This window comes from Bos mutus, chromosome 1 (assembly GCF_027580195.1).
Source record: "Bos mutus isolate GX-2022 chromosome 1, NWIPB_WYAK_1.1, whole genome shotgun sequence".
In the NCBI taxonomy this organism is placed as follows: domain Eukaryota; kingdom Metazoa; phylum Chordata; class Mammalia; order Artiodactyla; family Bovidae; genus Bos; species Bos mutus.
The window spans coordinates 116,537,331-116,681,509 of record NC_091617.1 but is presented as its reverse complement, the minus strand read 5'-3'; the positions used below and the strand labels follow the sequence as shown (position 1 = coordinate 116,681,509).

At 38.4% G+C, this 144,179-nt stretch overlaps 1 protein-coding gene and 1 long non-coding RNA gene across 8 annotated transcripts; one reads left to right on the top strand and one right to left on the bottom strand.

Moving 5' to 3' along the window:
* Positions 1-46,198: 46,198 nt before the first annotated feature.
* LOC138988608 (uncharacterized) lies at positions 46,199-83,147 on the bottom strand. 3 transcript variants are annotated; one of them, XR_011464883.1, is made up of 5 exons: positions 83,018-83,147; positions 61,841-61,978; positions 56,056-56,130; positions 53,639-53,993; positions 46,199-50,364 (listed from the first exon to the last, which is right to left on the bottom strand). It is a non-coding gene; the product is annotated as an uncharacterized lncRNA (long non-coding RNA). The 3 variants fall into 3 exon arrangements; XR_011464880.1 differs by having other exon boundaries at positions 46,199-53,993; XR_011464882.1 differs by lacking the exon at positions 83,018-83,147 and adding an exon at positions 67,318-67,853 and having other exon boundaries at positions 46,199-53,993.
* On the top strand, positions 80,843-126,837 carry TSC22D2 (TSC22 domain family member 2). 5 transcript variants are annotated; one of them, XR_011464876.1, is made up of 5 exons: positions 80,843-83,835; positions 94,236-94,307; positions 106,554-106,712; positions 124,137-124,188; positions 125,130-125,215. XR_011464876.1 is itself a non-coding variant. In XM_070374761.1 (4 exons), the coding sequence occupies exons 1-4, from the start codon at positions 81,893-81,895 to the stop codon at positions 125,388-125,390; spliced, it is 2,328 nt and encodes a 775-aa protein (XP_070230862.1). In that variant the 5' UTR covers positions 80,847-81,892; the 3' UTR covers positions 125,391-126,837. The 5 variants fall into 5 exon arrangements, 3 of the variants coding, with proteins under 3 accessions (XP_070230871.1, XP_070230862.1, XP_070230866.1); XR_011464878.1 differs by lacking the exon at positions 94,236-94,307 and having other exon boundaries at positions 80,844-83,835; XM_070374761.1 differs by lacking the exon at positions 106,554-106,712 and having other exon boundaries at positions 80,847-83,835; positions 125,130-126,837.
* The last annotated feature ends 17,342 nt before the right edge of the window (positions 126,838-144,179 follow it).

Below are 144,179 nucleotides of genomic sequence, written 5' to 3'. Positions count from 1 at the left end.
CCTGGTGGGCTGCTGTCTATGGGGTCACACAGGGTCGGACATGACTGAGCAGCAGCAGCAGTTCCTTTAAATCAAAAAATGAACTTCAAAAAGTGTTTAGAAATAATGTGTTAGCTTTATATATATGTGTTTATATACATAAATATATGTATTCATTAATGCATGCAATGTACAGGGAACTAAAGGATTTAAAACTTCCCAAGATACTCAGTAAGAATATTTCATATGGCAGATATTACCAGGGTGATGTGAGAATAAGAGAATCAGTGACTCTCAGGTTTGAAATGGCCCAAGTATTGGTCATCTATTGCTGCATAACAAACTATCCCAAACTTAGCAGCTTAATCCAAGAAACACTTATTATTTCGCACAGTTTCTATGGGTTAGGCATCTGGGTGTGACTCAGCTGAGGGTTCTAGCTCAGGGTCTGTCATGAGGTTGCAGACAAGCTGTCAGCAGGGCCTGCAGTCATCTAAGGCTTAGGCAGGGCCAGAGGATCGACTTCCAAGATGGCTCGTTCATATGGCTATAGGCAGAAGGCCTCAGCACCTTGCCATATGATTCACAGGGCTGTCTGAGTGTCCTCACAAGCCAATAGCTTGTGTCCCTCAGAGGGAATGACCAGAGAGAGAGAGAAAGAGATCAAGAGGCAGAAGCCAGAATATCTTTATGATCTTGCCCAGGGAAGGACATACCATCACTTCTGCCAGATTCTTTGGTCACATAGGCCAATCCGGTTATAGCATGGGAGGGGAATACAGGGGGGCATAAATAACCTGGAGACAGAGAACACTAGGGGCCCTTTGTGCCCTCCGCATGGCGTCTTTGAGAGACTAGAAATGTCCAACTCAATGAGAAATATCAAAACTGTTAGAGTAATTTAAGCCTATCAGGGAAATAAGTGTCTTTCAGTCGCTCAATCGTGTCTGACTCTGAGACTCGGTGGACTGCAGCACACCAGGTTTCCCTGTCCTTCACCATCTCCTGGAGCTTGCTCAAACTCATGTCCATTGAATCGGTGATGCCATCCAACCATCTCCTCCTCTGTCATCCCCTTCTCCTCCTGTCTTCTACCTTTCGTAGCATCAGGGTCTTTCCGGGTCTGATCAGAAATGACTCTTTCAGGACTCCCCTGGTGGTCCAATGGTTAGGAGTCCGTCTGCCAATGCTGGGGACATGGGTTTGATCCCTGGTCCAGAAAGATTCTACATGAAGGGGCAACTAAGCCTACATGCCACAACTGTTGAAGCCTGCATGCTCTGCAACAAGAGAAGCCACCACCGTGAGAAGCCTGTGTACCACAGCTAGAGAGTACCCCCACCCCAACAGCTAGAGAAAGCCCACGCTCAGCAATGAGGACCCAGTGCAGCCAAGAATAAACTGAAAAAAAGAGAAATGGCTCTTCTAAAAACTTACCATATTACTGGTAATAAGAGTAATGTGATTTTTAAACTTTTCATTGGCTTTCACTTCCTGGAAAGTTACAGAAGTTTTTCCCCCTCTCTTCAGAGAAGACTGGGTAGGACAAAATTGAGATTTTTTAAAATTTCTTTTGGTTGTATGGCTGTTAGTGAATTTTCTCAGAGGCAAAACCAACCGAACAAAAATCCTATTGTGTGTTTTTTTTTAAGACTGTCTAGATGACTGTGTGCATGAGTGCTCAGTCCCTTCAGTCATGTCTGACTGTTTACAACCCTTTGGACTGTAACTCCTCTGTCCATGGAATTCTCCAAGCAAGAATACTGGAGTGGGTTGCCATTTCCTTCTCCAGGGGATCTTTCCAACCCAGGGATCGAACCTGTGTCTCCTGCATTGCAGGGAGATTCTTTACCACTGAGCCCCCGGAGAAGCCCCGTCTAGATGCCTAACTGATAAAAAATAATCCATCTACCTCAGCAGATCAAATCTCTAATACTATACATGGATTCCAACATGGAAGCTCATGAAATCAACACAGAAACCATATTGCTAAAAAACAACATTCAGAATGAAAGGTCTATGACTTGGGGTTTTCTTTTCTAATGAATTAATTCATTTAGGTGAAAAAGTCTTATAAATAGCTAAAATTAAACCCCCTTGTCTACATTTAATGAACCACTTTTATTTAAAAGAGTAAAATGCTGTGAAATGGAAAATGCCTTGAAATTAGAGAGTTACAGAAACATGGGGCAGCACATCCCTCCTTCAGAACTGCTCCTCCTAATGGGAATGGGTACCTTTGGTCAGTATTTGAAATTATGTCCAGACTTCTTAAGAGGAAGAATTCTCCTGTATTCATCTTCAAATCCCAAATGCCCAGTAAAACGCCAGGCATAGAGAAGTCATGAAGTACTCGCTGAATGAATGAGGAAGAGAAAGCAATAAATGTTTGGGGGAAATGATACAACTACAAAGCCAGTTCTCACCCTAATTCCCATTCCCCACTTTGCCCGCTGTGTTCCCAACATCCCCTGACTTTAAAAAGAGTCCCCAGGAAGACAACTGGCCTTGGCATCAGTAAATCACCAGGTTCCCTGATGACTCCTGATTCGGCATTCCACCAAGTCCAATGAATTCCCTGTTCAAATTGATATTTTAAATCCTCATCCACAGTACTAAAGGAAAATGAATCTTCCCAACTTCTTGTTTTGGCATCTATTTTCAACATATCCCATAATGTTCTCTGCATTTACTCTCTTCTGCTAGTATGAGAATGGAACATGGGTTCTTGAGTCGATGGATTCTGTTTCTTGCTTTTGTGTCCAGCTGGAAAGCTACTTAGTTCATCTTCTTTTAGTAACAAATTTTCTCCCAGGACTAAACTTCCCAGCAAGTTCAAAGGCACTCTCAGCTCCCCCAGATCTGCCAGTTAACTTACTGCAGCCACATAGTACTGCCTTTGATAATACAGCCCTGCTCAGAGTCAGGCTTGTCTCTATCTCAGGATAAAATAAGGTTTTATCATGCTGTCAAAGCCCTGGGTTTTGGCATTGTTTCCAAAAGGGTGTTAAAACATTCCCAAAGGATGAACCCTCTTGAACTAAGGAATCACTGAGGGGAAAGGAATGCAAGCAGGTCTGATGGGCTCTGCAGCTCCCCCCTGATTTATTGCACGTTGCTTTATAGGGACAAAATGTTCATTCTGCTGAGTTCAGTAAAGATGAGACACTCTCTGTGAATTGCGGGTTTCACCACGTGCAACTGGGTCATGTTTATCAAAACTCAGGTGTGCTCATCACTGAGTTAGTAGTCTCATTATTCATTTGCCTTCAGAATGTTTATCCCAGCACGTACTGTACCACTCCAGTGTTTTTTTCTTTTTAAAGCTGAGATTTTTATCAGCATTACATTTTCTGATGAGCTCTTTAGAGTTTAAAGTACATATTTTTTAAAAGTCAGAGCTCTACATCTGCAAGTACAAGCTGGTCCAGGATAAATCAGACCCACTCAAAATACAAGGATTATGGTTAATCTTTCTGTTATTGTTGTTGTTTCCCAAATTGCAGAAAGAAAAAAAGAGCAGAAGAAAAATACAAATTATTCTAGGCTGTTCTTTTGGTATGTTTCTTTTTAGTCTTTTTTTAATAAATAACATTTTGAATTTATTAACCTGTTATAAGTGTGCCCCCATTTTGCTACAGACTTGACTTTATTTATAACCATAGGTTTTATACAGGTGGCTTTTGACAAGGACAGGTTTTAGTGAACAAAATTACGCTAGGAATTACCAAAAAAAAGTAAAGAAAGAAATCCAGGTCATCAACCATTTTTCATTATATTATTTTTCATCACATTATTTTTCATCATTATAGTTCATCATCAAATTATTTTTCAAATGTATTTCAGAGTATTGCAGTTTCAAGCAACATTTGTTAGTACATTGTGTATATTTGAAGGGAAATTCTGAACTTGTTTTAAAGTTTATTTATTCAGCCAAATTTCAATGACTCTTTACCTTTTTTCTTAAAAACTAAAGAATCCAGTGACAGCGAGGAGGGTGAACTCCCAGAATTCTGAGTTCTATGGGAAACTAGTTTGTTGGAATGTATTCCCCAAGGTATACAAACGTTTGGCCAGTCCCAATTTTTGTTTATTAAGATATAGTTGACTTACAATAGTATATGTTTCGGATGTACAACATAGTGAATCACAATTTTTAAAGGTTGACTCCATTTACAGTTATTATAAAATATTTGCTATATTCCCTGTACTGCACAATACATCCTTGTAGCTTATTTATTTTATACATAGTAGTTTGTATCTCTTAACCCCCTACCCCTATCTTACCCCTCCTTGCTTCCCTCTCCCCACGTTGGTAACCACTAGTTTGTTCTCTATATCTGTGAGTCTGTTTGTTTTCTGTTATATTCACTAATTTGTTTTATTTGTTAGATTCCACATATAAGGGGTATCATATAGTATTTGTCTTTTTCTGTATGACTTACTTCATTGAGCATAATACTCTCCATGATGTTGCAAATATCAAAATTTCATTCTTTTTTACAGCTGAGTAGCAGTCCATTGTCTTTGTGTGTGTACATGTGTGAGCGTATGTGTGTGTTCCACATCTTCCTTATCCATTTATCTGTTGATGGACACTTAGCTTGGCTCCATATCTTGGCTATTATAAATAATACTGTTATGATCATTGGGGTCAGTTCAGTTCAGTTCAGTCGCTCAGTCGTGTCCGACTGCTTGTGACCCCATGAATCGCAGCACGCCAGGTCTCCCTGTCCATCACCAACTCCTGGAGTTCACTCAGACTCACGTCCATCGAGTCAGTGATGCCATCCAGCTATCTCATCCTCTGTCGTCCCCTTCTCCTCCTGCTCCCAATCCCTCCCAATAACAGAGTCCCTTTCCAATGAGTCAACTCTTCGCATGAGGTGGCCAAAGTACTGTAGCTTCAGCTTTAGCATCATTCCTTCCAAAGAAATCCCAGGGCTGATCTCCTTCAGAACGGACTGGTTGGATCTCCTTGCGGTCCAAGGGACTCTCAAGAGTCTTCTCCAACACCACAGTTCAAAAGTATCAATTCTTCGGCGCTCAGCTTTCTTCACAGTCCAACTCTCACATCCATACGTGACCACAGGAAAAACCATAGCCTTGACTAGATGGACCTTTGTTGGCAAAGTAATGTCTCTGCTTTTCAATATGCTATCTAGGTTGGTCATAACTTTTCTTCCAAGGAGTAAGCGTCTTTTAATTTCATGGCTGCAGTCACCATCTGCAGTGATTTTGGAGCCCCCAAAAATAAAGTCTGACACTGTTTCCACTGTTTCCCCATCTATTTCCCATGAAGTGATGGGACCAGATGTCATGAACATTGGGGTGCATATATCTTACTGGGGTGCATATATCTTTTCAAATTGATTTTTTTTCCTTCAAATTTATGCCCAGGAGTGGAATTGCTAGATCATATAGTTCTATTTTTAGTTTTTGTGGAACCTCCCTAATGTTTTCCACAGTGGCTGCACCACTTTAAATTCCCACCAACAGTGTAACAAGGGTTTCCTTTTTCCCACACCCTCAGAAAAAGAAGATCTTATTAGAATCTAATGAATGACACAATGCAGATAGCCTGTCCCAAGTCCCTTGTGCCCTCAAAATTCAAACGCAACATTCCACTTGCTCCACTTTAAAGTTTAAAGAAGAAAAATAAGGTGATATATTGGAAGATTTGGGAGAGTGAGCAAAGATGAAAGGAGCAGTGTTTTACGTTTGTATTTCTTTTATATTTGATATCCTTCCATATTAAAGAGGGAAAGAAAACACACAAGAATACGAGGGGCAGTGTTTTTAATAAAACTTTGGCTGCTTTTCTGTAGGAATCAATGCAAGTAATTTTATCTCTTTGCGGGTCATTTCAAAGCAAGGGGGAAGAAATAAGTTGACAGGATCCCATAAGGTACTTGGAAAATGCACTCTTGTTGTGCCTTATTTAAGTCAGCTAGGAGAGAAAAGGAGGTGGCAACCCACTGCAGTGTTCTTGCCTGGAGAATCCCAGGGACGGGGAGCCTGGTGGGGCTGCTGTCTATGGGGTCAGACACAGAGTCGGACACGACTGAAGTGACTTAGCAGCAGCAGCAGAAGCAGCAGGAGAGAGAAAAATAAATAAATAAACTGAGTAAAAAGGCAAGATTCCACTCAGATCTAGTTCTGCTTCCTATTACTTTTAGGAAAGAGGGAAGGAAGGAAGTGAAGAAGAAAGGGAGGAAGGGAGGAGGGAGATGGGGGGGAAAAAAAAAGAAACCCTCTCAGACCCCATACCCTGTATTACAGCATTCACAGTGGACTTCTAAAAGGGTAATAATATATCTCAGTATTTTTTTCAACTAACATTTGACTAATTGTACAAATTTGAGTTTCAGGTTTCTTTAGTGAAGAAAATTATAATTATAGTTTTCTGACATGATTTGAAAACTTAAGTCAGCATGGAGACCCTGCTGTCAAGCTGGGCTGCCATTTGAGCTCACAAGGAAGGAAATCCTTGGAAAAGTATTTTATAGTCCTGCCCTCAGCAATTCAGCTGTGCTTCATTTCAAGATGCATTTCTGCCTCATGTGTCATAATAACCAGCTAAACTTCTTGCCCCTTGGAGGGGCACTTTTGGAAGATCAGTAGGAGAATGTACTTGGGCCACATTCTCTCCCAGGACAGCTACAAGGCAAGCTGCCATAGAAAAGGAAACAGGACACATTTGACTGGTTCTGGGTTTCCTCCTGAAAGCAGGATGTAGACAGAGCTTTCTGAAAGGGTCACAGAAGTTTGCAAAATCCTCTCTCCCCCTGGCTGATTGAGTGAAACAGAGCTCATTGCTCTGATTGGAAATCATGTGAAACTTATTTATGCCATTTTTTATTTTCTCTCTTTAACTTCCTATCAGACATTGAGCAGAGGTTGCATCTGAATCTGGAGCTAGTTACAATCATGCTGGAAGTAACATTCAATAGAGGGTGAGAAGCCAGGTGAACCGAAGTAAACACGGGTTCTTTGTGAACCAAATCACCACTGTACGCCCCTCTTTAAAGCCTATGAACTCCTGAGTAGTTCCCATAAATCCCAGCTGTGCTGAGAGGATTTGTGCCAAGCCTTCCACCAGTAGCTTGCATCCGCATGCATCGAATTCGGCTGTCTCTTAAATCTGCAAAACGTTATCTGCCCCACCGTGCACAAACTACTGTCCCGGACTGTATTCAATCCAGATGGGCGGCTTTACGACTTCCTGACTTCCCTTCAATTGCAAGTATGAATATTTTGAAACCAGGCAACTAGGAGACCAGTATCCCAGCTAAATGGGAGGTGTATACTGTTCAGAGAAAGCTTTTTAAGTGGCCTCCTAAGAAATGAAATAATGCCCCCTTTTCCTCCTGGATGTCTGGAATTTTCAACCCCTCAGAATGTCCACCAGATCACATTTACAAAATACATACTTTGGTAATGCTATGGGTCACACATACTTCTCAGTGAACCAGCTTGATCCCCATGCCTTTTGCTCTCACTCACAAAGGCAAATCAGAATGCAGATGAAGTTAATTGTCACAGGAATAAGCTCCAACCTATTTTTAAAACAATTTACAAACACTGGCACTTCACTATTAGTAACAATAATTTACTTGTGACAGTTGATCAGGCTCAGAGATATTTAAACCCTGATCCACTCAGCCCACCACCACTCCCAGAAGTACCTCCAAATGAGCACATATCAATCAAATATAAGATAGCAGCTGGTTTCTGTGTCTACTTCTGCCCCAGGGATAGGGGCCAAGTCTTAACCATCACTTTGAACCAGTGATAGTCCAGTGCCCAGGCTGTAGCAAAGATTCAATAACAATTATGAAAACCAAAGGAAAGATACATTTATGCCTGGAATATCTCTAGAAAGATCCACAAAAGAAAAAACCTGATAATGGTGACTGTCTCTAAGCAAAGGAACTGGGAGACTGGGGATGAGAAACTTGCTTGTCACTGTTTATTATTTTATACTAATGGAAATTTTTACCCTGTATGTTGTATTTAATAGAGTAGATTCGGATAGATGTTTATTAAAGAAATAAACAATAGATGAATGAACAAGCTACAGTCCAGGGTTGACGCCTGAATATTTTTAGCCGCAGCAACTTAATGGCAATGGCTTTTCCTAGCCCTGAGTTTCAGATCCTTCCAGTGACTCATGGTAAGCTGTGTGCCAGGTCAAGAGAATGCTGACACCCTGACTGACTCAGTGTCCAGACATTCTTGGCCGAGGAGGAGACAAAGAACTGTCACAAAGACTAGATTTCATTGGTCCCATTTTGATCCATTCAGCAGAAATGGAAATACTGTTTCTCTCAATATTAGATGTCCTTTGTCTGCAATGAACCGCTATAGTTAGTTCTTTAAAATAAAGCTCTAATCAAAGCTCAAGGAAACCTGGAACGCTTTAGGGAAGAAGCCCATTTGTTTCATGAGTTTGTGGCTCCTTTTAGCCCCCACAGAGGCATTTTTTTAAAACTTTTTATTTTATATTGGAGTTTAGCTGATTAACGGGGCTTCCCTGGCGGCTCAATGGTAAAGAAACTGCCTGCAGTGCAGAAGACCTGGGTTCAATCCCTGGATCATTAAGATTTCCTGGAAAAGTGCATGGCAACCCACTCCAGTATTCTTGCCTGGAGAATCCCCTGGACAGAGAAGTCTGGAGGCTACAGTTCCTGGGGTCGCAGAGTTGGACACAACTGAAGCGACTTCACATGCATACATAGCTGATTAACAATGTTTTGATAGTTTCAGGTGAACAACAAAGGGATTTAGCCATACGTAGACATGTGTCCATTTTCCCTCTAAACTCCCATCCCATCCAGGCTGCCACATAACATTGAGGTGAGTTCCCTGTGCTATACAGGAGGTCCTTGTTGGCTACCCATTTTAAATATAGCTATCCCACAGAGGCACTTTAATACAGTCAATCCAAAAGCACTGGCTTTGAGATCAAGTAGAACTTTCCTAACTGCCCGGGGCTCCAGAATCCTCAGTTTTATGTAAACTGGGAGACAATGATATCTATCTGACCAACTTTTGTTAGGCCTAAATTAGCTAATGTGTTTAAAATCTAGGGACAGAGTGCTCCAAAAGTAGTCCCTATTATTTTTATCCTCACATAGTTCCATGGTCCCTTTTCCCCTTAAACTGGCTGGGATCAACGCCAGTCTTTGCTTTGAGACAAGCTCTGAGGCTCACCTCTGACATCCAACGATATTGCAAGTTGAAGAACAGGTCACTCCCTCCTCTAATGAACATACTGGGACTTGCCAGGTAGCACTAGTGGTAAAGAACCCACCTGCCAATGCAGGAGACATAAGAGATATGGGTTCCATCCCTGGGTCCAGAAGATCCCTAGAGGAAGGCCTGGCAACCAACTCCATTATTCTTGCCTGGAGAATCCTGTGGACAGAGGGGCCTGGCGGGCTACAGACATAGGGTTACAATGAGTTGGACACAACTGAAGCAACTTAACAGCACACACATAATGAATATACAGGAGTTTCCCTGGTGGCTCAGATGGTAAAGAATCTGCCTGCAATTCAGGAGACCTGGGTTCCATCCTTGGGTAGGGAAGATCCAGGAGATAGCGAAGGACAGCGAAGCCTGGCACGCTGCAGTCCATGAGGTCACAAAGAGTCAGACACAATTTAGTGACTGAACAACAATAACAACAATAATGAATATATGGGAAGCCTGGTGGCTCAGCGCTAAAGAATATGACTGCAATCCAGGAGATGCAGGTTTGATCCCCGGGTCAGGAAGGGCCCCTGGAGGAGAAAATGGCAACCCACTCCAGTATTCTTGCTGGGAAAGTCCCATGGACAGAAGAGCTTAGCAGGCTGCAGTCCACTGGGTCTCAAGGAATCAGACATAACTGAACAACTGACCACACACACACATAATGAATATATGTTGTGCATGGTGTTTTGACCTGTCACTGTTTTTTTCTTTGGCTGCACACTACAGCATGTGGAATCTTAGTTCCCCCACCAGGAGTGGAACCCACACCCCCCACACACCCTCACAGTGGAAGGTGGAGTCACAGCCACCACCAGGAAAGTCCCTGACATGTCACTTCTTTTGCCTAGAGTTGTAGAGTAGCAATACATCTGCTAGTTCTCATAACTCCCCATGTTATCTGTCTACCTATCATAATCCCCAATCAATCACCTTCCAGAGCGCCTCATTTTATTCAGCCGTGCCAAGATTATATAGTTTGGAAGGTGGAGCCGGGGGTGGGGGGGGATTGAAAAAAAAAAACAAAACAGAACTATATAGTTTGATGGCTGCCCCAGTACTGTTGGAAATTTGTCAGCTCTGCTGTTTGAAGGGTGTTAGAAAGATGTCAGCACTGGATCAGACTTTCTAGCAGTCTGTCATGCCAAGAGCATTTTTAATGAGGGTTTTGTTTTGGGGGGGTGGTTTTGGAGTTGGGGGATAAGAGAACTGAGACTAGACTTTTCGAAACCACAATCCCAAATTCCTGAATGTTTGGCAAGTTTGCCAGGAGGTATAAGCTCTGCTCGAGCCTGTCTGGCCGCTGCTGTCATCTAGGCCATCTGATGACTGGCTGGGGCCGCCAGGGGCCCTGCCTTTCCCAGCATGTAAGTGTGCAGCACTCCCCACACTCCCTTCCCTGACAATGCCAAGAATCAGAAACAAGGGCCCAGACTGTTAGCCGGCCCCGCATGAGTGGCAGCTTAGAGGGCCTTTATTGTGCCTGGTGCACCGAGAGCAGATTGTTATTCTGCAGGCATGGATTAGAGCCTGGGCAAAAGGCGCCACGCTCGCTGGTACCCAGGGCTGGGCCCTGTCCTGGGCCCTGTTCAGCTGCTTCTGGAGAGGGGAGGGGGCTGCCGTCCTACAGAAGTTCAGTGGGCCATGTTCCAAGAATTATCTCTAGAGAGCCCATTGGAAGGGGGAAACATTTGTTTTCTGAATTCAAAACACCCTCCAATTCCATTAGTCTGTTGTTTTCCCTCACCTTCCCTACCTCCCCTGCGGCAAAATAGCATCAACCCTACTTTAGTATAGTTATAGGCTCACTACTCCATTTATCATCACTTGAAACTTTATATTTTGCATGAAGCTTTATTAGATAAAGATTTCAGTTGGAAGCAGTTGTTCCCATTGTCTGTTGGATCGTCAGACTCCCTGGAAGGTTAGCCCCTATAGATTTTAGCCCGGCTGCTGGAAGAATAAACATACTCTGTTTTCATGGTCCTTTTCCAGACTAGAGGATTCTGAGGCATCAGTCCATGAAATGACTCCCTCTTTCCTCCAGGTATTGAAATCCCTAGAGGAAGTTTGAAAGCTCTCTGTTGCTTTCTCATTGGCCTGAATGCCTAACAACTAGATTTGTGGAAAACTTTGAAGTCAGCTATGAAGGTCTACTGCAAAGTTAAATGATCACTGTTTTTAAAAATCTTCCTGATTTCTCTGCCAGCAGAGATGTGCTAGAATCAGCATCACACTTTTGGTGATAGGTGCTGAAAGGCTTTGCAGCAATCAAAAAATGAAGGAAAACATCTGGGCAAAGTGAATGGCAGGACATGGTGACCAAGGAGATTGGCAGAAACCATTTTGGGGAAAAAAAATTGTAAAGGATTCCACATACACATATCACATCCTCTACTTCACCTGCCCCCCACCCTCTACCCTCATCCCCCCAAAATGGAATTCATCTCATTCACTGAAGGAACGGAAATATCAAGTGCAGAAGGATTGTTCAGGATGAAGTCTGCAGAATTTTCCACTTCTCTTCTCCCACTCACCCCCTTCTATCCTGAGCCTGGAATATCAAAGACACCAAAGGTCTTAACTCTCTTTTCCCACTGACTCAGCCTCACCATCGTGGGTGGGGACAGCAGGGAAGTGTGCATGAATTTTTCTAAGCCCTTTTGCTGGTTCAAGCAAAAGGCAAAGGAAGTGAAGGAATCTGTCTGATGCACAAAGCACAGACTATGATTCTCCTCTAAGACATGTGCTCGCAAGTAGGCTGTCATTATTTGAGGCAACTGTGAGTGTAATTAAAAACCCTTCAGCACTCCAGTCATGTTTCCTGTTAGAAGGGCAAGATGACACACTGAGAACTGATCGAACTTAACTCTTTAGGCAATGCAAGCAGTGGGTCATGGAATGTGCACACACCCTCGTACACATGCGTGTGTCAGCCAAGATGAACGCGCTTCACCCATTCTTGAAAACTATTACATTTTATTCAAATAATTTTTACAAGGAACAGAATTAGAGGGATGCAGAAACCTTTCATTCATGCACTCATGATAAATATTTTTGACATAGATAAAAGAGGGTGCATATTATTGAATAAATGAAACAAAGGTTTCTAGAACTCTTCGACTTTAGTCCTGAACTCATATACTTCAGTGGTACATTATTTTAGAATGACATTGAAAATCAGTCTCAGTTAAAGAGAATGTAATGACAAGGTGGTAGGAAATGTAATCTCTAGGTAGGAGATTTTATTATTGTTCCCCTACTCAGCACAAGAAAAATTAACATGAATTAATAAAATAATAAAAATTAATATGAAGACTGGCGGGGGAGGGAAACTGTTCACTTCATGAAGCTTTTGCCTGGGAAGTCTGATGCCTGTTTTGGATAGTCTTCCCTCCAAAATAAGTTTGATAAAGGTACACGCTTCTGAGGAAAGCCACTTTCTGGAGTTCCGATGCCTGAGCTTATAAAAGAAGAACATATCAGACGGAAGAGAATAGAAGAATGTGAGTAGGGGCACCAAGAGTCCAAAGCCCCTCTCCTCTTCTGCCAGTCTGGAATTCAACTCAAGACCAGCATGCCCATGCCCAAAGTGTCTTCTCTTCAACATATCAAAGTAAGATCTAGGAAATCTAGTTTTAAAAACAAATGAACTAATCACAGGTGAGATTTATTTATCCACCTCCAAAGTAAGGGGTAACAACAGTTCATTCCTTCAGAGTATGAAAAAGTGTATACAATTTTAAAAGGCCTCTTAGTTACCTCTTTTGTACTTCATCTAATTATTAGTGCCAAAACTTGTTAAATCTGGTAGCAAAGACTACTGCTGCTGTGTAATGTTCACTGAGCATTCAGTATTTTGCTAGCTGGAAATAGGATTTTTTAATTGAAATACAGATGATTTATAATGTTGTGTTAGTTTCTGATGTACAGCAAAGTGATTCAGATACACAGGTAATATATCCTTTTTTGCCATTATAGTTTATGAAAATATATTGAATATAGTTCCCTGTGCTATATTGTAGGTCCTTGTTATTTATTTTATATATAGTGGTGTGTATCTGCCAATTCCAAACTCCTAATTTATCCCTCTTTCACCCCCTTTCTCCTTTGGTAACAATACATTTGTTTTCTATGTGTGTGAGTCTGTTTGTATCTTGTAAATAAGTTCATTTGCGTCACATTTTTAGATTCCACATCTAAGTGACAGCATGTGGCATTTGTCTCTCCTTCTGACTCACTTCACTTAGTATGGTGATCTCTAGATCCATCCATGTTGCTGCAAATGGCATTAGGAAACAGCATTTTCAAAGCATGGCATCTACCTTGAGGAAGTTCACCTAATCAGGAAGAAAAAACTTTTGTTTGCTGTCTAGATGTGTGATTAATCACAATGACTCACTCTTCTATTTTGAGCTCTGCCAGTTCACCCTAGGCAGCCCTGGGAAAATCACTTAAATCTCTCCATGCATCAGTCTTCTCATCTGTAAAATAGAACTAAGAATACCAGTCTTCTACAGCCATTCAATGAGAAGTAATTAATATATGAGATCTTCAGATGAAAGACTCTCTGGATGTGCAGAGGGCTATACACAAACAATAAAACTGCACCTATACACAGCTGGGCTTGGTTCAAGTGAGAAGAGACAAATTCCTGTAAGTTCTACATTCCGTCAAGACCAGGATATATATCTACCTCTTGATGGTATAGGGCTTAGACTCTGTCCAGCAGAAATATAATGTGACCCACATATGTAATTTTAGATTTTCTAGTTGCCAAATTAAAAACATAAAATGGAATAATTGTAATAAAAATAATTGTAATAATTTATTTGATTTCCCTTAATATATCCAAAATATCATTTCAACCTGTAATCCAGGTGAGCAAGTGCTAATGAGCTCTTTGACATAGTTCTCCTTTTTTTTTAACTAAGTCACTGAAATCTGGTGTGTGTTTTGCATTCACAGCATCTCTCGATTCAGATTAGCGTAGTTTCAAGTGCTCATCAGTCACATGTGGCCAGTGGCTCCCATACTGGAGAGTTCAAGTCTAAGAGCTCCTGAAGCCCCAGGTTGTAAGTAATGTCCACTGATCCATGCAACTTTGGTTTCTCTTAGGTTATAGGTCAACACAAATATACTCCACTCTCTTCCTCTGTACTGTTGGGCTTCAGAGAGGTTGATGCTAGAACTTCTAGTAGCACTCAGGAGATTAGCAAGATGGTAGTGGAAGATGCTACAGAAAAAAGTAAATCCTTCCCACTTCTCCCATCCTCATATAAACGTGTCTTGAGACATTTGGGGGCAAGTTTCTTGTGTTTTCTATCATGATCGCCAAAATCATGGCATCCCACAGAGAGCACACAGAGTCACAGCATCATCTCTTCACCCCTAGTCTCAAAAGAACATTCAGAAATGATTCCCAGGATCATTGGGAATCATTTCGAAAATTGAAATGATTCCCAGTAAAGTTGATGAGAAGTTGAAGTGCAAAAAACAAAATCTGTTTTATTTTTGTTGTTGTTATTTCACATATTTGGAGGGAAATGACTATTGGATCTTTGGTTTCTTTGGTTCATATATATAAGAATAATCAACTAACCAAAGGAAGATACAAACTAATCGACCAAAAAGACAGAGAGAATTGCATCAAATTATTAGGGACCTAAAACCATTACTGATTTTAAACTTGAAATACGTTTGTTTTAGATAAGTTCTAACTCAAAGGATTTTTCAGTCAATTTGAAACAACCAATCCACAATGTAATACTACATAATGGCTTGAATAATACAAAATGCTCAAGAAAAAAGTATGTCTAATGTGGACATGTTAACCATTTCACTCTTTTCACTGATCTTTGGAAAACACTATCTTTTCTTTCTTATCTCCAAATATCATACTGAAACCTTTAGTTTCACCTAAACTCCAGTCTTGAATTTGCCCCAGGATTCTCCTTAGTACCTTGACCACTAGCTCATTCTCTGTGACCCTCTTCATGCAAATTGCTGCCTCATCTTGAGTCTTTCCAAGCTGACCTCAAGTCATTAGATGTTTATTGAACATCTACCAGGAGTAAAACCTTGTGCAGGGCACTGCAGGGACCATAAATATGGCAGAGGACTTACTCAAGCTGCATATCTAAAAGAAGTAGTAGAAAACATACATTATTTCACCCATAGGAGAAATACAAAGAATCCTTTACACAAGAGTATTGTAATCAGCTCAGGCTGCATAACAAAATAGACTGGGTGGCTTAAACATTAAAAGTTTACTTTCTCACAATTCTGGAAGCTCTAAGTCCCAGATCAAGGTCTAGCAGGGTTGGTTTCTGGTGAGAGCTCTCTTCTTGTCTTGTAGACAGCTGTCTTGGCTCCCATGGCCTTTCCTGAGTACATGTGGAGACAGACAGCAAGCTACCGGGTATCTTTTCTTATAAGGGCACCAATTCCTCAGACCAGCACCCCACCTTCATGACCTCATCTAATCCTAATTACCTCTCAAAGGCCCCATCTGTAATACCATCACACTAAGGGGTTAGGACTTCTAGATATGAATGTTGAGGAGACATAAACATTCACTCCATAACAAGGGGTCTCAGAACAAAGACACTACCCAGTGGGTTGATCAGAAAAAGATTTTATAACGGAAGTTGCACCTGACATAGCTATCAAGGTGCCCTCCCTTCTGGGCACTAAAAAGTCATGCATCAGGGGTCAAGGGAATGAAATATCTTTTGTACATCAGTGCAGCTATTTCTGATTCATGGGTCTGTTACCCTGGATTCAGCTCATGTGGCCTTTACCCCTCCCTCTTGAGCTCCAGCCCTGGGTGTCCTTCTATCGTCTAGACATTTCTACCTTCTTGACCCATAAGTATCTAAAACTCAGCATCACCAAACCAGTATTCATTACCTTCTACAAAGGTCCGTCTAGCCAAGGCTATGGTTTTTCCTGTGGTCATGTATGGATGTGAGAGTTGGACTGTGAAGAAGGCTGAGCACCGAAGAATTGATGCTTTTGAACTGTGGTGTTGGAGAAGACTCTTGAGAGTCCCTTGGACTGCAAGGAGATCCAACCAGTCCATTCTGAAGGAGATCAGCCCTGGGATTTCTTTGGGAGGAATGATGCTAAAGCTGAAACTCCAGTACTTTGGCCACCTCATGCGAAGAGTTGACTCATTGGAAAGGACTCTGATGCTGGGAGGGATTGGGGGCAGGAGGAGAAGGGGATGACAGAGGATGAGATGGCTGGATGGCATCACCGACTCGATGGACATGAATTTGAGTGAACTCTGGGAGTTGGTGATGGACAGGGAGGCCTGGTGTGCTGCAATTCATGGAGTCGCAAAGAGTCAGACACAACTGAGCGACTGAACTGAACTGAACTAAACCACCCAACTTGTCCCTGCTCCTACCTTCCCCTATATTTTGGTTTCAACACCCTCCATTACATCATTCAGCTGTCAACCTCCCCCTTTCTTAACTAAAGTGTCATATCCACTGTCCCCCTTCTTATCTCTATCCCCTCCTCACAAATTCCACTGCCTATACTTTGGTTCAGACCATCATCATCTTTCTTATAAACTACTGAAGGACTGTCATTGTAATATTTTAATAATAATAGCTGCCATGAAGCAGGAGCTGTGCTTGCTCTTCTTTGCCAGGCATCACCATATGGTGAGCGGGCAGCCAAGGCAGGTGGCTTTGTATGTGCTATTCATGGCTGTGATTGTAAAGTCTGGAGCTCTATCCAATACACAATAAAAACTCAATAAATATTTATTGAGGCCAAAAAAATAATAGCTGCCATGTATTGAGAGCTTTCTAGATGGCAGCTTCTGCCCTGAATACTTTATAGGTGTTGTTTCCTTTAAACTTCACAGCTATCACAATTTGCATTTTACAGATGAGGAAACCAGGTCAACAGAGAGGCCAAAAGAGCTTGCCCAAACACACAGCTGCTAAGATAGAAAGCAGGTGTTGGATCTCAGCAGTCTGAATCCAGAATTCTCTCTCTTATCATGACCCTAATGTATTAACATTCTACCTTCTCAGCAGTGAACCCCCTCCTTCCAGACTCTGCATGTGTGCTAATTTGCTTCAGTAACGTCCAACTCTTTGCAATCCTATGCACCGTAGCCTGCCAGGCTCCTCTGTCCATGGGATTCTGCAGGCAAGAATACTGGAATATGTTGCCACGCCCTTCTCCAGAGGATTTTCCCAACCCAGGGATCGAACTTGTGTCTCTTATGTCTCCAGCATTAGCAGGTGGGTTCTTTACCACTTCCCACCTGGGAAGCCCCCACCATCTGTTCTTCCTCTGTTGCCATAATGATCTGTCTAAAATACAAATCTAATGTTCTCATTCCTGGCTTCAAACCATTCAACAGCTTCTGTTTCCTATATGATAAAACTCCATGGAAACCCGAGGCCACAAAGCCCTCCAGACAGCGGCTCTTTCTTCCTCTCCAGCTCTGTCCACTCTTGCTTCCTCACGTCACTTCTAAATACTTACCATTCTCAGAAGATGTCTTTCCACCGCTTGCCTCCAAAACGTCCCATGTGCTGCTCCCTCTTCACAGAATATCTTTTTTCATCAATTCTCCAAGTTTCTTCCCCTTCAAGCTCCTATGCATTCTGAATAGAGCTTCCCCCTCGAGGAAGCGAGGCAGTTAGTTAGAAATCATTTGCCAAAAGGGAATTCCTGAATGATTACTGTGTCAAGTGACCAATTAACCAAATTTAACAAAAAATTTAAACTATTTAGAACGTTTACAACAATTTTATCTTGAATGGAATGGATTCTACACTTTTGAAGATTTCTGTGGAGTTATAGTTAGCCGGGTTAATCAACTGATCCAAGGACCCTGGCCTGCAGATTTTTTTTTTTTCTTGTGTTGACTGATGCATGTTATTATGTTTGAGATCCCAGGAGACTGAGTGATTAGGGTATGGCTATGTGTCTTTATCTCTTGTCCCTGTATCTAGTGGAGTGTGGAATATGCTAACACTTTAATAAATGCCATATTAAGCTGAATCTTATGTCATCAATAAGTGAGCACTTATAGGTACTACTATCATTAATCCATCAGAAAAGGTAATTGCTAAACAAAACAAATATACATCCTAGAAACTTTGAAGTCCTAGAATATGTATATTCAGGACTTTTCTTAACACGTTTGGGACCCACCTTGAGTACAAAAGGAAGGCCACATACCTACCATATGCAGAATATTTTGATGTTATAAAAGCAAACACAAATATTAAATTAAATGTATTCTCTTTACCTAGAAAAAGGTAGCTTAAAAATTGTTTGGAACTCAGGATTGAATTCAGATTTGAATTCAGATCCTTCCCATACCATTGATTGCCAATGGTAGTGTGGGGATATCCAACCCCAAATTCTGGCCCTTGGTACCTAGCCCCTGACCTGTGATCCATACCTCTTTCTGCTCTCAGCTCAGTTTCACATTGTGAAGTCTCACACACACACACACAAACACACACACACACTCACATGGACATCCAGCCACCTAAAACAACTGGCCCTGTGTCTACCTTATGATACCACAGTGGTGCAGCCCACTCCCCTCAGGAGATGAGGCCCTGGAGTGAGCTGACGTCATTGGGGCAAGGAATTTCCAGTCCCATGGAGCTAGAATCCCCTTAGCTCACCATTATTAAATATTATGTTGGAAATGGAAACGTATCTATGGTATATTAAATTTCAAAAGTGGGGTTTGAAGCTTTTAAGACGTCTGCTTGATAATCTATTTTTATAAAAATTATATATGTATATAAAGGCATAGTACATAAAAAAAATCTAAAGAAGTATACATCAAATTTATTATGGTTATTATTATCTCCAGATGCTGGGATCAAGTATGATATTTTTTTATTATTGCTTACTTGGATTTTATGTTTTCATTATGAATATGCATGACATATGTCATTTTTTTAAATAATAAAAGTTAAAATCAAAAACATTAAAAAATAATTTACTTAACTCTGGGATCATTCCTACACTATTTAAGTGAAACATGGTATTTTTCAAAACCTCAGAAATTTAGTACTTCCTATCCAGTAGTAGTAGAGGATTTATAAAACATACTGGAGAACCCACTGGCTGGTGAGCAAAATGCATGAGGCTATTGAGGGTCTCCTATTTACAGACATGTGCTCATGAGGCTATGAATGTATACATTTATACTAAGTCATAGAAAAATACTCAGAGTGTACAGTGCATACGTGTCCATCCTGGTACCCAGAATTCTTCGAACACAGAAGTACTCTGTTCTCCATAGAGCCTGTCACTAACTCACTGTCTGAATGTGGGAAAACTGCTGTGGGCCCCAAACAGTGGAGTCAAGCTATAAAACTAGTTGTTAGCAAGATGCTTGCAGAGTCTCATGGAATGATCATCCACCTGATTAATATTACTGCACTAACATGGAAGGGAAGGATATTATTTGTTAATAATCCAAATAATTTTAAGGAATGTTGTGTGTGTGTGTGTGTGTTTGTGCTGGCACCCATGCACACACGCATGCACCATATCCCATATACATATGCAAACTGTAAATGGAGCATGGATGCTTATATGTCTGGCATTTCAATAACCTTAGATATTGTTGGGTATTTTTTTCCATTGAAAGTAACCTTTTGCCTAGAGATGGAATCAGAATAATCATATACATTTTCAACAGTTTCAGTGAATACAAGTTGACCCAAATATTCCCTCAAAGTGTTCAAGCTATGAATTAATTCTAAACTAAGCTTCTCTGAACTTATTTTTAAGAGTTAGTTTTAATTAGCATTTCCTGCCATTTGTAATGAAAGAGTGTCATATATAAACAAGAATGTGACAACATTTCTATTTTCAGGGGATTCTATCTAGACCAAAAATATTCACTTCAGGATAAACACCTGACGGGGAAAAAGTCCATTTCCAAAAGAACTGTTCTATTCCTTTCATATTCTAAAAAATTGATCTGTACAAAAATAAGAAAGTACTATACGTTCAGAAGTTTTATGATTGTATTTCTCACAGTACTAAAGTGGCAATGTAATTGCCTTCTTGAGCTATACTGATAGAAAGGAGAAAAAAAAAATTATATGGTGAAAGAAAATGAAAAACATTGAACATATTGCCATAACAGGCCACATTCACAGTCAAAATCTTGTATCTATTCATTGTATTTACTTGTCTAGGCAGCTCTCTGCTGATTGGAAGGATGCATCCCTTTGGGCTTTATGGAATGTGTGTGTGCGTGCGTGTGTACAATATTAAGCTTGGTACTTGGGTTTACAAGATAGCCTCAGAAGCCTATACCTAACCTACAGCAGAATAGGCTAATCTTGGAAATGCACCATGATTTATAATATTATTACCACGAGGAAATGAATTCTAAAATATAGCTCAGGAAATCATTTAACCATCCTCCTTCTCCACTTGCTTGCACTTTTAGACTCAAGAAGAAAGAAGCACAGTGGCTGAGAATTGCTTCTGGCATCTCAGGGTTAGAGGTAGTTTGTGTCTCTGTTTGCTATTTGTTTATTAACTGTGTTTTGTTCTAATTATAAAAGAAATGTAGTCCATTATAAAAATTAACAAGGCAGAATATAGAACTTAAGAAACAAACATCCTATTTCTCAGCTATACCCACACTACCAGTTTGGTGTAGTCCTGTGCTTCTCATATAGTTGTTTATGGTTGTGGTATCATACATAGTATTCTGCCAATAGGCCTGTGAAAAGATATTCAACATCATTAGCCATTAAAAACTGAAAATCAAAATTACAGTGAAATACCACTTCACGCTTATGAGTATAGCTATTACCAAAAAGACATAATAACAAGTAACATACTAGTATGGATGCAGAGAAGTTGGAACCCTTATACGCTGTTAGATGGAAGGCACATCCACTGTGGAAGATAGTCCGACAATTTCTCAAAGTGTTGAAGTAGAGTTCTCATATGACATAGACGTCTGTCTTACTGATGATCCCATTTATATGAAACGTCCAGAATAGGCAAATTCAGATGGAAAGAAAGTAGAGATTGGCTGGGACAAGGAGGAATGAGGAGTGGAAGCTAATATGTACTGAATTTCCTTTGGGAGTGATGAAAAGGATCTAAAATCAGATATTAGAAGTTTATGACTCTGTGAATATACTAAAAACTACTGAACTATGTAGTTTAAAGAGCACACAATTTTTAATGAATTTTATGCTGTGTGAATTATATATCAATAACGTATTATTAAACCATATGTATTAGCTGTGTGACCTTATTTAATCTCTGAGTCTTAATTTCTTATCCCTGTAGGGTTATATGATGGTTTATATATATATAATTTACATATAAATTTAATAAATATTTATTTGTAATCATTCTTATATATGTAATCTGATGTTTATGCATATATATGGGTTTCTCCGATGGCTCAGTGGATAAAGAATCTGCCTGCAATGCAGGACACAGGAGACGCAGGTTTGATCCCTGGATCAGGAAGATTACCCAGAGTAGGAAATGGCAACCCACTCAAGTATTCTTGCCTGGGAAATCCCATGAACAGAGGAGCCTGGTGGGCTACAGTCTATGGGGTCGCAAAGAGTCAGATATAAGCAACTAAGAACTCACTTACTCAAACATATATAATCACTATTTTAAGTTTTTATATATATATATATACATATATATAAATGTATATATATACGTTTTATATATGCTTATACATAGAAAAGCAGAGACATTACTTTGTCAACAAAGGTCCATCTAGTCAAGGCTATGGTTTTTCCAGTGGTCATGTATGGATGTGAGAGTTGGACTATAAAGAAAGCTGAGCATAGAAGAATTGGTGCTTTTGAACTGTGGTGTTGAAGAAGACTCTTGAGAGTCCCTTGGACTGCAAGAAGATCCAACCAGTCCATCCTAAAGGAGATCAGTCCTGGGTGTTCATTGGAAGGACTGATGTTGAAGCTGAAACTCCAATACTTTGGCTACCTGATGCAAAGAGCTGACTCATTGGAAAAGACCTTGATGCTGGGAAAGATTGAGGGCAGGAGGAGAAGGGGACAGAGGATGAGATGGTTGGATGGCATCACCAATTCAATGGACATGGATTTGGGTGGACTCCGGGAGTTGGTGATGGACAGGGAGGCCTGGCGTGCTGTGGTTCATGGGGTCGCAAAGAGTCAGACATGACTGAGCGACTGAACTGAACTATATATATACAGACATATAAATGTATATACATAGCTATACATCACTTTTTTTTTTTTTTTTTTTTTTACTGAGTGCCGAAGAACTGATGCCTTCGAACTGCGGCGCTGGAGAAGGCTCCCGAGAGTCCCCTGGCAGCAAGGAGACCAAAACAGTCAATCCCAAAGGAAATCAACCCTGAACACACACTAGAAGGACTGATGCTGAAGCTGAAGCTCCCATACCCCGGCCACCTGATGAGAAGAGATGCCTCATTGGAAAAGACCCTGATTGTACTGGGAAAGATTGAGGGCAGGAGGAGAAGGGGGCGACAGAGGACGAGATAGCTGGATGGCATCACCGACTCAATTGACAGGAGTCTGAGCAATCTCCAGGAGCCAGTGAAGGACAGGGAAGCCCGGCACATTGCAGTCCATGGGGTCGCAAAGAATCAGACATGACCAAGCAATTGAAAAAAAACACCACTACATTTGAAGACATGAAATTTTTGACTTGGTCTATTTTAACCACAACATTGCAATTTCACAACTTTGAAAGAAAAACTTTTAATTTAGTAGAAATTCTTTTTTTTTTTTTTTATAGTTTATCTCTGTCTTTATTTTTTTTTTATTTATTTTTTTTTTACCATGAGGTACTTTAGTTATTTTCAGTATTCATCCCACTTGCATAATATCTAAGACAGAACTATGTCATACCATATTCTTTTTTTTTTTTTTTCTGAAAAATTTCACAATATAATGTTGATAGTTTACCATGAAGAAATTAAGAAAAGAGAATAGTTTCTAATGTTTATCCATCATTATATCATCACTTAACACCTTGCTGGGCACAGAGCAGCCCCTCTGATAAAGACAGTTATTACATTAAATTCTTCATGTTACAGCAAATCTCCTTTGTAACATCAATTTTATGTATTTTCTCAATGTAAAATAGTTATCAAGTCTCCATATAATTTCTTCATCTTGTATTTGAAAATCCTAATTATTAAGCTACTCCTCAGTTCACCTCTCTTCTCAATGAGTAGATGGACATTTGTAACACTTACCTGACTGGTGATTTTACATTTATCTGCTTGATTTCATTAAAGTGTGTCTTGTACTAAACCATTCCAAGAAGGCAGGGCCCATGCCTGTTTTTGTTCAATCCTGAATCATCAGTGCTAGCCCAGGGCCAGACACATGTTAGAGCTTAAGAAATAGTTGTTGAATGAATGAATGGCTGGCTGGATGGATAGATATTATATCTGCTCAGTGAGTGGCCTTCCTGGAAATGGGTGGTTCTCAGCAAGAGTTGGGGTGTGGAGAGAAGGCAGGTTGTCATACAGGATACAGATTGTCATATCTGAATCACCTGGGGTGATTTTTTTGAAGTTACTGGCAGCTTCTTCCCAAGACATGCCATATCAGAGCTTACTGTGTGCTACTTCAGGGGCAGGAAGGCCCACTCCACCCAAGATATACCTCATACAGCCAGTCACTGGTGACAGAAATTTCTTTCATAGTATACAAAACCTTTCATTCATAATCAGAGATAAAGGTTAAGGTACAAACACCTTTGGCCTCTGTGCTATGATAGAAACACCACTGATTAGACATAAACACATCTGGTCTTAGGTTTGACTTGACTTTGGATATGAATATATGACAAGAAGGGCTTCTCAGGTGACTCAGTGATAAAGAATTCACCTGCCAATGCAGGAGACGCAGGCTCAATCCCTGGGTTGAAAAGATCCCCTGAAGAAGGAAATGGCAACCCACTCCAGAATCCCATGGAGAGAGGAGCCTGGTGGACTTCAGTACACAGGGTCACAGAAGAGTCGGACACAAACAACAATATAATGCACAAGTTTAAGACCTGCTTTGGCATCACCCAGTGATGCTTCTACACATAAGCTGCAAGAATAGTTTCTTGTCTACTTTATTCTTATTTTCCAACATGTGTTCATTTCTTTTAACGGAGCCCTAGTTGCTAGTTCATATTCACCTTTGATGCAGCCTCATTCCTAAGATCCTCTGCTGTACTCAAAGTCTGTTTTTACCTTTTTTAACTGTAAAATATAGCACCTATTTTGCATGGAACACAAATGTTTGGTTAAATGGATTATTATAAAGTCAACATCTGTATAACTAACATAAGTTTACATTATACATTACTTACATATATGCATTATGCATATGTAAAGGGTTATATTAGTTTCATTAAATGTGAATTAAACCGCAATAAGAATGATTTTTAAAGGAAAAGTAAAAAGACATAATACACTATAAACACCTCAGAAAATCCCCACCCATGATTCTTTTCTAATCACAACTCTTACATTCTTCACTAAAGAAAATTCTGATTCCTAAGGTATTTACTTTTTTTGCTTTTCTTAATGGATTTACCACTTAAATATGCATCTCTTAAAAATAGTTTAATTTTATCTACTTTTCAACTCTCCATAAATAGACTCATAAAATCTGTGCTCCTTTTCATTATAGGGGACTGGAACGCAAAAGTAGAAAGTCAAGAATCACCTGGAGTAACAGGCAAATTTGGCCTTGGAGTACAGAATGAAGCAGGGCAAAGGCTAATAGAGTCTTGCCAAGAGAACGCACTGGTCATAGCAAACACCCTCTTCCAACAACACAAGAGAAGACTCTACACATGGACATCACCAGATGGGCAACACCAAAACCAGATTGATTATATTCTTTGCAGCCAAAGACGGAGAAGCTCTATACAGTCAGCAAAAACAAGACTGGGAGCTGATTGTGGCTCAGATCATGAACTCTTTATTTAACTCTTCTTAAATTGAAGAAAGTAGGGAAAACCACTAGACCATTCAGGTATGACCTAAATCAAATCCCTTATGATTATACAGTGGAAGTGAGAAATAGATTTAAGGGACTAGATCTGATAGATAGGGTGCCTGATGAACTATGGACTGAGGTTTGTGACATTGTACAGGAGACAGGGATCAAGACTATCCCCATGGAAAAGAAATGCAAAAAAGCAAAATGGCTGTCTGGGGAGGACTTACAAATAGCTGTGAAAAGAAGAGAAGTGAAAAGCAAAGGAGAAAAGGAAAGATATAAGCATCTGAATGCAGAGTTCCAAAGAATAGCAAGAAGAGATAAGAAAGCCTTCTTCAGTGATCAATGCAAAGAAATAGAGGAAAACAACAGAATGGGAAAGACTAGAGATCTCTTCAAGAAAATTAGAGATACCAAGGGAACATTTCATGCAAAGATGGGCTCAGTAAAGGACAGAAATGGTATGGACCTAAAAGAAGCAGAAGATATTAAAAAGAAGTGGCAAGAATACACAGAAGAACTGTACAAAAAAGATCTTCATGACCAAGATAATCACGATGGTGTGATCACTCACCCAGAGCCAGACATCCTGGAATGTGAAGTCAAGTGGGCCTTAGAAAGCATCATCACGAACAAAGCTAGTGGAGGTGATGGAATTACAGTGGAGCTATTTCAAATCCGAAAGATGATGCTGTGAAAGTGCTGCACTCAATACGCTAGCAAATTTGGAAAACACAGCAGTGGCCACAGGACTGGAAAAGGTCAGTTTTCATTCCAATCCCAAAGAAAGGCAATGCCAAAGAATGCTCAAACTACTGCACAATTACACTCATCTCACATGCTAGTAAAGTAATGCTCAAAATTCTCCAAGCCAGGCTTCAGCAATATGTGAACCATGAACTTCCTGATGTTCAAGCTGGTTTTAGCAAAGGCAGAGGAACCAGAGATCAAATTGCCAACATCCGCTGGATCATGGAAAAAACAAGAGAGTTCCAGAAAAACATCTATTTCTGCTTTATTGACTATGCCAAAGCCTTTGTGTGGATCACAATAAACTGTGGAAAATTCTGAAAGAAATGGGAATACCAGACCACCTGACCTGCCTCTTGAGAAATTTGTATGCAGGTCAGGAAGCAACAGTTAGAACTGGACATGGAACAACAGACTGGTTCCAAATAGGAAAAGGAGTACGTCAAGGCGTACGTATGTCAAGGCGTACGTATTGTCACCCTGCTTATTTAACTTCTGTGCAGAGTACATCATGAGAAATGCTGGGCTGGAAGAAGCACAAGCTGGAATCAAGATTGCCGGGAGAAATATCAATAACCTCAGACATGCAGATGACACCACCCTTATGGCAGAAAGTGAAGAGGAACTCAAAAGCCTCTTGATGAAAGTGAAAGAGGAGAGTGAAAAAGTTGGCTTAAAGCTCAACATTCAGAAAATGAAGATCATGGCATCTGGTCCCAGCACTTCATGGGAAATAGATGGGGAAACAGTGTCAGACTTTATTTTTCTGGGCTCCAAAATCACTGCAGATGGTGATTGCAGCCATGAAATTAAAAGACGCTTACTCCTTGGAAGGAAAGTTATGACCAACCTAGATAGCATATTGAAAAGCAGAGACATTACTTTGCCAACAAAGTTCTGTGTAGTCAGGGCTATGGTTTTTCCAGTGGTCACGTATGGATGTGAGAGTTGGACTGTGAAGAAAGCTAAGCGCCGAAGAATTGATGCTTTTGAACTGTGGTGTTGGAGAAGACTCTTGAGAGTCCCTTGGACTGCAAGGAGATCCAACCAGTCCATCCTAAAGGAGATCAGTCCTGGGTGTTCTTTGGGAGGAATGATGCCAAAGCTGAAACTCCAATACTTTGGCCACCTCATGCAAAGAGTTGACTCACTGGAAAAGACTCCGATGCTGGGAGGGATTGGGGGCAGGAGGAGAAGGGGACGACAGGGGATGAGATGGCTGGATGGCATCATGGACTCGATGGACGTGAGTCTGATTGAACTCAGGGAGATGGTGATGAACAGGGAGGTCTGGCGTGCTGTGATTCATGGGGTCGCAAAGAGTCGGACACGACTGAGCGACTGAACTGAACTGAACTGAACTGAATCTGTGCTCCTTTGTGCTGGATCTCTTCCACTAGACACTGTTTTTTGGATTCAGTCACATTTTTGTCTGTAGATATAGTTTTTGATTTTTATTTATATCTAGTATTCTAGTGAATGAATGATGCATAATTTGTTTATATATTCTACTGTGAATGGATACTTGGGTTGTTTCCAGTTCCAGGCTATTATGAGTAATCCTGCTATTAACATTCATGTACATGTCTTTCAGTATCCATGTGCACCTGTATCTGTTACATATATGTCTAGGAGTAGGATTATGATAACTTATCTGGTGGTATGTATATCTTCACCTTTATTAGATAATATAAAACTACCTTCTGAAATGACTATCAATGTACTTTCTGACCAACAGTGTTTAATTCCCAATACCTGGCATTGTCAGACTTTAAAATTTTAGCTGATCTGGAGAGTGGTAGGCTTTCATTCCTATCCCATTTTGAGGGTATACTTTCTTTCCTAGTATTTACTCTTAACATTTTCTAATGATTTTTTTCCTATCTACAAGCATGAATTCATCATTTACTTCTGTATAGCAACTTATACCCACAATTAGTGGCTTAAAACAAATACACTATCTCACACACACATTTGTGTAGCTCAGGAATGCAGGAGGGCCTTAGGATCTGACTTAGGGTCTCTTCTGTGGTTGTAGTCAAGAGGCCTACCAAGGCTGCAGTCATCTAAAGGCTTATCTGGGACCGGAGGATTCACTTCTAGGGTGCTCACTCATACTCCTTCCAAGTTAGTGAGGGCCATTGCAGAGGGCCTTGGTTCCTCTCCACATGGAGCCTCAATAGGGCAGCTTGAGTGCTTCATGACATGGCAGCTCACCTTCCCCAAAGCAAGTGATTCAAGAGAGTGAGAGCAGAGAGAAAATCACAGTGCATTTTACAAATTAGCCTTGGAAATCACCTCTGCCATTCTGTATTCATTGGAATAGAGGTGCTAAGAATAGCCTACATACAAGAAGAGGGGAAGCAGGCTCCATTTCTTAAAGGATGAAATATCAAAAAACTTGTGGACATGTTTTAAAACTACCACACAACACAATCTAAAATCTCTTGACTGTCACCTTTTGGCAAGCACTGGTTCAGTTGGTAAAGGATCTGTCTGTAACGCAGGAGACATGGGTTCAATCCCTGGGTCAGGAAGATCCCCTGGAGAAGGACATAGCAATCCACTCCAGTATTCTTGCCTGGGAAATCCCATGGACAGAGGAACCTGGCAGGCTACAGTCCATGGGGTCACAAGAGTCTGACACGACTTATCGACTAAACCACCGCCAAAGTTATTTGTTATTTTAGGCATCAAAAAAATGTTAAAATAACTGAAAGTATGATTAAGAAAACAAATAAGAGGGAGTTCCCTGGTGGTCTAGTGGTTTAGGATCTGGAACTTTCCCTGCCATGGCCCAGGTACAATCTCTGGTCAGGGAACTGAAATCCTGCAAGCTTTGTGGCATGGCAAAAAAACAACAACAAAAAAGAAATGTGTATAGTCTCAAAGTATCTTCTCATGAAACAACTTAATAATTACAAAGGGAATCATAATAACTTACAGTAGAAAGACTTAGCACTAACACGACCTTGACCAAGTTATCAGCACTAACATCATCAATAATGAGTCTCAATATCATGAGACTTCCAATATGAAGCACTTTCAGTGTTATTCTTGCCAAAAATGCATAACTTAGATTTAATAATGAGAGAACATCAGATAAGGTAAACCCAAGTTGGCAAACATTCTACGAAATAACTGGATAGTATTCTTCAGTAGTACCAAGGTCGTTAAAGACAAAGAAGGGCTGAAAAATTGTCCCAGATGAAAGGAAACTAAGGAAACATAACAACTAAAACCAAGGTGTGATTTTGAAACAGAAAAAAAAAAAATACACTAACCAGACAACTGGTGAAATTTGAACAAAGTTGGTAGACTAGTGTAAAGTGTTAGGTCAATGTTAATATCCTAATTTTGATATTTGCACTGTGGCTAAATAAAATGGTAACAGTTGCAAAAGCTGGATGAAGAGTATGTAAGAATTCCCTGTATTCATTTTTCAAACTTTTGGTAAATCTGAAATACTTCAAGATGAAAATAAAAATTTTTAATTATTATGAGAAAATATGTATCTAATTAAAGGATCAGTGAAAAACAATATGAATGACATAGTCGGTCAGAAGCTCACTAATCTTTAACAGGAGTAGCTACTGAAAAAGAACTAGTCATTTTCTTTATGGCCTCCATTTCTCCCTGCTTCTAGTTTTACTATGCCCGTTTGATGAAATCCTCAACAGCCACCTGTCTAAAACATGTATCTGATCATGTCAATTTCCTGCTTAAACTTTGTCAATAGCTTTCCATATCTTAGAATAAATCCATCTTTCCTAGCGAGGACTCCTCACACGAATGCTTGGCCAAAACTGTATGGAACTGAACACACTCCCTATGACATGACACAGGTCTCCCCACTCCAGGTCTTTGCATATGCCATTCCCTTTTCTTTGCTAGAAAAGTCCTGATTTTTCTGGTATATTAATCTCCAAATATCTGTTCGGAAAGCTTTTTGGACTCTTTTTCTCTTCAAATAGAGTTAATTGTTAATCTCCTCTTCCCTATGGCATTTGGTAAGGATCTCCCTTGCAGCACTGTTGTGTTCTAAGTAGATGCTTACGTATCTATTGTTATTGGCATTGCTGTGTTGTTTTTCTGAGAACTATGAGCTTCTAGAGGGCAAAAATTTAAGCCATCTTCATTCCCAGCAGAAACAAACAAATGGTAGGCTTATTAGTTATTTACTGCCATATAAAAAATTACTCTAAAAATTAGCATCTTAAAGTGACAGTTTCATACAGTTTCCAAAGGTCAGGAGTCCAAAAGCAGCTTAGATGAGTGGGTTCTGCCTTAGGGTCTCACAGGGCTCAAATCTAGGTGTCAGGCAGGGCTGCAGTCATCCAAAGACTTGACTGAGGCTGCTGAATCTTCCTCTCAGTTCAGTTCAGTTCAGTCGCTCAGTCGTGTCCGACTCTTTGCGACCCCATGAATCACAGCACGCCAGGCCTCCCTGTCCATCACCAACTCCCAGAGTTCACTCAAATTCACGTCCGTCGAGTCAGTGATGCCATCCAGCCATCTCATCCTCTGTCGTCCCCTTCTCCTCCTGCCCCCAATCCCTACCAGCATCAGAGTCTTTTCCAATGAGTCAACTCTTCGCATGAGGTGGCCAAAGTACTGTAGCGTCAGCTTTAGCATCATTCCTTCCAAAGAAATCCCAGGGCTGTTCTCCTTCAGAATGGACTGGTTGGATCTCCTTGCAGTCCAAGGGACTCTCAAGAGTCTTCTCCAGCACCACAGTTCAAAAGCATCAATTCTTCGGCGCTCAGCCTTCTTCACAGTCCAACTCTCACATCCATACATGACCACAGGAAAAACCATAGCCTTGACTACGTGAACCTTTGTTGGCAAAGTAATGTCTCTGCTTTTCAATATGCTATCTAGGTTGGTCATAACTTTCCTTCCAAGGAGTAAGCGTCTTTTAATTTCATGGCTGCAGTCACCATCTGCAGTGATTTTGGAGCCCCCCAAAAATAAAGTCTGACACTGTTTCCACTGTTTCCCCATCTATTTCCCATGAAGTGCTGGGACCAGATGCCATGATCTTCGTTTTCTGAATGTTGAGCTTTAAGCCAATTTTTTCACTCTCCTCTTTCACTTTCATCAAGAGGCTTTTGAGTTCCTCTTCACTTTCTGCCATAAGGGTGGTGTCATCTGCATATCTGAGGTTATTGATATTTCTCCCGGCAATCTTGATTCCAGCTTGTGCTTGTTCCAGTCCAGCATTTCTCATGATATACTCTGCATAGAAGTTAAATGAGCAGGATGACAATATACAGCTTTGACGTATTCCTTTTCCTATTTGGAACCAGTCTATTGTTCCATGTTGGGTTCTAACTGTTGCTTCCTGACCTGCATACAAATTTCTCAAGAGGCAGGTCAGGTGGTCTGGTGTTCCCATCTCTTTCAGAATTTTCCACAGTTTATTGTGATCCACACAGTCAAAGATAGATGACAGAAATAGATGTTTTTCTGGAACTCTCTTGCTTTTTCGATGATCCAGCAGATGCTGGCAATTTGGTCTCTGGTTCCTCTGCCTTTGCTAAAACCAGCTTGAACATCTGGAAGTTCATGGTTCACATATTGCTGAAGCCTGGCTTGGAGAATTTTGAACATTACTTTACTAGCATGTGAGATGAGTGTAATTGTGCAGTAGTTTGAGCATTCTTTGGCATTGCCTTTCTTTGGGATTGGAATGAAAACTGACCTTTTCCAGTCCTGTGGCCACTGCTGAGTTTTCCAAACTTGCTGGCATATTGAGTGCAGCACTTTCACAGCATCATCTTTCAGGATTTGAAAGAGCTCAACTGGAATTCCATCACCTCCACTAGCTTTGTTCGTAGTGATGCTTTCTAAGGCCCACTTGACTTCACATTCCAGGATGTCTGGCTCTAGGGGAGTGATCACATCATCGTGATTATCTGGGTCGTGAAGATCTTTTTTGTACAGTTCTTCTGTGTCTTCTTGCCACCTCTTCTTAATATCTTCTGCTTCTGTTAGGTCCATACCATTTCTGTCCTTTATCGAGCCCGTCTTTGCATTAAATGTTCCTGGTATCTCTAATTTTCTTGAAGAGATCTCTAGTCTTTCCCATTCTGTTGTTTTCTTCTATTTCTTTGCATTGATCGCTTAGAATCTTCCTCTAAGATGGCTTATTCACAAAACTGTGGATAGAAGATCTCAATTCTTCTTCGGTTGTTGGCAGAGGGCCTCAGTTCCTCACATGGTCCTCTCCATAGAGTACTAACTATCCTCATAACGTGGCAACTGGCTTGCTTCAGAGAGAGTAGTCCAAGAGAGAAAGGAAGGCATATGTCACAACTTTTTTATAATCTATCTCAGAAGTGACATACCATTACTGTTGCTGTATTCTATTTGTCACAGAGAACAACCTTGGTAAATGTAGAAGAATCTATACAGGGCATGCATACCAAGATGCAGGGATCACTGGATTCCTTCTTAGAGGCTGACAGCCACAGTAGTACTTATTCAATGTCTAAAGGGATGAATCAATGAATGAATGAAGTGACCTCCTCTGGACTATATCCCAAAGTAATCGAAGAACCTAAATGAACTCATTTATCTTAAGGCAGTCTTAGCTATAATAAAGTCATCTCCAGATACTGACTAGGAACCACAAACAGCACTTGAAAGAGGTCCCCATGTGTAATTCACCCACTCTTTGAATAGAAGGACCTTGTCATATTTCAGGAAAATTAACTCAGACCAAAGAAGATGGGGTGATTGACCTGAGGTCACTGAGAAGGTCAGGAAGAGACTCCTTGTCTACTGAGAATAACCGGCATGAGTTTTAGAGGCTCACACATCTGAGTGTTGTCCAGTTGTTTAGAATACTGTGTTCTTTCTTCATTCAAAGGTGATTCATGGGTCCAAGAAATGGCCAACTCATAGCACATCGATATGTTAAAATTTTTCCTTTTTTAATTTTGTTATGAGACATACTTTCCCACTAAATCCTAATCTTTGATATAAAACCTACCATCTCTACAGATTTTTATAGAAGATTCTCACATTACTTAGAAGCTGTGTACCCTGAAGGAGGTCTCATGACCTTTTACCTTCATCTTATCCTTTTGTGTCACACCAGTTCCCTGTAGGGACTGTCCTTTCTTCAACTTCTCATATAAACTGATTGTAATTCTACCAGTTCTTCCAGTTTCAGCCAAAACTCTGCTCCTTCAAGAGGTTTCCCTGATTATTCTCATCTAGAGACTTCACTTCCTTATTGGATCAACCCTATCTGATAGTTTGTTTCACTATTTGTTTTATAAGTACTTAGATACATGCAGGACATGTCAGACATGCTGTTGTTCAATACACACACTTGATTTCCTTTAATAGAATACCATTTTTAAAAAGCTCTTTACCCTTAAAAACTCTGAGGTAAATATTTTTGCAGTATGCAAACTTTTTCAAACTTCTGTTGTTTTTTAGGTTGTTTGGTTTTTCTTTTTGTTGTGATTTCAGACTTTTTTCAAGTTATTATACTCTTGAATGCAGGACAGGTTACACGTGTGCAGTGTTGATACACTTCTCCTTTAACAAAATTGAACTCACTAATCACATTCATTTCTAAAGCCCTTTGAAAATGTGTGTCATGCTTATGAGTGGCCACATTCCAGAGAACTGAATATGTGCTGTGAAAGGAAAGGAGGCTGGGAGTGGGGAGGAAACCCTTACAAGGCAAGAGAACTGAGCATGTGCAAAGCTCTGTACAAAGAGAAGGGCAGAGAAGTGCAGTTTTGGAAACACTGAGGCTAATGGAAAGAGAAAGGGAATTTAAGGGAGAGAAGGGAGTTTGGCCACATTCAGGAGATCCCTTAGAACCCCCAAATGGAGAGAGTGCATTCAAGGAAGGGTACCTCTGACTGCCAGGCCCCTTCTGGCATCTCTTTATCAGTTCCCACCCATTGGGGATGCTCAGGCCCAGCTCTGGCTCCTCACCCTCAGTGACTCCTGAGATTCCAGCCTTTTCCCTGACATGTGATCTGTCACCCTGCATCAGACTTGCAGGTTTGAGTTTTGAGAGGTAGTGTGGGTTCTACCTTAGGGTCTCATGAAATTCAATGGACTTGGAAAACTCCTAGCTCTGCTATTTAGAAGCTGACAAGTTATGCAATCTCTTGTAGCCTCAATTTCCTCATCTATAAATTGGGGATAATAATACCTACAATACAGGTATTATTGTGGATCACAGGTCTTGCAGGATTATTGTGAAAATCACACATTAGCAGATAAACAGCAACAGTGAAAAGCAATGTAGCTTGGTGGTTAAAAGTTTGAAATTTGGATCTAGACTGTCTGGGTTTGAATTCTTGTTTCATTACCTACTCTCAGTGTGATTTATTTTCTCTATGCCTCAGTTAACAAATCTATCAAATGGGAATAATTTCTATCTGTGAGATAGAAACTATCTCACAGAGTTGATGAAAGGATATGGATAGTTATAATACAGTGCCTGTCACATCAAAAACATTCAGTTGATGGAAATAGTAGGAGCAGTTGTTTTGTTGTTGTTGTTATTATTATAAAAAATGCAGTGGAGGGCAACAGTTAAGACTGTGTCCTCTAGTGTTGAATGACCTGGGTTCAGATTATCATTCTGCTCTTTACCAGCCACACAATCCCATAGCCTTCATTCCCTCATCTGTAATTTGGGAATAATAGCATCTACTTCATAAGATGAAATAAATTCCTATATGCAAAATACATAGTGTTTATGCACCATAAAGAATAAATGAAGCCATCATTAGCATAAATTCCAGTAAGCCATAGATCCAGTTTTTATGCATGTCTGTGGGTAATATTAAAGCTGGATATTGTGTGCAATTTAATAGACAAAGTTTATGTGTTCTGTGGTGATTAACCTGAACTACTAGCTCCCTTGGAAATAAGCCAGGCTTTTCACTATCAAAGGTTTTCAACTGGATCCCAGCTGACCATCTTTTCAGCATCTATGTGTATAGCAGATGGTGAGCTGCATTTCTTTCAACTATTCCTCCCAAAGAGAAGACTGTAAAGTTCTCAGAAAAATTAAATGCCCTCATGACAAAAGCGTGCCAGGGTCTCAGTCCTCTCACTCCACTCTTTAGTGACTGGCACTGTGGAGTCTCACAGAAACGGACTACATCTCATAATTAGCCTTGTTGGAGAGTCTCCTCGTATGCTGCAGACTGTGCTTTTCAAAGAGACACCGAAAGCCTGCCACTTCAACTCACACTTTTTCTTTGCTCTCTGGCTGTACTGCAGTCACAGTACAAGTTGTTTGTTCAGATACCGGAAAGGCTGACAGTCCAGGAAACTTTTTTTTTTAATTCCTTCAGCCAATAATCTTGTAGCCTGGTGATGTCACTCAACAATTATGCAATATGACTTAACTGTTGGATAGGTGACAGGAATTCCACTGACACCAAGATCACAATGAAACTGCTTAGCTACTAAATTAGTCACATTGTATATTACCGATAAGTCACTTTTAAACTATGATTAACTGCCCTTTCAAACAGCACCATTGTCTAATGAGGGGAAGTCAGGGGCCCATCACTCATAGTTTCAATGATTACATCCATTTATTTCAGCGTCTGAACAATGCAAATGAGGTGGTTATTAAACTCCACAAATTCAGAGGCTACTTAAAAAAGGAACATGTAAAAAGGAAACACTTTCTATCCTCTATTTTTAGGGGAAAATTTGTGCAATATTTCCTCAACTGTATTCTAAAGTTAGTCATTTCAATCTCTTGATTTCCCCAATCCAAATAGGATGAGAATAGGATCCTGTTCTTCGATGAAGACAGGAATTATTTACTGTTCTCTGTTCTAACACAAGTTGGCTTCTTTCCTACAATTCAGCTACACTATGAAAGCAGACTTTTTTACTGACCACAAGCCACAAGGTAGGCATCAGTTATTCTACAATATCAGTTGTTAAAATAATTTTAACAACTTTAAATTGTTAAATTTAATTCAATTTTCTCATTCAAAAAGTAGTAGATGCGTGTTAGAAAAAGTTTAGGAAATACTGAAAAATATAAAAAAAAAGGAGACCCCACAATCTCACCCTCCCCCTAAAAAAAGCATAACTAAAACTCTAAATTTCTTCCAGTCTCAATAAAGAATGAATACAACAACCTAATGAACTCCTTGCCTGGCAGTGCGGTAGATGCTGAATGTAGAATGATACGTAAGATTCAATCCTTCTCCTTTAAGGGGCACACAACTTAATGTAATGAGGTATCTGAACACAAAAGAGGCATTGAGTGCAAGCTGGAGAGAACAGAATGTGGAGTGGAGGAGATGGAAGGGACTATCAGAACAGATTAGAAAAATTCTAGAGCAGAGCTACTCAAAATGTCGTCCACAAGGTAACACCAGATCTCACAAGCTACTTACAGAAAATAAGAGAAATCATGTGAAACTTTTAGAGCAATTTGACAGAGTGATTGTCTGTTTTTTGATCCAATAATAGTTTTTTAAATTGGACCTGTATTCTGTAGGTATTTTTTATTTCTCTTTTGTTGTATTTATTTTTGTTACATTTTTTAAAAATCAGTCCCTAAAATAGATAAGAAATTAAAAATGTATATCTCCTCTGGCACTATAAATAGTTTGAAAACCACTGTTCCCAGGGACACAATAGCTTAGCTAAGTATAGGGTAACCAACTGTCCTGGTTTGCACTAAACTTGGCAAAGCCCCAGGCATACCAGGTTGAGTTCACCACTTTATACCGGTTTAATTCCAAAAGTTAGCTCATGAGAGAATAGATGAAGGGGAAGCAATCATCAGAGAAACAAAAGAAGAAAATTTCTCTAGGGTGAGAGAAATTTTAGTCTTCGGGTCCAGAGGGTTCACTAATAGCCAGGTAAGATTATTGAAAATAGAATCACACTTAGCTACATCCTGTCACACTTTCTAAATTCCAAGGATCACAAGAAAAATCCTACAAGATTACATACACACAGCAAATTGAAATGAACAAAATAAATTAGTAAGGTGGCAAAACACAATATTTATATTACATTCCTTTAACAAAAAGATAGTTGCTTTAACTCCCTGGTCTAAAGAGAGAAAAGAAAGAATTGTCCTTTAAATACAAATATAACCCAAGGGTCACAAAATGGAAATAAAGAACAATACCACAAAAGAGGAAAATGCAAACATGTTGACGTTATTAATATAATTTATTTGATTTGGCTCAAATTTGACTCTAAACTTCCTGGTTGGTGATGAGAAGGTCAGGAATTACAATCATTCAGATTGTTGTTATGATGACGAAGGAAGAAGCATATGAGTTTCTCAGTAAGTTTCTCAGTTTCTCAGCTGAAGCCTAAAACAAATTCTCTCAAATAGTTTAATATTGGAAGTATGAAGTAGGGTGGTAGACTGTATTCGACACTCAAGGACATTACTACAGCGAAAATAGGAGTGAATTTCACATACATGCTTCTTATAGGAATTCTCATTAAAGTCAATGAAAGACTTCAAGATATATAAATAGGGAATTTCCCTGGTGGTCCACTGGTTAAGACTCCACACTCTTGATGCAGGGGCACGTGTTCAATCCGTGGTTGGAGAACTAAGATCCCACAAGCTGCACACTGCAGCAAAAAAAAAAAAAAAGAGATACATAAATACATTATAGCCTAAAGATATTATTTGATCCAAAGATAGAACTTTGAGTACTCTAGAGGAGAAGATGAATAGTATATTACTTACTGTTCTCTGAATATTATTTTTCTCAGCCAGACTAATGTAATAACATAATTTGAGGTTTCATAATGCCTGAAAAGAACTTAACTCTTGTGCTCTTCATTGCTGATTGAAGGTGTATAAAAATTGTAGTTTCAAAGGAAACATAGTTCGTTTTGTATACCCAATCCTTTCAGCACTGGTATTAGCATTGGACATCAAATTTGTGTGAGATTAGGCTATTGTGCTTCACATAATGAATGTTATTTCAGTGGATATAAATAGCATTAACACTCATTCATTTTACTCCTCCTCTGTCAGTCTTAATAAATTGAATATTGTAACACTTTCAGTAATGCAAATAGACTTGTTGATCAAAATATTGTTATAATAATAATAATTTTTCTATTAATTAAAATAGAAATTTTAATTAAATTTCCAGTCCTAATAATTTTAAGGTAAAGAAACTTCTTTCACATGCCATCTGTTGAGAGCAAAAATCAGTTTGCAAATCAACTATGTAATTATGATCACTTTTAATAAAATGTACATTTGTACAAATATAATATTTATAAATGCAGCTGCCCCTTGAACAACACAGGTTTGAATTGTGTGGGCCCACTTATATGCAGATTTTTTTCAATAGTAAATACTACGGTATTACACAATCCCAGGTTGTTTGAATCCATAGATGCAGAAGCTTCCATTGGGAGGGTGGACTGTCAAGTTACACATGGATTTTCAACTGCTCTGAGGGACGGGCCCCTAACCCCCAAGTTGTTAAAGGGTTAGCTGTACATAAGCACACAGAAAATCATTAGAGAGATAAAAATATTAACTCTGTCAATCTCTGGGTGGCAGGATTTGGGTATTTTTTTTTTTTTTTTTTTTTTGCCCACGCCACTTAGCATGTGGGATCCTAGTTCTCCAACCATGGATGGAAACTGAGCTCCCTGCACTGGAAGCTCAGAATCTTAACCCCTGCACTGCCAGGAAAGTTCCTGGGTGACTTTTGTTTTCTTCTTTTTACTTTCCATAGGTGTGAATAACTTGTATTATCTTTGCAAGTAGAACAACAACAACAGCAAAACATTGTTGCTGTACTTAAGGCCAGGTAGAGGAGAAGCAAGTGATGTCTCTACTCACCCTTAAAGCACATCAGCCAGGTGACCTTCCTGTACCACCGTCTACATCTTGCATCATTAAAGTTGCCCTTTAAGGACTTACATGATGATTTTAAGGGCTGGCTAGTTTAAGAAGGGCTTCTCCAGTGGCTCAGTGGTAAAGAATCTGTCTGCAATGCAGGAGACACAGGTTCGATCCCTGGGTGGGAAAGATACCTGGAGGAAGTAATGGTAACCCACTCCAGTATTCTTGCCTGGAAAAACCTATGGTCAGAGAAGCCTGGTGGGCTACAGTCCATGGGGTCACAAAGAGTCAGATGGGACTGAAGTGACTGAGTGCACACACAGTTTAAGAAAGAGTGCAATTTGTATTGGAAACAATCTCCAACTTTACATCATAAGCAGCTATGTGACTTGGGGAAAATTTTCACACTTTTGATCTCTGGTTCCTCACCTTCAAAAGGGAGACTGGACTGTTGTGAGCACAAAATAAAATCACTGGGATGTAGTAAAGTGCCCGGAACAAAATAGGTGCTCAATAAATACTATATGCTAATTTGCTTGCCTCTGTCCTCAGAGAATTTATCCTGTTTCTACAGACACTATTTCTCTTCTCTGCAGTAATTTCACATGAACTTGGTTTCAGTTCAATAAAAGTGTTGGAAGAGTGAGGAAGTCTCTCTTTTCTCATGTTCACTAGTTGCTCAGATGCTGTCTGACTCTTTTACAACCCCGTGGATTGTAGTCCACCAGGCTCCTCTGCCCATTGGGTTTTCCAGGCCAGAATACTGGAGTGGGTTGCCATTTCCTACGCCAGCTCACTAGTTAGGGGTAGAGAAAATGAGAAAAAGGACGACTTACTGAGGATCTCCTGAGAATCAGGCACTATGTTGTCTGTGTTCCTTTGCTTAAGGAAGCCTTCACATTTTCCTAAATACTTGAACATCTGTGAAGTCTCAAGTTTCTCCCTTATTATTAATGCATTTGCCTCTTGAGAACTACTTATGTTATATCATCATTTACCCTAAAACAGCCTCTGTATTTCTATTTTAATCTTTCAGACTTCTAGTTGTGACACAGAACTTTGGTTGGTCACATTGTTATGACAGGTCATATTTTCAGAACACTTCATAGCATTTAAGATTCTAGAATTGTAAGTGATAATTTTCTATCACTTCACCTTGTGTCAAAATATCTCCAATTTTTATTTTTTACATTCATCAGTTTGTAAGCATCTCCTCTACTACATGTACAGCATACCTTACTTCAATGAGCCCTATTCTATAAGGCAGGGGTCCCCTACCTCTGGGTCATGGACTAGTACTGGTCAGTGGCATTTTAGGAGCCAGGCCACCCGGCAGGTGAGTGGCAGGTGAATGAGCAAAGCTTCATCTAATACTTACCACATCTCCCCACTGCTTTCATTCCCCTCCATGGAAAAACTGTCTTCTGCAAAACTGGTCCCTGGTGCTAAAAAGGTTGGGGACCACTGCTACATGGAGAAAACAAGACCAAAAGATAACGGAATGCATGTGCAGTTGCTTCAGTCATGTCCGACTCTTTGTGACCCTATGGATTATAGTCCGCCATGCTCCTCTGTCCATGGGATTCTCCAGGCAAGAATCCTGGAGTGAATTGCCATTTCCTCCTCCAGGGGATCTTCCCCACCCAGGGGAAGAGTATCTCTAATCATCAGGCCCCAGTACTGAAAGTTTGATTAGCTTTATTCTTTTAAAAAGAACTGAATCTCATCACATTTTTGATGTAGAAGATTCCACAACAAGAATATTTCTGGGTCTATGACAACTTATTCTCTTCAACAAGAGAAGTTTTCTTCAATATTTCAGACAGAGACAGTTAAGCAATTGTAGAGAGGCCTGCAAGACTCGGGAATGGAGCCTCCTTCCTAATGATCTATTGCAGTTGTATTACCCAGGGATTGCACAATAAAGACTTCTATTTTCCTACTTTTTTTCTTTATCACATGCCAATTAAGCCTTCCCCCATCCCTTCACTCCCTTAAAGCCTCACCCTTTCTCATCTTTTACACTTCTGTTTTCCCTGATGTGAAAACTCTAAAAAGGCAAATTGCTAATTGCATTCCTTCAAAAACCCCAAATATGTGTAAGGAGCCAGGCAAACATGACCTGCATCTTTTCTCCTGAAAGCTTTCCCAGCCATTGATCTACTAAAAACTCAAGTTTTCTCCAAACACATTTCCTAGGAAATGTCCCCAGATGGCATGTGATCTTTTCATTTTAGACAAGCTGCCTTGATCAGGTGTCACCCAACTGACCGGCTTTTCTCTACCTTTATTCTCAACACAATGTTGTCTCAACAGAGGATCCACTAAGTCCTGGTTTTTCTCCACTGAATTCCATTCTTACTTCTCTCTCTCCACCACACCAGCCACATGCACTAGTTGCTAACATATCTTTGGTTATTCCCTCACCATTCTCACAGGGCCTCTGAGCAACCTTGACATTTTGTAACCATTTCCCCATTGTTTTCCTCCAATCTTTTGTCTGTATGGAGACTGCCTTCAGAAGGTTTTCATCTCAATTCTTTTTTTAGTTTCCAATTGGTTGGGAGCCAGCCCTCTGCTCTCTATCCTGTGCTCACCTTGCAAGCTACCTAGCCAGGTCATCTGTATTCATATTTTTTCCTTTTCACTTATTTTTTGCCCATGCTGGGTCTTCACTGCAGCACAAGGGCTTCTCTACTTGTGGTGCTTGGCCTTCTCTTGTTGCAAAGCATGGACTCTAGAGCACGCAGGCTCAGTAGTTGAGGTTTGAGGGCTCTCTGGTTGTGGCACTCAGGCTTATATGCTCCACAGCATGTGAGATCTTAGTTCCCCAACCAGGGATCAAGCCCACGTCCCTACACTGGAAGGTGGATTCTTAAGCACTGGACCACCAGGGAGGTCCTCATATTTCTTTCACTATTCAAAGGAGTAAATGCAACTCAAAGTGTTAAGCTGAGTAAAAGGGAAGAAATTAGTGAGAGCTTCTTGTAGATCACAGATCACAGAATGGAAAGGACTACAGATGTCGTCCAGTCCAATTCTGCCATTTCACAAATGACAGACCTGGGACCTCAGAGTCTAAAGTCACATATCATTCAAATGAATCACTACCAGAGCTGCCAGGAAGAGGATTTCCAAGTGGCTAAAACTGTTGACTTTGGAATCATATGGATCTGGGTTCAAATCCCAAGCCATGTGGCCTTGTACAAGTAATTTAAACACTCTAATACACAGTATCCTTACTATTAACATGGGGATGATAATACCTATTTTACTGGATTGTTGAGCTGGATGTACGGTAACTATTCATTTTTAACTATAATCCTGCTCTGTTGACTTTTAGTCTAATGTTCCTTGTAAGATAATGCTATTATGTTTCTAGTCCCAATCTTCCAAGATCCCACTTTTAATCTTGAATAATAGTGGTCTCTTTTGTTGACTATGATGGCTACTCCACTTCTTCTAATGGATTCTTGCCCACGGTAGTAGATATAATGGTCATCTGAGTTAAATTCACCAGTCCATTTCAGTTCGCTGATTCCTAGAATGTCAACGTTCACTCTTGCCATCTCCTATTTGACCACTTCCAATTTGCCTTGATTCATGGACCTGACATTCCAGGTTCCTATGCAATATTGCTCTTTACAGCATCAGACCTTGCTTCTATCACCAGTCCCATCCACAACTGGGTGTTGTTTTTGCTTTGGCTCTATCCCTTCATTCTTTCTGGAGTTATTTTTCCACTGATCTCCAATAGCATATTGGGCACCTACCAACCTGGGGAGTTCCTCTTTCAGTGTCCTATCTTTTTGCCTTCTCTTACTGTTCATGGGGTTCTCAAGGCAAGAACACTGAAGTGGTTTGCCATTCCCTTCTCCAGTGGACCACATTCTGTCAGACCTCTCCACCATGACTCACCCGTCTTGGGTGGCCCCAAGTTAGAACTGGACATGGAACAACAGACTGGTTCCAAATAGGAAAAGGAGTAGGTCAAGGCTGTATATTGCCACCCTGCTTATTTAACTTATATGCAGAGTACATCATGAGAAACGCTGGGCTGGAGGAAGTACAAGCTGCAATCAAGATTGCCAGGAGAAATTACAATAACCTTAGATATGCAGATGACACCACCCTTATGGCAGAAAGTGAAGAAGAACTAAAGAGCCTCTTGATGAAAGTGAAAGAGGAGAGTGAAAAAGTTGGCTTAAGGCTCTACATTCAGAAAACTAAGATCATGGCATCCAGTCCCATCACTTCATGGGAAATAGATGGGGAAACAGTGGAAACAGTGTCAGACTTTATTTTTCTGGGCTCCAAAATCACTGCAGATGGTGACTGAAGCCATGAAATTAAAAGACGCTTACTCCTTGGCTGGAAAGTTATGACCAACCTAGACAGCATATTAAAAAGCAGAGACATTACTTTGTCAACAAAGGTCCATCTAGTCAAGGCTATGGTTTTTCCAGTGGTCATGTATGGATGTAAGAGTTGGACTGTGGAGAAAGCTGAGCGCTGAAGAATTGATGCTTTTGAACTGTGGTGTTGGAGAAGACTCTTGAGAGTCCCTTGGACTGCAAGGAGATCCAACCAGTCCATCCTAAAGGAGATCAGTCCTGGGTGTTCATTGGAAGAACTGATGTTGAAGCTGAAACTCCAATACTTTGGCCACCTGATGTGAAGAGCTGACTCATTGGAAAAGACCCTGATGCTGGGAAAGATTGAGGGCAGGAGGAGAAGAGGAAGACAGAGGATGAGATGGTTGGATGGCATCACCGACTCAGTGGACGTGGGTTTGGGTGGACTCCGGGAGTTGGTGATGGACAGGGAGGCCTGGCATGCTGTGGTTCATGGGGTCACAAAGAGTCAGACACGACTGAGCGACCGAACTGAACTGAATAGTGGTCTGACTGAACACCTTATTTACAAAGCTGTGCTTCGGTTGATTAATCCATAATGTAAAGCTAATCACAATGACTAGTGTACAAGTGGTTGTGTGGATTAAATAGATAATTCTTATAAATATAGCATTTCACACAGTATCTGCCATGTAGAAAACAATAAAATATTGAATGGGTCTATATAGTCCTAAATGCCCAGAATAATTGCATGAATGATCAGGATGATCGCTTGCCAATTGCTCTCAGGAACAAATTCAGGGTTGTATACTTGGTTTTCTTTGGCCCACAGTGTCAATATTCATTCATTCAAACTGAGCATTGAACAATAGGTAGCCTTAGATGTTGACGTATGGCAGAAATCAAACCAATATTATAAAGCAATTATTCTTCAAATAAAAATAAATAAATTTTTTTTAATGTGACTATGAAAGAAAAAATGTTTTCCACCAAAGCAATAGCTATGAGCAAAAGAAGGAAAGGGCAACCTGTGTAGCAGGTCTCAAGTACTAATTAATTCTATTTGGTTTCTTTTGGTTCTTTGGTTTCTTTGGTTTCTTTATATATATATATATATATATATATATATATATATATATATAGAAAAGAAATAAAGTTATTTATTTACTTATTTATTTGATTGCATCGGGTCTTAGTTGCATCATGTGGGATCTTTGTTGCGGCTCATGGGCTCAGTACTTGCAGCTCTTGTGTTTAGTTGCTCCAGCTTGTGAGATCTTAGTTCGTCAACCAGGGATTGAATCCACGTTCCCTGCATTGCAAGGCAGATTCTTAACCACAGGACCACTAGGGAAGTCCCTCTATTTGGTTTCAAAGTGTTCCAACTGACCTCCCACCAGTGGCTTCATGCCTTCCTATCCATCAACCTCGCTGCTGCCAGAAATAAAACATTCATTCAAGCTTGATTATAATGTTTGCAATTTCACTATTGCACATCAAATTCAGAATAAAGATCCAACTCCTTAGCCCAGCTTTCCAGTCGTGTTGTCACTTCTTCCTGCCATCTTTGTCAGCCTCAGTTCCCCGACTCTGCCAGTGGCCCTCCCTTAAACACGTGTACTTATCTGAATCATCTAACTCACTTTTGGCCCTTTGCATGGGCTATTTCCTTGGCTCAAAACAGTGATATGTCCTACTTGGCCTTTAAGATTCAGCTCAGCTGTTGCCTGTAAGAAGTCTTCTATGGCATGCTTTGCCCCTCTCACCACTGCTATCCAAGAGCAGAATTCCTTTTTGGAGGTCCCAGATCAGCCTACGTTTACCTCAAGCATGGTTGGTAGCACATGGGATTCCATATTTTGCCAACTTTCTCTTTGGAATGCGTGTTCCCTGACCTTGGGAAGAGGTCAGGCCCTTTCCAGGGTCCACTGTATATCAGGCACAATTGTAGGAACTGGGAACACAACGGACAAGAGAGAGAAACTCCCTGATATCTTGGGATTCCTGGTCCAGTGAGGTAAATCAAGCAGTTCACGAATACATAGGGTGTTCCCTGACAGCCCAGTGGTTAGGACTCCACACTTGCATTGCTGAGGGTGTGGGCGCCATCCCTTCTCAGGAAACCAACAGCCTGCAAGGACTGCAGCATGTCCAAAAAGTAATTTACATAAATGCATAAGTATTTTCAGATAATGACAGGTGCTATGAAGCCTAGGAAATGGCCTAATGTGCTGCATAGTGAGGAGGGAAGGGAAAGACAATATAAGAAAAAGTGGTCTAATCATGGTATTTGTGCAAAAAAACTGATGAGGATCCAGTCATTCCTGGCAATATTGAGGGTAAGATTATTCCAGGCGGAGGGAAGAGTAAGAGCTTATAATCGTTTTGTAGAAGAAAAGAAGGGATTGGTAGGGATCTACCTCAAGGATGTAAAGAGGACTCAAATTCCTCCCATATAGAAACCAGGATATACTAACTTTTTAGTACAGGAACAAAAGGCAAAAAAAGCATCAATATTATCACCTACAGCTTAGACAGGTTTTGTATTTTTTGTTGTTGTTGTTGATGAAGGGGTGGTAAGGGAGGAGTGATTAGGAGCTGGCTGAATTGGTGACCTTAGCATAAAGTAGGTCTCTATAAATCAACATTTCTGAAGAATGTTCCAGAAACATTGGACTAGATGCTGTAGTCAACCTAAAGTCACGCTGAAGTCTCCAGTTTGGGAAACACTTTTCTTACACTGCTTCTCCCCACTCTCTACACCCCTACCACCTGGGCACTCACAATGCATGTTAGCACATTAAAGGCTCTGAAAAACTCAGCATTTGGAAAACTTGGTTAACTTTTGTTTCTCAAATTAATTTAACCACTATATCTGTTTTGTGGTTTTGTTTTAAGACAATACAAGTTAAATCCTGTGGACGAATATTTTGTAAAACAAATTCTGGGAAGCTCTGGTCTAAATCAGTCTCCACAACCCACAAGCCTTGCTGTGGTCATTCCTAGCTTCCAGTTTCATCCTGTTTAGTGGAAGCAGTAAATAAATAAAGGAATGTGATTTTTTAAAAGATACAACAGATAGTTCGGTTTACAAGTGTGAAAGTAAAAAATGCAAAAGTCTCAATTAATCTAATTTTACTACATTTATTTTAGAAAAGTCAGAGGAACCAGAGATCAAATTGCCAACATCCGCTGGATCATGGAAAAAGCAAGAGAGTTCCAGAAAAACATCTATTTCTGCTTTATTGACTATGCCAAAGCCTTTGACTGTGTGGATCACAATAAACTGTGGAAAATTCTGAAAGAGATGGGAATACCAGACCACCTGACTTGCCTCTTGAGAAATCTGTATACAGGTCAGGAAGCAACAGTTAGAACTGGACATGGAACAAAAGACTGATTCCAAATAGGAAAAGGAGTATGTCAAGGCTGTATGTGGTCACCCTGCTTATTTAACTTCTATGCAGAGTACATCATGAGAAACGCTGGGCTAGAGGAAGCACAGGCTGAAATCAAGATTGCCAGGAGAAATAGCAATAACCTTAGATATGCAGATGACACCACCCTTACGGCAGACAGTGAAGAACTAAAGAGCCTCTTGATGAAAGTGAAAGAAGAGAGTGAAAAAGTTGGCTTAAAGTTCAACATTCAGAAAACTAAGATCATGGCATCTGGTCCCATCACTTCATGGCAAATAGATGGGGAAACAGTGGAAACAGTGTCTGACTTCATTTTTGGGGGCTCCAAAATCACTACAGATGGTGATTGCAGCCATGAAATCAAAAGACGCTCACTCCTTGGAAGGAAAGTTATGACAAACCTAGACAGCATATTAAAAAGCAGAAACATTACTTTGCCAACAAAGTTCTGTCTAGTCAAGGCTATGGTTTTTCCAGTGGTCATGTATAGATGTGAGAGTTGGACTATAAAGAAAGCTGAGCATAGAAGAATTGATGCTTTTGAACTGTGGTGTTGGAGAAGACTCTTGAGAGTCCCTTGGACTGCAAGGAGATCCAACCAGTTCATCCTAAAGGAGATCAGTCCTGGGTGTTCACTGGAAGGACTGATGTTGAAGCTGAAACTCCAATACTTTGGCCACCTGATGTGAAGAGCTGACTCATTGGAAAAGACCCTGATGCTGGAAAAGATTGAGGGCAGGAGGAGAAGGGGATGACAGAGGATAAGATGGTTGGATGGCATCACCAACTCAATGGACATGGTTTGGGTGGACTCCGGGAGTTGGTGATGGACAGGGAGGCCTGGCATGCTGCAGTTCATGGGGTCGCAAGGAGTCAGACATGACTGAGCAACTGGACTAAACTGAACGTTTATTTACCTTAAAATAATTTCAACAGAATTACAAATAGCTAATACATATAAATATAAATATGTGTGCTGTTGCTGCTGCTAAGTCGCTTCAGTTGTGTCCAACACTGTGCGACCCCATAGACGGCAGCCCACCAGGCTCCTCTGTCCTTGGGATTCTCCAGGCAAGAATACTGGAGTGGGTTGCCATTCCTTCTCCAATGCATGAAAGTGAAAAGTAAAAGTGAAGTCGCTCAGTTGTGTCCAACTCTTAGCGACCCCATGGACTGTAGCCTACTATAAGTTTCATGAAAAATAAGAAGTTTAATTACTAAAGGTTAAAATCCGATTTGAATGCTCATTTATGCCCTGAGGCTGAGTAAGATGTTTTAAATTAAAATTAATTTCTGCTCAGCCAAGTGCAAAAAACATTAAGCCTATTCATCACAAATCCAACTTCCTTATTTTGATTACAACCATTTTAAATGACAGAATTATTAAGCATTTTAAGATTAATTTTTAAAAATCAAATACATCACACTTTATAATAATATAGATACTTAAAAGAGGGAGGGAAATTCCATATCAAAGGTTAATTAACAATGCTGACACTCTCTTGGTGGCTAAAAATAAGACTAATAGCATGTTTCTCTAATATCAAGCTGTATTATATTATATTTAAAGTCCATTTGGGAAACTGAATTTATATTTCCTGATTAGATTTATTCTAGTAAAGATAATTGTGTAAAATAATTATTACAAACATATGAAAATGTTAAATTTCAATCATACAGTTCACATATATATCATCAGAATATACAGAACCCACTTCCTATATATTATGGCTCTATTTGTCAAATAGCTTCTCGTTAAGTTTCCATTTTGTAATACCTTTAAAATTATGAGCTATCTCAAATAAAATGGAGACTTCAAAATAAGTCACTGAGGGAATGAATGCTAATAGTGTAATAACAATAAATATTAATAGTATAATTCCCTGGTGGCACAGTGGTAAAGAATCTGCCTGCCAATGCAGGAGATGTAAGAGACATGGGTTCAATTGCTGGATTGGGAAGATCCCCTGGAGTAGGAAAAGGCAACCCACTACAGTATTATTGCCTGGGAAATTCCATGGACAGAGGAGCCTGGCAAGCTACAGTCCGTGGGGTCACAAAGAATTGGATGTGATTAATCACACACACACACACACACATTCTCAAACTAAGTTTCCTCTGGTAAATATAAAATTTATTACATTCCCCAAACTGGTCTTCAAAATAATAAAAGAGAAGCTTAATTATTCAACATAAGATCAGTACATTTTTAACTAAAATTAACCCAAGCCCCCGAAAATACTGATTTATACAAGCAGTCAAAATTCACTTTTTAAAGTTAACCTTTTATTGGCTCATAATGGTCAATTCAAAATTATAACAAAGAGATTTTAGCCATATTTTAACAAATGCATGGCTGTTTTCAGCATCTTGATATTTTTTCTTTATAAGTACTCTAGCACTCACATCAGTAGTTTTTTTTTTAAGTCACTCATGCTAAATATCAAGGAAGAATATGCAAGAAAATGCTCAATCAAAATGCTCTCCCAAGTGGTTAAATGGCATATTTAGATATGGCAGGCATGCTAAGCCACTTCAGTCATGTCTGACTCTGCGACCCTATGGACTGTAGCCCACCAGGCTCCTCTGTCCATGGATTCTCCAGGCAAGAATACTTGAGTGGGTTACCATTTCCACCTCCAGAGGATCTTCCTGACCCAGAGACTGAACTCAGTTCTCTTATGTCTCCTGCACCAGCAGGCAAATTCTTTATCACTAGTGCCACCTGGGAAGTTCCTTGGCAGGCATGAACCCATGTAAAACTCACATTGTTTAGGGAAGGAATTGTACCTTCAATAAGGGACACTGGATGGATTAGATACATAGGTACATAATTATTTTTAAAAAGTCTTGATTCTCTACCTCAAACCACATGTAAAAATTACAAATGTAAATGTAAAGGTAGAATAATACAGCTTTTAGAAGAAAACATAAGAGAATATCTTCATGACCTTAAAATAGGCCAAGATTTCTCAAACAGAACACAGAAAGTACTAACCATAAAAGAAAAGATTGATAAATTGGATTATATTAAAGCTAAGGACTTCTATTCCATTAAAAAATCATCATTAAGAATGAAAAAGCAAGTCACAGAGAAGATATTTGTAGGACATATCCAGCAAAGGACTCCTCCAAAGGTATAAGGAACTCCTAAAAGCCAACTTGAAAAAACAGACAACCCAAGAAAAAAGACAGGCAAAAGACTTGAACAATCATTTCACAAAACAGGGTATTCAAATGGCTGGTAAATACACGAAATGAAAATCAAAACTGCAGTAAAAGACTATTATCCACCCACCCAAGTGACCAAAATTTGCTTGGATTTCTTTAACATATTGCCATTGTAATAATAATAATAATAATAATAATAAAATACTTATTGCTGTTATCGTTGTTCAGTTGCTACATTGTGTCTGACTCTGTGGCCCCATGGACGGCAGCACACCAGCCTCCCCTGTCCTTCACTGTCTCCTGCAGTTTGCTCAAATTCATGTCCATTGAGTCAGTGATGCTATCTATCTCATCCTCTGTTGCCCTCTTCTCCTTTTGCCTTCAATCTTTCCCAGCACCAGGGTCTTTTCCAATGAGTCGGCTCTTTGCATCAGGTGGCCAAAGTATTAGAACTTCAGCTTCACTGTCAGTTTTTCTAATGAATATTCAGGGTGGATTTCTTTCAGGATTGACTGGTTTGACCTCCTTGCCTTCCAAGGGAGAGACTCTATATGATTCTGGAGAATATACATAAAAAGAACAAATATATAGGCCTTATCTGTCTAGGCAAAAGAAGAGTTTCTAGTAATTAATTACCTTTGATGGCCTGGACTTTTTAAAATACCAAGTATTGGCAAGAATATGAAATAAGTGGACTCAGACATTACTGATGAGAGTGAAAAATTGAAAGTGCCACTTTGGAGAACTATTTGGCATTATCTAATAAAGCTAAACATATGCCTTACCTGTAAACCAACTATTTTTTTTTTTTTTGAGAGAAAAGAGTGCATATGTCACCTGTAGCTGTATACAAAGATGTTCAGAGCAACACTATTTATAATATCTCAGGAGGGGCAAATGACCATCAAAAATAGAATGGTTCAATAAATTGTGGAATAGGCATACAAGGCAATACTATACAATAATTCAGATGTACATGTTACAGCCATACACAAAATGGAATAAATCTCACAAGCATAATGATAAGAAAAGCTAGACAAAAACAAAAAAAGTACATACTGCAGTTCTTATAAATACTTTAAATATACCATATATTTTATAAATATATCATTTGTATAAAGTTCAAAAATGGGAGGGATGGGGAAGTCTATGTTTTAGCAGTCAAGATAGCAGTAACACTTGAGATGGAGCACAGTACTTGTAAGGGGGCTTTGGGAAGCTTTGGGGTGCTGGTATGTCCTGTTTCTGGGGTGCCTGTTGCGTTCTGTTGGTTACATGGGTGTGTTCACTTTGTGAACATTCATCAAGCTGCACACTTACAATCTGTGAATTTTCTGCATGTTATACTGCAATAAAATTTATACTTTAAAAATCCTATAGTGTACATAGTAATGGGTCTGTGGTGTGTGTATATGTGTCTATTTGTATGTGCTTAGTCGTGTTCAACTCTTTGAGGCCTCATAAACTGTAGTCCACCAGGCTCCTATGTCCATGGAATTTTCCAGGCAAGAATACTGGAGGAAGGTAGCCCACTTTCTTTTCCAGGGGATATTCCTGACCCAAGGATCAAACCCATGTCTCCTGCATTGGCAGGCGGGTTCTTTACCACTGATCCACCTGGGCTGTGATGTAGTATTAAATAAAAAGAAGGGTTCAGAGTAGAACGATCACCATGATCCCTACTGGGGAAGAAAAGGAAAAGAAATACATATGTGGATAGAGCTGATTTGATGGATAAGCACCAAATACTAAGCAATTCTCTCTGAGGGTTGATCCTTGTTGGGTTTTTTTGGTAGTTTTTCTGAGTTTCCTTATGTGAACGTATCATCAATGCAAAAAAAAAAAAAAAAAAATATATATATATATATATATAAATGTTATCTGTACACCCCTGCCTGGATTTATACAAAAAGAATAAATCAAATTTGTCAACACATAGACCTTGTCTATATAGGCAAAAGCAGGAGTCTTAGGCAATTGCTATTAAAAGCCTGGAAAATTGAGTCAAAACATCAATCTGATGGGAAATGTGTATTATATGAAATATATTATTGAGGAGTTTGGAAGTAAATGTGGATAAACGTAGTCAACAAATGACTGTCTTTTCAAAGTCAGGAACTTCTTGCGTTAGGGAGTATTTGAAAAATTGCCTCATTTTGCCCATAAACTCCTAGTATATCAATAGCTCCCCTACCATTTGGACATTTCAAATATCTCATCAGAGGTCCAGTGAAATGCATTTTTAATGCTGTAAGGCACAAGATAATTCAGCTTCATTCTAAAAGAAGAACTAAATGAAAGAGTAAATGTTTCCTCCTCCTCACCTTCTTCTTTCCCTCCCCTACTGTCTCTTCTCCCATGGCCTGCTCCTTCTCTTCTTATTTTTCTGGGACTGCCTTGCAGTTTGGTCTCAGTCCTGGGGTGGGCGGGGGGCGGGGGGTGGGGAGTGTGCAAATGGGACTGACAGGTCCTAAGCTTTGTTATTCTAGTGTCCTTGAAATCCCAGCTGAATGGGAGATTTGTCTCTCCTCACTCTAAAATTGGAAGTGCAAAGAGAGAAGAGAAAGTGAACAATTATCAGTTTCTTCTCCCTCTCCCAGCTCCAGCCCTTCCCCCTCAGTTCCCCAACCCAGGCCCAGCTATAAGGGGAGATGAATGCTGAGATGCTAGCTGTTCACACTGCCCAACACTTTTCACGTGGTAGGTCACGGGACATTAGAGGAAAGGGAAGTGGTGATGCAATATCCAATGGCCATGCTAGGGATGGGGGACCAGAAAGTTAAGAAGGAAATAAGATGCAGACAGTGGGATGGAGCGTGTACTCCAGTGGCTAAGAGTGGCGCTTCTCTGTATAGCAACAGAAAGTACAAAGCAGGTGCCCCACACGCTACAAAAACAAAGAACAGAAGAACAAACAAAAGACGATAGACACTCGTACATGTGAGATTACATATATCTAAGGTATTCAAAAAACCCTCCAAATATCAGGGATTCATTACAGTTATGAAAATAAATGCTTTAGGGACTTTCAGAGCAACTCATATATTTAAAAAGAATATAAAAGCTTAGGAAAATAAATAGACATCCCAGAAATTCCCCCAGCAGAAACTACGAGAGCTGCCTCTAGACTTTCCATTTCACGGAGACAAGGAGTAGGGTGGTTTCCACTGGGCCTCAGAGAAAGGAACAGAAAGGTTGCCTCCTCCCAATCAGTAAATATCTGAAATCCCCCCGTGCAGGATTGTGATATGAGGCTGGAAGACACAGAGCCCACAGGGGAAGACTTCAGACCAGAGCCAAGAGATCAAGAATCCACTCACAGAAGACACAAGCAGAGCTACCTGATTGGCTCTGGTGTCACCCCAGCCAGGCAAGAAGAGAAAAACAGTAGAGAAAGATTGTGCTGTTGCCAGGCGGCCTGGCAAAACTAGGTGGTGGGGTGAGAAAATGACCTGAGGGCGCTGACTAGAGTGGAGGGAGTATTTGACGTCTGAGGCGGACTTGGGGTGAGGCAGAGAACCAAGTGATTTGATGGGAAAATCCTAAAGGCAGATGAAAAGGACAAGGTGGGAGTTAATGTTGTTTAGTCACTAAGTCCTGTCTGACTCTTTTGCGACCCCTTAGACTGTAGCCCACCAGGTTCCTCTGTCCACAGGATTTCCCAAGAAAGCATACTGGAGTGGGTTGTCATTTCCTTCTTCAGGGATCTTCCTGACCCAGGGATCAAACCCCCATCTTCTGCATTAGGAGGGGGATCCTCTACCACTGAGCCACTTTATTGTAGTTAAATATACTCTCATATTAGTTTAAAGCACATTCCATATACATTACATTGTTGTTCAGTTGCTAAGTCATCTCTGACTCTCTGCAACCCCGTGGACTGCAGCACACCAGCCTTCTCTGTCCTCCACCATTTCCCTGGCGCTTGCTCAAACTCATGTCCATTGAGTTGGTGATGCCATCCAACCATCTCATCCTCTGTTGTCCCCTTCTCCTTTTGCCTTCAATTTTTCCCAGCATCAGGGTCTTTTCCAATGAGTTGGCTCTTCCTATCAAGTGGCCAAATTACTGGGGCTTCAGATTCAGCATCACTCCTTTCAATGAATATTCAGGATTGATTTCCTTTAGGATTGACTGGTTTGATCTTCTTGCAGTCCAAGGGACTTTCAAGATTACATACGTATCTCTAAAAAACAAAGATTCTTTTTATTCTTTTTAAATAACCACAATATCAATATTATATCTTAAAAACAATTCCCTAATATCAAGAGATATTTCGAAGGCATTACTTGAGCATTTTAGAAGAGTTTAGAAGGACAAGAACAAGTTTTACCACAAGAAGGGACCAGGAAATGAAGTTGTAGCGGGAACTCTGGAAAAAGCTAAGATTCAGCAAGAGAAGACTGTGTTTGATGGGTTTTCATATAATACTGGCCTTTCTAGGCTATCAAGTAGGGGACAACCATCTTGCAGGACTTCATACATAGCTCTAGAAAACTCTGAAGCAATTGATAGACACATAAAAAACCAATATCTGAGCTGTTTCAGTGACCATAAAGAATCAAGAGACATAAGTAATAGGGAAATGAGTCTTTTCTGTTCTGCCTAATTCTAAGGTTGTGAAGATTTTGATGGTACATCCCCAGACTTAAAAAAAAAATTCTGTTGTATTAATATGTGCACCATAAAATATTTTTGAAACAGACTTTGTTAGAGGATGAGATTCAAAAATAAAGATAGAAGTTCTCATGTTTTCCCCATAGCCTAAGAAATCATCTTGGACTCCTCTCTTCTAGACCACTGCACTTGACTGTCAGTTTTCCCAGCAGCCATCTCTGAGCTGGTGATAAGGGAGTCAAGTTTAGCTGGTTAAAAATGAACCTGGAGATACCTGTACAAAGAAAAGTAGAAGTCAGTGGTCTCAACTCTGCTTATATTATTAGAGTGAGCCTGAGAGATTTTATGAAATGTGAACAGCCAGGCTCAACCCCATTCAGTAATTCTGGGGTGAAGTTTGTGTTTTTGTTTGTTCGTTTGTTTTAAGTACTCCAGGTGCTTTTCATGCACAGGCAGATCGAAAAACCACAGCTAAATATGTTTTTAAAAAGTTGCTTAATATGAGAATACTAACTGATTTTCAAGCATTCTATTCACTACTTCCCATTTCAAAGTGGGGGAAATATTTTACTCTACATTAAAGATTGGGTGCAGGATAGTGAGAAGAAAAGAAATGCAGAGAAATTTTAAAGTAAAAAACCATATCTAATAAAATAGCAGTAAGGTTCTCTCAGAAAAGGCTGGTTTCCGCTTCCATATCCCAGATTCTAATTTATTACATTTTAAACTGCTCCAAATTTGACAGACCTTATTTTCATTTAGCCCAAAAAACACTCATCCTATTAGATTAATAAAATTATCTAATGACTATTTCAAATTGCAATCACAGTTTTTCATATGTCAAAATTATTAATTCTGACTACTTAAATCTTTTCTGTTTAATCAAGTTTATCTCTCAATCGGGAAGGAAGAAAAAAACCTCTGACCTTAAAAAAAATAAAAAGACATTTTCTATCTCAGAGGAACTGACTTCATTGAATTATCCTGGAGGGAAAAGCAAGTACAAAAATGTGAACTACAGGCAGCTGGAAAGCAGAACTGTGTACAATGAATGACACACCAAATCCTGCAGGGAAATATGTACCACAATACATATTTCCTGTGGCTTCCTGCCTGAGGAGCACTGAAGAACAGTAAAAATTCTTCCAGAAATTTTTTCCTCAGCTGTCTCATTGATGGGTTTAGCATAGGTGTTTGTCAAAATGTTAAATCATGGTCAGATCCAAATATGTATATTTACCAATGTTCATACATCTAATTACAAGGGCCACTTGGTTCCTTAAAATGAAGGCTAAAAGAAACTTGAATTTCATTCTATCCCAAGTCTGGAATGCTGCAACAAGGCCATCAATTCATTCATCTGAGTGAAAAGCTTATAAAATCACAGGCCTTAACTTTTACCAATTACACAAAGTTCGCCATTTTACCAATTACACAAAGTTATACAGATATGATCATATGTGCTAGAAGTAAAATTAACTGTCTTCTGCAGGATCCTTAACAATCAAATAAGCGATCTAAGTTTATCTTAGGATGTTTAAAGAGACTAAAACGAGCTGGTTCCACACATAGCTTCCATGATAAACTCTGGGGAGTCAAGAGAGGACTGTTGGATGGTAGTACATACTTACTGTAGAAGGCATTGTGTATTAGATTGGTCACAGGAAATCTTCATTTAACTAGGGATAGCTTGTCACAACACATTCCTAGTTAGGACAGATAATAAATACCAATAATTAATATCTTTTTATAATATGACATAGTCTTTTACATTTTTAAAAATGTATTTATTTATTTGGCTGTATCAGGTCTTAGTTGCAGCATGTGGAATCTTTCTACAGTGCACAGATCCTTTAGTTGTGACATGCAGGCTCCAGAGCTTCCCGGCTTCAAGTAATTGCAGCTCAGGGGCTTAGTTGCTCCAACCAGGGATCAAACCCATGTCCCCTGCATTGCAAGGGGATTCTTTGTCACTGGTCCACAGGGAAGTCCTAGTGCTTCACATTTTTAAATAACTTCTGATTCCTTACCATCCCCTCCTTGATAAATTTATTATCACACGTTCAAGAACTCTGTGTGTATCTCCCACTTGGGCAACCAACTACTCTCTTGCCTCACGCTAGCCCACCCTCATTGTCGTCAGTGTTTTCTTGACAATCCGTCTTGGAGCCTGTTACTCCTATTACATACTGTGGGATGTCCTACTTCTTATCTCTCCACCTCCCGTATTTACCTCCACCACCCTACCATATTTACTCCTTACCCTAACCACAAGGAGCCTCATGCCATTCCCCAAACACACTGTTTGGTTCTCGACTCTATTCCTTTCCCATACACCATTCTTTTGTCATCCTTAACAAATGTCTTCAGTCCCCTTTGCCTGACTGGCAAACTCGCCCAAAGCTTTCAGGACCAAACCAGAACTTCACCTCATCTGTGGGAGACTGTCTGAAAAGTCCCAGAGTTAGTCTGACTATTAATAGCTTTTGCGCTGTCTTAACCTTTGTATACAATTTTACAGTCATCATGGTCTATTTCCAAATCTAGGTTTCTCTGCCTCCACCATCATTCCTAAGTAGAAAATGAGACCTCCAGGCCAGCTACCTGTCACGGTCACCTGATGTCCCCAAAGTGTAGCAGGTGCTCAATTCAAGTGTGTTAGTTGCTCAGTCACATCCAGCTCTTTGTGACCCCATGGACTGTAGCCCACCAGGCTCCTCTGTCTATGGGATTTTCCAGGCGAGAATAATGGAGTGGGTTGCCATTTCCTTCTCCAGGGGATATTCCTGACTCAGGGATCAAACCCAGCCCTCCTGCATTGCAGGCAGATTCTTTACAGTCTGAGCTACCAGGGAAGAATGGCTCCCAATTCAAGGGATTGATGAATCTAACTGATGAATGGTTAAAAGGAATTTTCTTTCTGTTTGAGGTAGGGAAAATGAAATAATACAATATAGAAACTCAATAATACAAAGTAGAAACTCTTTCACCTATATTAAAGGTGAGAAATCTATTTTACTGTGAGTCAATTCTGAAAAAATTAAAATAATTACTGGCTACATTTTAAAAATTTATTTCTTTATTGAATGGAAGCATTTCAATTGTGAAAATAGGCACTCCTATCATAGGCAGTGAGCTGTCAATATTTGTTAAGAGCACATTTGAGAGGCAGCAACAAAGAGATGGCTTTTGTTGTCATTTTTTAATCTTTTAACTGGAAATCTATTTCAAGTGGAATCACAAAGCTGAGTAAGTGGCAAGTTGCTCTTCAACCAAGATCAGTTATTCTTGGCATCTAGATTATGGAGGACGACAGGACCACGTGGTCCTTATTCCTTAGGAAGACTTTTCTTCAAAGGCTGTCTTTTCTTTGCCATCCTCTCTCTGCAGTGGGCTTCTTCAGATTCTCTTTCGAAAGGGTTTCTTCTCCACCCTCCCTCCCCTGCCCTTGTGAGCCAGGTGCTAGAGTTAATACTTAGCAAGGAAAAAATAGTTGCTTTTTAGCTGCCTCACATAAATAATAGCCTAAGGAAAACACCTGTGTCTATGAATAGTTGTTTATAAACTCTGATTCACAGGGTCTCAAGGGGCTATACTGCAATTTGGGAGACTGGTTGGATGGGACATGTTTTGACTATTCCATCACCTACAGGCTGTCCTCTCACAGAACTAGGCCACATGCAACACATAAACACTCAAGTTGTATCTACAAGACATCAAAATGGGAACGTCCTCGGCAGTCCAGTGGTTAAGACTGTGCATCCAACGTGGCGGGTGCGAGTTTCATCCGTGGTCGGGGAACTAAAATCCCACATGTCATGCAGAGTGACCAAAAAAATTGAAAAAAAAAAATTCAAGACATCAAAATAGCTATCTAATCTGAGCAAATCAGTTGTTTTCAAAGCATATTCATTCAGAGTGGGAGAACTAGTTTTTTTACATTATGTTAAAATTAAAACAAGCATATAGGCATAAAGGTAAAACAGAACACTGGCTTTGTAGACACACAGACCGGCTCAATCCTATGTTATTTATGTGACCACAGAAGAAAAGTTACCTAACCTCTCTGAACTGTAATTTCCTCATCTGTAAAATGGGGCTATGTGATACCCACCTCAGCAGTGCTGAGTGATTAAATGAAATTATGTTTGTGAGGCACTTGGAAGATATTCAAAACATTTAAGTTCCTTCCTTTCAGAGGTAGTAATCTCCTCACAGATGCAGAGCAATAATAATTTGAATATTCGAGTGTGTGTATATATGTGTGTGTGTGTGTGTATATATATACACACATACATATACATATACATATATATTTTTAAATTCTATTCTTGATTGTATGAGTTAAATAGATGCCATCATAATATGACTTAAATTACTATTGTTCTGTCCTTCACACCACACCTCTGCCAGAGGCCCACAGAGTTATAAGGAACCTAGAAGATGAGCCAAGGCAATGCAACCCGGACCTTACTCCATCACTGCATATAAGTCATGCCAGACCATTGAGTGTGGATTGTTAGTTCCATACAGCTCCAGGAAAGGAAACACCTCACTCATTTAGCAACTCCTTTAAATCAACCCTTACTAGAACAGAGCATTAGCCAAAATCTTAACTTCACAAATACAGCAACTAGTTACCACTCTAAGAAAACACGAATTTCCCCATATTTGGTAATATTATTAGGTAACTTCTTAACTATATTTTTATGTTAATGATTTTAATGTTAATTTGATTTCTTTTTTGGTTTGTTTTAATCCTCCAGGCAAGAATACTGGAGTGGGTAGCCATTTCCTTCTCCAGGGGATCTTCCCAACCCAGGGATCAAACTCTGGTCTCCTGTATTGCAGGCAGATTCTTTACCATCTGAGCCATCAGAGAAGCCAATCAAAATGATTGTTATTGTTCAGTTGTTAAGTTGTGTTCAACTCTTTGTGACCCCATGGACTGCAGCATGCCAGGCTTCCTGTCCTTCACTATCTTCCAAAGTTTGCTCAAACCCATGTCCATTGAGTTGGTGATGCCTTCCAACCATCTCATCCTCTGCCATCCTCTTCTCTTGGCTTCAATCTTGCCCAGCATCAGGGTCTTTTCCAATGAGTTGGCTCTTCTCATCAGGTGACGAAAATATTGGAGCTTCAGATTCAGCATCAGTTTTTCTAATGAATATTTAAGGTTGATTTCCTTTAGGATTGACTGGTTTGATCTCCTTGATGTCTAAGGGATTCTCAAGAGTCTTCTACAGCACCACAACTTGAAAACATCAGTTCTTTGGCACTCAGCCTTCTTTATGGTCCAATTCTCACATCTGTACATGACTACTGGAAAAACCATAGCTTTGACTATGTCGACCTTTGTTCGCAAAGTAATGTCTCTGCTTTTTAATATGCTATCTAGGTTTGTCATAGCTTTTTTTCCAAGGAGCAAGCATTTTTTTAATTTTGTGGCTGCAGTCACCATCTGCAGTGATTTTGGAGCCCAAGAAAATAAAATCTGCCACTGTTTCCACTTTTTATCCATCTAGTTGTCATGAAATGATGAGACTAGATGCCATGATCTTAGTTTTTTGAATGTTGAATTTTAAGCCAGCTTTTTCACTCTCCTCTTTTATCCTCACGTGCACATAATTTAAAGAATCCAATTTATATGTCTTGCTGTGAAAAACAGCAGTCCCTTGTGTCTCCCATCAATACCTTTCTCCTTACATTATATTCAATGTTTTTAGCTATTTTGTTTTATTTGTTTGAATTCATTGGTTGGTTGATGTTTTTGGTGTTTACTCCTACGATTTTGAGCTTCCCTGGTAGCTCAGTCGATAAAGAATCTGCCTGCAATGCAGGAGACTGGGGTGCAATCCCTGGGTTGGGAAGATCCCCTGGAGAAGGAAATGGCAACCCACTCCAGTATGCTTGCCTGGAAAATCCCATGGATAGAAGAGCCTGGAGGGCTACAGACCATGGGGTCGCAAGAGTTGGATATGACTTAGTGACTAAAACCACTGCCACCACCCACAATTTTAAGTATGCTATGACTGTCTATATGCAAATTTGATTTTTGAAGTGCAGGATTATGCTAAGACTTCTTACTGTGAAATCTAATGCAAAGCTTTCTCCACCACCCTCTTCCTGACCATCACACACATTCTGCTCCTCATCTCTTCATCCACTCAATATCACCAGATCATAATCTTGGTTAGATTAATACTTAGTATCTATGTTAGTGTCAGTATGTAAGTGTTATTTTTATGTCAGTTTTGTCATCTATATACTATAATTCTTTCTTTTTGGCTCCAACTTGTTTCCTTGGAGTTGGTTTTTGTGTGTTTTGCCAAATATTCTGTGTACTATCACAAATTGAACCCCAAACTCTCCATCAGCTTGTTGAACTTTTTTTTTTTTTGAAGATGTTCAAACAAGTTAGAAATTCTTTCATGTTTACCTTCTTAAAGAAGTCTTTCCTTGAACCTTGTAACCTGCATCAGTGAGAAGGATGGTCCTGGACCAAGTGAATACTGGCCACCCAGGCTGTCCCTTCCCTATCTTCTAGAAATTCCCTTTGCCTGTGTCCTGAATCCACTGTCTTCTCCTACCTTGATTCATCCCTTCATTTTGGTGAAGCACATCTGGAGAAGCTTCTGAGAGTGGGTTGTAAGGATGATACACATTTTTGAGAAATTACTTACATGACTAAAATTCAACTTGTTTTCTGTTTTTACATTTCTCAATTTCTAGTCTTTTGTTATTTTCTGTATCCTCTGAGTCTCATCCACCTTGTTAAAAAAAAATCTCTTCAACTGGTAGGCCCAAGACTGATGGGAGTATTCCAGTAATGGTCTGGAGAATGTAATGCAAGAATCACTTTGTGATTCCTGAATTTGTACTCTAAATTCCTTTCTGCCACAGTTGCACATTGCAGCTATTGTACATCTGTCTTTCCTACCTACATGTGTTCCTATTTAGGATTAACAACTCTCCATTTTGCCAAGGTCATTTGAATTCCATTCTTATAATCTGAAGTGTTAATAACCCTGTTTCTTAGCATCAACTATAAACTGAGCTTTGTAAATATCACCCATATTTATAACAAATAAAGTACACATAGTACTTCTAGACCTTCAAACTTGCAGCCATCTCTTCTAATGGCTAATTCCAAAAGATTTCTAAATAATTGGATTTGCCATCAACAATGGCAAAGTTTGATACATAATTGTTTCTTCATAAAGAATACTTTGAGGGTTGAGTTTTAAATCTGGGGGATTTGCAAGGGTATTCAGCTTCTGCTTTTCAAAGGAAATCTTCCCTTATTTAAAATATTAGGTGGTCCATGATTCTTTTTCCAGACCTGAAGCATTCATTCTGTTAATACTAAACAGATATAATTAAAGAGGTAGCAAGGCATAGTAAAAGAGTACTTACTTGAGGGAGAGGACTAATGTTACTAATGTTTCTCTACAATCCAATATTTGTTGGATATACTAATAATCCAGTATCTATTCATCCATCAAATGTGTACTGAGTACCTATTATGTTCAGGTACTATGGTAGGCACTGGAGCTGCAGAGAGAAAAGGACAGACATGGTCCCAGCCTCTGTTAAATAGAACCACAGATACTGAGCAAATAACATGTTGACCGTGACAATGACTTAATCTCCTTGAGACTCAGTCTCCTCCTGAGTAAAATAAAGAAAATAATAGTACTACTTCACTAGTTCAAATGAGGTAATACTATAGAAAAACTTTATTAGCTCTCCTTTTCTCCAGACAAACTACAAATATCTACTAGTTATGATTTCCTAGGAGCAGGGAGTATATCTTACTCATCTACTCATCTTTGTAATGTTAGCAAGTAGGCAGAGCTCATTAAGTGGGCAGGAAATCAACAGTGTGTGGAGCAAGCGACAATTCCGAAAGATGAATTTATATTTTCACACAATTTTAAGTCTTCTCATTTTCTTACCAAGGTTATCCACCCATTCATAAAATAACAAACTTTATGTCATTCAAAAGCAGAAGGTAATTTTATAGCAAAATGTTTCCATTTAGTATGTATTCATCATTAGCTACTGCTGCTAAGTTGCTTCAGTCCTGTCCAACTCTGTGCGACCCCATAGACGGCAGCCCACCAGGCTCCCGGTCCCTGGGATTCTCCAGGCAAGAACACTGGAGTGGGTTGCCACTTCCTTCTCCATCATTAAGGTATATATATTTGAATAACTAAAATAATATAACATTTAAATTTTCATTTTTTCCATTTGATAGAGCAAGAAATATTTCCTAAAATAATTTCTGAAGGTGCAGCACAGTTTTGGGAATGTTTGACAAAATTCTTTGAGATTTTAAAAGCACCTAAATAAGACACTCAAAACAAGTCAATTACATTTGAAATGAAATGTTAAAAAAAATTTTTTTTTTAATCTGACTCTATTCAGCCTACAGAAAAAAATGTTTAACTTCACTAAAACACATTCAAATAAGTGTATGGAAATGTCAACTGACCTGCTTCCCAGCAAGTCTTCAGGATTAATGGACTTTAAATCTTTGGACACTAAAATTTGTATAGCAGACAGAGATTTTTACCATGGAAGGTAATTCCTTCCATGTTGCTTTATTCCCCCAAAGGGACTAAGGGATAAACTGTGATTTCTGTTCTTTTCATGGAAACGCATGGAAGAAGCATAGGAAGGGGTTCTAGAAATTGTTCAGTTCAGTTCAGCCTACTTATTTTTCAGAGGAGGAAAAACAGAGGCCCAGAGAGGTAAGATGATTTGCCAGTTGCACAGCTGAGATTAGAACCAAAGTCTCCCCTTCTCCGGGACAGGAAGTAGCAGCAGCCTGCTGAAAACATTGCCTGGTATCCCGGGAATTTGCTTGTCTGCTGTGTGAGGATAGTCTGACCCTGGAGAGTCTAATTCCAAGACAGTTACACATACATTCCAGCTAAAGATGCATCTTCATTTTAATTGAAATAGAATGACAGACCAACACCTCCAGTTGTTTTGTTTAAGAATAGAAAAATAAAATTCTTTATCTGGTATCAGAAAAGCTCTACTCCTTAATATAACTGAACAGAAATAAGTCATCTAGAGAGCTTTATTCAACCTCAGTATAGGTTCTCAACGCATCAGCCTAATTGACTGGCATACCCGAAAGCCTGTGCTGCTTCTTTCATTTGATAAGGAACTGCCTTCTCCCCACTTCCCTCCCCACTCAAGAACCTCACAACAGCAACCCTTCTCCTTAAATTCATCCGTAACAGATTTAACCACTTTCTCTTGGCCTCTTCCTTCACCATTATGAGATCTCCAAACAAAACAAAAATCCAGAAAGTAGTTTCTCTTCTCAAGTTTGGGAACATCTAATCTGGTGGTTGATAAATTATCAAATGGAGCCATGGCAAGAACATGGACCTGGCGGGCACTCAGATCCAGTTCAAATGTGGCTCTGATTCTAAACCCCTGAGGAAATCCTCAATCTCTCTCAGGCTCAACAGCTTCATCTCCAAACTAGAGGTGATAATGCTTATCCCATAGCGTTGTCGTAGAAATTCCATGAAGACACATTTAAGCATTTACCACACTGCCTGGCACATGCTAAAGACTTATTCTTTTCCATCTCTCTCTGTTCTCACTTTTTCTCCATTTTCAAGGAACCCTGCTAAATATGCAATTGTTGTCACTTGTTATATAATTCTTTCTACTTTTATATATACTGGAATTCTCCATTATAAAAAAGTTTTAAATAAAATAATTTAAAATGATCATTTGAGAATGTTAGCAATGTTTAGTAAATGCTAACAAGCAAATAATTTTTTAGGCCTGTAGTTTTGGGTAATAATATATTTTAAAGAGAATGACAATTTAGAAACTAGAGAATATCATATCATTCAAACTGAGACATAAATATCCAATGTTCTTAAGGGAGTTTTATTCCAATATGTAAACTCTTTGGTAAGGCTATACTCACAGATGAAGTTAACTATTACATATGAAATATTATTCTGATCATGTATATACAGACTGGTTCCAAATAGGAAAAGGAGTACGTCAAGGCTGTATATTGCCACCCTGCTTATTTAACTTACATGCAGAGTACATCATGAGAAACGCTGGGCTGGAGGAAGCACAAGCTGGAATCAAGATTGACTGGAAAAATATCAATAACCTCACATATGCAGAGGACACCACCCTTATGGCAGAAAGTGAAGAGGAGCTCAAAAGCCTCTTGATGAAAGTGAAAGAAGAGACTGAAAAAGTTGGCTTAAAGCTCAACACTCAGAAAACGAAGATCATGGCATCCGGTCCCATCACTTCATGGGAAATAGATGGGGAAACAGTAGAAACAGTGTCAGACTTTATTTTGGGGGGCTCCAAAATCACTGCAGATGGTGACTGCAGCCATGAAATTAAAAGACGCTTACTCCTTGGAAGAAAAGTTATGACCAAACTAGACAGCATATTGAAAAGCAGAGACATTAGTTTGTCAACAAAGTTCCATCTAGTCAAGGCTATGGTTTTTCCAGTGGTCATGTATGTATGTGAGAGTTGGACTATAAAGAGAGCTGAGCGCTGAAGATTTGATGCTTTTGAACTGTGGTGTTGGAGAAGACTCTTGAGAGTCCCTTGGACTGCAGGGAGATCCATCCAGTCCATCCTAAAGGAAATCAGTCCAGGGTGTTCATCGGAAGGACTGATGTTGAAGCCGAAACTCCAATTCTTTGGCCACCTGATGCAAAGAGCTGACTCACTTGAAAAGACCCTGTTGCTGGGAAAGATTGAGGGCAGGAGGAGAAGGGGATGACAGAGGATGAGACGGTTGGATGGCATCACTGACTCAACGGACATGGGTTTGGGTGGACTCCAGCATTTGGTGATGGACAGGGAGGCCTGGAATGCTGCAGTTCATGGGGTTGCAAAGAGTCAGACACAACTGAGCGACTGAACTTAACTGATATATATACATATTTGGAAAATACTATTTTTATCAAAAATATTACCTATTTCTCCTTTCAGTGTACGTAATTCAGAATAATTACAGGATAATTCTGTAATTATCTACAAATAATTTTGTCAGTGCTCAAATTGGGTATCTTTTCAAATAAATGGGTTTTTTTCCATACTTATTTTTAAAATTAATTTATTTATTTGGGTATGCAGGGTCTTAGGTGCAGAACACAGGATCTTTGCTCTTCATTGCAGCATGCAGGATCTAGGCCCCTGACCAGGGATCAAACCCAGGCCCCCTGCAGTGGGAGTGTGGAGTCTTAGTCACTGGACCACCAGGGAAGTCCCTCAAATAAACTGATTTTGTCATCAGCTGTCATATGTATGTAGCCTGAATGTTGATCAATAACTGATGAAATCATATTCAGTTTGATACATTTAAATAAAATTGGTTAGTTCATGGGTCAGAATAAGTATTTGTTTCTGTTTTTGGAAAGTACTATTTTCCACTTAAGAGCCAATATCTTGCCCTTTGTAATAAGAGCTCATGCTTTTTACCTAAGCTATAAAATATAAACATGTTAATCCTTGATTCTGTGTATTTCTTGGGACTAATGTGGTTAAATGCTTAAGGCCAACTCACTTGGTCTCTCTAAATTTTGGTTTCCCAAGTTAGATAAATAATATACTTTCCACTTATAATAGTACCTTTCTTTTAAAGGGTTCATAATGCATTGGACTATACTATTATTAATTCTGGAACATTCCTGTAGACTTAGTTAAGGATATCTATTAAATGCCGCCCATTTGGTAAAAATGGGAAGCATGGCCATAGGCTGAATAACTTGTCCCAAGTCATAGATATATGGTTATAAGGGTGAAATGATATGATACATGGCAAGAGTTTAACAACCATAAAGTGTAAAATGAGTGCAAGGTATGATCAGAGATGTGAACAGTTACACAATTAGTTCTTACAGTTATTGACTGCTATTCTCAATACTCTTTTCCCTTGATTTTCTAGCCAAAACTAAAATAATACTTGCCACCAAAAACCCTCTAAAACGGTAAGGAATACGGAGAAATGGGAAGTATACAAAACTCCTTGGGAATATGGTGCCATGTTATTTTTATGGATATTAATAGTGACCCTGCTATTGAAATAGCCTCCATGATTCATTATCCCCTGGTGGCTCAGACGGTAAAGCAACTGCCTACAATGCGGGAGACCAGGGTTTGATCCCTGGGCGGGGAAGATCCTCTGGAGAAGGGAATGGCAACCCACTCCAGTACTCTTGCCTGGAAAATCCCATGGGAGGAGCCTGGTCCATGGGGTCTCAAAGAGTCAGACACGACCGAACGACTTCACTTCAACTTCATTGAAATAGCCTCCATGATTTATCTACTTTTTTTTTTAAGACTAAAGCAATTCATATACTTCAACTTTTAAAAAAGAACAAAACAATTAAGTTTGGAATTCTGACCAAACTCTAACTTGGGACTTGACTTTCAGTACTTATTCTGAATGTCTCTTGCTGCATCTGCTCCATTTCCTACTTGACTAGAGAGTTACTGAGAAATCTCATAGTGCATTTTCAGTATTTGCTACGTGATGCCCTCTACACAGCTATAGAATATCAGCAAAACTTGTGGATTATTCTCTCTTATTCTCTGAACTGTTTCAGAGTATAATGAACTGCTTCAAAGAGATCTGAAGGCCTCTAATGAAAGGTGTTTAGGACATGCCAAATACCATGGTTGCTATGAAAATTATCAGCCAACTAGAAACATTAGCTATTTTATGCCCAAAACAGTGTTTTAACAATGATTCATTTTTGGTCATTACATGATTATTCTGAGTTCTCATTATGTTAAAACTATATTGGCACCGAGAAAAAGTGTTTTCAAATTTGCCTTCTTTTATGTGATGGTTCCATCTCTCGTGTACCAACCATAAATTCTTTGCCTCTGGGACTGCAAATGCTTCAAGATGTAATGGAAAGTTGGTATCACGTGGCAAGACATTTGTTCCCACTGCAGAGTGAGTCCAGCTCTGAAATTGAAACCCTAATGAGAACAAGTATGTAAATGAGAGCAGCCAAACCAAACATGAAGAAAACAAAGCCCAAGGAGTCTATAAAAAAGATATTTTTTTAGTCTAGGTATTCATTAATGCATAACACTTAGACTTTATGAATTCAAAATAGACTTGTTTTTCCAATGTTTGTTACTATAGTGACATATCTATAAGAAAACTAAATAAGGTCTTTAACCCCTAGAGTGATTCTATTTATTAAATGTTCCTATGTAAAAGAAATGCTATTTAAACTAAACTATTACACAAAATATTTAAAATATTTCAATGTGCCTTGAGTTAAATATGATTAAGAATGACTAACGTCAAAGGAATGTGTATTCTTGATCAAAATTTCAACCTTCTGTTTTCTACAGAATACTACAGAATTCTCAAGGACTTCTACATATGATCCAATATATATAGCTTGCATATCTTCTGAAATTTCTGTAAAAATTAAAATTGCTTCGATAAAAATCTTCATCTAATTTAAATATTTTTTCTTTTAAAGATACATGTTACTGCAGTGAATTTCCCACTGTTCATGATTTTAGGCATATTGTTTTATTTTCATAATACTGAATGAAAATGTAGGATGTTATAAAAATGGAAAATTCATTTTTTTATACACTATCTATTGAGAATCTAATATGTGCCAGGCTCTATTATAGATTTTGGAAATATAAGAATGAACAAAACAGGTTAAAAAGACTTTGCCCTCTCCCTTTTTAATTTTAGTGTGGGAAGATAGACAATAAATAAAAGAATAACGTATTAGAAGGTAATAAGTACAATAGAGAAAAAGCAGGAAATAGGGATGGATGTGGGAGGAGCTTATCGTTTTAAATAGTCAGGGTAGTCACACTGAAAAGGTGATGTTTGAGCAAAGATTTGAAGAAGGTGAAGGAATTAGTCGTGCAAATATCTCAGAGAAGGAGCAGAAGGTACAGTAAGTGCAAAAGTCCTGATTCAGAAGGGTACCTTGAGGGAATCAGCCAATAACTAGCATATTCAAGTGTTCCCAAAGCTAAAGCACCCTTTAATGGATCATAGCCTTGTCTGAGCAAAGTGGCTCATGGAATTTAATAAAGTTATGAGCCATGCCATGCAGGGCCACCCAGGACAGACAGGTCATAGTGAAGAGTTCTGACAAAATGTAGTCCACTGGAAGAGGGAATGGCAATCCACTCCAGTATTCTTGCCTGGAGAACACCATGAACAGTATGAAGAGGCAAAACATATGACATTGGAAGAGAAGTCCCCCAGGTCAGAAGGTGTCCAATATGCTACTGGGGAACAGCAGAGGGCAGTTACTGATAGCTCCAGAAAGAATGAATCGTATGGGCCAAAGCAGAAATGACGCTCGGTTGTGGGTGTGTCTGGTGGTAAAAAAGCAGAGAGACAGTGGAGGACAAAGGAACCTGGTGTGCTGCAGTCCACGGGATTGCAATGAGTCAGATACAACTTAGCAACTGAACAACAACACAAAAGCTAAAGCAAAAATGTTTTGTGGATCCATGTATATGTTGGCCGTTGCACGCAAAACCAAGGCTCCAATCTTGTTTTTTGGAAGTCTAGATTTATAAAATCTTAAAACCAAAAAGTCATCAAAACCAAAAATAGTCCTCTCATTCAACCTGATTATTTTACAGATAAAGAATATGAGACCCAAAGAGGTGATGACCTGTGCAAGGACACATAGCTAGACAGAAAGATAGCTGCAGTGCATACGATAACAAAGGTGTCCTGACACACCCGTTGTATTCAGCTTTACTTCTCGAATTTTAAATATTTTTCCATTCATGTCCTTTTAATTCCTTTTTGAATTCCTTTTTTATCTCGTAAGTTTGTTCTTTAAAATGTTTCTGCATTAATTTAATTCATCTGAAAAAGCACTAATCATTCCAACTATTATCTTCTGATGGCATTCAAATATATAGTGCTTATGACGGGCACTTTGTCTTTGGACTGCAATTATGAAGTGCCATCTAACACAAAAGTAAAATTGTAGTCTCATATCTTCTTATGACCTTTATGAAGTCTCTTTTGGTTTAGGTAGTGTGTGTGAATACATTTTAAAAATATGATACTAATACATTAGGTGAAAATTTTATGTGATCATTGCAGAAAATTTGGAAACTGTTTTTAAAAATTAAACAAAAAAGCCTATAATCTTATCACCCAGAGACAGTCACCAAGTGCAGATATATTTTCCCCCAAATTGTTATCCTATGTGTACATGTAATTTTATCCCAAAGATGAGATACAATTTTGTTTAATGTTTTTTAACTTGATTATTTTACCATCATTTTTTAAATATCAAATAATGCCAAATGTTCATCTTTAAATGTTTTTACGTCTCCTGCATTGGTAGACAGGTTATTAATCACCAGCTCCAGAAAACAACAAAATTCTGTAAAGCAATTATCCGTCAATTAAAAAATAAATAAATTTTTTAAATAGTTTTGATTTTTGGAAATAAAAGTAAACCAAACGTAAAATTCATTACTAGGGTAGGCTAAAGAGTCTGGGTGACTTTTTTCCACTAATAACACAGTGTTATTGTAGAGTAATTTGATCAATATGCAAGCTGGTTTTCGAAAAGGCAGAGGAACCAGAGATCAAATTGCCAACATCCGCTGGATCATGGAAAAAGCAAGAGAGTTCCAGAAAAAAACGTCTACTTCTGTTTTATTGACTATGCCAAAGCCTTTGACTGTGTGGATCACAATAAACTATGGAAAATTCTGAAAGAGATGGGAATACCAGACCACCTGACCTGACTCTTGAGAAACCTGTATGCAGGTCAGGAAGCAACAATTAGAACTGGACAGGGAACAACAGACTGGTTCCAAATAGGAAAAGGAGTATGTCAAGGCTGTATATTGTCACCCTGCTTATTTAACCTCTACGCAGAGTACATCATGAGAAACGCTGGGCTAGAGGAAGCCCAAGCTGGAATCAAGATTGCCGGGAGAAATATCAATAACCTCAGATATGCAGATGACACCACCCTTATGGCAGAAAGAACTAAAGAGCCTCCTGACAAAAGTGAAAGAAGAGAGTGAAAAAGTTGGCTTAAAGCTCAACATTCAGAAAACTAAGATCGTGGCATCTGGTCCCATCACTTCATGGCAAATAGATGGGGAAACAGTGGAAACAGTGGCTGACTTTATTTTTTTCGGCTCCAAAATCACTGCAGATGGTGATTGCAGCCATGAAATTAAAAGACGCTTACTCCTTGGAAGGAAAGTTATGACCAACCTAGACCGCTTATTAAAAAGCAGAGACATTACTTCGCCAACAACAGTCCATCTAGTCAAGGCTATGGTTTTTCCAGTGGTCATGTATGGATGTGAGAGCTGCACTGTGAAGAAAGCTGAGCACCAAAGAATTGATGCTTTTGAACTGTGGTGCTGGAGAAGACTCTTGAGAGTCCCTTGGACTGCAAGGAGATCCAACGAGTCCATTCTAAAGGAGATCAGCCCTGGGTGTTCATTAGAAGCACTGATGCTAAAGCTGAAACTCCAATACTTTGGCCACCTCATGTGAAGAGTTGCCTCATTGGAAAAGACTCTGATGCTGGGAGAGATTGGGGGCAGGAGGAGAAGGGGACGACAGAGGATGAGATGGCTGGATGGCATCACCAACTCTATGGACATGAGTTTGAGTGAACTCTGGGAGTTGGTGATGGACAGGGAGGCCTGGCATGCTACGATTCATGGGGTCGCAAAGAGTTGGACACGGCTGAGCGACTGGACTGAACTGATGGTAAGAACTGGAGCGTCCCAGGTGACGTTAGTGGTAGAGAACCCCCCTGCCAACAACACAGGAGATATAAGAGATGGGGGTGGGGTTAGCGGTGGGTTGGATCCCTGGACAGGAAGATCCCGTAGAAGAGGGCATGGCAACCCACTCCAGTATTCTTGCCTGGAGAATCCCATGGGCAGAGAAGAGCCTGGAGGGCTACAGTTCATAGCGTCGCAAAGAGTCAGACAAAACTGAAGCGATTTAGCACGCATGCATGCATAGTAAGGGGCTTCCCTTGTGGGTCAGCTGGTAAAGAATCAGCCTACGATGAGGAAGACCTGGGTTGGGAAGATCCCCTGGAGAAGGGAAAGGTTTACCTACTCCAGTATTCTGGCCTGGAGAATTCCATGGACTGTATAGTCCATGAGGTCGCAAAGAGTCGACACGACTGTGTAACTTTTCACATGCATGTAAGAATTAATTTAACCTTCTTACACAAAGGACTGGAATCAGGAGAAGACAAAGGAAGGGGTGAAGAAAGTGGCTAGGCAAGTTGTGGCCACTAATACACCAGAGTGAAACCTCTTTAAAGAATGCTATCTTAGTGTTCTCTTGCTAACAAAGAAATAGCCCATGAAACCAAGTAAAACTCCCGAAAGGGAAATTAGATAGTAATCTCGTAAAGAAAGTAAACCCAGCAATACCAAAATGTATGGCCTTGCCTCCTACCTCTTCCAGAACGGTTCCTCCTCTGTGGCTCTTTTACGACTCACTGAATGCTTCAAAGTGTCCCTAGATTTATCTATGGATATTTTTATCTCATTGGAAAAATGAGGCTCAGTTCTGAGCCTCCCTAAAATTAGCTCTACTTGTTAGAAGTTCTTCTTGTCAGGGGGTTCTATCACACTCATCTAATGTTGCATTTAAGCAAAATGCAACTTTTTTCACCATTGTTTACAGGTTTCTTTTTCTTTATATGTGGCATTTTACATTCTTCTTGAGTAATCAAAATTACTGCAATTAAGTTAGTTAGGGTCTCATTGAGAAAAAGATTTATGAGTATTGATTTTGATTTAATCATTCATTTTGATTTTGATTTAACCTTTCATTTTGATATAAAGTTATTAAATCTCTATATAAGAACTGTCACATAGATTGTTAGATATTTCTACCACTTTGGTATGACACAATATGATAGCCCTATAAACTTGTCTTTGACTACATAATGAGAAGCTTAGCTTTGTCTAAACATAATACACAACATATTCTAAACTATGAGAGATTAAGAAAACAAAAAGGTTTCTTTTTAAATGTAAATCAGGTTACGTTAATCCTCTGCTTATAACCCTCCCGTGGCTTTCCATTATATTTAAAATAAAATACAAGTTTTTTTGCTTGGCCCCTGCTCCCTGCAGATGCTTCCAGCTCCCTCTCCACCACACACTGGTTTCCACCTCAGGGTCATTGTCTGCACCTGTCTCTCCTCCTTAAATGCTGGCTATTGACAATGAGCTTGCCCTTGACTCAAAAATGTCTTTCCATAGGCCCACCTGCCACACACCTAAGGTGCCCTGCCTCCCATCTCCCATGATTGTTTTCTTTCTTCTTAACTCTTGTAAATATTTGAAATTACAACTTTTTTTTTTTTTGCTTTTCAGTGTCTGTTTCCCTATTAAAACATAAGACCTTTAGAAGAAGGGACTTTCCTTTTCTAGTCTAATTCATAAGTGTTTTCCCAAGTCTAGAGAAGAGGCCAGCATATAGTGGGGCTTCTAAATATTTTTTGAGTGAAGAAACAAATAGATATTTAAAGCTGTTTATTCAGGGATTTCCCTGGTGGTCCAAGGGTTAAGACTTCACCTTCCAATGCAGGGGGTGCAGGTTTCATCCCTGCTCAGGGAACTAAGATCCTACATGCCTAACAGCCATAAAAACCAAAACATAAGACAGAAGCAATGTTGCAACAAATTCACTGAAGGCTTTAAAAGATGGTCCACGTTAAAAAAAAAAAATCTTTAAAGATGTTTGTTCAAAATATAAGGCTAATGTTACCAAGAGATTTTTTTCTTTCATCAAAACATAATATTTCCGATGAAAACGAAGTAAGCTGTAGTCAAGTTTTGATTTATGTTATTCACCTTTGTCTCTCTCTCTATAACATTCAGTAGTACCCTTAGCAATACACTTAGATGTTGTTAGAGTATTCAATAATGCCAATAAAAATAAACAATAAGAATACAAAAAAAAAAAAGCACAACTATTTAAGCATAGTAATTAAGCTGAAAGAAATTCAGTGGAGAATACTTGGATAATGTGAATGAATCATTACCACACAATTCCTCTTTCTTGGAAATATGCATTTTTGTGGAAAAGGTTGATTATCTTTTCCTTCAAGGGTAGAACTGCTGTATTGACAGAGTATCTATACAGCAAGTAAGAATGAAATTTTTATAAACAAAAAAATCTAGAATTAGATCAGTCAGTGAATGAACGTATGCAATATGCAAAAAAAGAAAAATTAGTATCAAAATCAAAAAAGACAGGCTGAAGATGGAGAAAATACCCTAAATGTTTGAAGACGAAAATATATTTGTAACTGGTCAATTTAGTTTAAAAATAGGTAAGTACCACAAAATGGATGCCACAATAATCACAATATGGTTATTCATTAGGGATTTGATGGCCATAACTGGAATGACCTTTCGGTTAGCATTTCACCTTAATTTTGCACTTTTCCCCTATTTCCCTTCTTTTCCAAAGATCCTAGGGAACAGATGGAAAGAGCAGTATTAATTTGCAGAGAAGCAGCTTGTTTCATGGACATTTTAAGTAACATACAAATCCTTGTACAAACATGGATCATGAGTTGAGCTTTTAATGAGAATGAATGCTGTCAGATTTGGATTTCAAGTATTCTAAAGTTAAATGCTAAAAGTGTTTTGTTCCCAATGACTAAAGAACTAGTTAGTTTTGAATTAAAACATAACTTCAAATACAAAGTAGTCAAGATTCCAGCTGTGCCTTTCAACCTTTTGTTCCTTTAAATTAAAAGTAGTCCCATCACCCAGGTTAGAATGACCATCAGATTATTAGCCAACCACACTTCAGTTCAGTTGCTTAGTCGTGTCCAACTCTTTGCGACCCTATGAACCACAGCATGCCAGTCCTCCCTGTCCATCACCAGCTGCCAGAGTCTACCCAAAACCATGTCCATTGAGTCGGTGATGCCATCTAACCATCTCATCCTCTGTTGTCCCCTTCTCCTCCTGCCCTCAATCTTTCCCAGCATCAGGGTCATTTCCAACAAGTCAGCTCTTCACATCAGGTGGCCAAAGTATTGGAGTTTCAGCTTCAACGTCAGTCCTACCAATGAACACCCAGGACTCATCTGCTTTAGGATGGACTGGTTGGCTCTCCTTGCAGTCCAAGGGACTCTCAAGAGTCTTCTCCAACACCACAGTTCAAAAGCATCAATTCTTCGGCGCTCAGCTTTCTTTATAGTCCAACTCTCACATCCATACATGACCGCTGGAAACACTTAGACCATCCTTTACGTCCAAATAACATGTATATAAATTTCTACTCAAACATATTTAAAAAAAACTTTGTAAGATGATAATATTAACATACACAGGGAACTATAATCCAGAAGTCTAGAAACTGACAATGTCTTTCAATGTTCTTTTGTGAGTGTAAAGTCATAACTTAAAGTTATAGGTATATCATCACTTGAAATGATACATAATCACAACTGTGCATATACCAACTTCATATACAAAGGACAGAATAGACAGTGATGATTCACATACCAAAGGATATGCTATTAAATGTTTGTAAATAAATAGCTCATCTCTGACAGAATACGTCTTCTTCCTAAAATCATGTACACCTCATAACTTTGTTTTTAATTAACAAATTGTATTGAAAATTTTACTACCAATAGCATCACATTCCCAAAGATGCCAAAGATATTATCTTCCCAAAGATGCCAAAACAGTGCTACATGTATTATCTTTTTCCATCCATTCTTTCTCTGGGGTTGGAAGTTTAACACCCCTTTACCACAATGTTGTTTCTTTTTAGTAACAGGAAAACTGAGGGATTAATAAAGACTTGTCAGTGATCACAAAACAAAGTGATAGCAAAACTGGAGATGTAGATTAATTTTATTCCAAGTGGTAACATAATGTTTAAAAAAAATGGTGGGGGGGATATAGTCATTAATAGATTTTCTTATTTAAGCTAGATTTCAAAACCACAGAATTAATGTTTTGGATTCTAAATTAAGTTCCATAATAAAAGAAAGTAGGCTTTAATAGGATATTTATTATTTAGTTCAAGATGCACCCTTTTCTTTCATCAAATTGCTATATTTTGCCTGAACGTCAAAGATCTTTGGGACTCAAGGAAATCTTCAATATTAAAAAAGGACATCATTGTTTGCTAGTATATCACTTTAGAAGAGTATCTAATAGAACTTTTCTTAAATGTGAAAATTTTACATACTTTGTTCTCAAAGTTTGTACATCTCAATTATATTTTTCTTTATAAAAGTATTCATGGAATTTCACTAGCCTTAGTCCTTTTCTGTTACACTTCTTTCCCTTTTGGAAAATAGTATAAAATGGCTTCACTGTCAGGGGTTATTAATAAGACATTATTCCATAAATGAGACCAAAGGTAAATCATAGTAATAAATGAAGTACTTATTATTTAGACAACTGATATTTACTTCTAACAAACGCTCTTGGAACCTGAAAATTAGTCCTCCGCTTTGTGTTTTTCTAACAATTTAGTGATAAAATTATAGAAAATAGGGACTTCCCTGGCAGTGCAGTAGTTAAGACTCCGTGCTTCCACTGTAGGAGGTGCAGGTTTGATCCCTCGTCAGGGAACTAAGGTATCACATGCTGCATGGTGCAGTCAAGAAAAAAAAACTTTTTTAGTATAGAAAATAAATTCAAGTTATTTCTAAATTCCAGAAAAATTTCTTTGCTGGAATAAAAACCATCCAATTCCTAATTCACACAAGATAATGCTCAATAAATGTCACTGTCTGACTGGTAGTATTAATTCTAAAGAGTTACTTCTCTTTACCTAGGCAATTGCTTCATTTTTACTGAAAGTATAGCTTTCTTTTCTCTATCCCAGAGTGTTTAGATTATATACTATTACTATTTTAAATATCATATTCATTCATTGAGAAAAAAAAAAGTCAGGTTTTCTTGAGTATCTCTGGTTTACATCCCAGGATCTTGTGACTATAAAATAGTTTTCCATCTGGGAATCAATGTTTTCAAATTGTAGTGCTGGAGAAGACCCTTGAGAGTACCTTGGATTGCAAGGAGATCAAATCAGTCAATCCTAAAGGAAATCAACTCTGAATATTCATTGGAAGCATTCATGCTGAAGCTGAAACTCCAATACTTTGGCCACCTGATGTGAAGAGCCAATTCACTGGAAAAGACCCTGATGCTAGGAAAGACTGAAGGCAGGAGAAGAAGGGGATGACAGAGGATGAGATGGTTGGATGGCATCACTGATTCATTGGACATGAGTTTGAGCAAACTTGGGGAAACAGTGAAGGACAGGGAATCTTGGCATGCTGCAGTCCATGGGATCCCAAGGAGTCAGACATGACTTAGTGACTGAACAACAAATTGATAAGGGTAGATGATAACCTAGTAAAATTTGGGGGCATGATGCTCTCACGTGATGAAAAGATCTTTCTGCCATAATTGTTTCGTGTTTTGTTTCGTTTTTTCCCAATCAGTGGAAATATTCCTTAGTTTCTAAGTCATTTTCCCCCCTAAATTATGTCAGATTAAGTCTTTGAGGGAAGAATCAAGCACAGGACAGTCAAGTTGGAAGTGCTAGAGCAGTAACCAAGGAGTCCCACAGTTTCCACCTGCAGTTTCTGGGTCAGGCAAGAAACAAGGATAGTTGCCTTAATACAGCCAGCCTTGAGTTTTGGTACTCCAGGGAGCTTTCCAGTTCCAGTGAGTTATACTACCAAGTTACTTATTATGAACTTTATACACACACACACACACACACACACACACGTTGTTGTTTCTTCACTAAGTCGTGTCTGACTCTTTTGCAATCCAATGGACTGTAGCCCACCAGGCTCCTCTGTCCATGGGATTTCCCAAGCAAGAATACTAGATTGGTTTGCCATTTTCTTCTCCAGGGGATCTTCCCAAGCCAGGGATTGAACCCATGTGTCCTTCATTGGCAGAAGATTCTTTACCACTGAGCCACTCAGGAAGCACCCCCCACCCCAACACACACATACATACTTGAATGTATATCCTGCTTTTAGTTACATGTTGGCTTTTAATTTTTTGTGGGCCAACCAGAAATTACATAGCTTTTTGTAGTTTCATCACAGTTATATGATTTTTTTGTTTGATATAAAATTTCAAACTTATTTACATAAAGCAAAGTTCTTATCATTTCTTAATAGAAATTTTATGCAATGAATTCCTTACATTTTTAAATAGAAAATGTATAAAAGAAGCTAGGGCCTTAAAAGCTTTTGAAAACTTACTTTCAAGATAACTATATTATTAGTTTAAACACACACAAATCCTTCAACAGATAAATAAAAATTCTAACTTTATAAATCTTATTTTTTGCTAAGATGCCTTTAACATCTTTAACTCTATCCTTACTAGAAGTATAGCCCATTACTGATGTCTTCTAAGTTACCTTTGTCATCACTTTCATTTCATAATATATCCTTTAAGGAGAAATAGTCTTATGGATTACTTAACATCTTAAATGTTTCCTTTAAATATAAGAGTAGCATAACAAGTAATCGAGAAATTGATGTGGGATTCCCCTGATGGTCCAGTGGTTAAGAATCCACCTTCCAATGCAGGGGACATGGGTTCAATCCCTGGTCCAGGAACTAAGAGTCTACATACCATGGGGCAACCAAGTCCAAGCACCACAACTAAGGCCTGACATAGCCAAATAAACAGTGGATCACAATAGACTGTGGAAAATTCTGAAGGAGATGGGAATACCAGACCACCTGACCTGCCTCTTGAGAAATCTGTATGCAGGTCAGGAAGCAACAGTTACAACTGGACATGGAACAACAGACTGGGTCCAAGTACGTCAAGGCTGTTAATTGTCACTCTGCTTATTTAACTTCTATGCAGAGTACATCATGAGAAATGCTGGGCTGGATGAAGCACAAGCTGGAATCAAGATTGCCGGGAGAAATATCAATAACCTCAGATATGCAGATGATACCACCCTTATGGCAGAAAGTGAAGAAGAACTAAAGAGCCTCTTGATGAAAGTGAAAGAGGAGAGTAAAAAAGTTGGCTTAAAGCTCAACATTCAGAAAACTAAGATCATGGCATCTGGTCCCATCACTTCATGGGAAATAGATGGAGAAACAGTGGAAACAGTGGCAGACCTTATTTTTGGGGGCTCCAAAATCACTGTAGATGGTGACTGAAGCCATGAAATTAAAAGACGCTTACTCCTTGGAAGGAAAGTTATGACCAACCTAGATAGCATATTAAAAAGCAGAGACATTACTTTGCCAACAAAGGTCCGTCTAGTCAAGGCTATGGTTTTTCCAGTGGTCATGTATGGATGTGAGAGTTGGACTATAAAGAAAGCTGAGCGCCGAAGAATTGATGCTTTTGAACTGTGGTGTTGGAGAAGACTCTTGAGAGTCCCTTGGACTGCAAGGAGATCCAACCAGTCCATCCTAGAGGAGATCAGTCCTGAGTGTTCATTGGAAGGACTGATGTTGAAGCTGAAAATCCAATACTTTGGCCACCTGATGTGAAGAGCTGACTCACTTGAAAAAACCCTGAGGCTGGGAAAGACTGAAGGCGAGAGGAGAAGGGGACGACAGAGGATGAGATAGTGGGATGGCATCACCAACTCAATGGCCATGAGTCTGAATAAGCTCTGGGAGTTGGTGATGGACAGGGAGGCCTGGCATGCTGCAGTCCATGGGGTTGCAAAGGGTTGGACATGACTGAGTGACTGAACTGAAGTGACATATATGTATATATGAAGTTGATGTAATAATATAATGCAATTGGACAAGCAGGCATAAAATATTTACTTTTCCAAAAGCTGCCCACATAATATCACCCATTGATCATCACTTTTAACAATCTAGTAAATCAATCCAAAATGAAGTTTTTATAAACTCATATTTGATGTAACCAGTTGATCTAACTTATTGATGGAAAACTGTCTCTAACAATTACTGAAATTACAGATTTAGTAATGAAACATTCCATTAGCTATTTTTGCCACAATAGCAGCATTATGTTATCCTTGGTTCCTTTACTCTCTCCCGTCCCCTTAAGAAGCAGGGATTTTATTATGTGGTCTTATTTCAAATCCTGACCTCAGTCATTTGGTTTGGAATACATAATTTCTCCTAAAGTTTAATGACATAGACATATCCTTGTATATTATTTTCAACTAATGACCTAAAAAGTTCTCTGAAATTTTAAATTATCAAAAGATCCTTTGGGATAAAAAATATTTCTATTCTTCAAAGATTAGAGAACTGAATACAATAATTACCTTGATTTATGTCAGTCATGATATGATTGCTAAAGCTGTAATAGATATTAAACTTTGAATTCCATCAAGACACTTTAGATTTTACCTAAACGATGTGTCAAAGAGCCACCTTCCTCTTTTTTTAAAAACTACTTAAAAGAACGACGTTACCATTTTCTTTTGCCAGAGAGTAACTAAATGATGGTAAATTCTCCAGTACTTGCATAGCTGCTTTCTGGACAGGAAAGAGTGCTTTCTAACTTGCTCTGATTGTTCATGGCCCAATCCAAGCCATCTAACACTCTGGCTCTAAGAGTTTCAGAATAAACAGAAGAAAGAACTACAACTATTTAACGCAGTAGGTTCTACATTTATGGAGCCCATAAGCTGATTTCATGCTGAAAGTAAAAACAGTCTCAAGATGTTTAAACGAACTCTTCGATGCTGGAATCACAACAAACTCAGGAAAATTAGGAATATATTGGTAACCTCTAATCTTTTTTTAAACTGACCTCATCCTGGGCAAGTAACCATCTCCTGATGCCATTGTTGGAGACTAAAATTTCTGGCTGAAAGATCCTTTTTCTGACTCAATCTGGCTTGCTATTCTTGGTTAATCGTCCTCATTTCTCTCAATATTTCACTCTTCTGACTATAGTGGATAAAATTCATTTTCAGGAAAGGCTTTTTATAAGTGATTCGGTTCCTCCAGCCGTCTCCCTCTTTATCCTAGCTAAATCCCCCAACCTCCATTCCTATCGCCTTCTTTCACTAAGATTTTGCTAAACATTAGACACAGCAAGCACATGACCTCCAGTTTCCAAAGTCTCCGAATAAACCGATATAAAAACCTTCAGTTGGCGCGGCTGTAAGTTTTCCTAGAGTTGGAATTTAAGAGTCTTTAGTTCTTCAACTCTTAAAGACGTACAGGGCAAAATTTAAATTTAAAAAATTTTTTAAATTAAAAAAAAAAAAACCGCTCCCCGTTTTAACCTTTAGCCCCGCCCACTACCCCCCAGCCTCCACGCGAAACTCTGCAGGAAACCGGAGGGGGCGGGGCGGTGACGTCACGACGCCGGTGCGTCACGGAACGGCGGCGGCTGCGGCGCTGGCGGTGGCTGCGGCAGCGGCGGCATTTTAGTCGGCAGCGGCGGCGGCAGCGGGGCTGCTGCTCCTCCCAGCATCCCTGGCGCGGCCATTTCAGCCCCATCTTGGCCGAGGGGAGGGAGCTGCAGCCGCCGCTTCAGCAGTTTGAATTTCAGTTTCTACACGGCCTGCGAACCGGGCGCACCGAGGAAGAGTGGAAGAAGCTACCGCAGCTACCTCACACAGCCGGCGCGCCGTCGCTTGCCGGCCTGCCGGCCGCCGCCCCTCACTCTCTCAGGAGCCGCGAGGGGAAGGCCGAGACCGCCGCCACCGCCCGCCCGCGGGGGTGGCTCCCCCTGTATAGGGGAGGACCGAGCCGGCTTTCCCCTCCCCCGGAGCAGGTTTCCGCCTGAGACAGTCGACATGTCCCTGGGACTGAGCTCCGGCTAGAGCCGGGGAGGGAGGGCCGCCCGCCCGCGCCGAAGCTCCGCCACCCGCCCGCAGCTCCTGGCTGAATCAGGAATCCCTGGCTCCGGACTCGCCACCCTGCTTCCCTCGGCGTCCGAGAGCCCGGAGCTGACGCCGGCACTGGTTCGAAGAGCCGGAGCGGGGCAGCACCGCCCCTCACGCCGCCGCCGCCTCCCCTTCGCCCTCCCACTCCCACCCCCAGCCTAGGCCTGCTGACCGCGCGGAGCTGGATTGACCACGGCGGCCCGAAGACGCGAGGAGGAAGCAGCCGACCCGCCCCTGGGATAGTGCTCTCGCCGCCACTGGGGGGATTGAATTGAGGCGCCGCGACTGCGGGAGGCGAGAAGGAAGGAGGAGCCGCCGCACGAGTGAGACGGGGGCAGAGCCGTAGAGACAGATTCGGATAAGGAAACGGGAGGAGGATGTCTCACGGAGCGGCCGGCGCCCGGATCAGCCCGTGACTCTTAGAGCGGCGGGCCTCAGACCCCAGCACGGACGCGGACTTTGTCTTTGGGGGCCAGTGTTCTGCCCTTCCTGGTTTCTGGCAAGATCGCGGAGGAGCCGGGTGCCTCTCTGCCCTTCCAGCCTTCCTCACCATGTCCAAGATGCCGGCCAAGAAGAAGAGCTGCTTCCAGATCACCAGTGTCACTACGGCCCAGGTGGCTACTAGCATCACCGAGGACACCGAGAGCCTGGACGACCCGGATGAGTCACGCACGGAGGACGTTTCTTCCGAGATATTCGACGTTTCTCGGGCCACGGATTACGGCCCCGAGGAGGTCTGCGAGCGCAGCTCCTCCGAAGAGACGCTCAACAATGTTGGGGATGCGGAGACTCCCGGAACCGTCTCCCCCAACCTTCTCCTGGATGGACAGCTGGCGGCCGCTACAGCCGCTCCGGCGAACGGAGGAGGAGCCGTTTCGGCCCGGAGCGTGGCCGGGGTGCTGGCCAGCACCCTGTCGCCGGCCGCCACCTCAGTCCCCTCCTCGGGGGCCCCCGGCGCCCCCCCGGTCACAGGGCCGTCCGCCACGCCAGGAACTGCCGCCTCATCGCAGCCCCCCACCACTTGTAGTTCGCGTTTTCGCGTGATCAAGCTGGACCATGGCAGCGGGGAGCCTTATAGACGCGGCCGATGGACGTGTATGGAATACTATGAGCGGGATTCCGATAGCAGCGTCCTGACCCGGTCCGGGGATTGCATTAGGCACAGCAATACTTTTGACCAGACTGCGGAGCGAGACAGCGGCCTGGGCGCCACCGGAGGGTCGGTGGTGGTGGTGGTGGCCTCCGTGCCGGGCGCGCATGGGCCTGACTCGGGAACTGACAGCTCCTTGACTGCTGTGTCACAGCTACCCCAGTCGGAGAAAATGAGCCAACCCGCCCCGGCCCCGCCGCAGAGTTTTGGCGTTGGGCAGCCGCAGCCGCCGCCGCCGCCCGTAGGTGGGGCTGTGGCTCCAAGCTCGGCTTCGTTGCCGCTGTTCCCGGGAGCCGCGGCCGGGCCGCCGCAGAGGTTGGCAGCCCCGCCGCCCAGCCAGGCCCAGGGCGCCGGGCCCCCGGGGCCCAACGGACAGGGCCTGCCGCTGACGAATGTAACCCTGGCGCAGCCCGGCCTTGCTGTGGGCGCTGCCACCGCGCCCCCGCCCCAGCAGTTCGCGTATTCTCAGCCTCAGATGCCGCCGGGCCATCTGCTGCCCGTCCCGCCCGCCGCCCAGAGTGAGTACCTGCAGCCGCACGTGGCCGGCCTGCAGCCGCCCAGCCCGGCGCAGCCCTCTTCCGCGGGCGCAGCAGCGGGTCTCGCCGCGGTCGCCGGTCTCCCCGCGGGCACCGGCCAGAACGCCGCCTCCACTGGCGCGCAGGTGATGGGTGCGCCCTCCTTGCCCGGAGAAGCGGTGGCCCCTGGGCCGGGCCCCGCGACCGGAGGACCGGCCGCGCCGGGTCAGCCGGCCGGAGTGCCCGCGGCTGCCGTGGGAGGCACGGCGCCGTCGGGCCTGGTTCCCGCCGGGGTCGGGCAGCCGCAGGCCGCGCCTCCGCCGCAGATGAGTGGCAGCGGCGCGCCGTCGGTCGTGCCCAGCGGCCCTCTCGCCGTGGTGCCCGGAGTTGCCAACGTGCCTGCAGCCGCGCCCGCTCCCAGCGTGCCTAGTGTGTCGACGACTTCTGTTACTATGCCAAATGTTCCCGCGCCCCTGGGCCAGGCGCCGCAGCTTTGCAGCCAGCCTCCGGTCAGCAGGAGCGGCAGCAGCATCCAGCACGTGGGGCTGCCCTTAGTGCCCGGCACAGCCAGTGCCCCGACGAGTCTACCGCAGTCTGACCTGAGCCAGTTTCAGACTCAGACCCAGCCTTTAGTCGGGCAAGTTGACGATACTAGAAGAAAATCAGAACCCCTACCTCAACCACCACTTTCTCTCATTGCTGAAAATAAGCCTGTTGTGAAGCCTCCTGTTGCAGATGCCCTGGCAAACCCCCTTCAGTTAACACCCATGAACAGTCTCGCCACCTCTGTATTCAGCATAGCTATTCCTGTTGATGGTGATGAAGACAGGTATGGAAATCTTATTTGAAATATTTGATGGGAATGCTTGACCAAACATTGTAGTTTAGGATGCAGTTGTGGGAGATTCTTTTGTTTCTTTTTTCCAATTTGAGGACCTTAACATTTCTAAATATAAAAGATAGTTTGTATTTAATAAAATTGATTTATCGGTTCTTGAAAAGACATTCGTTTTAAATTACTGATGTAAAAAATGGTAGAATTGATGTCATAGCTGTTTATAAGCACCAAAATGGATAGGAATGCAGCATTGTTGGTTCGAAAGGGTGGATATTAGTTTAATCTTCTCGTTTTGTAGGTGGTAGCTAGTAGGTTATGCCCCGTACGATTGTCCCTTTATTAGATGTCGATCACACTTGAACACTTAATGGCAGAGTGTTTTGTCAGTGTGAGTTTTGAGACTAAGACATAAAATGAGTTAAGACTCCCATTCTGGAAAACCAGGAGGCCCTGTAATAGAGGAATAACCATGTAAGGTATCTCCAGTGTATCTGGAAAGGGTGGAGAGATAATGATGAAATGTCAAATTCGGCTTTGAAGATCCTGTCTTCGGCCCTTTAATAAAAGAGGACAGGCCAGGAGGCTTCCCAGTGACTTTTTTTAAGATGCCTTTTTTTTTTTTTTAAAAGGCAGAAAGTGTATTGAAAAGATGTTCTTATTTTCATCAATCTTTTTACTTTAGAAAGGGGAGATATGAGACTCTGACAGAAGGGAAAGCTGTAGTTCTTAAAAATTAGGGTGATTTTATAGTAAAAATATGAACGTTAACAACTGGTTCCCTCTAGGGGGGATGCTTTTTAAACAGTTCAAGGGCAGATTGGTGTACTGCCATACCAAGTCCACTACAGTTGATGTTTGGTTATGGTTTAATAAGGATTTCAAGTGGTTTTGAGGAAATGTCACATGAAAATTTGACGTAGTATGTATAATGCAAATTTTAAAAAACTAGCTTATTACCAAAAATTACATTTAAAAATCACAGAGAGTTTCAGGTACTTCACAGTTAGAAATTTATTTTCTGGGGTTTTTGTTTTGAGAAAGGTTTAATTTTGTATGTGGTAAAGGATCAGAAGTACCTTTATAGATTTCTGGAGTAATTGGTATCTAGAATACGATGAGACCTGTTAAAACTTTTTCTTCTTATTTTCTTCTGAGTTTCTGCACATTCTTTTCATTTTGAATTATCCTTGTATTTTTGTTACATACTTCTGTAGGTTTGAAATGCTCACTGAAATTCATCCTCTCTTCAAAGTTCATCTTTTTTAATAGGAGATTTGCTTGTGGGGTATCTTTATTTTGAGAACCCTTAGAGAATACCACATGTCCATAAATGAGCTCAACTAGTCACTGAGAAATTTTATGTGGATGGGACTACCAAGTAAAGACTGATTCCACAAGCCACTCAGAAAAATCCTTCTCTACATTTTCTGCCATATTTCACTTTTCACACATTGGTGCACACCTGAAATGCCATTTGAGTTTATTTGTTCACCTTTGGTAATAATCAGCATCTTCCCTTTTCTAGCTGCCAGAAACCAGTTTTTTTGATGAGTTGGTTAATAATCATTTGTTTACCTCTCTGTTCCTGTTGTACATCCCCCCACCTCATATCTCTTCAAGAAATAATGACTGGTTTCTCAGCCCCTCAGCACCCCAAAAAAACACATGCACACCTGTGAACTGAATGTATTTTTCTGTCCTTCATACCTCTCAGTTTTTTTGCATTTATATTCGCCAGAACTTTAATGTGATGATATGGTATGAAGCAGAGAGATCTGTTGATAAATGGGAACTCTGGGTTGTATCCTTTAGGATATGACCTCAAGGATGCATTTATTTCTTCTCTTTATTAAAAGAGTTGGTAATTTCAAGAATCTTATTTCCAAACCTACCACTATCTGAATTACAGATACTACTGTATCAGAGTTCTTATCAATTTTAACAGTTAACCAGTGCTGGGGTTTTCCTGTGTGTATCCTCCTATTTTAAATGTGGCACTTCCCTCCCCCACCCAGTCTTTTAAAATCTTCATTGCTTATCAAATGTGCATTTCTAATTTTTGCTATAGTCTTTCATTGGTTTCTGATTTAACATGCCAGTTTCTAAGATGTAATCTTACACATTTGACTGTTTTGTCACTGGACCAACACACCTGGTGAAGGAATAAATCCATTAAGTAGAAATAGTTTGGGGGTCTTTTTAAATTTGTTTTTTAATATGATTTTAAGTTGCCTTTTATTGAAATCTTCATACAGTTTTATTTGCAGTCATTCAGATGTAAACAAAATATTGGAGTGAGAGGTCTTGAGTAATTATTAATAGGTTGACAAATTTCAGATCCTTAAATATTTTTTTAAAAGATGTTTGCTTTTTAAAAAACCATTAAGATGTTAGTAAACACAATCTATTTCTTTGAGAAAAGGAAGGAAAATGGAAAATAAAAAGATTCAGGTGGTTTAAGTTGATATATTAAACACTCTATCTTGTAGATATTGGTTCTGTTACTTAATACAAGGATCTGTATTGGCTCATTTTGAGACCATTTATTTTAAAGAATCAGACCTTATGTACTATCCTATTTTTAAAGGGACTGATGGTTTTGTATGCCAAGTAAGAAAAGTCTTGAAGTTCTCAGTTAACATTGCCCATTGACCTTATATTGTTAATTAGCATAACATTTTATATCATTCTAGCTTAATGGTCAGTTGTTGAGATTATTTAAATTGATTTTGCGTAAACTGGAGGATGTAATAGTGGTTGAAAACATGATTCATAAAAAATACATAGACATTTCTACAGTAAAGGTTACAAAAAATTTTTAAACTACCTATAGGCTTAACAGACTCCAATTTGGTAAAAGGGGGTGGTGCAAAATCTTACTGGCCCTTTTGGAAAAGGAACACAGCACAGATCGTTTTCCATAGATAACTGACCAATGTGAACTCTGTAGGCCACATTCCAGGAACTCATGAATGGCTGCAATTGTGAACTGTCAACTGCAACCAGAAGACTGTTGAAAACCTGATTGTAAGGATCCTCTAGTGGCAGATATCTTTATATCTTGTTAATAGTTTTATTTGTGTAGTTTGCTAATGACTGCTGATAAAAGAGTATAAATTGTGAGTGTTAAGTGGTGTGTCCTGGTATGTGCTATAAACACAGATTTTGTTTGTATAGTTGTATACATAGATACGTGTATGAGATATACATATACTTTTTTTAATGAAGTTTTTTTTTTTTTACTTGACATTTAAGAGAATTACGTAAATGTGTATCAGGAGGCAAAACTGTCACTCTTACTGTGTTTTAAAAACCTGTAAGTAACTTTCCAGAGCTCTGAAAAAACTTAACTGCATTTAGTCTTTAAAAGTGAAAGCTCCTTACTTGAATCTGTATTTCTTTGGGAGCTTATGGTTCCTTATCGATATTGAATTTTGCCTTGTGGCTTTATAGTTGATGTTTAAACCACATACTAGATACCATCTTATGCCTAAGTACTCTTACTAAGGATTTTGTAGTCAAAGTTTGATTGACATCAAATGAGTGACATTGTTATTTAGTATAAAAACTGATATTGATGCATTCATCAGAGTGCCTCACTGGTATGCTTTAGTCATAAAACCTGGCTCTAAGTCAAGGACATTATCATACATTTCCAGAAAGGCCAATGATCAAAAAGTGTCTGAAATTCTTAAAACCAGGAATTGTATCAGCAGGCATATGGCCTTTTTTATTCACGGTGACACAGTTGTTTAAAATTTTCTGTGAACTAAATTGTATGGACTGAACATTGGTTAACTTCTTTGGAAAATATAAGGGCTTTTATGTGTGTGGGTAAGATACATTGCCAAGTTAACGAATTTATTAACAGTCTTTTTCCTGAAAGGGATGGAGGGTATTTTGAATTATAGTGAGAAGTTTTTCTTTTTTTTTTCAGTACTGGTAGTGGGGTATATATTTTCTCCCTTATGAGAATAAATGTAAGACCAGTCTGTTCTTTGGGAATTTTGATAGCACTAATTTGGAAATAATAAAACATGATACTAGATTTATGACCTGGTACTTGGTAATTCAGTTGGTAAAGAATCTGCCTGCAGTGCAGGAGACCTGGGTTCCATCCCTGGGTTGGGAAGATCCCCTGGAGAAGGAAACGGCAACCCACTCCAGTATCCTTGCCTGGAAAATCTCCTGGACAGAGGAGCCTGGTTGGCTGCAGTTCATGGGGTCGCAGAGAGTCGGGCATGACTGAGCACACTTAGTCTTTCTAAGCACCAGAAGTTGGAGGGCCTCTAGAGTCCTCTAGTAACAAAGAGCTGCCCCACCAATCAGATGGTAAAGAAATCAAAATGAATCTCTTTCCTGAGGAATGGTTTGATAGGGGAGTATAAAAGAACATTGACTTTTTTTTCCCTAAAATGGTAGACGCTGAGGGGTTTAGGGAGTAGGAAGTAATAGCAGATAACCAAGACAGAAGTAAATATAGTGAAATAATATGGAATATGGTCTCAAAAGGAATAGGAACCATACCATGTTACTAGTAAGGAACAATGGTCTAATTTCTTCTTTTAATAATTGTTTTAGACCAGTATGTATTTGCTTTTCCAGAAAGATACTATTTCTTAATTGAATTACTCTTTAAATAGAAGAGAGGCTTTACAAAAACAGGTATATCTGGTTAAATGTAGCCTGAATAATAATGTTCTAAGGAATCTTTGTATTAGTGGGAAGAGCAGATTTTTAATAAGAAGTCTTAATTGTTGACAGTGTTGAAGGGATATGTGTAGCAAAATTTCTGAATTGTAATAAATCCCTTAAGTTTTTTTCTTTATACTAAATCAGTAGTCTTGTGATTTGAAGCTGTTCTTTTAAATCATGTAATACAAATTACTGCATCCACAAAGAATATGCATTCCTGAGTCATTTGTATAATTAGGTCTTTACCAGAATAATTCTTGAACATACCAGATGATTCAATATTTGTTATATTCTTAACCTGGCTTTGCTTAGGGTAAAAATTGGGACTCCTCTGTAAAGATTTAGGAACAGTAATTTGTATCATTCTTATACATTATTACATGATTTTTCATAATATATTTTAATGTATACTCTTCCGATTTTGACTGGTAACGTTAAGGTATATTGATTATCTGCTCTACTTCTAAAAAGTATGTGATTGGTTCTCCTTTTAAATCAGGTGAATTAAATTTCATCTATGCTACTTTGGACTGCTTACCACTCAAATTTAAAGCCTCAAGTCAGGTTAAAAGTTTTTAGTTTTAGTTTTATGTCTTTGTACTCAAGCTACCTTTTGTTTAAAAAAAAACGAACTCATACTCTTTAAGTTGTACATTTATATATGACGGTTATGTGAAAATTTTGTAGATCATTGAGTTAATACTGTTCACCATGGACATAGACGATTAGTAAACGTCCTGATAATTAATACTCATCACAGTAGGCAAGACAAATAAGTGAAGTCTAAATGTTAAATTACTTAAAACGTCCTTTCCCATAAACTCTTACTAAAATCTGATTAAAGAATATAGATATCCAGAAGAGAAACTGATTAATTTGTCAATTATTGTAAATAATGCTAGTGTGTTTTAAATGTTATCTGTAAAGATTTAGGCTATCCATCTTCATTGTTACACAAGTAAATTGTTTAATCTGTGTATGAAGGATACTCAGTTTAAGGCTGACTAGTTTCTAAAATAGAACTAGAATTCAGTTTTAATAACTGGTATTATAAGTAAACCAAAACAAATCCATGTTATATGGTCTACCTAGCTTTTGAAAACAAAGGAGAGGGGGTTCTTGATCAAATAATCTATAGTGTGTTTAGTTATGTACCATACGGCATATCATGAGTGACCATTACAGATGATGGAATCAAGAGTCTTCGGTTTTGATCCAAAAATGAAATTGCATGGCATGGATATAATTAGAGAAAAGGAGACGTTGGTTCGGGCCAGAAAAATTCATGATATAATAAGTGGTTCAGAAACTTGTGTTCTAATCCTGGCTTTTCCACCATTTAGCTGATTTATTTGGTCAAGTCATTTAATTTTCTTGGTTTTCCTCATTGGTAAAATTAAAATTTGAGCCTTTGGTCAGACTTTAAGATTCCCTAAGTCCATACATGAGAGAGCTGCCAACTTAAACCTTCCTCTTGGTAAAACCCTTTTCCTGCCCTTAGACTAGTGTGTGACCCCAAAAATGAAGTTTACAAATACTCTGTAAGCAGGTTGAATGCCCAGAAAAACATTTGAAGTGGCAGTATGTCAATCATTCAACTTTCTCTGCGTTCTCTGAGTAGTACAGACAGAGATACAGAAATAAGACTTATCTTCTCCTTTAAGATCTCAGGATTTATGGAAACAATTACCAATTGTATACTTCATTGTAGGCTGTGATGGAATATTTAAGTTATTAATGGGAACAATTTAGGACATCTAGTCAGATTTGTGTAGGGAGGGAATAGTTAGATTGATTTCTGTTTAAATTATTCTCTGCATAAGTAATACATTTATGCAGTTCAAAATTCAAAATATGCAAGTATAAATTGAAAGCCTTTCTGCCACCTCTGTCCTTCTACCCAATTTCTGTCCTCAGAAGCAACCCATTATTACTTTTGCATTCTATGGAAGCTAACTCTTGAACTGAATCTTAAGAGTCATTCAGGTTGGGTCACTGATGAAAGAAGCAGATGATTTTCCAAGTAGGAGGGCCGTTTTGTGTAACAATGTGGAAGAGTAAGACTGTCAGATGTGGAACATGATGTGATTAATTTGACAGTAACCAGAATGTTTAAGGGCTTAAATGTCACAGAAAGGAATTTAAGTTTGTGATTGCTGTTCTTGAAGTTTCTTAAAGCTTTTATTGTTTAAGTAGTATGTATCTTGGAATCATTCCAATACTCTTTATAGTGATTATTGTATTTTTAATTAAAATCTTGTGATAAAGTTGTATATAAGGAAATCCTGGGGGAGATCTGAATCCCAGAGGTAGAATTCTCCAATAGAATGGATTAAATAACTTGGTGTATACCTGGCTCCAGGTTCATGTATTCTGCTTGCCTTAAGTAGTCTGTTTGCCCCAGTAGTACCTTAATAATGGTAAAGTATTTGGTATATGTTAATATACTCTACCAAAAGTTGATTTTTATATAACACATTTAGAAATCATAACCCTGTGTTAAACACAGACCAGGCTTAATTGTTTTAGAGCCTATGTATACATAATCTCATTTCATCTTTTCAGCAATTGTAGTGACTATTTTTCTCCCCTTTTTTATGATTAAGGAAACTGAGGATTTGAGTCACATAGCTATTAAGTCAAACAAGGCACAGGGTCAGATTCAGGCTTTCTGACTCCACAGCCAGGGTTAATTTTATTACTTTCCTGGCTATGAGATAGGGTAAAGGAAAAGCATCTGTAGACACTGATCTGTTGTGTTGTAACCTTTTACCTAAAAGATGTTTTTTAAATCATTTAAAGTTTGTAGATGATAGTGTTGGAGAGATGGCCCTTGTTCCTTTGCTTACTGTGTTTCCTTGGTTTCTATTTAGAGATTTCTGAAGTTGAGGTACATATGTTTTTTCTTGCTATTATAATTGGCAACCCTACAGAGATAGTATCTTTAGCAGGTAGACATATGTCACATTTAACTTACTTTCTCAGGTATTACATTCATGTACTTGATAATTATCATGACAGACTATTCAGTATATAAACTCAGAGAATGTTTATTGTCTGTTGGTGTTGAAATTTTGTCTAGGAGCTGGCAAAATTTTTTTACAAATAGGAAAATAAATGTTTTCCTGTAGCAGGCTGAAATAAATTGAGAGTAAACCATACCTCAGTCTTTGAAGAAGTGCTTCTTTGGCTTTATATTTAAATGAATATCTTATATTTATACATAAATACTTTATATTTAGTTTACATTGACATCAAATATGTTAGAAAAGTGGTTTCAAATTTTATTTCTTGAGCAGAAGAGCATTTGTGTCCAAATCTCCATAAAATTCAGTATTTCTAACGAATTTTTAATATCAGTTGCTTCTTGATGCCTTCAAATATCATAGACTATAAACTTGAAATGCTCCCTATTAACAGTGTTTTCCTTGGACTCTTGATTTCCTCAATTTTACACCATTCCAAAACAAAAGTCTTTGATCTGGCCCTTCAGTATTTACAAATGGCCCTTTTGAAATTCGTGATCAACTAGTTTTCATAGATTTGACTCCTTTAATCTGTGCCTGCTAATCAGTGTTTTGAGATTAATTGTTGCTATTTGCTAAAAAGCTCTCCGTGTATGGATAACATCCCAGCTTAAGTATTCCAGAAACCAAAAAATTCATATTTTGAACACTATATAAATGTTTATCCCTGGAATCTCAACTATTTAAAAAATTTTATACTGCATAGATTGTATAACTCCATATGGCTTATATATTTTGAATATATATGTAAAAAGGAATTGTTAACTGCCAGCTCTTGCAACCCAAATGTTTAATTCCAGACTTACAGAGTAAGTTCTAAGTTTACTCTTTGTTATTTTCTTGTATTCACTACCTTCCTTTTTGTGTCACTTTGTTTATTTTAAACCCAAGGTCTCCAAACAGACCTGTGTGAATAGCAAACTTGTTCCCATATGATCTTGGGTGAGACTGCTAAAGAAAGCCAAATTGAGTTTTCAGTTGGTTTAGTTGGCTTTCATTTAATTTGGCAGACAGATTTTCTAAGTACAGTGGGAAAAAAAAAGCCATGGTAAATACATCTAGAGAGGGTACAAGTTGTTAAACGATAACAACCTCTTCTTTCTTTCTTGATAATTAGTCGGTCTAGTCAGTGCCTTCAGTTGCCTTGGACTTAGTCAAGAGAAAAGTGCAGGAGTAGTAGAATAGAAAGGAGTTGAAGTAGGGAAAGCAAAAAGAACACATACTGAAGACTCCTAATTAATCAAACAGTTGCACTGATGACATGCTGGCATCTAGTGTCTATCTGTCTTTCTTAGTTTGGGATCATCTAAAAGGTACCTTCTGGTTAAAATTTAAAATGCCTTTTTTTTTTTTTTTTTTTAATTCAGTAGATAATATATTTTGAATTTTGTAATCATGGAATTCTATTGAGTGTTTTATTTGGTGATCAATGATACTTGTTGATATTTGGTTGTTATTCCAGTAGAACTTGGAAATAGTTTTCTTATTGTACTAGTAATACTGCAGACTCTCCTAAGGCACTAGTTAGGATCTCAGAATTTCCATGTTGTATCTGAAGTTCATTTTGATGATTAAGATAATGGCTGTCACTTACTGAGCATTGACAGAATGCCAGGAACTTTATATATAGTCTCAGTTCTTGAACCACCCTGCAAGGCTAACTGGTAATATCACCATTTAACTGATAAAGAGACAGACCTAGAAAGGTTAAAATTTAACTCTGCTGTATGCTTAGCATAGTAGTTTGAGTATAAATTCTGGGATCAGATTGCCACGTAATTAGCTTTGTGACATTCAGCAGGGTCTTCTCTCTGATCCAGTTCCTGTGTCCATGAAATGGGAATAATAATAGCACCTACCTCTTAAGACTGTTGTAGTATTGAGTTAATAAACGTAAAGCACTTAGAACAGAGTCTGGTAGGTAATCAGCACTTAGCTTGCTTAGTCTTGGCTTGCTGCTGTGACTCTGCTACAGCATGCATCAGGAATTATGGAAGTGGTATGGCAGGTGTGCAGGTTGGGAGCTGGGGGGACTGGAAATATGCTGGGGTGGCAGAGAAACTGGCAGTCACCTGAGAAACAACTTCTGAGATGCGAAGTGAAACAAGCATGCTGGGAGCTTGCCCCGTCAAGATTCTATAGGATAGCCCTAGGGAATATTTCTCCAGGGAATTCTTAGAACTGGATGGTGATAAAGGCGTATAAGCTCTTACCCCTTAAGGGGACACTCTACAAATGAGAGAAATTAGAAAGCTCCCCTCTAGTTGCAGCACCATTTTGTGAACACTATACCTGAGAACAGCTTTGTTAAACTGTTGACATGTGTAGGGATTTATAAAGGCATCTGATACAAAATAGTTGCTGATTAAGCTATGAGTTGATCACGCTCATAGGCATATAAACACACACACACACAACTGGATGCTAGTTAGTATTTAATTTTATCTGTATTACCCCATTCTTTTCCTGCATTGTTGTCGGGGTCTGCTGGATTTTGTCCAGTTTTTAAATTTCTTTTGAAATGTTTTTAATCAAGCTAATGGGTTTTTTTTTTTTAATTAAAGTGGTTGCACTGTGTTAGAAATCTAAAATATTCCTTCTTTTTTTGAAAAGTAGTGATTTTACTATACTTTCTCAACTTCATTTCCATTTGATTCTTGGGTCTCACAGGAATCCTTCAACTGCTTTCTACCAAGCGTTCCATTTGAACACGGTTCAGGAATCAAAGAACCTCTGGGATAGGTATGAATATTTGCATATGAAATGCATACATGCAACAATGTATGCATGAATTGCTTTGCACAGTTTCTCATCGTTAAAACTGATCTTTATTATTTTGGGAGGGGGGGGAATCACATGGTATTTAGCATGAGACAAAGCAGCAAAATAAACCAAAAGGACAATATGTATTTTAAATAGAATATAAACATACTTTCTTTGCACTTTAAAGTATATTTTTGAAGGGCTTACTCTATTGGATTTTATTACATGAAATATCCCCTTACCCATGTGTGTTTACTATAAAAATATGTTCTATAAAAAAAACCTACAGTTAACTTTGTGCTGTTTTATATAATTTCTCTCTAAAAAGCCTTAGTGACTCAAAGCAGAATGTTATTTCATGTTAAGAAATTGGGGAAGGGAAAAGACTAAGGTATCAAAGTAGCAATCGTTTAATTCTTAGCAAGAGAGTTTAACCTTAAGCTTGTTTGCTAGAATTCACTATATCTGCATTACAGTTTTATAAACACCTGAAATAGTTTTTCTCACAGAAATGTTCTATAATTTTTTTTTTGTAACTTTTTAAAGTATAGACTGAAGTCTTGGACTTCGCATGTGGCAAAAGATACTTTGGTTTATCTTTCTGCTTAATACACATTTTAGATAGTATATGCTGTGTTCACTTATTTTGCTGAATATTTATTAGCACTCCATCAATCTGTGTCTAATTAACAGAAGTTGAGTGCAAACAATGTTTTTAAAATTCACACAAAGCTTTGTTAGATTCTTTTAACTCTGCCTGGCAGCGCGTTTGTGTCCTTTGGCATAGTTTGGATAACACTCATGGACTGAACTCCATCTCATTAGAATAAAGTATTGCTGCGTGCATGTACATGTCATGCTAAGACATGGTCTGTAACAGTCTTTTAATTCTTAGGCTTGATTTACTGTATCACTCAGGATATTTTCTAACAAACTATCTTTTTGATAATGTGTTCCTTACTTAACTGGAAATGTTTTAAAATGGTTACTTGTAGAACAAGAAGTGTATAATGTATAGTGCTGTATTTATAGATTCAATTTTTAAATTGTACAGCTATAGCAATATCGAGACATAAATGTAAATTGTGGCATGAAACAGCGTGAAGTTTTAATCATTCAGATGGCTTACCAATGTAGCCAGGGTGAGTACTTTAGGGATGTACTTTATACTTTTCCCTTAGAGAAAGGAAAAATCACACTCTTCTTAGAAATGTTATAAAATGTTTGTTAGATATAATTTATTTGAAATAGCTAACTTTCATGAGCTACTATGATAGCAATATGAATAATACCTATTATTTTCATCAAAATGATTTAGAAAGGTTTGAACTTTACTTTTTATAATTTGGATCTAATTAAAAGATTTCTTTTCATTATAAAGCAGCCAGAGAAGTTGCCGCCTCATCACCCGTTACCACTAAATACATGTTTTCTTTTTTAGATCCTAGAAATATTTAAGGTATCAGAAGTGAGGCAAGTTGTTATATCTAGTTTCTCATGGATTGAAAATATTTTCTCTTCTCCTTGGATCCTCTTTTGTCCAGAGCCAAAGAAGTATAACAGATACTTGGATAGTTGTCTATAGCGTATTAGTGCCAAAATATAATCAGAACTTTTATTCTAGATCAGCCATTCTTCACTGTAAATTGACATGTTGTTACCAAGATGAAAAACTCAACCCCGTGGAAACTGACTAGTTGTTTCCTTTTAGCTTTTCATCTAGCTTAATTTTCAGTTGAGAAGAGGAGTAGTGGCTGACTTTGTTAGTTCTAAGCATCTACAGCTTCAGTTGGCAGATATCTAATATATCTATTAGTAGTTTAATACCTGTAAAGTATTGTGGCACTGTTTATTCTTTTTCATTGCAGACAGAGGTTGAAGATTAATGTGTGTTAAGCTTTGAAAAATATCTCACCAAATTGCCTTATTCATTTTTGACTATTATAAATTTAAGCTTTTTTAGATATTACTAATTTGGCAAGTCAGTATTTTTTAAAGTGAAAGTGAAGTCTCTCAGTTGTGTCCGACTCTGCGACCCATGGACTGTAGCCCACCAAGCTCCTCCATCCATGGGATTCTCCAGGCAAGAATACTGGAGTGGGTTGCCATTTCCTTCTCCAACAGTATTTTTTAAGGATGATATTATTAAATAGACCCCATTAAAGGATTTAAGGGCCCTATACATTCCTTACATCATTTACTCACTAAGAGGTATAAATTTGTTTATTAGTGTGTATATATGTGGTATTTCAGGCTCCTGTTTATGAAATCTTGGAAATCATTTTCGGTAGGGGCAGCTTTTAAGCCCTGTGCCAATTTTTATTAAACCTGCCCTAGATATCTGAAGATCCTTGGGTTTGCCTTACTCAAAAGACTGGAATCTTTTTTGCCTAGAATTCTTTTAGCAGACTATCTTTTAATCAAAATGTAGGTAACTGATATATCTTTCTCACATTGACTTAGAGCTATCTAATGGCCTTTTTGTTTTCTCTACTATTTAAATTAGAATTAGCAAGCTGAGAGACTTTGTGTCAGTCGGCCTCTGCCTATATTTAGATAGTTCCTCTTTCTGTTGATATCCAGTGCTTTATTCAGTTATTATACTAAAGTCGAAGCTCCTGTCAAGCCTTCCTTTCCCTTTTCCTGTAGGTGCCATCATGTTCTGTCTTCCCCATTTGTCATTTGCAGAGTCCTCAGGGAATCAGTGAGCTGAAACCATCACCAAATAAAGAGCAGTAGATTCTAATAGCTAAAATAATACAACTTTTTCTTAGGAAACCCAAATTAAGTGCATTGACTGTTTTATTAAAATGAATAATGTAGCTTCCAGGTTTCACTTTTTAAGCCCTGTGCCAGTGTTTAGTGATAGCCTCGCCTGTTGGCATTTCAGAACAGTAACTTGAGAATTTGACTTCCTATTTTTCTTCTTTAAAAAACCAACTTTCCAAACTTAATTCCTGGCATTGCTTTGTTGCATCACAGAATTAGTTTAGAAAGTTACCCTGATAATCACTAGGGGATAGGCTCTCACTGGGAGTCCTTTGTGTGCGTAAGCTAAGGGTAAGAATTTATAGCAAACAACTTTTACCCTGTTGTAAATATCGAGTCAGGAAGATAAAGGAATACTAAAGGGAAGAGATTTTACCTCTTCCCTTTAGAGTAAAGAAAAAAATCAGGTAGCTTGTAAGGATTTATCCTTACTGATAAACACTTAGAAATGTTTCTGCCTTAATGAAGAAAATACTTAAAATGTAGTTAAACAGTTAGAGTAACAGTGGCTAGGTACACCATCCGCTTGAGTCTTTTTGTCCTTCCTTATGACAGCACCAAAATTTAAAAGAGAAATGAATAAGGAAAGTAGTACACATGAATTATTAAAGTGAATAAGTCTTTGGGTCTTTTACTCGGTTACTTGATGATTTCAATTAAGTCTTTATAGTGATTATTTACTTTTCTCTACTTATATTTGGTTTCTAAATTGTTGCATTAAAATGTTCTTATTAAATAACATCAAGTATTTTGTGTTAGGAGTATCCCAGGTGGCTCAGTGGGAAAGAATCTGCCTGCCAAAGCAGGAGATGCAGGTTTGATCGCTGGATTGGAAGATTCCCTGGAGAAGGAAATGGCAACCACTCCAGTATTCTTGCCTGGGAAATCCCATGGACAGAAGAGCCTGGCGGCTACAGTTCATGGGTTGGCAAAAGAGTCTAATACAACTTAGCAGTGAAACAACAAGAACAAATTTTGTGTTAGAAAAGGTGTCCAACATTTCCTATGGTTATGAGATTCCACTTTTGAAGTTAGAAGTAAATCAGAACTAAACCATGAGACTATTTGTTCTGTCCTCCTCCAGGAAGCTCGGATACATCATTAACGCCTACTTATTAACCCAAATGGAAAAAAATCAAGTTTCAAAGAATTAACCATGGTGGGCTACTTGTTAGAGATTGTAACTGGTTAGTGTGCTTTCTTGATAATTACACTGTTAAGTACTTTGAGGATATGAGCCCAAACTGTTGTGTAACCATACCAAATACATTTCTTAATAATTTGTACCTTAAGTACTTAAATAATTTGTTATCTGATTGTATTTTTGACCAATTCCAATTAAGGATATCTAGTAGAGAATAATCAGAGATGCTAAAAATTAGAGGAAGTTTTTAATGGCCAGTCATCTTTTTCCCAGGTGGCACTAGTGGTAAAGAACCCACCTGCCAGTGCAGGAAACGTAAGAGACATGGGCTCAGTCCTTGGGTTGAGAAGATCGTGGAGAAGGGAATGGCAGCCCACTCCAGTGTTCTTGCCTGGAGCGTCCCATGGACAGGGGAACGTGGCAGGCTGTAGTCCATGGGGGTCACAAAGAGTTGGACATGACTAAAGCGACTTAGCATGTCACCTTTTTTAGGACTGGATCTCAGAGTTAGATGAAAACCTAAGAACATGCTTATAAAATGTTCAAATGACATTAAAGCAGGAAGTCATAGCTATTATTGGATGATAGCATTTGTGAATTTAACCATCTAAAGTATGTGCAGAAATTCAGAAAGTGAAAGAACATGTATGTAAATTCAGGAAGGTTGAAACTTAGCTGAATAGGTAGAGTAAAAAGTACCGAGATACACTAGTTGGCTGCATTTTATAGTTACTGCTTAGCAAATGACAGGCCTGCCACAAAAGCTAATGTAATGTGAGGCAATATTTATATAACTAGAATAAATAGGAAAAGATGGTGACAGACCTACTGTACTTCATTTTTGTAGGTTGGTTCCTCTAAATACAAAGCTAACTAGAAAATCTAATTAATATTCCACCTGGACAGCCAGGTGGGTATTTCAGTAGGAAGACATGAGCTTATTTTTGAAAGAAAATGGGTCCTCTGGGAAATAGCCCTGCCATCACTAGAAATAATAAAGTGGTCTTCCTGGCTGTTAGGAATGTTTGAGGTTTAGAGCCAGTTACTTTTAAAATCCCTACTGTGCAGAGTATTACTGCGCTGCTTAGTTCTAAAGAAAGAAAGAAAATAGGTAAGAGAAGTTTTGAAATTGATCTACTTCATTCTGTTTTGTCTTTGTTGCCCATTAGTTTTAGAAAACGTCGAGAGCTGTGTATTTGTTGAAGGAATGGAGGCTTAACAGACCTTTGGAGGGTTAATAAAATTCTTTCCCTATTAGGACAGATTTCCCACATCAGAGGCAATTAAGTTGTGGCCACAAATTGGGAAACCAGTGACTGGGTAGAATTCAGTTGTGCGCATGCTCAGTCGCTTCCTTCAGTCATGTCTGACTCTGCGACCCTATGGACTATGCAGCCTGCCAGGCTCCTCCAGGCAAGAATACTGGGGCGAGTTGCCATTTCCTTCTCAGGGGATCTTCCTGATATAGGGATCAAACCCTGGGTAGATCCTGCATTGAAGGGAAATCCTTTACCACTGAGTTACCTGGGAAGCCCCAGAATTTGGTCATGCAGAGTTAAAGGACTGAGAAGGCACATTCCGGTTAGAGGAAATACCGTGAACCACTGTGGACGTATATGGTAAGGATGGTTAAATTTGATTGGTGCGTAAAACATTTGAAGGTAACAGAGAAAAGATGGTAGATTCGTTAGAGACCAAAGATACTAGGAAGGTAATGAAGGTCTGAATTAGGCAATAGAGATGAACAAAGGGGCTTCCTAGGTGGCGTTAGCAGTAAAGAGCCTGCCTGCCAATGCCAGAGATATTAGAGACATAGGTTCGATCCCTGGGTTGGGAAGATTTCCTGGAGAATGTAATGGCATTCCACTCCAATATTCTTGCCTGGAGAATCCCATGGACAGAGGAGCCTGGTAGGCTACAGTCCATAGGGCTGCAAAGAGACAAAGCTGAAGTGACTTGGTGCGCTCGCACTTACGAAAGGAAAGGTTGATGAAAGAATGGTTATCAGAAGGTTAGAATTAAAGAATTCTGCTACTGATTAGGTATGACAGGGAAACGGTCAAATTTGACTTTGTCAGACCTAACTGAAGGAATAGTGGTACCATTACTAGTATTAGTGAAATAATTGGTTTGGGAAGAAGAAAATAGTAATGAGATTTTGCTTTGAGCTGAAGAGCCAGTGGAAGGTCAAAGTGGAAATATTCAGGGTACAGCCCTAGCTGCAAACCTGCAGATTGGTGGAGAAGTTAAAGCTAGAAGAGATTGAAGAATCTTTTATTTATTTGTTTCTTAGTTTATATTATTTTATTCTAGAATTCAGGCTTTAGGAAAGGCTCATGTTTTCTAGGAGCAGAGTAGTGGAAAGGGGGCAGGCCAGGAGGACAGGCCTTGGGCAACACTATATACATTTAGAGAACAAGGGAAACTTTGAAGATAAGTGGTCTTAGAGACTAAAAGATTGTAAGAATATTAATTCTTACCCAAAAAGAAGGGAAAATGTTTGAATCTCTACTTTGAAAAAATTTCAAGTTTACAGAAAAATTACAAGAATAATATTGTTGACCCTTAATGCAGATATAAAGGGGGTAACCAACCTTCTATGCATGAAAATTCCCATGTAACTTATAGTCAGCTCTCCATAGCCACAGAGTTCCTCCATATCTGTGGTTTTGTATACATGGATTCAACCAACCTTAGACTGTGTAGTGTTGTAGTATGACTATTGGAAAAATCCACATACTAAGTGAACCCACACAGTTCAAATCCATATTGTTCAAGAGTCAGCTGTACAAAAGCATTTCAGTAATCTTAACAGATTTGACATTTGTTAGCATTTAGTCACACTTGCTTTATCACCCTAACATACTGTTTAGGAACCATTTAAGAGTAACTTGCAGATACCATGTTCATTAATCCCCATATACTTTAGCATATATTTCGTACTATGTAAAAATAGTATAGCTACCAAATTCAGATTTGTTAGACTTGCCTAATATGTAACATACAGTTCATGTACACATTCTGTTGGTTGTCCCAGTAATGTCCTTTATGACCATTTTTTACCTGATCAAAGAGCCTAAAAAGATTACAGATTACATTTAATTATGAAACATTTGTCTTTTTTCCTCCTGTCTTATGTAAATAAATGTTGTATCAGTCTTCTTTAAGATTGTTTAAATAGTCACTAAAAAAGGAAGTACCAGTGTTCTGCTTGAATAACAGGGGAAAATGCATCTGCCTTTTTACAGATGCGTGTCTTTTTACAGTCTATGTTACAGGGGTTGGGAAGGAGAGAGATGAAAGGGTGTGCTGACTAGAATCCGGCTAAAACAACTACTGGGATTGGAGAAGTTTTTAAGAAGAATCGTATTTCTTAAAGTTCAGTAAGGAGTAGCAAAGGAAGAACATGCAGATATTAATGAGGGTATATCCCTTACAAGAGAAATTGAGGTATATTCATATACCAGTTTTTTCTGTACTATGTTTTTTATACATTAAGCTGGGATTTTAATTAAGTAGAGAAAAATAGTATAGTTTGAAGACATTTCTTACTCACCACTTCGGTTTACAAAATACGTGCTTGCTGTCCTTTGTAGTCTGTTTTATCCTCCTAGTTTTATTGTGATAGTTGCCTAAGGTGGATTGTTTGCTGCCAGATTTTTAACCATAGATCTGTATCTCATTGTCTGAAGTGGTGTTTCAGTGGATCCTAAGTATTTGTTCTCCTGTCAGCTTTTCTGTGACTAACGGAAATGGGACACCTGACATGCTGATACTATTTTCAGCACGTGACTGGACTTCAGAATTGGTGATGAGAAATTATTAACTGCTCATCGATTATGATATGCTTCTTTGTGCATGTGCTTACCACCTTCCTCTTTAGTTAGTAAATTTTCTCCATATAAGTCACCACAACCTACCTACTCTGAAAGGTCATGATAGTTATTCTTAGGATGAAACTTGAAAAGCAGTTTTAAAACATGGGAATAGTTGGTAAGGTCTCTTTATTATTGTTGATATTAATTGTTTAACTTTTCACCAAATAGATTTTAAGTAAATCAAACCCTTGAACAGAACAATGTGTGTGTAATTTGCTAAACCCATCTCTTTTTTTCCTACAGAATCTAGAACTCTGTAGCAAAGCTTTTTAAGAAAAGACTCTGACTGAATTTGTTCAGATGACAAGGAAATTCAAATATAGCCTGAAATTGTTGAACCAGATCAAACATACAACATCTGTTTGGAGGTTTTTTTCCATTCTAGTTCCTAAGAGTTTAAAAATATGAATTCATACCTCTTTTATGTACTGAAACCTGCAGATAGTTTTGGCAACCTATTGAGAAGAAAGAAATATTAAGTGGAATTACTTTAATATTTTTATTTTCAGCAAGATTTGGGTTTGTAGGTAGTTAGACAAGAGAAATGACTGATTCCATTCCAGCTGACATTCTTTGTGTGTGTGCATGTACTTGTACTAATATTCTAAATCATGCAGATCAGGAAATGTGTTAGATTTTTGTGATTGCCATAGATCATTTATATGCATTTGCTACCAGAAATTAGATTCTATGTTTAGGTTTTACTTGACGACTTCTAAAACATTTTCCACGTTTGACAAGTAAATTTAGATAGATGGTAATAATTTAGAATATGTATTCATTGATAGATATCCTCAAATAGCATTTTTATGCTGTTTTGTTTCCTGGTTATTGTCAAAGTGTAAAGATTTTAGTTATAAATAGGAAAAGATTTGGAGGGTCTGCATGGTATTTTTTTTAGTTTTTAATTTAATTGTGATATTTGGCATGGAAATAGTGGTGGTGTAACCTATATCCTGGAAGCCAAAAACATCTTTCTACATGTCTGCTTGGTGGTAATATCAAGGTAAAGAAGTATTCTCCTTCTAGCCCTGTGCACTATTAGAAGGAGAACAAGAAGGGAAAAAGAGTTGTTGTGTTTGACTAATCCCACTCCTGTTCACAGTGTCTATTAACCATTAATCTTCAGAAAATTTCTGTATTTACAGCAGCTGTTTCTTAAGATATTACTAAGTTAGTCCAGAAAATGTTGCTAAATACATGTCTGGAATGGTCATAACATAGTTTGTTTCACAAAATTAGATGTTAACTCTTACACATAATGTGATGATATTTAAAATTTTAAGAACAGTTCTATTTGCTTTATGTTAACTGTTCTTAACAGTTAAGCTCAAAGTCAAATATGCAGCTTTCTGTTAACAAAGCCTGCAGAATGTTATTGCATATATTTGAGTAATACATTGCTGGCTTCCACTTACTTTGTTTTTCCATTTTTATCTTCTCCCACCCCCAATTTCAAATTTTTTTTTTTTTAAGGTGGCTTTCCTATCTCAAGTCACTGTTTCATCTTAAATGATGCCAGAAAATTTTGTCTTTATCAACCTCTGTGCTGTTTGTTATTGTATTTCAAAACTTCAAAAGAAAATAATGGTTAATAAGTATTCACACTTGTTTCTTTTCTTTTTTAAAGTCTAGAATTTCAATTTCAATTTTTTGGTTTTTTTTGGTATCCCGTATAAACTTTTTTTTTGAAAGAGAAGTATAAATCATTGTGAGTAAACATGATAGATCTGTCAGTCTATAACTGTCTTGTTAAAGCTTATTTTCCCAAAGCTATATTATTTTTATATGTTAATTTCTTGAAATACTGTCTTTCCAGTATTCTTATTCTACTAGGTACATTTGGACCGATTTTTTTCCCATAAGTTTATCTTTGATGTTTCTAGCCTGGTTTCTCTTATACATATGGAAAGTCCGTATGTAATTATCGGGCATGAGGGGTTGCTCCATATCCCCCCTTTCTCCATTAAAAAATAAGCATTTCTGACCTTTTAAAGAGAAGCAAGCATTGATTTTTATAATATGTAGGAAATCTCAGAACCGTGTAGTGAACTTTTTAAAGAATTGTTGTTTATACTTTAAAAGTGAAATTTTGTACCAAAAGAAGCTAAGCACATGCATTCAAATAGCAAGTTCCTTTAGGAACTCATATATAGATTTGTCTGATTTCACTTACAAGTTTTCAAATAATGACTTGGAAATTGCAAATGGTCTACCTCTTTGCCCCTATGCTCACTCTTTTATTCTGTTAATACAAGTTTGCCATAAAATTAGGTAAATGATTGTAAACTTTAGCCTGGTTCTTGCTGGGCTAAAAGAACGTTTAATAGCTCATTCTCAGTTCAGTAGAAATTTTTTCCTCAAAAATTAAAGAATGAAGTGATAACTATAGGAAATACTCAAGATTTGTTTTTTATAGCAATCTTGCCAGAGATTCAAGCTTATGAATAACTTCTAAATATTCACTTTTAGAATTCTAAGTTAAATTTTAAAGGATATCTAATTAATCTTAACTCTTTTCATCTACAAGCACTTTATTTACTCAATTTTATTTCAAATTTTTAATAAGAATTTCCTACATGTTAGAATTTAGTGATTGAAACTCTTCAGTTGTGAGCCTTGTTCTTGGTAGGAACTAATTTTGAGAAAGCATGCTTGGGGAAAAATTGACACAGAAGTTTTATATATTTTTAATGTGTACAACTCTTACATCCTAAATTTCCCATACATTTGTATGGTGCACGCAACCTTAAAGTACCATTTTTATAACACAGTACAAATAATTAAATCTGCTTTATATGGCTGGTTTAATTCTATCTTTCAGAGATTTTTTTTCCAGGCATTTATCTTGACAGTGCTTTTTGTTGGTAGGTCCTTTACTAAAAGACCGAGTAGTCTGCCATTTAAATGACCAGTTCATCAAAGTCTTACAGACAAGCAGCTTACCAGCATTACTGATTATATAGTTCAGGAACCATTTACTTTGCTAAATATGTCTGTGTATTGTATCTTCTCATGGGACTTGTCCCTCAAAAGAGTAAATCATTAAAGTAACTTATTTTATTTTTTAAATTATGGTAGAATTTTGGTTGATAGGAGATGAGAGTTGCATAAAAACATTCTAAAAGCATTTTGATAGTAATGTTGATGAAATGACCACAACCTTCAACTATTATTTATCCTAATAAATATGGATTTTTGCCTTCACCAGGTGATTACATTGTAAGGCTGTCCTTTGAAAATAAAATCTTTGATTTTGTTGAAGTCAAATGTGTTGTCAGGTTACATTTGGAAAGGTTATATTTGTAAATTGAAAAAATTCAAGTAGACCTTCAGATTATATAGAAGACTTTTAAATGACCGTGTGTATTTAATAGAAAATTTAACATTAAAAGTTAAAATCTATAACAACGTAACTTCAGCCCCCTATATTTGGGTCAAATATCTCTGGAGATGGCTGCAGAGTTTCCTTTACAATGCTGTCTTTGAGTTTTTTTATAACTTTGCACATCTAATCTTCCTCAATAAGGGCTTTCCTCTTTCCCCCTCCCCTTTACCTCATTATGCCATTTTATTTAGGGGTTTGATGTAGGCAGAAATGTGCCCATAAATGTGTGGGTTCCCTTTCTATGGATTACTGCTGACTAAAATTATAAATCAACATTCTTATCAAACAGAAAATTCAAGCAGAAAATGATAATATTACCTTCTAATGATTAAAACAGGTACCCAATTGAAAGCTTTTTTATAAACATGTAATAAATTTAAGATTATATTCTCAATGAAGTAATTTTTACAATTATTTAATCTTCCTATCCCCATATTTTCTTCCATGCCCATAGGGACTTAGCAGCAGCAGCGGCATACACAGATGAGCAGTAGGATTACTTTCGAGTAGGATAGATTGTTATATCTATTACATAAAACACGTACTAAAATTTTATTCTTTCCATCGTGTTGTCTAATTTTAAAACTGGTGATGATAAAGATAGACTTGGATTTAGGTATTAAGTTGAATGCTGTCTCGAGCATTTAGTGATTCATATAGATATTACTGATCCAGCCACCTGTGCTGTGTAAGTCTAGAAACTGGTATGGTTGTGGACCAAACAGTATAACTCAAGTGCCATTCTGCAGAACTACAAAGCTGTCTATACCAGGTTATGGTGTTAAATCATAATTTCTGGATCATGATCTTAAACCTTTGATGGGTTACATTTCTACTTGACTCTTTACTGACAAGTATTCCTGATGGCCTGAAAGTCCATGTTATTTAAAGCTTGAAGTATCCAGATCAAATATGAAATTATTTTACATTTAAAAAAAAAGTACAAAATATCAGTTGTGTAATCATGGTAGAACATAAACCTTTGCTATAAAAGATTTTTAAAGGCTATTTGATTAAAACACTTATTTACTTAAACTCTTTGCTAGAATTTTTTTTAGAATTCAGCATCGGAGGAGGAATGTGACATAATAATGATCGAAAGCCGAAAGTTTAAAAGTTGTGATGCCCTCACATGGTTGAAGGGTTATTCTAGCTTCTAAGGACTGAATGTTGTCCACAAGAGTGTCTCATCAGGTCATAAATTGGTAAGACTTAATGGATTAGATTTTATGTATTATACCTGATGTTATTGTATTGAGATGAATATTTATGAACAAACTGAGCACATTGTATAACGTAAGAGTATAGTATTAAATATATACGTTAAAACTTGGAATTTTTAATACTTGGAGTATGTAATCCTTTCAGGCTGTATCTTTGCAGTGGTATTTAATAAACAGTTTAAAAAATAAAGTGACATCCTATATCATAGTATGATTATTTAAATATTGCTATCGCATCTGCTGTGGATGCTTACGATATAATTAGGGACCCCATATACCTTCTAGTTAATATCCCAAGAAATATTTGAGAAATACTGATCTTTTATAGAAGTTTTACATCCATCTTTTTCATAAACTATAATTTAATTACTTATAGGATTTTATTTTTCATAAAAAAGGCATTTTTCATGCTGTCTCTAAAAATGAAAGCTGAAGAAACTCTCTCAGTTCTTGAGAATACCTAAGATGATAATATCAAATGAAAATAATATATCAGAAGTCATTATACATTATTTGTATACCCTGAAAAAACATTTCCTTTCAGAATTGTGTTCTGCTTAGAAAGCAGAAATTTGTAAACTTGTGTTATAATAGGTCTTCTAATTTTGCTTTGTTTTACATAGCTGTATTTTGTAGGGGAACTCTTAAAATAAAATGGTTTAGATTAGATAATACAGTTTAGATTTAGGATATCTTAATCCTCAACCTGATCATCATATTTTGCATATGAAGAAAAAGAATCTATGCTAAGATACATTTCCAAAGTTATACAGAAAATATTAGAATTAATATTTTTCATTAAAATATGGTACACACATTTTGCAAGCCTGTCAGATATTTGAAAAGCATCATTTAAATAGACTATGGTATCTATTTCTAACCTTAATCAGAAGTATGTTATTCTTTTGTACACATTCATACTAATTCTTTTTAATTATATTCTAAATTGCTTCAGATAATAGTATTCCATGACTTCATTTTGATCAGATTTTGTATACAAACTTAAGTTTCTTAAACCAGTAATAGCAATCAGTGGTAGTCTGGAAGAAAATACAACAAACTAATAGCAGTTGTCCCTTATTCTATATATGTTTTTCATTTTATTTTTTAATAAGTTCTAATTTCTTTAGTAAGGTATCTATATTTAGTAGTCAGTGGGTAGGCTTCAGAGGGTCATGAAGCCTGTGGAATTTTGGATAGAACATTATGTATGTTTTCAGTGAAAGGTTCAGAGCATTTGCCAGGTTTTCAAAAATAGTTGGGTAACATTGCTAGTGAATGTTTGTGTCTAAGGAACAGGCCTTGTTAGACACCCAAATACATGACTTATGAAAGAAATTTTTAATGAGTACACCAATCTGTAACTCTTACTGATATTTATCCAAGGCTAGTTTATTATGAGTGATCATTAGACTGATGAAACAAATCAGAGCCTAATTGCTTTTAGTTTAGAGTATATCCTTTGAGTCTCTGTGATCAAGTGCTGATTGAATTTCTCCACAGAGTAGTTGTTTTTTTTTGCTACTTAGGGATTACTATATGTCAGGGACTGCTAAGTAAAAATATGCAACATGATATCATGCCAAGTATTTTTGACCTGTTACTTAATTTTCACAGCAGATGTATATACACTATGAATAGCCTCAGCTTATAGAGAAGGAAAGTGAAAACTTAGATTAAGGAACTTTCTCAGGTCACATAGCCATTAAGTGGTGAAACTAGGGTTCAGATCTAGCTTTCTAAGTGGAATCTGGGCTCTCAGTTGTATGCAGGTCTAGAGAGTAACCCTGGAAAACTTGAAGGATAAGATAAGGGAGAATATCATATTGTATGAAGATATGAATACATAATTTTGACTTCCTTTGAATTTAGTAGCAGGGGGTCATCCTCATTATAAAACCATCTTTTAAAGCACTTGCCAAAAAATAAATTTGTTAGGTTGCTTACTATCTAAAATTATTTATTGCATTGTAAAATAACATCCACTTAAATTTAATGCTTATAATTATAAACAAGTATATATGTATTAGAAAGTTTTAGTACTTACTGGAATAGTATTATACTAAGTGTAACCATTAAGGAGTTCATCCTTTAGTATTTAGGATCTATAAATAGGAAACACTATCAGCAGTTTAAAAGGCTACTTCAGACTGCAAATTTTGGGATAGGGAGATGAGTCAAATGTAAAACCCCTTACTAAGCTACATCACATTTGCCCTTAGTTGTGGATAACCATTAAGAAACCTATTTTATATTTACTTTTAAAATATTTATGTAACATTTATTTTGGGGGTTTCAGAAAAACAGGATTTTTTTTTGTTGAGCAACTACTTGGTGCAAGTCCTTTTCATTGGTTTAATTTTATCTTCAGATGAACTCCAAACCTTATAACCTTTAGCCTGTTTTTAAGTGTTTGTAACAGAGTTCCTGTGTCTAAATATGGCTTAATAAATCTATGATAATATTACTGCTTAAAGCAAAAACAAATGAAACTGTACCTTACTAATATAAATTATGTAGTTAACGTGTTAAGTATTTACCATGTGCCAGACACAAATGCATTATCTCACTGAATCCTAGCATCTGGTCCTATTTATTATCCTTTGGAGAGGCTAAATAATTGGTGTGAAGTCATATCGTAAAATCAAATGCGGATTCAAACCTGGGTATGACTTCAGAGCAAAAACCTTTTATTTGGTACCACTTCTGAGTCTAGAATTATAAATCTGAGTTAGAAGGGAATGTAGTGGTCACTTAGTCAAACCACTTGTCTTATACTTGAATTATGTCTACCACATACCTTCCAAGTTGTCATCTAGCCTTTGAACACCTCCAGTGATGTTTATCTTAGCTTCCTGGTCTTCTTTCTTTTTCCATTTCATGTTTAAACCTTTATAAACCCTTGTATAGCAGAGACTCTAAAATGTGAAGCAGAAAAATACCTTGCCATCATTTAAAGATTTAGTAGAGAGGTTAGGTTCATGTAAAAATGTAAGCTGTACTACAAATTCTATGGAAACATTGAACTGAGAATATTCTGTAGTTAGTTCTGTTAGTTTTCATAGCAGCTGTAGTCAAGAATATGGGTTCCAGTTCATGGCCATGAGTCATGGTTTTTAGTTCTGAAGCTCTTTTTCAGTGGATAAGGAGACATTGCTTAACATCTTAGAGATCGCAGGATGTTTCCTCTCTTCCTAATTGTTGATTCTAGAGGTGATACGAGGGTTTCATGGGACTCCTTTATATGTGCATTGATCCCCAGTATAAAAAGAGTGAAGTATATCTGAATTTCTTCAGAATCCTGGATCTACTTCACTTAGAACTTTTGCTTGTTCATGATACACACTTAAAGACATGACAGTTTGAGTTGTCAGCTTTCTCTGACCTGACCAAACCAGCAAGCTTTGAACTCCTCTTTCCACTTTCAGGATAGCCTTTGGTTTCGTTTTCTTCTTCCCGATGATTGAATTTTAAAGTCCAACTTTTTTCCCACAAAGTCTACTATGATTTTGTCATCTCCATAGAACTGCTAAATTTCACTGGCTTAATTTTGTCAGAAGTAACCTGAAAATCCATAGCGCTGACTTTTCCTCATACTTAGAGTTTCTCTACTTTGGTTGCCTATGTTATATAGAAACTGTTACACTTTCTTCCTTTTCAGTGAATAACAACCAGATGAAAGGAATATCAGAAAAAAGTTTATTGGCTTTTTATTTAAGCTGACTTTGTCAGGGAGGAAAAAAAATTCTAATGAAGCCTTCTCTTTATTATGTTCCTGTGATATCTTTAGTTTCTAACAGTTTAAGTATCTGGTTGATTTCTTAACTCTTTTTCCCAGCACAGTAAGCTCAACTTGCCATAAGTTCATGTTGAACTTACAACATATAATTAGATAATATATTAAATACTATATGTTTTATTCCATCCTTTATTCAGTTAAATGTTCAATGTCAATTATATGCAGAGTGTTGTAATAAGTAGACCCTCGAGATAGACACAGTTCCTACCTTTAAGGTTTAATTCAAGGAAGAAGAACATTCAGTGAAGACAACAAAAACAGTTATTTATGGAAGAGTCAGAGGGATAGGGCCTATTGGCAAGAAAGGAAGAGGGCAAAGATTATGTTGGTAAAGCATACCATTTCATTTTATTATCTCTAGAATTTAAATTGATTTAACAAATTTCAGGTCATGATGTAAGTCTAGAAACCATCATAAAAATTTTACATAAATTGATGTGTACAAACTATTGTAAAGTTCTGTCACTAGTCATGTCTATTTTATAGAATTGTTATTGCCTGTAATAATTCAGGATATGGATCTAGGTTGAAATGAGAAAAAGCAAGGAGTCCCTGGTTGGTCCAGTGGTTAGGACATGACAGTTTCACTGCCAACGGCCCAGATTAAAAAGAAGAAATGAGAAAAAGTAATTAGCTGTTAAAACTTTTGCCGCTGAAGATGGGCATTTTTTACTGCATTTCTCCATGAGTGAGAAAACCTTGTAACCCTTTAAATTTTATAATACTGCTACTTTATACTTTGCTTTATTGTCCCAGATCCCTTTTTGAGTTAAGTAATTCTAAAGCAGTGATTCTCAACTAAGGGAAATGTAGTTTAGAAGCAAAACAACACTTTATCCCACTCTTTTGAGTTTTTAGTAATATTTATTGTTGAAATGTCATGTAACATATTTTTGGTTAAACTGGTTTTTGGAAATTTTTATGTTGGATTAAACTGATTGTTATATTTTAGTGGCCTTTGGAAAAGTTTTTTACAGTAAGTTAAGATTATATCTAAACAATGAAACTTTAAGATCCTATCAAAGATCAAAGAATTTTACTGATGTTCAATTCACAGGAATGCTGTGCTTCATAAACATTGATGTGAGTTTAAATCTCAAGTCAAACAATTTTTATTAGCATATATTTTGTGACTGCATTGAATCTTTAACAAAGAGTACAAAATAATCAAAGAAGTACAAGAAATCAAGTAGATTGAAAGCATAACTAGCATTATTTTTCTTTGGGAAAGACCATAAAGGCTGTTTCTTAATACTAATCATAATTTTTGTTTATACCTTACTGCTTCATTTTTAATCCAAGATACACTGGGATAGTAAACCTTAAACACTGTCAAAATCCAAATTGATCCAAACAACAGGAGGAACAAAAAAATTTTAAGTACTACTATTGTAAAAAGTCTCATATAATCCTTACAGCAATCCTTTATGGTAGGTACAAACCATGACCCATTTTACAGATGAGGAAACTGGTTTCAGTATGTTAACTTGGTAAGACACCTCATTAGTAAGTAGTGGAGTTGGGATTTTAAAACGAGCTTGTCTAATTCTAAAGCCTATGTTCTTAACCCCCTTTATTACTCTTGGAGAATTCAGCCTTTTGCTTAGGCAGCTACTAAGAAGTCAACTGTCTTACCCCAGAGTGAAGCAGAGAGCAAAAGACAGTTAAGCCAAACGGTAGTGAAGTGACAACCTAGACAGTTTTAAATCTTCAGGGCATGCCTTCACAGTACTCTTCTTAGATTTGTTGAAGATGAGCAACTTAATTCTTTGCTCAAACCCAGGCCAACCTATATTTTTAAAACATCCCAAAATAATTGATTTATTAAAAGTAAAACAGACCAGATTTTTTTCCCCTGATACAGTATTCTCTTCACTTTATTGAAGGGTAATGACCATGCTTGGAGCTGTCCCTTTAGTCTAATTCATAATGAAACAACGATCTCTTTAAAAACCTCATGATACTTTTACTTTTATTCTTCTGGGTTTATCCCTATTTTGAAACAGTTCCTTGATAACCTCCATTCTTATTTATTACTATTCTTGGACTTTGGGGACAATTAGGAAGGGATATAATATAGTAAAGAAAGGTTAATTATTAACCTGGGAACAAAAGCTGAGTTTTAGTCAGATAACCCTAATGGTTAACCTGATCAGTTTTACTTTGTCAAATATATTGTCCATAGAATTACGCTTTTTCTATAAAAGCTTTTTTAAATAACATCTCTGCAGGCATAAATGAAGAGATTAGCTGTAAGACAAGCAAAAATTATGATCTCTTCACTGGTATTTGACATTTGATATTCAAGGGGATAGTCTCATTTTGACTCATTTGGTTAGGCCTCATTGTGGAAATGGGATTGAGAGGATTTGTTCAAGAATAGCTGCGTAGTTTAAAAAATTAATATGTGGAATGCTTGAGAAAGAAGAGACGATTATGAGGCTATTCAGTGAAAGAAATAATTAGTTTTCTCAAGAAAGGGTAGTTTCTTCCCAGCCCTTCTTCTAGCTTTTTACCTGCTGATCTTCTCCAGTGTCCTGGCCCTATTTGTCTTCACTCTTTAACTAGGCTTATCTCTTACAGTTGGAGCTACCTACCACATTCTGACAACTCTCAAATCTAGACTCCTTGCCAGAGATTACTCTATGGAGTTCTACATACCTATTCCTAGTAACCTTATTTCTCAACTTTTGTTTCTCCATCGTGATCTATATCCTAGAGTCAGCAGTCCCAAATGTAGCTTAAAATGTCTCATTTCCATCTGCAAGTTTCTTTGCCACTCACTCTCCACCCCTCAAAAAATCTTAACAATCTTTCTTATGACTCATTAACTATCTCCCCACTCCTGAGTTGCTCCATACTAAAAATTGCAGTCATTGGTGTTTTCTATGTTATAGGTGACTCTCATTTTTATCATCCCTCTGATTTCTCAAAGATTCTCTGTGCTTGAGTTATAAAACTTTCGTTTTCCCTTGCTTAATCCCTGTGACCAAGCATTTTACAGTGTCTAGCTATTCCCTTTACTCCTTTACTTCCTTGGGTAACTTTTTTAAGACTTGAGTTGAATGTTACTATCCTTTCTTCTCACTGAATCTGCACCCCTCGTCCCTTCCCTCCCCTCCCATACCCATCCAAACACACACACCACCACATTGAAGTAGTTAGGGTATTTCATAAGTCTCTAAAACTAAATGATGAAGGAAAAAAGCCCAATAAGAGTAACTTGCCTCTGGACATAGTAAACCTGAGGTGAGGCTAAGTTGCAATGTGTATTTGCTAATTCCACATCTAGTGGTCTTCTCTGTGATGAACACTATCTAACTTCATGTTCTTCACCCAATATTTGTTGAGCGTTGTGTGTGTGCAGAGGAGACAGATTCGATTTTTATTTTTTTACAAAAGTGTCATCTAGAAAGGTAAATGTTACTGAGATTTGGCTGTTAGGAAATAAGAGGCAGAAGTTTGTTTAGGATTTATCACCTGTTACCACCAAAGGTATTTGAATTACCTAGGTGTATGGAGTATTTCATTAATACTAGCAAGAACGTATAGCAAGTTTAGTTTCAAATTGAAAATGAGAAATGAGAGTAAGGAATGTTTCCTCAATTATTTGTTTTGTGTTTGGTTAAAATAGTAGCGTTACCCAAGTTTATTAAATACCAAGGAATGTTGGAAAAGTTTTGTTGTTAAGTGTAGGAAATGATTTGGAGGTGATCCAGTACAGCTACTTTGTGTTACAACTTTACCGAAAAAAAGGCCCCAGAGTCAGCATAGCAGGTAAGGTATTCAGGACTCAAATTCCAAGTATACAGGTTTTGAGTCTTTAGTCGTATAGCATTGTTTATTAAATGTCTGCCAGCCCTATGGTAGATTGTTAGCGCTTTTGTGTGGTAGAAGATTGATGAAACTGTTAGAACACACCCTATATGCGGAGTGCTGCAAGTGTAGTGTGAAGCATGACTTACTGTATTACTTCTGGAAGAGTTACAGAAGGCTTTCCAGAAGAGAAAATATTTGCACAGAAAGCTCTAAAAGAATGGTAGAGTATTTAAAGAGTGAGAAGCAGTATCAACAAAGAGAATAAAAGTAAACCGCGGAGCATCTTAAGAAGTTTAGGCTTTTCAGTTCAAAAGCTGCAGGCATTTGGAATTGGGGGGAGGTGAGGTGGGATAATGTAAAGGTTAGCAGTAGAGATACATATAGTAAGCTAGTTCCTGATTCTTCCCCCACTTTTCCTGCCACACACACTTTGGCCCGTTTGTATGTGATTGCTGAAGAATTCGAAGTTACTTTAAAAATTGTAGATGAATTTAGCTACATAAAAAGATTGTTTTATAATAGGCCCACTGCTAGGTAAAAATTTATTCAATGCTTCTTGGCCTCTGAAATGAAATGTAAATCTTAAAGAACTTTACATTTTTGCTTTTATTGCCCTTGGCATTGTTTTTTTTTTATGTTCTTTCTCCAGTTTTGTTCATTTTCATATACTTACACCATGAAAATTGCCTTAGTTGGTGACAGTGTTATTATTTACTCATAGTCAAAGGGACGGAATGCCATATTGTTAACCATTTAAAGGAGCATTGATCTTAACTGCAAAATGGCTGTTAAACGTAGTCCTTTCCCTGAAAGTCTTTTTCTTAATCTTTATCCTTTTCCTAACACAGCTGGAAAAATTTGAGCTTTTATGTGTTTGTAATGTCTTCATTCATATTAAGAATTTTTATTGACTTTTTCTCTTCTACTGAAGTTTTGTTTTTTGTAGGAAAGATAGGTCTTAAAATCAGTATCAGAAACCATAGAACTTTTACTAGGTTAACCTATATGGTACTTTAATCTCCAAATTCTCATATTTTTAGATGTTGATTAACTATCAGCTTCTATCCCGGCAGACTAAAAGGAATGGCTTTAGAATATCTAAAATGAATATATGGAACTATATCCACTGTGTTATTTTTCAGTATAACTAGGTTAAATAGGTTTTTGTTAGTTATTCTAAACATAAATTGGGAAAAATACCTTCCTAATCTCTCTCCTTCTTTTTTCACTCTCAGATACCAGTGTACATCTCAGTCTAGATAATTGTCGGTTGTATACTGTTTTCCCAGTCTCCAGGAAGTAAAGTTAGCCAGGACTGTAGTGTCAAATTTTAAATTTGGGCTTAAACACCTCTGTTATGTGTCCTTCACTCCCCTGTAATTACGCTATCACCAAATTACCAGTTGCTGCTTTGTAAACAGTAAAATGAAATCTCTTTCAAGAGAGTCTCCTTTAAATGTAAGCACTCCAACATTGGGGAAAATGCTACCCTCCTCCTACCCCTTTCTCACACCCTTCTTTTTTCAGTCTGACTCAGAGGAAGGAAATAACTTTTTCATTGTGTCAAACCTTGCCTTATGCTAGTCTAATAAGAAATAACAGTGCATAAGCTCATTTATCTTATGTAATTTATCTTATGTAGATATGATTTTTCATGTACTTACTACATTTAAGTATTTAACTTGAAGTAATAGAATGTTAAACTTTCTTAGTGTATTGGAATGTTTGGACTGTAATGGTAAAATTGCTATGCTGTCTTCCTTTTATATAAGTCTCGTGACTAAATCTTTATATCTTACATCTTGACTGTTTTAACAGAAAAATAGTTTGGCTAGTTTTTAAGTTGTTTCCTTAGAGTAGCTCAAGAAAAATATCTATCTAATTATATCAGAATTTTACTATCAAATAATAATTCCTCCAAAATATCATAACTTTGAAGTGTAAAAAGTAAAAAAGATCTTACCAATGCTTTATTTGGAATTCATTTTTTAATGCAACACTGTGTAAGCTTATGTAGCCCGTTGTATCTTAGATACTTATCCGAGAGACTTTTATAATTTAGTTACCAGCATCACTTTTAAACAGAAATAACTATACTGGGAGTTATGTTTTTAAGTGATTTTAATTCACCCTAAGCCAAGGAAATAAATTTTGCAAATCACAAGTATCATGTATATTAATAGTTTCCTGTGTTAAACATAGTACCTAATATTTCAGAAAGAAAAAGTTCCAAAAGCAAGAGGAGTTGTTGGTCCTCTTCCCTCCTTTTTTCCTTTCTTGTTTCCTGTCTGCCATTTGGTCATGTCTTAAGTTCACACTGTAATAACTCCTTTATGAGTCATTTTCATTTTGGAAAATGTTTTTCAGTATTCTTCAAAGTGCGTGAAAGTAGCCTTCAATCCCTGTTCCCCTTGTGCCCGCCTTTACAAACAGATAACTTTCTTTGTGTGTGTTTCCGGTCTGTCTGCATATACATAATATGCAGTACATAATCTCCTTCACATAAATGATAATACATACACATCATACAGTTTCCCAGTTTCCATCTCAGTACACAGAACAGCACCGTTGTGGGTTTTTTTTTTTTTTTTTCTCTTACTAAATGACTAGTATTAAATGAATGGCTATACCATGATTTATTTAAGCCCTTTCCTATTGCTAGTCAGAAACTTTGCTATTACAAACAACGTTGTAATGAGTAGTTTTGTCAGTACATTTTTCCTATGTATGTAAAAATATCTGTTGGATAAATACCTACTTGTAGTATTGCTGACTTGAAGAGTGAGGGTGTGTATGTATGTGCAAAATTTATTAGATGTAACCAAATTGCTCTCTGTAAGGATTATACCATTATACCATTTTTCACCAGCACAGTAAGAGAAGGCCCATTTTCCCACAACCTCACTAATTTTGCGTTAAATTTTAATATGTTTGCCAGTGTGTTTAGGGAAATAATATCACATAGTTTTAGTCTATATTTTTATTATGAGATATAGAGTATTTTTAATGTCTTGTTGAATGTTCATGTGTATTTTACCCATTTTTCTACTGGGGCTTCTTGTCTTACAGATTTATAGAAGTACTTCATATATTTTGAGGCCTATAGTTAGAAAGGCCTCTCCCACTCCAAAACAGTAAAGAATTCCTTCCTAAATGGACTTTTTTAAGGTCACTGATACATATATGTGGTTGACTTGGACAAAGGGAATCTGAGGTAGGAGAGGGACTTTATATTGATGGTATACCTTTTTGTGTGTACTCGCTGAGATTATTGACTTGCCTGGTGGCTCAGATGGTAAAGCATCTGCCTACAATGTGGGAGACCCGGGTTCGATCCCTGGGTGGGGAAGATCCCCCGGAAAGGAAATTGCAACCCATTCCAGTACTCTTGCCTGTAGAATCCCATGGATGGAGGAACCTGGTTGGGGTGTCGCAAAGAGTTGGACATGACTGAGCGACTTCACTTTCACTTTCCTTTCACTGAATTTATTCTTTACCATGTACTAGTATCTCCTTTAAAACTTTTATTTGGAATACTTATAGATAAGTTGCTCAAAAAAAAAAAAAGAAGTGCAGGGAGGTCTCATGTAGCCCTTCATCCAGTTCTTCCCCCAATGGTAAAATTTTGCATGACTATAATATAAAACACCTGAAGTCCAGAAACTGACATTGGTATAATCCACAGTGTGTATCCTTTTTTCCTCTTTTTAAATATTCTCTTCTGGAAGAAAATTTCAGGATTTTGACCTGAAATTAATTAGATGAATGTAAAATATGCTAAGGGCATTGGTGAGCAAGGTATTTATTGATGCTAAAAACAAATATCAATCTTTGTATATTTAGCTGGGTTTTTAATATTTCCTTGGTAAAAAGCTTTTTTCACAGTATGATTGAGTACTTGATAACGTTTAGTTTTGTGAATAGCCATTTTACCTGCTTGCTTAGCATGATAATAGCTTTTATGGTCCACAGAAATCACTTATTTTGTGTTACTGAGAATAAAAATTTCCATGGGGTCTTTTGTCTATGTTTTTTAAGCCATGAAATTAAACAGATTGTTTTTACATTGGTAGAACTTACGGTTAATAATTAGGATACATACAATTTGAGTTCTTAGCTTAATTTTCTTATTTCTTCTTAATTCATATAGATAGAGACTATCTATATGAATTTTTATCTACATAGGATCTTTTTTGGAAGGAGGATTATTTGCTCTTAATTGTGAGAAAATGTAAATATTTTTAAAATTCCTTTTACGGAAAGGGTGATAGTTTTTTGTTGTTTTTTTTTAACCTTGATAAGCTTGCTGAGCTGTAGATTCATTGGATTTCTTCTTTTGCAATCAGCTACTTAACAATTACTTTCTAAAAATAAAACACACATTTCTTTGAGAGGAGGCAAAGTGTAACCCAGGTTAGAATTAAAGCATTCCTAGCACTAATGATATAGTGCTTATTATGAGTGGCGGGCAAGGGGATGAAGATTGTAAATGATGTATTGGAAACAGTATGTGATTCCTGAGGACTGGCCTCCAAGAAAGACTATAGCTTCTACTTTTTAAAAAGAATTGATTTTACCTGGTTTGGGTAAAGGTGCTTGAACCTTAGTGTATGAGATTGCCAGTTCAGTCAAATAAGTTCTTATCACAAACATTTTATTTTGTGATTTGTGGAATTCCAGTTTTAATTGTATTGTGATTCAACAGAGAAGATTAGGAGGGTCTTTGAGTAAAGCAAAGTAATTTTTTAAATAATATTCTGCATATGGATCTATATAGTCTTAAGGTACCTTCAGCTTTCTAACAAAAGAACATTTTAACCCTTAGCAGAGAATCAAACTATGCTGGTTGTCTAAAGATCACTGAGCAAGTACCTTTTCCTAGAAGCTACCTACCTTGTTTTCAGACCTGAACCTCTTCTAGGAATATGCTAAGATAAATGCCATGTTATGAACATAGTTGGATCCATGCTTAATGGTTTCACAACTAAGTTTAAGCACTTTTTACAATGCACACAACTCTGTATTTCCTTTAGGTCATTAGAGATAGTTACTTTCTTCCTTTTACAGTCTTAATGTTGTGATAGGAAAAGCATGTGTTTTGATATTGATTAGGTTAGGTTTTAATCCTGTCCCTAGGGTTGTGTCTGGAGAAGGCAATGGCACCCCCCCACTCCAGTACTCTTGCCTGGAAAATCCCACGGACGGAAGAGCCTGGTAGGCTGCAGTCCATGGGGTCGCTAAGAGTCGGACCCAACTGAGCGACTTCACTTTCACGCATTGGAGAAGGAAATGGCAACCCACTCCAGTGTTCCTGCCTGGAGAATCCCAGGGATGGGGGAGCCTGGTGGGCTGCCGTCTACGGGGTCGCACAGAGTCAGACACGACTGAAGCAACTTAGCAGCAGCAGCAGCAGCAGCAGGGTTGTGTCTGAGTAAGTTACTAGGCTTCAGTTTCCTCAACTGTAAAATGAGAGTATTACTCAGGCTGAAGTAAGAACTCACTAAAATGTGTGTGCTGCCATGAAGTGAGAAGTCATGTGTGTTCCTTTCCTCTGCCTTGTTGCTTTGTTAATAAGCATTTGTGGGACTTCCCTGGCAGTCCAGTGGTTTAGACTATGCTCTTCCACTACAGGGGTCACGGGTTCAGTTCCTAGTGGGGGAGCTAAAATCCCACATGCTGCACAGTGTGGCCAAAAAAGAATTTTTTAAATGGCATTTCTATTGAGAAGAAAGACAACAGTAGTCAAAGTGTAATAGTGAAGAAATTTGCACTATTTTTATCTTAAACAGTAGTCATGATGTCTCTCTTCACATTAATAAAGAAAAATTTTGATTTCTCATAAGGAATTTTTCTTAAATATGAGATCAAGTTAAGCCTAACTTTGCCTTCACTGGTTTTAATTTTTAGAGAGGAAAGACGGGATGATTTGCAGTCACTGAGCTGAGAGCATGGATGAAAGAGTTAGCCTATTAAGAAGGATGCAAATGTAAGACACTTGTGAAGACGGAGCAGAGTCTCCTATCTGGCCCCTTGTCTTCTCAGTGAGGTTGCAAGTAATCTAATGTGATAAGAGTAAGCAGGCCTGTGGAGAAAAACTGTGGTGGGGAACCATTTGGGGTAAATTAGAAGATGAACAGCGTGGAAGTCCGTCCTACACTGATACTTAAGTTTTAATTTTCTCTTAAGGTTTACTTTTCTTATGAATGTGATTGTAATTTACTTTATTTAGAGCATTATCAAGCTCCTTTTGATTCCTTTGGGAGCCACAATTCCAAGAAATGAACATTCATTATATAAAAAAGTAATAGTCATTCTTGTGTTTTTTCTCACAGTTCTATATTTCTGTCCATTCCATCAGTACCTACAATTTTTTATTCATCTAATAAATGCTAATCCACTTATGACTTTATTCTAAAACAGTGACCCATAGGAAACAGAAAGTTTCTTTATGAAAATTATCCCCTTTTGTTCATCAGAATAGTTACAAAGTGTTAGGAAGCCTTCTCTTAAGGAACTTAAGTTCGGAAACTGGTTATTAATCGTCCAGTTATAGTGTAGTGAATACAATAAGAAAGAAAGCAAGGCCTAATACTGTAACATTAGGTCAAGGAAGCAAATAAAAGAAAATTACTCATTCTTCTGCAGCTAATCATTCTCATTTTAAAAGATCGTAAACCCCAAACCACTATGTTGACTTTGAACACAACAGAAAACACCTTATTACCCTCATTGATCCCATGTTCTGGGATCATCAAATAGAATGCCCTCCTATTTGTTTTTATTTAAAACTACCATATTGGTGCTTGCTTGCCTAGTCACTATGTCCAACTCTTTTGAGCCACCAGGCTCCTCTGTCCACAAGATTTCCCAGGCAAGAATACTGGAGTGAGTTGCCATTTCCATGTCCAGGGGATTAAACCCAAGTCTCCTGTCGTGCAGGCAGATTTTTTACCACTGAGCCACTTGGGAAGCCCATTTTGTATCTTTATTTTTAAAGCAGTAGTTCTCAAGCTTTAGTTTCTTTCATATCAGCTGCTGCTGCTGCTAAGTCACTTCAGTCGTGTCCGACTCTGTGCGACCCCATAGACAGCAGCCCACCAGGCTCCCCCGTCCCTGGAATTCTCCAGGCAAGAGTACTGGAGTGGGGTGCCATTGCCTTCTCCGCATATCAGCTGGAGGAGTTATTAAAATAGATTTTTTGAATCCCACCTCAAAAGTAGATCTGAGTGGACCTGAATATTTGCATTTCTAACAAGTTCCTAGATTATGCTGATGATGCTCCTGGTCCAGGGACCACATGGAGAACTACTGATTTATTTAAACTCAAAAAAATATATGGCTTCCTAATATGAACCAGTAATTGTTTCTAATATATTCAGTAACTGTTGTCATATTGACTCTTTCTGTACACACCTGAGCTCCTATGTGCCAAGCACTGTTCTCTTCACAGAGGTGAAGATGATAATGAACCTCACTCAAAGAGCTCAAGTCTGATAGAGTTAACAGTGGTAGTATTTAAAGTCACTTAATCCTCACAGGAGTTTTGTGAATTGGGGTATAATCCTTGCTCCTTGCTTAGTCACCTCCGACTCTGCAACCCTGTGGACAGTAGCCCACCAGGCTCCTCTGTCCATGGGATTTCCCAGGCAAGAATCCTGAAGATACCATCCTTATTTTAGATTTTAAAAAAAAAAAAAATCTGAGATCTAGGAAGGTTAAATAATTTCCTAGAATTCACAGTGAGTATATAAAGGGGCCAGAATTTCATGGTTATGCACTGTAAAAAGTTTGTGATTATTTTAGTGAAACCACAAAAGGGATGGAATATTGGTTCACCTTAGGAAACTAGAAGGCATTCCAGAAGAGATGGCAGTGAGCATCTTAAGAAACAAGTAGAAAGAAAGCCAGGTGAATTGGAACTATGTGAAGATATATACATCAGGACTGGAGGTTATTTTATCAACAAAGAGTAGGATGCTAATTACTATTCCTTAGCTGAGGAAATGGCTTGAAAACTGATTAGGTTTTATTTTAATTATCAGAAAAGAAATCTTTTAAGAGTTTGAGATTTATTTAGATTTTTTGTTTGCTCATTAGTATGTAAAACTGGTATTAAAGTTAGCATTTACAATATTCTATTTTAAACTGACATATTAAAAGAATTGATTGTATTTAAGTCATGAAATGATTTCAGTTATCCCTTGATACAGAATAAAAAAGTATAATCTAGGATTCTCAGGCAAATTCTAATCTAAATGCCTATTACCATCTTTTTTGCCAAATTATGGCCAGTATTGGTGACTTTATCCATATGGTGTCTGAACTAAACTTTACACTGAAGTTTATATAGTTCTATAGTTTATAGTTACATGAAGCCATACTTAGTCTCTACAAGCTTTTAAAGCCTAACATATATAAGTATTAATGATCTATACATCCTTTCCAGTTATTAGGTATACAGAAGCTCCTTTTCATCTTAGCAATACCAGGAAGTGAAGTAGTATGCTGTAATTAATATTGTAAATGCTCAGATAAACAAGCTTAGTGTTTTCCATGCATTGACTCAGAGTTTAGAGGATTAAAAAGTTCAAAGATCACTGAGGCATAGATACCAACCCCTTCATTTTACAGATGAGGAAACTGAGGCCAGAGGAAGCTAAATAGATGATTTACTGATGGTAGGTAGTGAGTAACAAAACCAGGATTGTAACCATATCTACTTAGATTACAATATAAAATGCACCACTATATCAGATAGGATATTTCTGAGCCTCATAACATTAAGGGTCCCCATCATCTAAAGTAAAATAGTCTTCAGATATATTAGCACCTAAATTTATCACTAAATACTAAATGAAGAATGTGTAGTAAAGTTTTACATAAAAATAATTTAAAGACATTTTTCTGTTTTGATACAGTAGATTAATATATCGGATTTATATTTGCAAGAAAAATCTAATAACTGTTCTTTAAAATTTACAAAAACACCAAGAAAAGGATATAGGTCCTTGCTATATACATAGGACAATATAAACTGCCAAAGAGGATAATTATTCAGCCTTCTGTGTCATTATCATATACATGCTACAATGATGCTTGAACTTGAGATGTACTTACCAGCTAGACTGTTCCCAATTGTTTCTAGGAAAAAACTGGGCTAAACCACATACCTTACTTGGTGATTTTTGCCAGGTACAAGATTTTTGCAAGCTACAAAGCATGTGGGTCTGCCAGATGGTTGAGTTCCTGGTTAACCAACCCTCCAAGTACTGTTTGCCCAAAAGCCCTCTGAATCATTTTTACAAGCCAGTTTTTAAAATGTAAAAACGAGATATTAAAAACATAAAAATCTATAGAAGAGGAGTAATCATCTGAATTTACTGCAATAAGTAACCACTGAAATTTTTGCATGAAAGTTAATTAGAATATATAGTTAGTAAATGAAGAGATGGGGAGCAGATACTGCTCATTTGAAATATATCTTAAGGTCACTGAATTGAGAACTCCTGAATAGAACTGGGAGTTAATTTTTAAAGTAGCATATATATTTCATAGGCAAGTTGGAAATAGTGAAACAACAAAGGATTTTTAGAAGTCACCTATTTGCTGAGATCCTCATTTTCAAAGTGAGAGCTCTGAGTATGAAATTCTGAAAATAGACTAATAGTCTATTTTAAATTACTATTTTGGTTTTAAGTAAAACAAAAATGTTTTTATTTACTTTAAGAGTTGGAAGGGAGCTTACATTTTTTTAGAATAATTTAATGAAATATTCTAATTTTTTCCAGTGCATCTGGGGGAGGTGGTGTAGCCATTGACAACAAAATAGAACAAGCAATGGTAAGTAAAAATTTATAGTCTTCTCATTTCATACATTCTTGGGTTTTATCAGTCCTAAAAAACAAGTATCTAATTTCTTTAAACCAAGATGACCAAAGTATATTTTTCAATAATAAGATTTAGTTGAAAATGCTAAAACATTGAGAATTTTTCGTCTAGAAATACCACTGGAGTAAATACTTTTCCTACTTGAACATCTTACATTTCATGTTATGCTATTGATAAGGACCATTTTGGGGGATATATATAATCAACATGCATTTGATCCCCTGAATATCTCAGCATCAAGAATAACTTAGAGACCTGGACTTCTCTGGTGCTCCAGTAGACAGAGAGTGTATTACTCAGCTTTTATAAATAGACTTGTTTCTATTGACTCTGATATTGATTTCTGCTGTTTTACTTTTTCTTAAAGATTTATACTCAACATTATTAAAAATATTTTGATTCAAGTTATTAAAACCATAAATAGGTTATAAATAAAGGCCATTAGTCTGCTTTTTTTTTAATCCTAAGATTTTGAAGTTGGAAATTGCAGGTCACTTTATTTCTTAAAGCTTTACTGTAACTAGTTTAATAGCAATTTAGTTTCCTTTGTTCTCTTCATCTGACATCTAAGTATATGATTTTAAGCTTTTTTTTAATTCTAAGCTTTATTAATAGACAATTTAAGGAGCTGATTTTTTTTTTAAATCACTCCAGACTTTGAAAAGAAAATTCTGGACTTGCTGCCCCAGTTGGGAACTAGATTTTTTCCACCCCATCTTCCTCAGGGTTGGTCAGGAAACAGTAGAAACATAAAAAGCAAGAGCAGGAAAATTAGCATAAAATCGTCTTGTGTTTATAAGGCACAACACAATCGTCTTGTGTTATAAGGAGAACCAGATAGCAACTCCTTCCTCTTTCACTCTTTTTGATATTCCTAATTTTGTTTTTCACAGGATCTGGTGAAAAGCCATTTGATGTATGCAGTAAGAGAAGAAGTGGAAGTTCTAAAGGAACAAATAAAAGAATTAGTTGAAAGAAACTCTTTACTTGAACGAGAAAATGCACTGTTAAAATCTCTTTCAAACAATGATCAATTATCCCAACTCCCAGCCCAACAGGCCAATCCTGGTAGCACTTCTCAACAGCAAGCAGTGATAGCACAGCCTCCGCAGCCAACGCAACCTCCACAGCAGCCGAATGTCTCCTCAGCATAAAGCTTTCTTGCCTCATTAAGAAAAACTGAAAGCAATCTATCCTTGTGTGCCACTGGTGTTCTTTCCACTTTATACGAAAGCAAGTAGCCATGCTTCAGTTGTGTGTTTGGCCCTTTCAGTATTAGACAATCATTCTACAAGAGCTTTTCCTCTCTTTGAGATGTCATGCAGCGCTGTTGGTGTCCAGTTTCTGTCCTCAGTACACAAGGAGAGTGATAGATGAGGTGTATTAAAGTGAGCAGAGTTTGCATTTTACCTGGTGCGCACGAGTGGGGTCTTTTCAGAGCTTTGGTGGCTCTCCCGTGTTTCCTATTACCCATGGATTTTCCCTGAGCCTTCCTATCACATTATAAATAACAGTTCATCTAAAGAGCCACTTTTCTTTCAATATCAGTAACATTTGCCTACATAAGTTTTCATTTATTTGTGTTTTATTTATTACAGGGCTGCTATTTTCATAATGTACATGAACAATGTCACAGAACTTTTTTAATTTTTTGAAATAATTATAAGTATCAGTAAAGGAATTGAAAGACAGGATTGCATTTAATAGATAAAATGTTTAGGCAATAATTGAACAAAAGAATCCTGGCATATTTCTAACACTAATGGCAATTTACCTTCGGTATTTATTTTCAGTAGTAAAGACCCAGCTTGAATGTAAATTTTGTATAGTGTAAGTATGAAGAACATAGTGCAACTGTACAGGTAGTCACCAGTTATTGTGATATAATAAATAATTGGGCTATTTTGATGAAGAAAACTTTGTTCATTTGTTTCTACTTTCTAATAGAGAAATTGCCACGATTCCTCTGCTTTTTGACATTTCGTATGACTTTTTTCGGGTGGGAATAAAAAGCTGTGAAATTGTTCAACCTACTTTGTAACCAAAGAAGCAAAGCTGTGTAATGGAGTTTTTTTTTTTTTTTTATAATGCACATTCTTTATGTATTTTTATTTAGTGTTTTCTCGGTCACAATTTTCTTTGCTGTCTAGCATGATCTGCATGACCTATAATCTTTGAACCACTTTCGTACCTCATGTTTTTATCCAGCACTCTTATTGTAATATGTACTAGTCTGTGAACAATGTCAAATAAAAAAGAACGAACAGGTAGTGTGGTGGAGCTGAGCTAGTGTATTATACACTAGTTGTAAAAATAAAAATGAAGTGAGCCATCTTTTGTTCATTTAAAACGGTGTTTTGAATTTCGTATGCAGAAAACGTTTTGTTACATTGCAGATTTTAATGTATTTAATAAATGCAACATGCAGATTAAGTGCAGTGTATACTGAGTATTTAAATTAAAATGTACATTTCATAAATACAGTTTCAAGAGAAAGCATCATTTTGTGTATACTAACACATTAAGTGTATGTCAGAAATTGATGTATAAATATATATTTTAACACATTTTCTGAAATTAAACTGCAGTTTTGTTGAAATATTTGGCTGTATATGTGTTCAAAATTTAATTTGATTAGATTTGTATTTTCACAGTTCCAAATATTCCTTCAATGAAAACCTGTTACTAATGACTTAAGGATGGTTCTTAAATCTTCAAGGTAAAATAACTTAAAGAATGCAAGAACAGTGAGCAATATTTGTACTCGATACTCATATTATGTCAATGACATTTAAGTAGGAAATCCTTGTCTACCAAAACTTTTACTTGAATTCAGAAAGGTGCCTGTAGAAATTAAGATGCTCTATATCTATAGCCAACTAGCTAATCAGGAGTTATTGAGAATCAATAATTAGCTCTCTGCATTAAAAGAAGATAAATGTTCTTTATTTAAAATAAAAACTTAAACCACAAACTCAATGCATAAAATCAGAGTGTACATGGAACTTCCAATTATTTTATATTCTAGTTATGCTGCAGGATAAATTCACTAAAAACAGAATTTTAATGTTAATAGAAATAACTAAAGGAACTTAAGTCCTTAGACTTGAAGCAACCCGAAGATATGTGGAGTAAGATTGCTAAGTAGAGCTGTATCAGATGAGCTAGAAAGTGAAACTTCCTTGTTGGAATGTTTACCAAAAGGCTCTCCGGGTGTGCCCCTGAAGTGCGAACAGTATATTTAATATAGGTGGAGAAAAACTAGCATTAGAAAAAGTTGGGATTTTTCTGAAAATATCAATTTTGGTGTTGGGAGTCGAAAAACACTATAATTCCTAAGTAATAGTCACAAAGGAAATGATTCATATGTTTAAAATGGTAATTAAAAGCAATTATTACTATTACAGTTTTTAAAAATCACAGTAGAATACATGTATAGTTCACAGAAGAAATAACTGGCAGTTTCTAAGTGTTCAACCTCTAGTAATCTAAGAAATACAAATTAACATTTAACAAAATGATTTGTCTTTAAATAGCAGGACCTAATGTAGAAAGGCAAGCTTTCTGTGAATGTCTAAAAAGTAAGTTGGCAAAAATGAGCCTTAAATATTAACAAACTTTTCAGTTCAATGACATGAGAAGATAACTAATGGTGCCATGTTCAAAAATGCAAAACTATAGTCGTGCCTGTCGTTCGCTTCCCAACTCCCTGCCTTCCCTTTGGACCTGTGAAGGAAGCCTGTACCATCCATACCTACTCTCATGAGTCCCTCACTGCAAAGTCAGGGACAACTTAGGGTGGAAAAGCTTGTCTGCATCAGATAGACTGTATTTTAAGGTAACATCAACCATTCCTCCAATTGATTAAATCTTTAAATTTCAGTGTTACCTCTGGTATTTAGGGTCTCCAGTTACACATAGCTGGAATATTAATTTAAGATGCCAGTTTAGGAGCACATTCTTTGTATGAATGCCATCTGTAATTTTCTCAGTGAAATGCTCATAGGCCAGGGTACCACAGAAGTTTTCTGTTTATTTACTTTAGCCAACTACAAAATCAGGACATTTTGTTTCTGATATGGCAATGTGTACAAACTTTATTGCCCCCCCTAAAAAATTAGGTAGCTACAATGGGATTTTATAGCTTACTATACCACCCCCCAAAAAAGGGGTTGTGAAATATAAAATACATGGTTATTTTAACTCCTAATTTTTTGTCCAAAAATAGCTGGATATTGCCAATTCTATTTCCAGTGTTCTGAACTAAGCATAACAAGTATAAAGACAGGAATGCTTTATCATCAAGCCCTCAATGATGGATAATTAAAACTCATTATTCTGTCATGGGTCAGAGATGAGGGTATTTCTCCAAGTTCCAAACACTAGTCACTAATGGACCTTTAAAAAAAAAAATGGAAGGGGATAAAGGGGTGCAGTGTTAAGATTATGCTTAAGATTATAGCAACCAAAATATCTGTTCATGAGAATTCTTTGTAGAACCAGAATTAAAATATCACTGGGTTTTAAGATGAAGTCTTTTTTTTTTTTAAAGGAAGTTAAAGCTCAATGGCAGGCACTTTAAGATGTGACTCAATTCTCTTTAATAATTGAATTCAATTGAAAAGGACAAAGCCCACCCCTCAACATTCAGAGTTTAAGGATATAGATACACCAAGAGATAAAATGACAATAATAAAGATCTGTTATGCACCATTAAGGATGGCTTTGTTAGGGAAGATTTCCTCTTAGAGATGACACCTGAGTCTTGAAGTTCACAAAAGTAAAACTGCTCAAAGCAGAGTATAAGCAAGGCTTGGGTAGCTACAGAACTGTTGTTTTCTAGGACGCAGGCAGTCAATGACTGCCTCACTCACCTGGGTAGTCTGGCATTGATTAGGAAAGCAGGAATGATTTAGTAAATTTAAGCAATGCGATTGTAATTAGAATTTCATTTCAGGAAAATTAATCATTCCAGCAGTACATAAGAGGTCATTGAGGGGTAAAACTAGAAGCTGACAGATAATTTAGGAAGGACAATAGTATTACGTAAAAGAAATGATGGATAGGCAAAATTACATAGGCAATCTTCTGACATTCGTGAAGGAAGTTGGTCGGGAGTCTTTGTATCATCTTTGCCTCCATGATGAACATTCCATTCCCATCATCAGGTGCCTCTTGCTCCAAGGAAAGATCAGAGAGAACTCTTAAGTCTTAGAAAGTTTGAGTAAGACTTTTGCTTCCCTGTATCTCTATGAAATGAAAGTCTTTGTTTCCTGTTTAAGGAATTTCAAGAATTTAAGTAAAGGGTAGGGGGGACTAGACGAGCCTTGGCTGTCTTTAATGCCTTTGTGTAAATCCAGTCCTAAAGGTAAGCCAAATTTAGCCCTTTTATAGTGACTAGGAATTAGAGTGGCCCAGAAGGATGAATTCAAGGTCTGCCCCTCAGAGCTCTGTCTTCCTCCCCAGAAAGGATAATATGGGTTCTACCTCCATTGCAGACATTTGACAACCCAAATCAGAATGGGTTCTGCTAGGCTGTAGCCTTTGATTCTTTGACACAGTTCAGTTCAGGTTTCTTTCTGCCCTATGAGCCCCTGCCTAAGCAAAACTGGACATTTTCTTCCACCCTCCTGGCTGGTAATCCGTGTTTATATATTCTAGCAATACTAATAGTTTATTATTTAGAGATGTATATTTGCATCCTATTTTTTACCTTTTTGACTTTCCAGAATGCATTCCAGTTTCATTTATTTCTCTAGCAGGTCTCAGAATTTTTATGGTAAGATCAGCTGTTTATAAGCATGTATTCCTTTCATCAGTAGAGAGATTCTTATAAAAGTGCTTCTTAATGATTTCCTTAGTCTGCAATTGGACTGACGTGTTCACAAATAAAAATGCTAAGCGGGGCACTATACAAAGAAAGTTAAAGGTCTTAGATGTCCTTTTTGTTTTTAACAGAATCATCAAAAATAAAAGTAAGACAGCCTTTCAGGATTGATAATGGTAAAGTAAGAAGCTGCTGTTTTGCACTGGCACACTCTACTTGGCTCATAGAACTTGTTCAGCATTCTTGGATCATGTGAGTTAGATTTATTTTTCCTTCTCCTCATCAGGGAAACTGATACATTAAATAGTTTCGGGAATTTTCCCAAGGTCTAATGTCTTACGTTGAGCTATTAAACAAAGCACTGAAGTTTATGAACTAAGGTATTACCCATGAGAGCCAAAGTTACTCCTCTGAAAGAAGGAAAAGGTGCTTTGATCATAAAAATAACTGAATTTTAAAATATAGCAAATGTAACACTTTTGCTTTCCCATAAAAAGTTGAATTTACCTTTTTAATTCATTCTTTGCATGCCTGATATATTTCTGTATAACAACCATAAAGTATGCTTGCCCACTTTAATTCAGAATGTTTTCCAGATCTCAGTTCTTGCTGTCATTTAGCAGGCAAGCAGTATATCTATAGATAGGTCATACCTGAGGCAGTCCATGAACAGCAAGGGAACATTTTTCTCACACTTGGGTGTGAACTGTCACACTAGAACTGAATTCTAGTGTTCCTACTTTAAGAAAACAATAAAAATTCACAAAATATATATAATTTAATCAGGTGGCAGATGGACAGAAAAAAATATGCATAACTTTGTTATGCCCCTAAATTTTTTTTTAGAAACTTGAGTTTTGTTTTTTTATTTTATAGGAACACTCTTGAAATGCAATTCAATTCTAGTTCAGTCAGGCACTGCCTACAACCTGAATGGAACGTTTGGGAGTAGAAAAATGAGGCATGATTTAAACACTTCAGGAGTTCATGGTTCAATGTAAAAAGCTAGAGCATCACATTGTTTTTCAAAGTATGTCTCATGATTTGTGGACCTCATTTCATTTGTGGAATGAAACATTCTTATAAATGAACAGTAATACTGCCATGCCATGTGAAACCCTTTGACATTACCAGCAAACAACTTGAAATCACCAAAAAGCTTTAACATCAAATACTTATAGAAAAAGGGGGCCTGGCGAAAAGACCTTGCATTTCTATATTTAGCCTGCAAGGTATCCCCTAAGAAAGGAACTAGTCTGAAAGAGAAGTTTACACATTTCTTAATACTCTAGTTTGTAGATAACAGAATTGATTTAAATAAAAATAATTCTTGTATCATGAATTATATCATCTATTGTCATTATCTTAGCTGGCAAAATCAGCTACCATTCAGTGAACCAAGTTAATAATAACTCAGGTACCTAATACCAAAATTAAATCTGATAAAGCTGAGAATCCAGAAGGAAACACATTGAGTAAATGATGAAAGTGACATTTCAAATTAATAAGGGAAGAATGGATTATTCAGCAAATAGTACTAAGACAGCATAACCTTTTGGTAAAAAATAATTTTAGATCTCTAACTCACAAAAATTAATTCCAGCAGGACTCACGCTTTTTGGTCACATACACATATTTAGAAATATCCCTGTGAAAATGTATGTAAGCAAGAAGTTTTGCAAGTAGGTTGTGAAGAGATGCCCAACTTTAGACAAATAAGGGGAATGCACATTAAAACATGAGAGACTATCTCAGATCCAGTTGGCAAAATATTGAAAATATAAATCAAGAGTGTGAGGAAACAGAATTCCTACCTTACCACGGAGCATATAAATTAGCACAGCCACTTCTAAAGACAACCGAATGGTATCCATTACAATTTTAAATTCACATGCCCCATGACCCAATATTTCTAATTTTTAATGAAACACATTTTACATACGTTTATTCATAATGTAGCTTCTACGGTGATGTCTGTTGTTCCTGTGGTTGTAACTATAAAACTGGAAAAACCAAAATATGCATCTAGGGAATGGAGCATGGTACGTGTTACACATGGTACATGTTATAGGTCACTAGGCGTCAGTGAAAAAGAATCAAGAGTCCTACATGCACTGACATGGAAAGATCTCTTAAGATACAATGTTAAGTTTTTTAAAAGTTTAGGGGAAAATAGAAGGATAATACATGAAATACACATGGTACCACTGATGTTAAAACACATACCACACCCATTCACACAAATACTGTATAGTGTACATCTGAAGTACCTAATTGTGTATTATAAAAATGTATAGAGAAGGTCTGGAAGGGTACTAACCAAACTGTTCACAGTAGTTTGGTGGAGTGCATTAGCTTTACCTGTAATGTTTGATGTTTTTGAGTATGCATTCATGTATTGTTTGTGTAATGGACCAATTAATAAATTAGAAATAAAATAAAATAGAAGATGTTTTCTTCTTGTCTGTTGCTAAAGTCTCTCCTGGTGCTTTGGATCTTATCCTTAGCCTTGCTCCCCACAATTGCTTTCCCCTCAGTTCTCTCCCATTTCTTTTCCTTGGCTCTCTGCTCTGGCTTCATGGCATCAATATTTACACAGGCTCAAACTGATAAACAAACGGTAAGTAACTCCTCTTCCCCAACTAGGAATGTGCCTCCTCCACTTGCCTTTCCTTGTGCCTTTCTACTTCTTTCTCTCCCATTGACTGCATGTCACACACAATCTGATTGAGTCCCCACTGTGACCCCAAACCATTTTTGTCACGATCACCAGTGGTCACTTTGCTACTAATTCCTTTCAGTGCATTTCATTCTTACCTTATTGAACTGTTTTACCTAATTTCAGCTTTTTATCATTTGTTTAGCCTAGTAGATAGTTTTCTATCTCTTCATTTTCCTCCTCTTCATTTTTTAGGGATTGCTCTTGTAATATGTGTGTGTGTGTGTGTGTGTATACAAAGTTGAATTTTTTTAACCCAATCTATCTTTTGGGTATGGTGGAAGGCAGCCCACTTGGCTTACAGGATCTTAGTTCCCGACCAGGGATTGAATCTGGGCTCTCTGCAGTGGAAATGAGGAGTCCTAACCACTGAAGCCCCAGGGAATTCCCCAATCTATATTTTAATAGATTAGTTAACTGTCTCCATCTATTATCATCACTGGCACTTTTAGGTATGTTTCTACCATCTTGTTTTGTGTTTTCTGCTTGAAATGTTTTTTAGATTCCCGCCCGCCCTTTTTCCCTTTTCTTGCCTTTTGTTTTCTTATTCATTTTTATCTCTTCTAAGGGTTGGGAAGTTATACATTCCATGTCCATTCTTCCAGGGGTTTATCTTACAGGTTTTATCATTTTGTTTTGGAAATTTTCAATTATGTACAAAAATAAACAGCATAATGCATTTCTATGTACCTATCATTCAGTTTAAACCATTATCTAATCTATTATTTACACTTGTGCCCCATTTCCCCCATGGACCTCTGAATTATACTGAAAGAAATTCAAGATACCATAACACTTAATGTATTTTTAAAATAAAACATCTTTAAAATATAAGGTTTCTTTTAAAAAATAACTGTACTATTATTCCACTACAAAAGTAACAATAATTCCTACCTTAATATCATTAAAAAATAGTCAATGTCTATGTTCCCCTGCTTATTTTAAATTTTTTTCATAGTGCATTTGTTTGAATTTGAATCAAACTAATGTCTATATGTTGCAATTGGTTGGCATGCTTCTTAAGTCTCTTTTAATCTACAGATTCCTCACTGCCCTCTTTTCCTCTTGAAATTAAAAATCAGAGTTGTTTGTCCAACAACTTTCCCAAGTTTTCCTGATTACATTCTTGTACAGTCACTGATCCCTGCATTTCCTGTAAATTAGTTAGATCTAGGAGCTTAATCAGATTTGGGTTCATATCTTGTCAAGATTAATTCATAAGTAGTAGTGTATACTTCCATCACATAAGGTCTGGGTATCCCTATTTTGTGATTTTGGCAACACTGATAAGCATTACCTAGACCCATTAACCTATTAACTCTCTCGTTCCTTCTCACTCATTAGCAAAACACTTTCTCTAGAGAGAAAATTACCCTTTTTAATAATTCAGTGACCTTGAAAAAGTGAAAGTGAAGTCTCTCAGTCGTGTCCAATTATTTGCAACCCCATGGAGTGTAGCCTACCAGGTTCCTCCATCCATGGGATTTTCCAGGCAAGAATACTGGAGTGGGTTGCCATTTCATTTCCTTCTCCAGGAGATCTTCCCAACCCAGGGACTGAACCCAGGTCTCCCGCATTGTAGGCAGACATTTTACCGTCTGAGCCACCAGGGAAGTCATGGTGACCTTGAGGTACAGTTCATATAAGGAGGTCAGGGACTTAATGCTTTAATTTCTCAGTTTTCAAAATAATGAGTATCTGGAAAGGAATAAAAAGTAAATGAGTGATTGAGGAAGACTTCCTTGATATTTTATTCTGAGAAAAAGAGAGAATAAAGTGAGTTGATCTGGGATGGTCTGTTTCAGGGGCTGGTAGGGAGACACCAGGAAATAACTACTCCCAAAAAGCTGAGGTTGAGAAATGGCAACCTGAAAACTTCTCTTTACTGCTGAGTCTGGGAGTAACTTGTGAGTCAAGAGTACCTTGAGGGAATAGAGACAGGAAGCCCGTATCTGGGCAGCTTGGGGGCTGGGTCAGAGCAGCGTACACCACCGGAGAAAGCAGGTCAGGGTGCCCTGAGGACCCAGGGAGTGAAGAAGAGTTACACAAACGGAGTCCTGGAATATTGTGTGCTTAGTCTATGCCAAGTGGAGACTGGAAATACTCTCCTTACAAGCTGACAACAAGCCAGGAAGTTTCCTAAGAAACACAGCATGGATGGGTAACATTTAGCTTATGCCGCATTTCTTCTAGCAAGGCAATAAAATCAACGACACTGGTGCCCATGTGTTCTGTTCATTGCCTTTGTTAACCATGTCTTGACTCTTTACAAGGATCAATTTATTATTCTTATGGTCTTGCCCTGGACACAAGAAGAGACTTCAGTATTGAGACATGAGCTTAAGTACCTCCTAGTAACCACTCCTCTCATCCTCCTGTCTCTCGCTACCCTCTCGCCCTTTCCTCTCCCCTCTCCCCACCCCACTCTGCCCCTGTTGACTGTCCTTGGTAAACAAACGCTCTTCGGGAAAGATTGAGAAGGAACCTCTTCCCAGAAATACCAGCATCTTTTTAAAGGGGACTCTTGAAGGCTACCCCATCCCGCTCTCCAGAGAGAATGAGCAAGTAAAAATGGCACCAGCTGCAGAAACATGGCCAACCCCTGGCTTCCAGTGACCTTGAGTTCCAAACCTGTGAGTTTTGGCTTTTTTCCTGCCTTCAGCTTTCTGAACCCATCCAGCTCAGCATTAGGTAATCGCTGTGATGATGGCTGACTCATCTGGGAATGCAGTTTTCCTGGAGGTTTGCTTTGCTCAGATAATCACACCTTGGGGGGCGGGGAACAACAAAAACTGGTTAACAAAGGCTTCTACCCCTGGATATTCAAGAATGTTGCTGGCACAGGGTGGGGAATCTCAGGGGGAGAAAGAGAAAAGACATCCGTGTTCTGGAACCAACTTGTGGGATATAAAGTTGCTATTTAGTCGATAAGTGATGTCCAACTCTTTTGCAACCCCATGGACTGTATAGCCCGCCAAGCTCCTCTGCCCAGGGAGAATACTGGAGTGGATTGTTATTTCCTTCTCCAGGGGATCCTCCCAACCCGGGGATGGAACCAGAGTCTTCTACATTGGCGGGCAGATTATTTTTTACCACAGAGTCACCTGGGAAGCCCCGGACATAAGGTGAAGAATCCAAAAACCATGGGGCAGGAAGGTTACAATACTTAAAGCCAGAAGCTGAGTGGTATGGAACTGAAGGAGAGGACTTCCGTGCTGGTACAGTGGATGAGAGGCCACCTGCCAACACAGAGGACGCAGGTTCAGCCCCTGGGCCAGGAAGCTTTCACCTGCTAAAGGGGCAACTACTGAGTCCATGCTCCAGAGCCTTCCAGCTTCAGCTGCTGAGCCCACGTGCTGCAACTACTGAAGCCTGTGTGCTTAGAGCCCGTGCTCAGTAACAAGAGAAGCCACCTCGTGAGAAGCCCACACAACTCGGGAATAGCGCCCACCCGCCGCCACTAGAGAAAGTCTGCGCACACAGCAAAGAAGATCCAGTGCAACCAAAAATACAAATAGTAATAAATAAGTACTTTTTTAAAAAACAAAGAGAATCCCTCCTTTGCCATTCACAGCCGAGGACCTTCAAGCCAGATTGCCCTCAAAGGTAATATCTGTGCGAGCAGGGACTCCGCCTTAGTTGTACTTTTGGTACCTAATACTGTTACTAAATGGATAAATGAACAAGGGCTTGCACATAGGTTACGCATTCTTTATTTTGAGTGTTCTGATCTGTAAACACAGCCTGAGATAACAAGTCCTAGGCTTGTTGTGAGGATGAAACAAGGTGAAATACATGCATTGCTTAACTGGGACCTGGCCCATAGTGAGCACTTCTCGACCAAAAGCCCTAGGAAAAGATTGGGTGATTTTTAGGACCTGAGAATAGCACCCATGGTAATAGAGGTCACCTAGATAAGTTAAACCACCTGCTACAAAGTCTTTTTCCCCCTTTATCTCATTAAATCCTCACAACTATCCTAGTGAGTCTTGGGAAAGCAAATATTTTGCTCATTTGACAGATAGGGAAACAGGTGTAGAGAATCCAGAGAGAGATCTTATAATCTGTGTAAGATCTCCGATCTGGTGAGTGGTAGAACTAGATTCCAGGCTATGGAAAAAAACCACATCCCATGTTTTTGTTCCCATTGTACTTAAGTGAGTTAGAGGTCAAAGGAAGAAAAAGCTCCTTTTCTAGAACACATTACATTGAAGCTGTACACAAATTATTTCTATTCATTGATTCATCTATTTGATTTCATCGAGGCAGGTCTATGATTCAAAAGATGGCCATGTGGCAGCCTGAATGGGAGGGGAGTTTAAGGGAGAATGGATACATGTAAATGTATGGCTGAGTCCCTTTGCTGTCCACCTGAAACTATCACAACGTTGATAACTAGCTATACTCCAATATAAAATCTAAATCTCCTGACTCATCCTCAACCCTAGTCTGCAGAGTTAATCTCTGCTAACAGTTTTCTCTGCATATAATTAAGAAATACATACATATACACATTTTGTGGTTTTTTTTTTTTTTAACATAAATGGGATCATACTAAACATACTCTTCTTCACCTTGCTTTCTACAAATCTACAGTAATCATGGACATCCTTCCATAACAGTATAATCCAGACAATAAAATGCAACATAAACTATTTTAAATAAACAATTTGATGAGTTTTGACAAGTGTACACACTCATATAACCACAACCACAGTCAAGATGAAGAGTAACTCTATCACCTTAAAAATTCCCTCCTGCCCCTTTGAAGTTGAGTCCTACCCATTCCTGCCCTAGGCTGTTTTTTTCTGTTGTTCGGGTTTGCAGGAGGATTTTGTTTTCAGACTTTTTGTTTGAAATTTTAGGTTTCCTTTATCTTAAACTTCATATAAACTAAATTACGCAGAATTAATCTTCTGAACCTGGCTTCTTTTGCTCGTTGAAGTATTTTTGGACATTCATATTTGTCACTCTATCAGTAATTCATTTCTTTGTATCCCTGATTAGCATTCCATCATAGAGTTAACCACAGTGCATCCATTCAGTGTCAGTGAATAACGGGCTGCTTCCTGTTTAGAACTGTTATGAATAAAGCTGTAGGAACATTTGTGTACAGATCTTTGTATGGATACATTGTTTTCTTTTCTCTTGGATAAATACCCAGGAATGATTCATACGGTAAATATATAGTTCAGTTGATTTTTTAAATGGCCGAAGTGTTTTCCAAAGTGTTTACATGTCTTTCTCACTGAGAGTTCCAGTTGCTCCACATTCTTGCCAGGACTTGGTATTGTCACTCTTTAATTTTAGACTTCAAAGAAGTATGTAGTGGTATTTCTTTTTTATTTATTTATTTATTCTTTTCTAATTTTATTTTATTTTTAAACTTTACATAATTGTATTAGTTTTGCCAAATATCAAAATGAATCCACCACAGGTATACATGTGTTCCCCATCCTGAACCCTCCTCCCTCCTCCCTCCCCATGTAGTGGTATTTCATTGTGACTTTTTTTTTCTTTTTTTTGGCCACATGGCGGCATGTGTGATCTTAGTTCCTCAACCAGGTATCAAACCCATGTCCCCTGCAGTGGAAGCACGAAGTCCTGACCACTGAACCACCAGGGATGTCCCTCACTGTGATTTTTTTAATTTGCATTTCCTTTGTAACTGATGATGCTGAGCATCTTTTCATGTGCTTATTGGCCATGACTATATCTTCTTTTGTGAAGTGTCTGCAAATCTTTTATCCATTTTTATTAGCTTATTTGGTTTCTTATTATTTAAGTTGTAAGATATCTTTATGTATTCTGTGTACCATCTTTCATTAGAGATAGGTATTGCAAATATTTTCTCTCAGCCTGTTTTCATTTTGAGTAGAACATTTTAATTTGATGAAATATAGTTTATCAAAATTTTGTTATAGTTTATGTTCTTTCAGTCTAATCTAAGAAATCTTTGCCTACTCCAAAGTCAAGATGGCTTTCTCCTTTGTTCTCTCCCAGAGTTTTTATGTATTTAGAGCTTTTATATTTAAGTCTGTGATCCGTTTTGAGTTAACTTGTGTATGTAGGATGGAATAAGAGGGCTCCCCAGGTGGCGCTAGTCGTAAAGAATCCGCCCGCAATGCGGGAGATGTAAGAGACATAGGTCCAATCCCTGGGTTTGATCCCTGGGTTGGGAAGATCCCCTAAAGGAGGGCGTGGCAACCTACTCCAGTATTCTTGCCTGGAGAATTCCATGGACAGAGGAGCCTGGAGGGCTATAGTGCATGGGGTCCAAAAGAGTCAGACACAACTGAAGCAAGTCAGCGTGCACACAAGATAAGAGCTTAAATTTACCCTTTTGCATATGGATTCCAATTGAAAATTACCCTTTCCCTATTGAATCTTAGAATCTTAGTAAAAAAGTGGTTGATTATAAATGTAAAACCCACACAATGTAAATATAACCCCATGGACTGTAACCTACCAGGCTCCTCCATCCATGGGATTCTTCAGGCAAGAATACTGGAGTGGGTTGCCATTTCCTTCTCCAGGGGATCTTCCGTACCCAGGGATTGAACCCGGGTCTCCCACCTTGCAGGCAGACGCTTTAACCTCTGAGCCACCAGGGAAGCTAAATATAACCCCTAATTTTGTCAATTCTGTGCCATTGATCTACATGTGTATCTTTGTGTAAATACTATATGCTCAATTTCTGTAGCTTTATAGCACATTTTATTTTTTTTTGAAAGGCCTTCCTTATTTTTTTATTGAAGTATAGTTGATTTACAGTGTTGTGTTAATTACTGCTATATAGCAAAGTAATTCAGTTATGCATATATATATATTTAAATATATATATATGTATATATAAACCCTTTTCCATTATGGCTTATCATAGGATATGAATATAGTTCTCTGTGCTATTCAATAGGGCCTTGTTGTTTACAAGTTTTAAAATAGGATAGTTTAAGTCTTCAAATTTCTTCTTTTTTTTTTTTTAATTAAGGGTGGTATGGACTATAGACTGTTTTGGTGAGTCTAAATTCTCTACATTTCCATTTAAAATTCAGGATCAGTTTATCAATTTCTACCCCCAAAAAAAGGCTGATGATATTTTGATAGGGATTTATTGAAACTGTAGATCAATTTGGGGAGAAATACCATCTCAATATTGAGTCTTCTAATCCATGAACATAGAATTCCTGTCCATTTCTTTAAGTCTTTATCTTACCAATATTTTGTAATTCTCAGTGTATATTTCTTTTTTTGATAAAATTGCCATTAGACCCATTTATTTTTTGATTGATTTTTAGCTGCACTAGGTCTTTCTTGCTGCACGTGGGCTTTTTCTAGTTGTGGCGAGCAGGAGCTACTCTTCATTGCAGTGCGCAGGCTTCTCATTAGAGTGGCTTCTGTGTTTTAGACCACGTGTTCCAGACCACGTGCTCCAGGTGCCCACTTCTGCAGTTGCGGAACACAGACATGGGCTCAGCAGTTGCAGCTCGTGGCCCCTGGAGCACTAGCTCAGTAGTTTTGGCACATGGGCTTAGTTGCCCCATGGCATGTGGAATTTTCCCGGACCAGGGATCAAACCCGTGTCCTCTTTACCACTGAGCCACCGGGGAAGCCCACCTTAACTTGATCACCTCTTTCTCCATGTAAGATGATATTACATCTTTGGTACTGGCTTACAGTAACATCCATCTCTGTTATTGTAAGCCATCAAGTTTGTGGCAATTTGTATGGCAGCCACAGGAAACTAGTGCACAGTTCTTTCACTTTTCTCCCCCCTTACTCAAGTACTTTACAGCAAGTGTTAGTCGCTTAGTCCTGTCCTACTCTTTGCAACCCTACAGACAGTAGCCCTCCAGATTCCTCTGTCCCTGGGATTCTCCAGACAAGAATACTGGAGTGGGTTGCCATGTGTTTCTCCAGGGGATCTTCTCGACCCAGGGATGGAACCCAGGTCTCCTGCATTGCAGGCAGAGTCTTTACAATCTAAGCCACCAGGGAAGCCCATTTTTACAGCGAATCTCAGTTCAAATGTTATCATTTAACCTTTTCTTCTTTCTCCTCCCCTCCCCATTTCCTATAAGCAGGAGTGCACCTCTAGGGGCCTCCTTACATTCAAGTGCACGTTGTTGGCTAGAAGCTTCCTACCTGGTGCTCTGTGCCTCAAACTGCTTCACACTGGCAGACACAGTATCTGATTGTTCCTTAATGTATTTTTAATGAGGCCCCACATCTAAAATAACTTATGCAATCCCCTCTTAAAGACAATTTCCAAACTAATTTTAAACCTACATTTAAAATGTGTCTTCCAAGCCAGGCATAAAAACAGTGTTTCAAATAATATTTGATCTGAAAATATTTCACTATTCCCATTCACCCTTAATAAAATCATCCCCAACTTTCTGGCTTCTAATTCTAGACTAACTGCTGCTAAGCTTCTGTCTCCGGCTAGCACTGAATCACCTGTGCTGCAGTTCCCCTGAATGATCAAACAAAACAGGAAGAAAATAGACAACTGTCAAATAACTGTAGTTTTCCAAGAGGCATACAATATGCAGTTTTCCAATAGGGATCTTCACTTTTCCTCCTCAATTGCCCTGTAATGAGAATGTATCTATTTTTTCTGGTCCCTGTCTCTCTCTCCCCAGCCGCTCTCTCTCTCTGAAAGTTTCTCCCTGAAACCTCAATCATACAAGAGTTTCTTCTTTCTCTGTCCTTCACCCTAGAATACTTTCCTACTGAAACTACCTAACAGACCGCACCAGGTTCAGAGTCCAGTAACTAAGGACCAGGTGTTATTATCAAAATAAGCATCCTTTGTGTTATAAGGGAATGTGCTAGACTGAGTCAAAGGACATAGTTCAAGTCCTGGCTCTGGTTTTGTATGTCTTAAATCTTTTTTAGGGAAGTTCACATGATGTAGGGTTGAGTTTTCCACCCTGTGAGATGACTTTGTGTAGACACTTGGCAAGAGGATCAAACCAGTCAATCCTAAAGGAAGACATTCCTGAATATTCACTGGAAGGACGGATGCTGAAGCTGAAACTCCAATATCTTGGCCACCTGATGTGAAGAACTGACTCATTGGAAAAGACCCTAATGCTGGGAAAGATTGAAGGCAGGAGAAGGGGACAACAGAGGATTAGATGGTTGGATGGCATTACCGACTCGATGAACATGAGTTTGAGCAAGCTCCAGGAGTTGATGATGGACAGGGAGGCCTGGTATGTTGCAGACCATGTGATCACAAAGAGTTGGACAGGACTGAGCAACTGAACTGAACTGAGACACTTATCTAGCAAAAAATTATATTCACTCACATAGAAAGTTATGCAAACTAATGTCCAGTTTGTGTGATTCAGTTCAGTTCAGTTTAGTTGCTCAGTCGTGTCTGACTCTTTGCGACCCCATGAATCGCAGCACACCAGGCCTCCCTGTCCATCACCAACTCCCGGAGTTCACTCAGACTCACATCCATCGAGTCAGTGATGCCATCCAGCCATCTCATCCTCTGTCGTCCCCTTCTCCTCCTGCCCCCAATCCCTCCCAGCATCAGAGTCTTTTCCAATGAGTCAATTCTTTGCATGAGGTGGCCAAAGTACTGGAGTTTCAGCTTTAGCATTGTTCCTTCCAAATAATACCCAGGACTGATCTCCTTTAGAATGGACTGGTGGTTTGTGTGATTAGGTCACCTCCATTTTGTGTGACCTAATCACCTCTATTGTGCTTTTAACACCTCTCTTTTAACATTGTCTATTCATTTTTTTCCTTTTAATTGTGGTAAAATACACATTATAACATTTTCCATTTTGTTTTTTAAATATTTATTTACTTATATATCTATTTAACTGCATTGGGTCTTAGTTGTGGCACTTTGTGGATCTTCATTATGGCATAAGGACTCTAGCTGTGGCTCAAAGGCTTGGTTGCCCCACGGCACGTGGGATCTCAGTTCCCAGACCAGGGAAGGAACCCACATCCCCTGCATTGCAAGGCAGATTCTCACCCACTGGGCCACCAGTCAAGTCCCTTAACTGTTTAAGTGTATGGTTCAGTGGCATTAAGCTCATTCCCGTTGTTGTGCAACTATCACCACCATTCATCCACAGAATGATTTTCATATTGAAAAACTGAAACTTTACATTTTCTGTGACCCCAGACCCCTCTGGCAACCACTATTCTACTGTCTGTCTCTATGAATTTGACTACTCTAAGTACATCATATAATTGAAATCATTCACAGTATTTGTCTTTCTGGCGTGCTTCACTTAGCATAATATCCTCAAGATTGATTAGTGTTGTAGTTTAAAGTATGAATAATATTTCATTGTGTTTATACACCATATTTTATTTTTTTACTTATTCATTGATGAACACTCGGGTTTCTCCCTTTCGTCTATTGCCAAAATGCTGCTATGAACATGGGTGTCACATTGACTATTCTTCCTTTTCATAAAGAAATGGTGAGGCTCAAGCATCTTTTTTCTTGTGGGGCGGGTAGTTGTAGAAGGTCTTGTAGGTCGTCATAGAACTGTTCAACTTCAGCTTCTTCAGTGTTACTGGTCAGGGCATAGACTTGGATTACTGTGATATTGAATGGTTTGCCTTGGAAACGAACAGAGATCATTCTGTCATTTTTGAGATTGCATCCAACTACTGTATTTCGGACTCCCTAAGGGATTCTTGCCTGCTGTAGTAGATATAATGGTCATCTGAGCTAAATTCACCCATTCCAGTCCATTTTATTTCACTGATTCCTAAAATGTCAATGTTCACTCTTGCCATCTCCTGTTTGACCACTTTGAATTTACCTTGATTCATGGACCTAACATTCTAGGCTCCTATGCAATATTGTTCTTTACAGCTTTGGACTTTATTTCCATCACCACTCAACATCCACAACTGGGTGTTGTTTTTGCTTTGGCTCCGTCTCTTCATTTTTTCTGGAGTTATATATGGCTGGGGGTCAGGGAGAATGTAAAGTTTCCAGTAGCATATTGGGTACCTACTGACCTGGGGAGTTCATTTTCCAGTGTCCTATCTTTTTTCCTTTTCATACTGTTCATAGGGTTCTCAAGGCAAGAATACTGAAGCAGTTTGCCATTCCCTTCTCCAGAGGACCACGTTTTGTCAGTACTCTCCACTATAACCCATCCATCTTGGTTGGCCCTACACAGCATGGCTCATAGTGTCATTGAGTTAGACAAGGCCTGGTCCATGTGATCAGTTTGATTAGTTTTCTGTGATTGTGGTTTTCATTCTGTCTGCCCTCTGATGGATAAGGAAAAGAGGCTTATAGAAGCTTCCTGATGGGAGAGAACAACAGACTGGTTCCAAATAGGAAAAGGAGTACGTCAAGGCTGTATATTGTCACCCTGCTTATTTAACTTCTATGCAGAG

Bases quoted from the DNA above. Each gene is read 5' to 3' on its own strand.
- TSC22D2 (XM_070374761.1), top strand. From the start codon at position 81,893: ATGTCCAAGATGCCGGCCAAGAAGAAGAGCTGCTTCCAGATCACCAGT. The intron at 94,308-124,136 runs GTATGAATATTT...AATTTTTTCCAG, and splicing joins TCAAAGAACCTCTGGGATAG to TGCATCTGGGGGAGGTGGTG. The intron at 124,189-125,129 runs GTAAGTAAAAAT...TGTTTTTCACAG, and splicing joins ACAAAATAGAACAAGCAATG to GATCTGGTGAAAAGCCATTT.